The 144,179-nt window shown below is 39.0% G+C and overlaps 2 protein-coding genes across 10 annotated transcripts in view; both read left to right on the forward strand.

The window, feature by feature from the left end:
• The window catches only part of SCEL (sciellin), a 174,314-nt gene extending 148,544 nt beyond the window's left edge, over window positions 1–25,770 (forward strand). For all 7 annotated transcript variants that reach the window (XM_032592327.1, XM_030312283.2, XM_032592335.1 and 4 more), the window contains 7 exons: window positions 6,261–6,323; window positions 11,957–12,049; window positions 13,893–13,964; window positions 16,156–16,230; window positions 20,385–20,493; window positions 22,473–22,575; window positions 24,021–25,770. In XM_032592327.1, the coding sequence (XP_032448218.1) occupies window positions 6,261–6,323; window positions 11,957–12,049; window positions 13,893–13,964; window positions 16,156–16,230; window positions 20,385–20,493; window positions 22,473–22,575; window positions 24,021–24,037 (532 nt within the window). In that variant the 3' untranslated portion in view covers window positions 24,038–25,770. The remainder of the gene's footprint in view (window positions 1–6,260; window positions 6,324–11,956; window positions 12,050–13,892; window positions 13,965–16,155; window positions 16,231–20,384; window positions 20,494–22,472; window positions 22,576–24,020) is intronic.
• A 28,363-nt stretch (window positions 25,771–54,133) lies between these two features.
• SLAIN1 (SLAIN motif family member 1) lies at window positions 54,134–116,788 on the forward strand. 3 transcript variants are annotated; one of them, XM_030312291.1, is made up of 8 exons: window positions 54,134–54,973; window positions 68,276–68,415; window positions 97,501–97,650; window positions 98,792–98,941; window positions 101,005–101,346; window positions 108,302–108,457; window positions 113,699–113,981; window positions 115,700–116,788. In XM_030312291.1, the coding sequence occupies exons 1-8, from the start codon at window positions 54,351–54,353 to the stop codon at window positions 115,773–115,775; spliced, it is 1,920 nt and encodes a 639-aa protein (XP_030168151.1). In that variant the 5' UTR covers window positions 54,134–54,350; the 3' UTR covers window positions 115,776–116,788. The 3 variants fall into 3 exon arrangements, with proteins under 3 accessions (XP_030168151.1, XP_030168161.1, XP_030168171.1); XM_030312311.1 differs by lacking the exon at window positions 54,134–54,973 and adding an exon at window positions 57,820–58,386; XM_030312301.1 differs by lacking the exon at window positions 97,501–97,650.
• Window positions 116,789–144,179: the final 27,391 nt, after the last annotated feature.

Here is a 144,179-nt window from a genome sequence, read left to right on the forward strand (position 1 = left end):
CCCCTCCCTCAGTGTCTGATTCCACAAAATGTACTTCTCTCTGTCTCTCTGTCTCTGTCTCTGTCTCTGTCTCTGACACACACACACACACACACACACACACACACACACACACACTTTCCTCTTTTTCTCACTTTTCCTTCCTTCCCTCCTTCCCTCTGGCAAATGTGCTATGTTGACAGACCATGGTAACTTTCTGGTAAGAGTTTTATCTTTTGTTTATTAGAAGATGCCAATTTTATAAAGAGGTAGTTTGTATTTCAGCAACTTCTAATAAAACATCTATAGAAAGAAGGCATTTTCCTTATATGGATGAGATTCCTATAAAAAGAAAATTTTAAAATATTGGCCATCATGTGGCTTTCAGATGGAGGCTTGATCCATAAATCTAACCTAAGCAACGTCTGGCTCTTCTTTAGGAGTGACACCAGATTTAATGATAATCAGCCAGGTTATCAAGAATTAGAGCAGAACAGACAAACAGGAAAGCTGCTTACTTGAAAAAAGTGACTTCATTCAATTGGCGCAGCCACCTGTAACTATAATGTATCTACCCTGCCCACTTGATTTTAATGGGTAAAGAGAGGGGCATTTTAAAGCATCTCCCAGAGGGATAACAGCCACAGGCAATTTTACATCCAATTCAATGTGACATGGCCACTGATTATTTAATAGCAGAACAGCAGTGAATTAGAGTCCTTTTTATGTGACTTTGCTGACATTTCCAGCAGCTGTATATGTAATTCACACTTAGGGGTGGAATAAACTTTGGTCATCAATCAGAATATAAGCAGGTGTCCCTGAGCTCCTTCTAGGAACATAACAACATGAACAAATGCAAATGTGCACAGAATTTTCATTTATTCAGGGAGAACCTGCATGGCTTTTAGCAGTGACAGCCTCACGTTGTCATGAACCAACATAAAAAGGAGTCATTCAATTATCTGAGGCTATAAACTTCTGCTCCCAAATGAAGATTGAAAAGCAGCTGGTGCCATGGAGGCCTTTACAGTTAGAAAATACATCCTTCATCTGAAGTAGAAAAAAGATTCTGAACTATTTGTATTATTATACTTCCATAATTTTAAGGGCTTCCTACTTCCTAAGACATATACCTCCAAGTTTTAGTATTCCAACAAGAGAAGAGTTTCTTCCTATCTTCCTATTGCAGATTTCTCATATTTCTGCTCAAGGAAGAAAGCTGGGGGAAGGGGTGACCTTGACTCTTTCCAGTGCTTCATTCCCCATAATTGGCAGGCCACTCTGCATGCCTCTATCTCAGGAACTAAGATACCTTATCTTTTCCGATACTACCAGGACCAGAATACAATTCGGCCTCCTAATTGGTCCCTCTGCTACTAGTTTCGCCTTCTGTCCTTTAGTCCATTAGGCACACTGTAGAGTGATCTTCCTGAAGCACAGATCTGATCACGTCATTCTGATTAAATCCTCTTGTGGCTTCCCATTGCCGTTGGACAATGGCCATACTCCTTAACCTGGTTTCCGAAGCCTAGCTGATCCTGCCTTCACAGGCTTTCCCCACCCCAGCCCACCGTGATGCTCCCTCCACAGGCAAACCCCACCCATCTTTCATTCATATTGCATTGATAACTTCTACTTATTCTTTAGGTCTCAAATTAGGTGTCTCTCACTTAGCTCAGGGAGGCCCCCACCCCGGACCCACCACATCTGCATCAGATGCTTCTTTTAGATATTCTCAAGCTCTCTGACCTTCCTGTCCCAAGCTTTTGTCTCCTAGAGGGAATTATTATTTAATCACCTCTCCCCAACTATAAGATCTTTGAGGGTAAGGATTGGGTCTGTCTTGTTCACTTCTTTACTTACAATATAGGTAGAGCACAATGCCTGACACATTTTCGGTGCTTAACAAAAACTCTGTGAATTAAAGTCTAAAATCTCAAACTAATCAAGGACCTTTGGTCGTCCATCTAGATAAAGCTTATTGCTTTTCAGCTCTAACATTCTGAGCCCCCACAAGTGAAACCAGATTGAAGGAATCTGATATCTTATGACTGGTCTGCTTGATGAAGCCATTGACTATCTCTTGCTCATGACATAACCTCAATAACCATGGTGATGACTTAAAGCCACTAAAATTCTTGAGTACATCTTACATTTAAAATACCTATATTTTCCAATTTCCTATGGACCTGTTAATTTCTTTAATATAAAATATTTAAGACTTTCTCATTGAAAAGACCTATAAAGATATGTAAAACCAGGCCCATTTTGCCATGTCAACAGAGCTGAAGAATTATACCACTTATCTCTCTGTATTCTGTACTTCCTTTTGAAAGACAAATATTCCTTTTGAACTAAAGCTTAATGCCTAAGATTTAGTTCTTGGCATAGAAGAAGTGCCATAGTAAATTTTTTATATGGAGGCTCTTAATTTTGCAAATGTGTTTGATACTCTACAAAAGCAATTTAAGTAAACTGTAGAGAGAGAAACATATTGCAGCTTTTAATAAATACCTCCCACGCCCTCATGAGAGTGGTGAGTGAGCTGTTAACTTTCTCTCATGCAGAGCGTATCTTGAGAAAAGTTGTATAAAGGCAGACATAGTGATACCTATTTTTTTCTTCATCTGCTCTGTAGTGGGACAGTGGAAAATAGATATTACTATAACAAAGATAAATGCTTATATTCAAGATTTGTGCTGTGACTTTACATAACAGGTAACTCATTCCCCACCCCGCCCCCAATTTTGAAAGCTACATTTAAAAAAGCATTTTTAGGTGCAAAGGCTAACAAAATTTCTTTTTAGCCTTCCTCACTGTATCCACAGAGAACTGGCAATTTTTCTTGGAGCTAATTCAAATTGCTCATAAATGTATAGAGTTATAAAGTCTTCCTTCCACTGCAACTATCATGGAAAGGGTTTGGAATCAAGCCTTTGCTCCACCCTGCTGCATGTAGCTGGGCTTCTATAAAAATCTACTTGTCACACTTTGACGCACAGCTTTTCATTTTCTACCACAGTGTAAAAACACGACGCAATAGATGTGTTGTTACTGAGAGTGGGAATTTATTTTTGTATCCTTCAACTTGGGAAGTTTATGGGCAATCTGAACTTCTTTTATCGGATCTTCCAATCTAGCTGATGACGTCAATCAGAGTGAGCAACCAAAGCAAATACACATTTTGTGCTTCTCATACTCTGGAACTTTTCATTTTGCTTTGCATATTAGTATAGATTATTCAGAATAAAATACTATAATCCACTCTGTCAAATTTGATATGTGATGCTGTTTAATAAAAACAACAAAAATTCTATGAAACCACTAATGTGGTTTATTTGATGATTCACAATTATACCACTTTGGGCATACGCTTCTTTGAAGGCTTTTGCATAGGTTCCAATTTTGAGTTACCTACTTGTAGTTGTTGGATTTGTTAGATTCTGGCTTCTCCTTGTTTCTCAGGCCCAAGCCTATTCCTGCTCTCCCTCCTAGTAGCTGGAGTCCACAAAGGCTTGGGTCCTTGGGCGGGGATGGAGGATGTGCAAAGACCCAGCGTCCGCAGAAGCCAGGAACAGAAAGTGCCAGCAGAAGTGAGGATGTGCAGGATCAGGCTGAGAAACCGAGTGTAATCATGTTGTGAAGGCACAGGAGATCTCTGTTGGTTTTCTAGGGGTGCCATAACAAGTACCACAGACTGAGGGGCTTAAAATAGAGATGTATTTCGCACAGTTCTACAAGCTAGAAGTCCAAGAATAAGGTGACTTGTCTGCAGGGTTGGTTCCCTCTGATGATTGAGAGAGAAGAGTCTATTCCAGGTCTCTCTCCTTGGCTTGTAGAAGGCTGCCTTCATCCTGTATCTTCACATTGTCTTCCATCTGTGTGTGTCTTAGTCCAAATTTCCTCTTCTTGTAAAGATACCAGTCATATTGGATTAGGGCCTACCCTAATGACCTCATTTGAATGTGATTACCTCTGTGAAGACCCTATCTTTAAGTAAAGTCACATTCTGACATACTAGCATTAGGACTTCAGCATGTGAATTTGGTGGGGGAAACACAATTCCATCCCTAACAATGTCCCAGAACAAGGATACAAAGCCAGATCTAAGACCTGCATAAAAAAAGAAATATATGCAATTCAGGGGTGACTGACACCAATGGAGACGAAATGTCCATCACTTCCTTTACTGATCTTTTCCTACAAGGTCATGGTGCACACTAAGTGTCTGGATGTGGGTGGAGCTGACTGCCTTAAAAGTTCGGGGTCTAATGTCTTCCCCTTGGGGACCCATTTAATATCTGTTCTCAGAGCTAGGTAAGGTAGTTAAAGGTCTCCCCTAGAGAAGTGGAAAAAGGGAATTTAAATTTAATCTCAGAAATCTTTTGGAGCAGTTTCTAAGTGCAAAGCCATGTAACCATGGCAGTGAGACTCTACTCTCAAGTTATAGTGAAAACAATCAGTGTCCATCAGTGGCCCTCAGTTCATCCTAGGTTAGCAGTAGGAGAATCATTTGCTGGGACAAAATTCTAATTCCCCCAAGATTCACATATCCTGGTGAAACTGGATATGTGACATCATGGTACTTCTCTTAATTTTATTTCATTATCCCCAAGTATTTAGTAAAGTATTATTTTAAAATTATCAAAGGAGGATTACTTAATGCCCAGATTATTAAAGTAGTACAGTGGCCCTTGAGGCCAAGAAGGTAGCTCTAATAATTAGCGAAGGGCCATCGGGGTTTAGCAAAAGTCTTCTGTCTCCCTTTCTAAATTTGAATGATGTGATCTGGGAAGTTTCCTTACATAGTTCATTGAGAGAGTCAATTCTGAATTTTACATCATTCAGACTGCAGAATCAGTCTGATTCTGATCAGTCTGATTGCAATACTTCTGAGCTACTTCTGAAATCTTGTGCTTTTTACTTGTGTTACTTAGCATATTTTCCCTACTGTAACTCCCATTAAAAAATAATCTAACTAATTTCTACATTTTCAAAATTATGCAGCTAGTATTTTAAATGTGAAGTTTAAATGTAGCTATGGAATGCTACCCAATTTGCAGATTTATCAATTATTGGTGGTTTGGATGTTATATAAAAGGAGTATTAAATCTCAATACACTACAAGAAATTTTTGTAGTATTTTTCATCCTTATCAATATTAATTTTGTGAGTGAGAGTCCATACTCTGATTCCTTGTTTAAATCTACTATTCAAAATCATGAGCAGGGAGATTTATAAAAACTAGAGTTAATTCCAAAGATGAGAGAAATTAGAGCAGAAATACAAATGAAAAGGCAGTCCATCAAAATACTGAAATCAATAGTGCCTCCTGCTGTGTCACTGAACTTCTGTTAGCTGTCATTTATTTATGCTTATTTAGTTCACCCACAACGGAGGTCGCTGTGCCATGAATGTTACTTACATTAACTCATTCATTCTCACCACAACTTAATGAAATTAGATAGGGTTAGTCTAGTTTGCAAAAGGAAGATTAAGAAGGTTGATTAACTTGTCCACAGAAATAGAAGAGATGGCCTCATTGTTCTGGCTTCTAAACAATTGTCCTAATCAATTGGGTTCATGACAAAGGCTTTTCCAAACTCATGGGGGAAAAAACAATCAAGAACCACCAGTGATAGAGCCAATATATAAATAACTAATATTTGGAAAAAAAAAACATATCAGAGGACATTGTAGATCGTGAAAGCATATGAAAATCATTGCTGCAGCTCAAGATTCAAGAATCTAATTGTCCCATTTATCCTCCACATTATGTATTATTTATTCAAATTTTGGGTTTCATGTTTCTGTGATCTACAAAGATGGAATGAAGTCTCTAATTAAATATCCAAGAATTGATATTGGATGGGCAGGTGGCTTGGCCTCAAATCTTGACTCTTTTACAAATTAGTTAATTGACCTTGGAAAATTCACTTAGCCTTCCTGAGCCCCAGATGCTGTCCTGCAGGGTTTTGTGAGATCTAAATGAGATAATCCATGTGAAAATACATAGTTAGTACTTTGTGACACGAAGTTAGTATTCATTAAATGTTAACTGAATGAGACTATAAATAATTGTTTATTTACAGACCAGATTTCTCAAATCTTCCAAAAGATTAGTTCTTTCTTTCTCACACATAATCTATGCTTTCATATTTGAGTTATAGATCAAATAGCTCAATGTCTGATTTCCAATGTTCTATATGATATATATATATTTATTTATACATATTTATATTATACATAATAATTATGTGGGTTTTTTTCACCTATAGCGACCAAGACCTGAAAAATTTAATTGAAGTAAATTCTAATGTCTCTGAAAATAAAAATGGAAGGTAAGACTTATTATAATTTACTTTTTTTTGTTATCAATTTCATATTAGCCTACACAAATTACATAACATTAGAAGATTTACTGAGGAGTTGAATTGTATTATGGTATTTAGATATAAATACGATTGAAATACAAAAATCAATATGCAGAGTAAATAATAGATAATATGGGAAAAAGTTAACAAAATTCAAATTCTGTTGGAATTTCTGACTAAGGGCCTTCTATTCAATTGCTTAGTGTAAAAGGCATCATGGAAATTCAAAGCTCTGCACTTGGCTGTGAAAATTTATTTTTACTTATTGTTGCTTGGTAGTTTTTCAGTGGTGCAGAAAGCACTCTGGGAATGTCTTCCTTGGATACCTAGTGCTAAAAGAATGCGCAAATTCATCACAGCTACAAAACAAGACCTAGTTTTGGAATTTCTTTACACTGCACAGTATAATGGCATTAAAACTGTTGTATTTTGTTTCTTATACAAGGAAAGTTGGGATAGAAGCTCTACTTCATTGTCGTTACAGACTGTTTAGGGAAGAATTAAATTGTTTTCCGTGTTTTGCAGTCTCCCCAGACCTGTGGGGGACTCTAAAAACAATGGGTTCCTATTTTTTACCTTCATAAGGTACAGTTGTCTTTTCTATTAAAAATTTTGTTATGCAAAGAAATGATACTGTCAATGTTGTGTGTGGAGAGTGGAAAAGCAGAAAGAGATCTGGGTCCCCAAAATGTCTACAAAAGACTCTTGCATCTAATGTTAGTTTCTTTCTCTTCCATTAATTCCCTAAATCATCTTCTGACTTCTTTTCTTGTGATCACACAAAAGGTTTTGATAAAACTAGGGAGGGTAAGTTTTCAATAGAATCTGTTTATCTTAGAAAAACATCCATTATTTTGGAAGCAGGACTGGGCTTACAGTTAGCCAGTCTCACTCAAGTATTATCTGGAAATGATTAAGGTAAAAAGTTGCAAGTAAATGTTTATGTATGGTTAAGGACTTCTCATTTTAATATGATTTGACACATGCTCCAATTTCAGAGTGACTTGCTTATGAAGGATTAATGAAGAAATGGAATATTACGGAAATTTAAGAGCAGGAATGGTAGCATGGGCGGACCTCATAGTGGCCTGATCTGGAAGGTTATTTCTTCTTGGTCAGAGGACATTCCGTAAGGAATCCTTGGACATTAACCCTAGTTCTTTGTTATTACTATAACTTAGCTACTTCCTGAATATTGGCCGCTTCCTATTTTTGTCTTGCTTTTCCTTCTGCGTATTGGCTTTCTTATTCTTTACCCTATATCTATTTGATAACCAAGAATCTTTGCTGCTTTGCAGTTTCTACCTCCTCATACCTTGAGCTTACCTCGTGGTAAGCTTTTTCATGGCCTGTCTGGCCTTCTAAAGCAAGGTATTATGGATGTGGCCATCTACACTGAAGATGGTGTATAGATGGAAAACACCATGGTTGACAATAAGATACACATATTCTCCTTTCCCTTCCTGCAGTTTTGTCTGTGTCTCCTGCCTGACATAATCCAACTGTGACATACATTCACAAATGTACCCACTCTCTCCCAGTGAGACAGGAATCATCACATTCAGTTACTATATCAAGAAGCCTTAACTACCACCAGTACAAAACCATTTCTTGATCCCTGACTTCTGTTTCCAGGTAGTGTTCATTCTCCTTCAGTTCGATCACAATCCTGAATATGTACAATGTTTCATGGTCTGCTCTCTAGAAATGAAATGGAAAATGTAAGCACCGCCCTGGCACTGACACAAGAACTGTAATAAAAATTTTCCCCTGGAACAGAATGGCAAAAAGAAATCTCTGGGCCCAATTTTTGTGCCCATGTATTCTGGCTACAAAAAAGGACTTTCAAAATGGGTAAATGGGTAAATATTTAATAGGAAGAAAATTAAGAAAATTCACAGAGAGTAAGAGACTTGACTAAGTGTAGAAGTTTAGTAATTAGAGGGCTGGGGTGAACCTGATTGTTATGGCATCACGTCCTCTATTTTTTATAGTAGACTACTTTCTAAAACTATGTTTAAAATGTATAGTTTTTTACAAGAGCTCAAGACCTTGACATTTTATAGAAGTAAACTCCAACACATAGGATACAAAATAGTAAGCTCTTAATAAGATTTTATTCTTTATGCAAAAGAGATTTATAAAATTTGCAGTGGTATCGATGTTTATCAGTTGAAGTTGTTTTATGGTGTTCGAATCTCAGGTTGCTAATGTTAAGTTAGTAAGACAATGGAAATCTAAATAAGAGTCCTGGGCCAATCTGCTAAACTGAGACTTGATTCACTTTATGAATGTATTCACTTTGTATAGTAATTGGATGTCCAAGTAAATATATTTTTATAATTAGCATATTCATAGAGTGTACAACCATCACCACAATCAATTTTAGAACATATGTATCACCTCAGAAATCAACTCCGTACCCATGAACAGTCACACATCATTTTCCTCCCAACCCCTCATCCCTAGCCTGCTTTCTGTTTCGATGAATTGCCTATTCTGAACATTTCATATAAATGGAGTCATATAATATGTGGTCCTTTATGACTGGCTTCTTTCAAGATTCATCCATTTAATAGCATGTATTAGTACTTTATTTCTTTTTATTGCCAAATAGTATTTGTCCATTGTATAGCTAAACAGCATTTTGTTTATTCATTAATTGATGGACATTTGAATTGTCTTTGAATTTTGGATTGTATTTAACTATTGTAAACAATGCTGTATATATGTTTTTGTGTGGGATATGTTTTCATTTTCTTGGGTGTATACTTAGGAGTGGAATGGCTGGATTGTATAGTAACTCTATGTTTAACCATCTAAGGAACTGCCAAACTATTTTCAAATCAGCTGTACCATTTTATACTCTCACTAGCAATGTATGAAGGTTCCAGATAGGTGAATTTTCAAGCTGAATTTCCACCACAGGAAACATTTTCTCAAGAGTAATCCCATTTGAAATTCTGTAAGATCCAACACAGTGTTTGAATTTATATTTTGTAGAGTTGTTATTTAATTAATTAAGACACGAAACTATGACCATTAATTGGAAGTTATAATTCAACAATTTGTTTCAATGAATAATAACTTTTAATGATAAAACTGTTAATTAACAAACATTGTGAGTCATGAGTTCTCCTTTATGAGGATTATTCAAGGCATCTGAGAGCAATACTTGGGTAGGGTTCCTCAGTTGTACTGGTTGCCAAACTTTAGTGTATGTCACAACCACCTGCTGATAGAGAGACCACATTTTGAGAACCAGTACTCTTCTGCGTAAGATGATGGGCTGCCCAACCTCTTAGGTGGTGGTTCTCAACCTTAACTTGCATGTGAGACTCAGTGAAAAGGCTTAAAAGAATCCCAGTGCCTAAGCTGTAATCCAAGCTAATTAAATCAGAATATCTGGATGTGGGGCCCAGTAGCATTGTAAAAAGCACCACAGGTTATTTCACTGGTTGCCAAAGTATTTTTTAACTATTTCTATGGTTCTAAATAATTAAAAAAATATATTGTTACCACTTATTGGCATCAAGATAGAATTTCCTTTTTAACATCTATCACCATCTCTGGAAGAACAAAGAAAGACTTGGCAAGTATTACAGAGCCTAGGAGACTAAAGAGACATGATTATTATGTGGAAGATATATCCTGATTCTGATTCTGGAACTGAGAAAGGACATCAGTGGAAAAACTGATGAAATACAAATGAAGTGTGTAGATTAGTAAATAGTATTGTACCACGTTGATTCTTTAGTTTTGACAAATATACCATGGTTATGTATGATATTAGTATTAGGAGAAGCTGGGTGAAGGGTAGACAGATTCTCCACCTGTCTTTGTAATTTTCCCATACACTTAAAATTATTCCAAAATAAAAGGTCTTTTTAAAAAAAATCTGTCATCTTCCAAACCTACTGGCATAGCAAAACCTGTCAAAAAGTTTATTGTTCCACATTTCAAATTTGCTTACTAGCATTTAGTTTTCATTCACAATTATAACAATTAAATCTTAGTGAAGCCATTATCATCATCTTATGATAAACACAGCTAGGAGATGCTACTTCTATTATTACTCTGTCTGGGCTTCCATAACAAAAGACCACAGATCAGGTGGCTTAAACAACAAAAATTTATTTTCTCACAATTCTGGAGGCTAGAAGTCCAAGATCACGACCACAGACCAGGTGGCTTAAACAACAAAAATTTATTTTCTCACAATTCTGGAGGCTAGAAGTCCAAGATCAAGATGTTGTCAGGTTTGGCTTCTCCTGAGACATTTCTCCTTGGCTTACAGATGGCCACTTTCACACTGTGGCCTCGCATGGCCTTTTCTCTGTGTATGAACAAACGTACACAAATCTCTGGTGTCACTTTTTCTTACAAGGACACAAGTCCTGTGATATTAAAGCTTCACCCTTATGACCTCACTTAACGTTTTTTACCTTCTTATAGTCTCTGTCTCCAACTCACAATGAAGGTTAGAGTTTCAAAATGGGAATTTGGGGGGGAAACAATTCAGTCCATTATAGTACTGTATGCAGTTTATTCCCCTTTCTTCTTTGAAGATTTTGCTAACTAACTGGTGATATTTGATTTTATATTGCTGGGGATGGTGCAAACACATTTCAAACTCACTGACAACCTTCATTCCTTGAAGCTATCTGTTAAAAATGGGTTTTTTATTGTATGTTAAATGATTTGAATATTTTTAAGCAATTCCTAGCTAGGTTTATTATTCCTGGAATGACATATTCTAATAATTACGTTAGAAAGTTTTCTAATGTTCATTCTACTTTCTCATTACTTAGTATAATTTTAATGTAGCTGTATGGTTTGTGAAACATTTGTCTTAAAAGTAGAAGATGATTGTATGCCAGAGATAATATGTGAACAATGTTTTCCTCTTCTTTAAGAGCTATCTGGAAATGGAAGGAAAGTATGTTTAAAAATGATAAGGCTTGATTAAGATCTAAACTGCCCTCTTGTTTTTCACATCTCTTCTATATTGGAGTTTACTAACCTGGAGGGATGAAAAGTGGCTAAAATTTTTGCTATTCCTGCATTAAAATTTTCCTCTGTTTCAGAGGAAAAAGAAAATATGCCTGCACTTGTTAAACGTTGTGACACTTTTTAATTAGCAGAAATCTAAGTCAGAGTTCTGTAATCTTCAAAATATTTTTTCCATTAAAAACAAGATGGAAACGAATTTCCAAAAGCAACCACTGGATAATTTTCATTAAATTGATAAACTCACAAGTTTATCATATTGTACATGAGATGCTTTCTACAGTGGCACTGCTGGTATTACAAGGTTACTGGAACCAATTTCAGATGGTTTTTGCCCTTGATAAAAAGGTCTTTTATTCTAATGTTAGATAATATGACACATGCCTGTAGATTATTCTTTAAGGTAAGACAGTGGTCACTCTGGAGGTGTAAAATAGTACATGTATTCTATTTGTGTATCTGCACAGAAGCCAGACAAACATAAAGAGGTTTGTTGTATGTAAAAACTTAATTGAATAGAATTTTAATAAAACAAAAAAACTTCTAGTGGCCTTCATTTAAGTGCCAAATATTTGTGTCTGCTTTCCCAGGCTAGACAGCCAAGTCGGTGGATCCACTGATGCTATAAACATCCAGTTTACTAGAACTCCTGCCCATTCTTATGAAGCCAGGAAGAATCACAGGTACCACGGCCAATTATATACAAGTGACAGGACTTTCTCCTTCTGTTTTTAAAACTCATCTTACTTTAAACCTCCCCTTGCTTTGAAATGCAGAAATTTCTAATTTTATCAGTTGCTTTATGTAAACAGCTCCACACAAAGGTGTTGCATTAGCAACTTGGTCGTTGGTAAGCTTTGATATCTGGGTAGGAAAGTGTAAATATTATTTTTTCTGAAAATTTTACATTAAAAAAAACTGTTTGTGACACTGGTGTTGACATTCTTTAGGCAGATTTTAAAGTTTCATTAAATTAGTTGTTATCATGTTCATTAAAGTTCATTAAAGTCAACTTTTTATTTTGCATTCCAGATTTTTATTTAAATTCTAGTTAGTTAACATTCAATGCAATATTGGTTTCAGTAGATTTCACTGATTCATCACTTACATACAACTCCCAGTGCTCATCACAAGTGCCCTCCTTAATACCCATCACTCATCTAGCTCATCCCTCCACCCACCTTCCTCCATACAACCCTCAGTTTGTACTCCATTGTTAAGAGTCTCTTAAGGTTTTTTCCCTCTCTCTCTCTTTTTCCCCTTTCCCATATGTTCATCTGTTTTGTTTCTTAAATTCCACATATGAATGAAACCATGTGGTATTTGTCTTTCTCTCACTTATTTTTCTTAGCATAATACACTCAAGCTTCATCCATGTCTTGCAAAGGTCAAGATTTCATTCTTTTTATGGTTGAGTAATATTCCATTATGTATATGTGTACACACACACACACACACACACACATTTTTCCATAGTTTGGCTATTGTTGATAATGCTGCTGTAAACATTCAGGTGCACGTACCTGTGCTTGAATGTGTATTTTTGTAACCTTTGTGTAAATACATAGTAGTGCAATTACTGGATCATATGGTAGTTCTATTTTTAACTTTTTGAGGAGCCTCCATACTGTTTTACAGATTGGCTGCACCAGTTTGCATTCCCACCAACAGTGCAAGAGGGTTCCCCTTTCTCCGCACCCTTGCCAACACCTCTTGTTTCTTATGTTGTTAATTTTAGCCATTCTCACAAATGTAGGCTTAGAGACCTCAGCAACTCCTTAAAATGTAATAACATTAGTATCATAGGAGTCCCAGAAGATGAAGAAAGAGGAAAGGGGGCAGAAGGTTTAGTTGAGCAAATTATAGCTGAAAACTTCCTCAATCTGGGGAAGGGCACAGACATCAAAATCCAAAAAGCACAGAGAACTCCCATTAGATTCAACAAAAGTCAGCCACCACCAAGATACATCATCGTCAAATTCACAAAATACACAGACAAGGAAAGAATCCTGAAAACAGCAAGGAAAAAATCCTTAACCTACTGGAGAAGACAGATCAGGTTTGCAGCAAATCTGTCCACAGAAATTTGGCAGACCAGAAGTGAATGACATGATATATTCAATGTCCTAATATATGGGAAAAATATGCAGCTAAGGTCAACTTTTTGAGGTTTGTGGGGAAAGTTATGGTTTGAAAAATAGGAATGGGACACCAGGGAAACACATTAAAATGTATTATAAATATCAAAATAGTCTTCGTGCTCTACAACAGATATTCTGAGCGACCAATTTCCATAGCAGCGTTCTGGAAGTAGGCCAAAACAGTGGACACCAGGAACAAAATAGGAGATGTGAAGAAATTTTGCAGAAGTGGATTAGTATCCCTTTAACAATTACATTTCAAAAGTTATAATTTAAAAGGAATATATAAACACTATTTTTTTGCATTGAATTGGATAATAGCCTTGCTGTTTTTATTATCCTTGTAAATAAGCTTTAAACATTAAGTAAATGGTTCGTGTTACAGCTCCAATGCTGAAACCAGGCATGCAGGACCAAAGGATACTGTGGTATACACAAGGACCTATGTGGAGAACAGGTACTGGAAATTTATTTAAAATATTTTGCTACATTTACTCTAATTTTGAAATCATCTATGTTAGGAGAGATGCTATTATTTTGGAGTATGTTTGCTTTTCTCAAATAGAAGACCATTTAGGGGTATATTGAGTTCTAGGTATATCATTCTTTGTAATGTTTCCAATATTAAGTAGTTGGCAAATAACCATTGTCATTGGATGAACCAAATGCTTGAATATAACAAGTATATACATAATAGGATAACCATGTGAAAGTTCTCACATGATCATATATAACTATACATTTATAACAAGCCTACAAAATTACACAATGCAAAATTACACAAAGTTACTCAGATACTCTCATGCTAATTTTGAGTCACACTTTAATTGAATAGTTCTATACACTATTCTGGTTCTATCTAATCTAATCTATCTGTCTGTTTACCTCTCATCTGAAATAAGGGGTGTTACCTTTAGTAGATACACTCTGGCCCAAATTACAGAGAATGGATATCCAAAAAAATCTGCTGCTTGGAGTGATGGATGTTGAGAAGAATGTCAACCAAGATCATGAATTCACAACCTATTTGATTTTCAGGGAGTATAAAAATAAGAATTAGCCTACCTGTGGAGTAATATACTGGTTAGGACTACAAATGTGATGTACGTGACATATGTGTTAACCAGAGCCCATTTCAAAGAGGGGAGACTATCTCTAGAGAGGGGTTCCTGAAAGGGCTCTGGGAAATTCAATACATGTCAGAAAATGGACAATTTTCCAAAAAAACAAAAAAGGTTTCTCAAAACCACACCTAATTTACTTTGTAAAATGCAGGCTCAAGTTTGATTTTTCTGCTGAATCTAAATCTCCCTAAACTCCACACTGACGGTGTAGGATAGTGTAGAGGCCCTAGCATCAGATTTGGGATGGAGTCTGTCATTTACTAACCAAGTGGTTTTGGCAAAATCTACTTAACTTCTTCAAGTCTCAATTTCCTTATCAAGAAAATGGAAGTAATAATATATGTATCATGCACAAATGTGTGCAAACTCTTACTGAGCATTGTGGGTTATGTATTCCGAAGATACTCTATTTCTTTTCTTTTTTATATTCTTTTTTTAAAGTAAATATAATTTATTGTCAAATTGGTTTCCATACAACACCCAGTGCTCTTTCTGACAATAGTCTGCCTGTGGACAATTGGAGGGAGAAAGATTTCTTATTTAAAAATCCCAGGTAAAGTCTGTGGAATTACCACTCACCCTATGAAATAATAGGAATGTATTGCTTCCAGCCCTAATATACTCACAGGTAGCATAAGTAGTTGGGAAGCAATTATGAGCTGCCAGCTGGTTAGTGCATTGCAAGTTTCATTTGTCTCACAGAAGGACTGACATTTACAAACTGGGGCAGTCTGAAAAATAGAACAAAGGGGACTTAAAATTACACTTTTTTGCTTTCATTCTAGACTCTTCTTTCTTGGATGTTTTCAAGTAAAAATAAACATTTCTACAGCTTTCTCTAAAAGTTTAAGAGTCTCTGTGTCTCTACACAGAGAATGTTGATGTTGTGAATGTTGATGTTTCTATGTGCTTACACTGGCCCATGCTTTGCATATTTCCTTTTCTGTGTTAGATTACATGTGGCTTTCCTATAGCAAATGAATGAGGGAGGGGCAAGCATGCATGTCATGAGAAATAACTTCTTTTCCTGCTCACGCTTTTTCCTGCGCTCCTTGTCCTATGCTCTATTTCCTTCAGTAGATTTGTCAATTTATATCAACCTGGAGGTGGCTTGTGCATCAGCACTTTCCACATTTAAAAAAAAAAAAAAGGGGGCGCCTGGGTGGCGCAGTCGGTTAAGCGTCCGACTTCAGCCAGGTCACGATCTCGCGGTGCGTGAGTTCGAGCCCCGCGTCGGGCTCTGGGCTGATGGCTCAGAGCCTGGAGCCTGTTTCCGATTCTGTGTCTCCCTCTCTCTCTGCCCCTCCCCCATTCATGCTCTGTCTCTCTCTGTCCCAAAAATAAAAAAAAATAAAAAAAATAAAAAAAAAGAAAGAGGTTAGTACATGGTCCTAACTTGTAACATCATAGAGAAGAATGACAAAGCTGCATGAGGTGTGTGTGCTTTGTCACCTGTGTATGGGTGTGTACATCAACACTAGGGAAATAGCTCAGTCCTCACATGTCAATTTTGTTTGTTTCTAGTAAATTACTGAAGGATGGATATCAGGAGAATATCTCTGGAAAATACATACAAACTGTTTATTCAACTTCAGATAGGTGAGTTGGTCTACATTTCCATATCTAAAAGTATATATACATATATATATATATATACACACACACATATACGTATGCATATATATACATACATACTTATATATACATATATTCGCATATATAGGTGTATATACATATATATATATAACATTTTATATATTTTAGTGTATATGTATATACACGTGTGTGTATATATACTTTTACATGTTATATATATTTTATATTCATATTTGATATATTTTTATTATATATATAATACTGAAATACATGATTCTCATCCATTGAACTTAGAGATGCTAATTAAGTGATTGTTATACGTGTGTGTGGATGGAACAACGTACAACAACCTCTGCATCCAGGAATTCATTCCGTGGCTTCCTGGCTGTTTCTGCTCTTTAATTGCTGTGCTTTATTCCAGCAGAGCTTTCCATGCCCTACAGCTGCCTGCCAGACCAGCCCCTCTGCTGTTGCTGATTCCCAGGAGTCCCTAGTAATGCCACATATTTAGTGTCTAGGCTTCATTGCATCACTTGACTGTGCCCTCAGCCCTTTCTCCTTGTGGTTTTCCAGAGCCAGCTCACCTACAAACAGCTGCATAGAGATGCTGCTATGACCCAGTCTGGGCCCACAGTCAGTTCTGAGGACAGGGGTTGCAGTGATTATCAAGTTAGTGCTAGTATGTTGACCCCAAGCTTTCACTGTTGGTGATCTTTTTTTTTTTTAATTTTTTTTAATGTCTACTTTTTTTGAGAGAGAGAGAGAGAGAGAGAGAGACAGAGACAGCATGAGCAGGGGAGGGGCAGAGAGAGAGGAAGACACAGAATCCAAAGCAGGCTCTAGGCTCCGAGGTGTCAGCACAGAGCTGGATGCGGGGCTCGAACCCACGAACCGTGAGATCATGGCCTGAGCTGAAGTTGGATGCTTAACTGACTGAGCCCCCCAGGTGCCCCTGGTAATCCTTTTTTACCATTTAATGTTCAGTGGGGTGCATAGATGATGCTCTTGAGAGTATGACCTGCAGATTTCCAGTGGAAAAAATTAAAATAATTAGCATTTCAACTCAACCACTGGAAATCAGCTGTAATGCAAATGTGTAACATTCTATTAGTGATGTTCCTTTATAGGAGAGGCTAGAAATATGACTTATCGAGGGTAAGGACATATCTTATTTTTATGCACAGCCTAAGCTTGTAATGCAGTGTTTGGCACCTAAGGCTACTCAGTAAATGTTTTCTGAAAAAAATAAACTAATGCTGTATTTGCGAAGGAAAACATGGATGGGCCAGGCACCAAAATTCTACCCTCTTTCTGTCACTCTTTTAAGATCTTGTATTACCAGTGATCTTCTGAGTGTCTTGCTTTTAAAGCACACTTCTTAGAAAAATAAAGTCATCTACACAAGTATTAGAATTACAAATGCTGCCTAAATAACCAGAAGCAAACAAATAAAAACAGCTTTTTTTCATAATGCTTTGAGAAGGTCTTTGGCTAACAATATGATCCTTTTTTTTAAAGTTTATTTTATTTCTTTTGTGTGTGAGAGAGAGAGGCAAAGAGGGTGAGAGAATCCCTGTTAACATGGAACCCAACATGGGGCTCAAACTCGTGAACCATGAGATCATGACCTGAGCTAGTCAATAAAGTCGGTCGCTTAACTGACTGAGCCACCCAGGTGCCCCAACAGTATGATATTAATAAGGACAACACTATCATCCGAGCCTTCCCTGGGCTGATATTATCATTGTTAACTTAAGGAAGGAAAACATTCTTCACAAAAGTATTGCTCTTAATATGAAGAATTTCAGTTCCGCTATTAAAGTGGTCCTTGAAATTTTCCATAGTCATCAGAGCAAAAGTCAATTCTCTGTAAGACCAGCCCGTCAAGCAACTTTTTTCTGTTGATTGTTGTGTGAAATTAGCTATGTCCCCAGAGTTCTTATCTAAGCATTTCAATCCCATTGAAAGTGGCTTCCCACTTAACAAGATAAAGTCTAATTCCTTTGCACAATTATTTATGGGCCTTTAGAACCTGCTCCTACTGAATGTTGATGGCCGTTTAATCACCCCAGATACTTTCTTTCTCTAGCACTTTGGTACGTCCTGTTTGTCCTGCTTGAAATTCCCCCATTATGCCCCTCCACACCTCGCCCAACTCACCTTGAGAGCCCCTTTGTCTTCAAGCTTTAACTCATGTGGCACTTTTTCCACAACGGCTTTCCTGACTCTACCCCAGGGAATAGTTGCTTCGTTAGCCGTGCTCTCCTAACTCTCTCCACGTATCCATAATATGCTATGATTATTGAATCACACACCTGGCTACCCTCGTGGAAAAAAGGAGACTGTCTTACTCTTCTTCATATTCCCAGCTCTTACCTCAGTGCCTCTGGGAATGGAAGAAGATTGGAGAGTGCCTGTTTTCTACTCTTGACAGGATTACAATATTACATGGGAAATTTAAGTATGTGTGCATGTATGTGTGTGTATATGCATATGTATGAATTTCCCCATAGGGAAGTATTTGCCAGGAACATATAAGGAATTAGCTGTAGAGTTAGTTGAAAGGGGAAAATATTTATTAATATGCATAAGGACTAGGAAATTCTTAGAATGACTGAGAGTATAAAACCAGACACATTTCATCTACTTAAATCCCTTTCTTCTTTTACCTCCTCCTTCCACCCATTTTCCCTCCTCTCTGCTTCTAGTCCTGGGCTTGATCATAGGAGCATGGCTCCTGGGCACGACTAGTTCACTTTCACACAGTGAGCCTGATAGTCCTCATGGGCAGGCCTAGAGGTGACACAGGGACTCTGGGGCCACACTGCCTTCATTCAAATCCTGCCACTGCCACTCAACTGGCTGCATGATGAGAGCAAATTTATTACCCTTCTGTGCTCAGTTTCTTCTTCTGTAAAAGGATGTAAAAATAACAGTACCAGCTTCTCAGCAATGTTGCGAGCAAGAAATGAGTTTATATAACCAAATGCATGGAAAGCACTCTGCATGTATTATAAAGCATATTAGCACTATATAAATATTGGCTATTTTTATTTTACCCTTCTATTATGTACCCTACTCTGAAAATTTCAGGCCTGACTGCTAGTTCCCTGAAACTAGTAAATTCTGCAAGGTACTATTTAAGACAGTCCTAGTCCCTTCCAAAAGGAAAAAAAAATCACAGAGTTGTTGGCCTTTCTTAAGGTTCTTTGTGACCTGAGCTCTTTTGGTCTTGCTGATCATATCTATGGTTCATTTGTTACTGAACACTCTCTTTCCAAAGTAAATAACAATACTCTCTTTTCCTCATCAAATTTGTGGTGGGGTTATATCTTGTTGGAGAATATAAATTTTGTCATGAAAGCTACACCAATATTCTGATTCTTACAATGACACCAAGAGACTTGTCATAGGAGAACATTTTGGGGACTCTAGACCCCAGAGTCTGGGGTCCTACAGACCCATCACTTGTGAATTTATGAAAATGATTTAAAAAAATTTTTTATATTTATTTATTTGAGAGAGAGAGAGAGAGAGAATGAGTTGGGGAGGGACAGAGAGAGAGGGAGACATAGAATCTGAAGCAGGCTCCAGGCTTTGAGATGAGCTGTCATCACAGAGCTTGATGTGGGACTCAAACTCACGAACTGCAAGATCATGACCTGAACTGAAGTCGGACGCTTAACTGACTGAGCCACCCTGGAGCCTCAAATTTACCAAAACACTCTTGAACGGATTTGTACTTTTGTCCTATTGAATGTTTTGAGAGTTAAAATTTTATATTAATCTACAGCATAATTTTTCTATAATATATGAAAATTAATAATTCAAAACCCTCTTCTAGCTTCAAGGGGTACTCATGACCTAGTTCAATTAAGAAACTGTGAACATCGTTGCCTTGCCCAGCTGCACTCTTGATTGCTAATGAATTAATAACTTGAGATTTGTCTTCATCTTAATTCTTTGATATCATTTTGAGGTAGCTAGGAGAATCAATTCTATCTCTAGAACAAGTAAGTCCCCAACTTTCTTTGATTTTCACACAATTTCCTGAAGTATCAACAAAATTAAGCTATCATTTCCACATGTCTTTGTGGGGAATACATCCATCTTTTGCATGATGACAAATTTACATGTAATTGCTTATGTCTCTATAGGTCTGTCATCGAAAGAGAAATGTGCACTTACTGCCGGCAACCACTGGGCACAGACACTAAAATGATTTTAGATGAATTACAAATTTGCTGCCATTCTACTTGCTTCAAGGTAAGGGTATGTTTATTGCAGTTCATTAAACACGGCATTGCATATGACTGGGATAAAAATAATTATTTAATGAAATACATGCGATGAAGTTAAAACTTTCAGAAATGTTCTCATCCACATTAATAATGCACTACTTAAATATTTCTAGGAGTTATGCAGCCTCAACCTCAAAGGTTTATAATTACTATCTTGGCTTTAGGCTTAGAGTTGATTACTGACACATTTATTACTCTTACCCTGGAGATTTAAATCTGTGAAAATATAAACACTTGTTCTCTTTATAAAAGTTTTTGCAACATTTTAATGAATCATGCATTACATAAAAAAATAACGAAATCCAGAAAGAAAAAGAAATTATTGAGAAGAAAGTTAGCAGCTTTTTATATGGTATATGTATTCAGGATGGATAGACCTCACAATAGTTGAAACTCAGTCTGCTTTTGAGAACGTGATTAATTCTAACTAATTGTGGCTTAGTATAATAATAATAAAGCTTATGTGGTACAATGCTTCAGTTTGTGGCTATATGCCATTTCTTTTACTTCTCACAGTAATATTGGGTAGGTCAACGTGACGGTTGTTGACGTAAATGGATGAGCACTGAACTGGAAGCCTGAAGGCCTGAGTTCGAGTTCTAACTTTCACTAACTATGGCTATAATTTTGGACAATCACCTAATTAGCTTGGCTTCAGTTCCCTTATCTGTAAAATGGGGTAGCTGATTAGACTAGTGGTTCTTAATGCTGGCTGTATGTCATAATCATCTGGGGAAATTAGGAGAAAAACAGAATGGTTGGGGCCAGCCCCAATTAAATAAAAAATCTCAAAGATGCTTCCTTTTGGTATTTTTCAAAACTCCTTACGTAGAACTAAGGGCAGCCAATTTGAGAATCATTTGCTTAAATCCAAGGGTCCTTTTTGTGCTGACGTTCTGTGGTTGATGCAAATTATCTAATTCAGTCAAGTAAATGTAATACTTTAACAACTGATTGCTTCTCCTTCAATTAGCTTCAGACAGTGACACATAGCAATCAGATATATGGTGTCTCATTTTGAGAAAAAGAATCCAATTTTAGGCCATAGTATATAGAATTCCACATAAAATAAAAGCTATTTCATTTACTTATTTGTTTGTTTATTTATTATTTGCTTAAAGCTATTATACAGAAAACTTTTTAAAATAAAGAGTTCTCCTGATTATGACTTTTAGTAAAGAACAATAATGTCCATTTATTATATTTCAAATGATTTGTTTCGATTTTCAATTTAATTATAAAATACTACTAGCTGAAAATAAAAATGTCCCCACACTCATAGGAAAAGATATATTATTCTATAGCCATGATAATAGAACTACCTGGACTAATTGATCAATGACAATTTGCTTTAGTGAACTCGCCTCTGAAAGCCAACAATCAGAGACAGGCTCATGCTTGAAAGTCAGCCAGTTGGCAGGTGAACTTGTTTGCAATGAGCACAGGTCTAAGGCAGATGTCAACCCTTTTCTATCTCCATAACCAACACAACACAAAACAAACTGTTCCCTAAACCTTATGTAAGATCAGAAGTTGTTTTGTCCAATGAGACTGTAACTGGACAGCATAACTTTTAGTAAGCAAACAAGTATGCTTTGTGTTTTTGTTTGAGATATTGAGTGGTGATTTTATCTTTGGCATAACCAACTTTTGAAAATTTTTATCTACTTTATTGTGAGTTCAGGAGAAACTTCAGTGGTATATATACCCTGAAATGTACATTTTCAGAGTGGAGAGATGTTGTAAGTATTTATTTGAAAATTTCAGCAGTAGGATCATAAACAAGTGCATTCTCACTTTCCCTGTGGGTCCTCTTTCAAATCTGAGTGTTGCTATGAAGGATGGTACTGAATGAATTGAAAGGGCTTTTCTATCCCTTAAATTACAGTTAAGAGTCTACATATATAATGTGTGTAAATTTTACATATTGTTTTTTTTCCTTAGTGTGAAATATGCAAACGGCCTTTGGAAAACCTACAAGCAGGTGACAGTATTTGGATTTATAGACAGACAATACACTGTGAGCCTTGCTACTCTAAAGTTATGGGTAAGTGTTAAGCTCTTTAAGGAATGATCGCTTTTACTAATATTAATGTCCACTTAATATTGTTGAAATGAAGGATTTCAATAAAGTAAAAAGTATTTTATCAATTCTACTTAGTTAAGAATTTAGCTGAAGATAGTTATACTATGGTAGTATTTTAGGGTATAAAATCAGCCAGCATTTATTATTGTCTCCTGATATCAGACCAGACATAGTACAACTAGGCAAAGAGGATTTATTTTGGAAATTTTTCTATTTTTTTCTGAACAAAAATAGATCTTTTCTGCTCAAATAATTGTGTGAATTGAAGTCCATTTCTGTGAATGACCTTTCATATTTGTCCTGAAATATACGTTTGTACCTAATTTGATTATTCCACTAACTGCTTTTTAATGTTACTTTTAAATGGGAAGTTTAGAGCTAGTTCTATATACTTCTATATTAAATATAGCATCAAGTATTTTTTGTGAGTTTAAGACCAACTTTACTATAATTTGGGCTTTTAATTGGCATAAATGGTGTGAGAAGAAAACACTAAGGACTTGAGTTTTTAATTCATTTTCTTTAAACAGCATGAAAACTTTAAAAGTTGATTTAAAAGGTATGCACAATGTACACTAAATTAGCAAAATAAAATGCTACAAAAATTGATCAGTTTTTAATAGCCAGTATTTTATTTTTAATTCAATGGTAAGTAGATAGAATAATCAGAATGATATTGGATAGCTGGTCAACAGCACAATGTGAAGGTGAGTTTTCTGATGCCTCATTGGTATGGTGAATGAAGGAGGAGCATGTGTGATTCTTACATGGGATCCGAAATATGGAATTCAACGACAAATGTGTGACATTAATGAGGTACTGGGAGGCTACATCTGGAAAATGCTCTGAGAAATATTCAGAAACCCACGTTCCATCAGGCTGCAGTTCCAATTACAAGAACAAACCTAATTATATTCATACTTCGCCTTCTATTTTCTGCTTTCCCTAGCCAGTTCCCATATTCCATTTTCTTCCTAATTCAGCAGCCTTATCATGATACAATATTATATCAAGGGACTTGATGTGCATGGTGGCAGCTCTAAAACTTTCAGTCTTCCAGAAGTCCACGAAATGGTTTAGGAAATATGACTATCAAAAGACTCAGAAGTCTTTGTGCCTTCCTCCCTGACTATGTGCACCCCATAGGCATTGCTATTTTATCGGACACAGCAGTTGTCAAGATATGACTCTCAGAGGAATCTCCTAAATATGAGCGCCAGGCATTGGTACTTTGTGTTCATGGTATATGACCAAAAGCCAGAGTGATGAATGCAGCAGAAATAAAAAATAAAATGTTTAATCCACCACTACCCCCTTGATGAATGGCTATTTAAAAAACTTTCGTTACAGGCTTATTTTTGTACTGAAGTTGTATTTCTAACTGGTACTTTCTTTAAAATTTTCAGCAAAGTGGATTCAATAATTCTGGCACATGGAAATCAAGATAAAAGCATTTATCAGGATGTTAAAATTTTATTTTAAGAATATGTAATCTAGAAAAGCTTTCACACTGAAGATTGACTCTTGTATACAACTAACAATTCTGCTATTGCATAAATAATCTGATTGCCTTCCATAAAGTCATATACATAAAGGAAACCATCTAATATCCGGCTAGATTTAGCCATGAAAAATTCAAGTGGTTCCAGTTACCAATGTCAAAGGAATGATGCTTCTCATGGCAACGAGCTCTGTCAACACTAACTAGGTCCGTCTCTGCTCCGTATGTGAGCTGTGCATCGTGGTGACCATAGTAGACAAGTTTCCTTTTTGTCATCTTTGTTTCCCTACAGACTTGAATTTACAGATATTATTGACATCCTGATGAACTGTCAAAAAAGCAAGATATGCGTGTATATCTTTCACATGCAAAAGAAATGTTGATAGAATTGTTTTTTTAAACAAAGTTTGGTGGAAAGGTGTTTCACATAAAGCTGTATGGACCTCAGAGAATCACTTGATCTTTCCAGACAAAATTATTTCTAATGTCCCTTTCTGCTCCTCAGATTATCTGATTCTAAAACACGTGTTGCTTGCTCTTTGAAAGTATATTTGAATATGTGTCTGTTAAGTATATTGAACTAAATAGGGTATCTAAACAATTTAATGTTATCCTTCAATTTACCACAGAAATGATTTTTATAGAATATTTTAAAAACAAAAAACAAGGATTGTGGGTAATGGGTAAAATCTCATGACATGTATAGTTTACATATTATACCTTGTTAAATTTTCTTTGCATGCATTTCAAAATCTGGGTATATGAATAATTTCTGAGAAATAATGGTTATAGATTACAGAGACATGCTCTTTGGCATATCACATCTACTCATATTACATAGCACTTTACAATTACAGACAGCTTATAAATAAAAATAAAATGAACTACCAGTTACACAGGATCTTTTTGTGAAGTGTCTATAAATATCATTCACTGACATTGATTTTGTCAATTACAGAGATCACAATTTATTATAGCCTATGCCATGCTGGTTAATTTAATTCTTTAGCTGCTTGAGCTATAGCTTTTAGTTTTAAAGAGCTTTTTCTCAAGGAATTGAAAATTCAATAATCATATGTGAGGAATGAGTATTAGTGTTAAAATTGAGAAATTGAACTTATAAACTATTTTATATGCACATAGCAACTGCTTCTCAAAGGAAGGCACATAGAACACTGAGGGGAGGGTGGAATTTTAGGGAAGCTTAAGGTAGTTGTGAAAAACTGACATCAACTAGGGAGAATAAATGATCATCATGTATTTTCCGAGTGTTGATAAATTTAAAGAATTATTCTTCTGTATAATGATTCCAAGCATCTGTTCCTCTTAGGGCCTGGTCCACAAAGTGTTAAACACAAAATGCTTATCAAAATGCAGCAGCGTATAATTGTTGTCCTATGGAGAAGAAGCCAGAAAAAAACAATTAATAATAATTTGATATTCATTAATTCATGCTTGATGAGAAGCAGTGGTAATTGAGCCATATGTTTTATTGTTCTTTTATTACATGCTATCAAAGTGGATCAAAAGAAATAATTTTCTTAGGGTTGAAATTAGTGACAGAAAAGGAAGGATGGAATAGTATCCCTGCCTTTTATATAAAGTGTATTAACATCTCAATGCCTTTGTAGTAATTAAAAATCATTTGAATATCATTTCAGAAGTATTCTACTTTTTAATGCTTCATTTAAAAAAACTTAAAAGGAACATATTTCTCACTTTTCTGTAGCTGTTTAATGGACCCTTTCTTCTATAATAATGTATTAAATTAAACCCAAAGCTGTTATAAAAATGGAATAAATATAGAGTGGAGAGATCAGGGCTTCCAATTCACGAAGACCACTTCATTTTGTCTGGGTTTATTTGCACCATCGGAATACAGATTTCTAAGACATTTGGAAGATCTCTTTTTTTTTTTTTTCAGCCAATCAATTATGTTATTATTGGCATACTTTTCCTGGACACAATTGCCTAACTCTCAGAATACCAGGTCCTGAATTCTATTGCTAATTAAGAGATACCTCTAAAAAGAACGAACTGCTGCAGCATGACAATATCCTTCTAAAAAAGCAAAATGGAAGAAATATAATAATCTTGGAAATAGAATTTGTTAAGATAGTATTCTTTGTTTTAATAAGGCAAAGAAATAAAAATGTATTGGAGAAGTAATCTGTACACCCTAATTGTCTGATTGCAACCACTCCTCTACTTAGATATGAGTGACAACATATGGTCCAGCTCTGACTGTCAATGCAGAGTTGGACTTGTTTACTACCATAAAAACATCATGAGTGTTTGGAACGTTTTCCTACTCAGCTTGATTCAGAGCTCTACCAAAACAAGGGACTGTTTGGTCTACATTATGGCAAACTAACAATGATGATGTTGATTTTTATTCTTGTGTGTGTATACTACTGAATTTACTGGTTATTTTGTGACAATGTAAATAAGTTGCCTCCACCTATTCTTAAGTACTCAGCATTTCCCAGGAGCACCCATAAATATCTCTGTTAACTTGGGCATGCCCTTTCCCTCATGGGCCTATTCACTATTTAAAATGTGAGATTTAAAGGCGCCTGGCTGGCTCAGTCGGTGGATCATGAGATTCTTGATATCAGGGTTGTGAGTTCAAGTCCCATGTTGGGGGTAGAGTTTACTTAACTAAAAAAAATTTTTTTTTAATAAAAATAAAATGTGAGATTTAGAACATTTAGAACTTGTAGCCACCAGCTCAAACATTGCACGAATCTGGGAATCTATTCCTGCTGCTTATCCCATTCTGAGATGATCTCTTTTGTTAGATGCCTAGGAGTTGTTGAATGTTTTGTATGTATTTATTTTTTCTTTTTATCTTTTGGCCCTCTACACCCATTTCTCCTACCCCAACCCTAAACCTTGCCTGTGGTAATCACCAATCTACTCTCTGTATCTATGATCTTGTTTTTGTTTTTTGCTGTTGTTGTTGCTTACGATTCCACATATAAGAGAGATCATAGTGTACTTGTTGTTCTCGATCTGACATACTTTAATTAGCACGGACCTTAAGGTCCATCATGTTGTTGCAATTCACATTTTCATTTTCTTTGGATAACCACCAAGAAGTGGAATGGCTGGATTATAGGATAGTTTTATTTTTAATATTTTGAGGAACCTCCATACTATCTTCCACAGTAGCTGCACCAATTTACATTCCCATCAGCAGGGGTTTCCTTTTCTCCACCAACCCTTGTTATTTCTTTTCTTTTTGATAATAGTCATTCTAACAGGTGTGAGGTGATATCTTATTGTGGTTATCTGGCATATAGAAATGCAGAAGAGTTTTGTGTATTGATTCTGTATCCTGTAACTTTACTGAATGTGTTTATTAGTTCTAACAGGTTTTGTTTTTTTAGTTCCAACATTTTTTTGATGGATTTCTATATATATGTCATCTGCAAATAGTGACATTTTTATCTCTTCCATTCTAATTTGGATGACTGTTATTTCTTTTTCTTGCCTAATTGTTCTGGCTAGGACTTCCAGTACTATGTTGAATAAAATTAGTGAGTGTGGGCATCCTTGTCTTTTTCCCAATCTTAGAGGAAAAGCTCTCAACTTTTCATTATTGAATATGGTGTTAGCTGTGCCCTTGTCATACATGACATTTATTACATTCCCTCTATACCCACTTTCTTGAGAGTTTTTATCATAAATGGGTGTTGAATGTGTCAAATGCTTACCTGCATCTGTTAAAATGATCATATAATTTTTATCTTTCATTTTGTTATGGTGGTATTGACTGATCTGTGGATGTCAAACCATCCTTGTATCCCACTTGATCATGGTACAATCATGTATGATCCTTTCAATCCGTTGTTGGATTCAGTTTGCTAGTATTTTGTTAAGGATTTTTGCACCTATGTTCATCAGGGATATTGGCTTATAATTTGTGGCATTTTTGTCTGGTTTGTTATCAGGATAATGCTGGCCTAATAAATGAGTTAGGAAGAGTTCTCTCCTCTTCTATTTTTTGTGGGGAGACTTTGAGAAGGATTGGTATTAATTCTGCTTTGAATGTTTGGTAGAATCCACTAGCAAAGTCATCTGGTCCTAGACATTTGTATGTCAGAAGGCTTTTGATTATGGATTTAATTTTCTTACTAGTAATTGGTCTGCTCAGATTTTTTATTTCTTCATGATTCAGTCTTGTTAGGTTGTATGTCTCTAGGAATTTATCCATTTCTTATAGGTTGTTCAATTTGTTGGTGTATTATTGTCCATAGCAGTCTCTTATGATTCTTGGTATTCCCGTGGTATCAGTGCAACAGTCTCTTTCATTTCTGATTTTATTTATTTGAGTCCTCTTTCTTTCTTTGTGAGTCTAACTAAAGGCTTGTCAATTTTGATTATCTTGCAAAGAATCAGCTCTTAATTTTATTGATCTTTTTTTTCTATTTCATTTTTTAAAATCCCATTTCATTTATTTCTGCTCTAATCTTTGTTATTTCCTTTCTTCTTCTAACTTTGGGCTTTGTTCTTCTTTTTTATAGTTCCTTGAGGTGTAATTTTAGGTTGTTTACTTGACATTTTTCTTATTTCTTGAGGTGGGCATTTATCACTATGAGCTTCCCTTTCAGAACTGTTTTTACTACATCCCACACATTTTGGTATGCTATATTTTCATTTTTGTTTTTCTCAAAGTATTTTTAAATTTCTTTTGATTTCTCTTTGACTCATTGATTATTCAGTAGCATGTTGTTTAATCTCCATCTATTTGTGAGTTTTCCAGTTTTCTTCATGTAATTAATTTTTAGTTTCATATTATTGTGCTTGGAAAAGATGATTTATTTGATTTTCATCCCCCCAAATTTTGTAAGACTTGTTTTGTGGCCTGATATATATTCTCTACTGGAAAATGTTTCACGTAGACTTTCAAAGAATGTGTATTCTATTGCTTTTGAATGAAACGTTTTGTGTATATCTGTTAAGTCCTTCTGCTCTAACATGCCATTTAAGGCTGATGTTTCCTTATCAATGTTCTGTCTGGATGATCTATCCTTTGATTTAAGTGGGTATTAAAGTCCCATGCTATATTTAATTGCTGTCTATTTCTCACTTTAGGTCTGTTAATATTTGCTATATATATTTTGGTGTTCCTATGCTGGTTGCATGAATATTTACCTGTGTTATATTTTCTTGTACTTCAGAATTGCATGTTGGCTTTATCACAATATAAATGTTTGGCACCATCTGAATCTTATTTCCTGGATCTTTGTCCCATCATTTGAGAAGTCTGGCTCCTGAGAGAGATTAGTGAAATGTTCAGATACATGGGTCAGGTAAAGGTTTCAGTTTTTCACTAGAAGAGAGGAAACTAAATATCATGATTGCCTTATGAATGATATAAGAAGGACGTTTTAACATCATTGCCTCTGTAGTTTCTTTGATACATTCTTTTCCTAATAACATTAAATTGCTGGATTGTTCTAGGTGCTGTATAAAAAAATGCATAGTTTATAATCTCCCAACATTCATTCGTTTATTCATTCATTCTATTATTCAATAACTTAAAAATCTTCATTTAGATCCTATGTTCCAGTCTTAGCAATGAACAAAACAGCCAAGGTTCCTGCCCTCATGGAACAGTCTTAAAGACAAAAAATAAACACAGTAATTTCTGAAAGTAATAAGACCCGTGAAGGAAATAAAACACAGTAACTAGGTCCTAGTATTGGCCAAAGTCAGACATTTTCTCCTTTTAAACATAATAAGATGGAAGTTCAAAGATGCCAGGAGGTGGAGATCAGCCAAAAAATGTTAAGCTTCCTCTATTCCTCGTGGAAAACAATATTCAAATACTACTCAGATAGCTTTCAAGTCTCTGCAGGGGGTGGATTATACCAACCGGCTCCTGAAATCCTGGGCCTAGAGCGGAAGTTCCTCACTTAGATAAAAGAGCCAACAGGCATGTTCTGGTGATTGTGCCAAATAAGCTGGTGAAGGAAGAGAGGGACGTCTGAACGAGCCCTCAAATGGAGTGGAACCCATGGGTTGGGTATGACAGTTCCTCACTTCATTTGAGACACTAAGGATTAAGTCCCTTTCTGTTTTCCAAATGGAAACATGAAACAGCCAGCATCATTTCTGATCTTGGAGAGATGTCTCATAGGGATTTTATTTTATTTTATTTTATTTTATTTTATTTTATTTTATTTTTATTTTTAATATGAAATGTATTGTCAATTTGGTTTCCATACAACACCCAGTGCTCATCCAAACAGGTGCCCTCCTCAATGCCTATCACCCACTTTCCCCTCCCTCCCACCCCCCATCAACCCTCAGTTTGTTCTCAGTTTTTAAGAGTCTCTTATGGTTTGGCTCCCTCCCTCTCTAACCTCTTTTTTTTTTTTTTTTTCCTTCCCCTCCTCCATGGTCTTCTGTTAAGTTTCTCAGGATCCACATAGGAGTGAAAATATATGGTATCTGTCTTTCTCTGCCTCACTTATTTCACTTAGCATAACACTCTCCAGTTCCATCCACATTGCTACAAAAGGCCATATTTCAGTCTTTCTCATTGCCATGTAGTATTCCATTCTGTATATAAACCACAATTTCTTTATCCATTCATCAGTTGATGGACATTTAGGCTGTTTCCAGATTTGGCTATTGTTAAAAGTGCTGCTATAAACGTTGGGGTACAAGTGCCCCTATGCATCAGCACTCCTGTATCCCTTGGGTAAATTCTTAGCAGTGCTATTGCTGGGTCATAGGGTAGGTCTATTTTTACTTTCTTGAGGAACCTCCACACTGTTTTCCAGAGAGGCTGCACCAGTTTGCATTCCCACCAACAGTGCAAGAGAGTTCCTGTTTCTCCACATCCTCTCCAGCATCTATAGTCTCCTGATTTGTTCATTTTAGCCACTCTGACTGGCGTGAGGTGATATCTGAGTGTCGTTTTGATTTGTATTTCCCTGATGAGGAGCGACGTTGAGCATCTTTTCATGTGCCTGTTGGCCATCTGGATGTCTTCTTTAGAGAAGTGTCTATTCATGTTTTCTGCCCATTTCTTCACTGGATTATTAGTTTTTAGGGTGTGGAGTTTGGTGAGTTCTTTATAGATTTTGGATACTAGCCCTTTGTCCAATGTGTCATTTGCAAATATCTTTTCCCATTCCGTTGGTTGCCTTTAGTTTTGTTGATTGTTTCCTTTGCTGCGCAGAAGCTTTTTATCTTCATGAGGTCCCAATAGTTCATTTTTGCTTTTAATTCCCTTGCCTTTGGGGATGTGTCAAGTAAGAAATTGCTGCAGCTGAGGTCACATAGGTTTTTGCCGGCTTTCTCCTTTAGGGTTTTGATGGTTTCCTGTCTCACATTCAGGTCCTTTATCCATTTTGAGTTTATTTTTTTTGTGAATGGTGTAAGGAAGTAGTGTAGTTTCATTCTTCTGCATGTTGCTGTTCAGTTCTCCCAGCGCCATTTGTTAAAGAGACTGTCTTTTTTCCATGGGATATTCTTTCCTGCTTTGTCAAAGATTAGTTGGCCATACTTTTGTGGGTCCAATTCTGGAGCCTCTATTCTATTCCATTGGTCTATGTGTCTATTTTTGTACCAATATCATACTGTCTTGATGATTAGAAGCATAACAGCAAAGACACCCCAAACCCAGCAGAAGAAGAGAGATAATACAGATCAGAGCAGAAATAAACAATATAGAACCTAAAAAAACTGTACAGCAGATCAATGAAACCAAGAGTTGGTTTTTTGAAAAAATAAACAAAATGGATAAACCTCTAGCCAGGCTTCTCAAAAAGAAAAGGGAGATGACCTAAATAGATAAAATCACAAATGAAAATGGAATTATTACAACCAATCCCTCAGAAATACAAGCAATTATCAGGGAATACTATGAAAAATTGTATGCCAACAAACTGGACAACCTGGAAGAAATCGACAAATTCCTAAGCACCCACACACTTCCAAAACTCAAACAGGAAGAAATAGAAAACTTGAACAGACCTATAAACAGCAAAGAAATTGAATCAGTTATCAATAATCTCCCAACAAATAAGAGTCCAGGACCAGATGGCTTCCCTGGGGAATTCTACCGGACATTTAAAGCGGAGATAATACCTATCCTTCTCAACCTGTTTGAAAAAAATAGAAAGGGAAGGAAAACTTCCAGACTCATTCTATGAAGCCAGCATTACTTTGATTCCCAAACCAGACAGAGACCCAGCAAAAAAAGAGAACTACAGACCAATATCCCTGATGAATATGGATGCAAAAATTCTCAACAATATACTAGCAAATTGAATTCAACAGCATATAAAAAGAATTATTCACCATGATCAAGTGGGATTCATTCCTGGGCTGCAGGGCTGGTTCAACATTTGCAAATCAATCAATGTGATACATCACATTAATAAAAGAAAAGAAAAGAACCATATGATCCTGTCAATCGATGCAGAAAAAGCATTTGACAAAATTCAGCATCCTTTCTTAATAAAAACCCTTGAGAATGGCGGGATAGAAGGAACATACTTAAACATCATAAAAGCCACTTATGAAAAGCCCACAGCTAATATCATCCTCAACGGGGAAAAACTAAGAGCTTTCCCCCTGAGATCAGGAACATGACAGGGATGTCCACTCTCACCGCTGTTGTTTAACATAGTGTTGGAAGTGCTAGCATCAGCAATCAGACAACAAAAGGAAATCAAAGACATCAAAATTGGCAAAGATGAAGTCAAGCTTTCACTTTTTGCATATGACATGATATTACACATGGAAAACCCGACAGACTCCACCAAAAGTCTGCTAGAACTGATACATGAATTCAGCAGTCGCAGGATACAAAATTAATGTACAGAAATCAGTTGCATTCTTACACATTAATAATGAAGCAACAGAAAGACAAATAAAGAAACTGATCCCATTCACAACTGCATAAAATACCAAGAAGCATAAAATACCTAAGAACAAATCTAACCAAAGATGTAAAATATCTTTATGCTGAAAACTATAGAAAGCTTATGAAGGAAATTGAAGAAGATATAAAGAAATGGAAAAACATTCCGTGTTCATGGGTTGGAAGAATAAATATTGTCAAAATGTCAATACTACCCAAAGCTATCTACACATTCAATGCAACCCCAAGCAAAATTGCACTAGCATTCTTCTCGAAGCTAGAACAAGCAATCCTAAAATTTGCATGGCACCATAAAGACCCGAATAACCAAAGTAATTTTGAAGAAGATGACCAGAGTGGGAGGCATCACAATCCCAGACTTTAGCCTCTACTACAAAGCTGTAATCATAGGAATTTTATAAACATTACATGCTCTCTTCCCTTGTTGCAATATGAATAATGTATCTGGTGAAAAGAAACATTCAGATCTTGGTATAACTTTCTTGGCAGTCACAATTTGTTAATTTTACCTCTTTTTCCAAGAGAAAAGGAATTCATAAGCTTCAAGGGCCCTTCAGACTCATGAAGGAATGAACTATCAAATCTGCAGAAACATGGATGCTTCTTAAATGTCTACTGGTAAATTAATAAAGTCCATCTGACAAAGGCTCCATACTGTATTATTCCACTTCTGTGACATTCTGGAAAAGACAAAACCATAGAAACAGCAAGGAGATCAGTGATTGCTGGTGGGGGAGGGGGGGTGGAGAGGTAAGGGAAAGTGGGTCTAGGAAGATGGAGAGTTGAATAAATGAAGCACAGGGAAGCAAACTGTTCCATATGATACTGCAATGGCAAGTAAATGACACTATGCATTTGTCAAAACCCACAGAATTTTTCACTACAAAAAATAAACTTTATTATGTGCAGATTCAAAATCTCATTTAGGTGGTCACGGGCAGGGGATCTCAGGATAGAATGCAGAATGTGCCAAAAGAATTTAACTGTATTACAAATATATGACACCATGTCACTGATGCTGACCTAAGTAACTTTAGAGATGAGTGGCCTCTGTAAGACTAATGGCAAAAGTAACTGTACATAGACCCAATATTCTAGCTGATACAGTTGTTTTCTATGGGGTCCAGGTTAACAATTCTGAAACCACTATAAATAAATTCTGGAATTGAGTAATTAAGTGCATAGTGGATAGTGGGGTCACATTTCCCACAGTTGGAGTAGGAGGTTACAGATAATAAGCAAGGGGAGGAGGCTAGAATGATCTGTACAATAATGGCTATGTTGGTATGGATTCAGGTTTAGCTTAACATAGGTACAGATGGTTACATATAGAAATATCTCTAGATATGCACATATACATGGATTGCCGCACACACATATTTTCTTGCTTTGTCAGCTGAGAGGGCCGAGAAGCAATGAAACTCCAATAGCAATGAGTATGCTGATAGCTAGATCTTGATTTCTAATGTCATTTTCCAATGAAAGGGACTAAGGCTTCTTGGAAAAATGGCTGGTTTTAGGACTGCCGTAGGATGTACATAAAATGAATCTGGAGCATCTTATAGTGCTAGAAAATAAGGAAGTGTTCAAATGCACATGTGTACACACACACTCAAAATAATGTGGATATGTTAAAGGGACATAGGATTCAACAGAAGGAGTTTGCAATGGACAAAGTTGGAACAATTTGAGCAACTAAATAAATAATGTAGTATTGAATTATAATGCAAAGTATAAAATGAAGGTCTGTAAGTCCATGCTGGTTGAAATGAATGATTGAGTAAATCAATTCAATAAAGGAGACACAATTCTCCCATGCAGAAGAATTCCAAATAATTTATATAACTACTCTGTCTTCAAGGAGGTAGAGTACAATTGTCCACTTCTTTTTTTTTTTTCTTTTCAACGTTTTTTATTTTTTTTATTTTTTATTTTTTTTATTTACTTTTGGGACAGAGAGAGACAGAGCATGAACGGGGGAGGAGCAGAGAGAGAGAGAGACACAGAATCGGAAACAGGCTCCAGGCTCTGAGCCATCAGCCCAGAGCCTGACGCGGGGGTCGAACTCACAGACCGCGAGATCGTGACCTGGCTGAGGTCGGACGCTTAACCGACTGCGCCACCCAGGCGCCCCACAATTGTCCACTTCTTGTCCACTTCTTATGCGTGGGCTGCACATGGTGACTTCCTTCCACAGTACAGTGTGGGATGAGAGAAGGAGCAACTTGACAGTGGAGAGACCTGATAAACAGTACCTCAGACAGGTTATCAAGATTAACATCAATGATAATAAATTATATTGCTAACATGTATCCTTGATAGGATGTGATAAGAACGGCACAATATCCTTGTGATTTTCTTCCCCAAAATCCATAACCCCAATCTAATCATGAGGAAAACAGGAGTCACATCTTAATTAAAGAGCCAACACTCCTTAAAACTGTCAGTCATCAAATACAATAAAGTCTGAGAAACTGTCACAGCCGAGAAGACACCTGACAACTAAATGTAACGTGGTACATGGATGAGATTCTGGAAAAAAAAAAGGAACTTAAGTTAAAACTGAAGAATTCGGAATAAAATGTAGGCTTTAGTTTTAGTTTCTTTCTTTCTGGCTTTTTTCCATCTCTTCTCCTTGAATCACGAGCTCCATAGCTAAGGTAAGTGAGAACTTTGCCAAATGTTTGGCCTTGGTGTAACAAGGGTTACCAGATCTCCATCCAGCCTGCAACATTTATTCCCTCATCGCCTAATACACGAAAAATAAGCTAACACCACATGTGTTAGGCTTTTGTTTGACAGCATACTGTTTCTAGCACCAGTTTCTAAACAAGTTAGGGCACAACTAAGTGGCTGTAACAAAGAACTTCTGAAGTATAGTGGCTGAGATAAGACTGCTTTTTCTCCTTTTCAAACTGAAACAGAAATAGAGGCTCTGTCCATAAAATTGTCCAGAGCATATGTTGTACGGCCATCGCCTAGTATCTCCCAATCAAAGCTGGCTCACCAGCTGCATAACTGTGGCCCTGCCTGAGGGAAGAGAGAAAAAAAAGAATGTGATGAAAAGCTGCTCTGTTCCTGCCACTCACATCCAATTGGCCACTCATGCCCCATTGGCCACACCTAACTGCAAGGTGACATATAGTTCCTAGCCATGTGTCTGCTAAGATAACTTGAGATCTCTATTACTAAAGGAAGATGAACAAATGGGCTGTTGGAGCAGGTAGAAGTCCTCATACAGAACCCTGTGACCTGGGGCTCCCCACCCATCCCCTGTGATAGCTTATCAGTGGATAGTAATACAGCGTCTCCTATAAAACACGTCTTTGTATACAAAGACATTGTGATCAGATTCCCCACAGTCATTGTTAATAATGTTTTTGTTTTTTTCCCTACAAACAAAGGATTTTAGATCTGTGTGGCCATTTGAGAATGATTCTGACCTGATGCTCTCAACTTATGGGATTTGCAGATGAAGAGAATTGGGGGCCTGAGTCTCTGAACGGTTCCATGATACAGCCAGTTTGTCAGCGGCAAAACTGGGTTTGGAAACCAGCACGCTGAAGTCTCTTTCACTAAATGTGGGGTTTAAAAATGAGTACAATGATCTAAAAATGATCTCACCAGAATGGAACACATTGACAGACTAAGCCTCACATGCCATTCTCTTATTTAGGTAATTCAGTATTTTATTAACTTTTAGAATTACAGTGACACACTGCTAAGTCCTACTTATCTTGTGGTTTGTATGACTCTAAATCATTTTATGCCATACATTTGCAAAACAAGTTGTCCTAGCTCGCATTTGTATAGATTTCTTCTTTCATGAGCTGCTTTTGGTACTCTCTATGTGTCACTATTAAATTAGTTGGATCCTATTTAATGTCAAATGCTTTAAAGAGTCAAACCCTAGGATGAAATAAAAATTTTACTGAAGTTCATGTGTGTTGTATCCATAATATGCCCCCAATTTACTATATTTATCACTATTGTAAAAAAATTAGATTAGGATTTGCTCCTTTATTTTCCATATTTTGCTACTTTGAATGTGTATTCGAATATTTCTTCTAGGGATACAGTTTATTGGTCTCCAATTCTAGACTTATTCCCTTCTAAATCTGGTTTTCTTTTTCACTTTAAGGTTTTCCATGAACACTTCACTTCTCATTTTCTGTAGAGATATATTTCATCATGCACTTCTGCTAAGTTTGTGGATGTCCAAGACCATCCTCACTTCTGACACCTACTGCAAGTTCAAGAGTTCTCCTGGACCACAGTTCAATAATTACAAAAAGACACCTAGAACTCAGAAAATCTATTATACACATTACAGTTTATTACAGTGAAAAGGTACAGATTAATATCAGCCAGGGGAAGAGGCACATAGGGCAGTGTCCAAGAAGCACCAAACACAGAGCTTTAGTTGTCTTTCCCCCAGAGGATTTGTGTGGGTTTCTCCTGTTTCTTCCAGCAATGATATGTGACAATACACAATGAGTTGTGACAACCACGGAAGCTCATCCCAGCCTTGGTGTCCAGAGCTTTTACTGGGGTTCAGTCAGGTAAACTTGGTTGACTGCTGGCATAGTTGACCTTAATCTCTAATAGTGTGTAGCCCAAAACCCCACCATAAATCACTGAGATTTATCACTTTCAGCTGAGAATATCTGGAGTGGTCCAAGACCTCCAGGTAAACAAAGATACACTTAGCAGGCAGAACATTTTAAAGACTCCCCCCCCCACCCCTGCCATTCCCTGCCCAGAGCCTCAGGGAAAGGCCAAATCTCTCTTTAGGTTGATTTTTACTACATAACAACGTTCAAGTAAATAATAATATAAGCTTGTAAATCCAGACACACTCAGAGTTCAGTCCCATAACAGTGCTACATTTAAGAAGTGTAGTTCAATTCTTCAAGGGTAATTAAAAAGAATTCTCTTTTACTAGTGACTCTCAAAGGACATTCAATGGGTTCCGAATACATACTATACAACCACTTTTATTAAAATCTCCTTCCCTCATTTCCAACCCTTCTTCCCCACCAAAACTCTCTTAAACTCTCAGTTCTGAATATTGCCCTCCTCCTTTTCTCTCTCCTCTTTCTCATCACATTATTTAGCAGAGTTTAGTCCTAAATTCAGCATAAAATTATCCATCCCCTTTAGACACTGGGAAGAGGTGGAAAATTAGGCCTCCCAATGCAGATTTTCTTTGATAGGTAGGAAAATGGGGGAAAACCAAAGCATATGCCAGTGTTAATTTTTTTCTGATACAAAAATATTAACTTCCACTCACCAGGTGCCAACCATTTCTCTTTGCACACCTGGGTTTCTGGATCTAGTATCTCACTACTTCGGAGATGGCACAGCTTGGAAAATTTTTCAACAGTTGTTACATGGAGGCAAAATCACTTAAGAAATGCTATAGGTGTATACTGCTGAAGTGATTAACTCCATGATACTTTGATACAGAAAAGGAACTATGTGCCTCAGGAAGCAAAAATATGTAAGTATCAAAGTATTTGGCCTCGAGAATTCTTTTTTCTTTATTATTTTTCACTCTTACGGTTGCCTTCTGGCTCAGTATTGGATGGTTAATTTAGGGAGAAGAGGGGGAAAAATCTTACGGTTCTATCCACTTTTAACAAACACAGAATTTTAAACTGTAGGCATATATCTGTATCTTTAACTCTTTCATAAGGTGTTGACTTCTATTCTATAAATCCAATATATGTGGAGATGCTTGAATCTGTTACAAAATTTCAGGATGCTCTTGTTTTTAGTAGAGAAAAATGAGCCAGAGAGAAAATTTTTCCACTATCTCTATGTGCTTTAAGAGCATCATCAATTCATTTGTTAAACTATTCATGTACATGCTTCAAGGTAAACTAAAACCAAACTTGAACCACATTTTATAGTTTATTCTTCTTGCAAAAGGAAGCAACAACTCTTCCTTTCCACCTCTGTGACCCCCCGGTCTTCCATCCCTACCTACTCCCACTTATTCCAGCTTCAGGAGACTGGTTCAACGGTGGCTAAAATAGCGTGCTTGCTATATTACATTTACTATGCTTACACTTCTAAAACATGACACAATGTCACCAATACATCTCCCAAATCAGCTAGAATTCCTTAATCCCCTCAAATATCCAAACAGTGCTCACATTCCCCAAATTATGCTATAAAAGTTCTCTATTTGAGTTTCTTTGATCATGATTCAGAAAGTTCCATACACTGCCTTTTGGTTCACATGCTCTTGTCTCTTTTAATATACAGATTCTCTCTCCATTTGTTTTTCCCCACCTCGAAATTTTGTAGTTGTTGTAGAAGAAGAAGAAGGAGAAAGGGAAAGTGGAGGAGGAGGGGGGGAAGAGAGAGAAAGAGAAGAAGGTAGTCACTTGTCTCATAGAGTTTCCTGAAGTGTATATTTTTGTTTTGTTGTGTTTTATACACTTTTCTTGGCCCATGTATTTCTATGTTTTGAGATATGGTCAAATTTAGGTTTGGCAGTGGTGGTGGTGGTATAGTATGTGTATGTGAAGACTACTTAGGAAGTGGTGTTGGGTGCATTTGTCAGAAGAGCATAATGTCTTTCATTGTGGGGGGAAGGTATTAGCAATGTGTTAGAGATTGCAAAAAGCAATTTTCTCATTCTATTTTTCCTTTCTGATTTATTAGCCAAAACACAGTTATTAAGAGATACTTTCTTACATTGATAATTTGGTTACCCATAATTTGTATAGAAAAGATAGAATAAAGGCTTTCTCCTTTATTTACCAGTTTTCAAAATAAGAACTCAAAGCCCTAGTATGCTCCAAAGATGATCCATGCATTTAAGTAGCATTTTGAACTTGTAGATTTAAACATATTTGATGTGTTTCAACTCATGGTAGTTATTGTCCTTATTGATACTTGAGTTGTGTGATCTTTGGACAGTGGGAGCTTATTGAAGTTGGCTTCTGGTTCGACACGATCCTGCTAGCCTTTGACAAAAAGTTTCAGAATCATCTAGTACATTTCCTACCTCAGACTTCCAACCAACTCCTTTTTTCAAGAGCCCTGGTCTCTCTCTCTCTCTCTCTCTCTCTCTTTTTCAAATTTTTATTTAAACTCCAATTAGTTAACATACAGTGCAATAGAATTCAATGTTTCATCCCTGACAGACAACACCCAGTGCCCCTCATAACAAGTGCCCTCCTTAATGCCCATCACCATTTAGCTCATCCCCACCCACCTCTGTTCCAGCAACCCGGAGTTAGTTCTCTATAGTTAAGAGTCATTCATGGTTTGTTTCCCTCTCTCTTTTTATCCCCTCCCCACATGTTCATCTGTTTTATTTCTTAAATTCCACATATGAGTGAAATCATATTGTATTTGTCTTTCTCTGACTTACCTCGCACAGCATAACACACTCCAGCTCCATCTATGTCATTACATCTGGTCTCTTTTGGTGAAAAATTGTACTTAAAGACCAAAATCTAGGCACTAGGGTAATTCATTGCTATTGTATTGGCCAATATCTCTAGGCCATTTCAGTGGATAGTGCTAAAAATAATTTTTTTTTTTTACTAAAAATGAGTGTGAACTGATATTCCAATTCAATTCAGCTTAGAATCATAAAGTTAAACTCATGATCTTAGTGGAGATGTCTTTTCTCCCATGCTATTAACACCAGTTCTCAATGACACAAACATTACACTCTTTTACTTTGTACCACAGTGCACACACACAGTCTCTAAATTACCATATCAACACCATTATCAACAATATATTTCTAGTAACTTCTTCAACTCAAATAAAAGTATCTCTAGGAAAGAGATGGAATCAGAAAACTGACAGTATGGATGATTCTTTCTGAAGCAAAGACTCAATGAATGGCTTAAACATATTTACGTGGTTTATTTAAGGTCAGTGGAAGTAGTATAGTATGCGTGGAAGTCCAGCTCGAGACGATGGTAGAATTTTCTTGTTCTCAGAATTAGCACCTTGTAATTCAAATGATTCATAGGAATGTCTACAATTAATTCTTATCTCTGCTGTGCATTAACCAACTGCTAACATATTTGCAGAGAAACTCTCTTGAAATGTGACAAGACTCACAATGAGTTGGTCTCCCTCCATTAGAAAGGCACAGTAGGGGTCAAGCCATACCCGATTACACCATGGTTCTGTCTGGTATCCTTGAACAGTTACCATAGCCACTTTGAAGCACTGAAATAACAGATGGTAAATTTAAAAGAACAGCTTCTGAAAATTAAAAACAAATCCAAATGTAAACCTCTCTCAACTTCATCCCACTCTTTGCCAAGAAAGGGGAGAAAAACATCACAAGTATGATTCTGAGATGTTTATTTTATAAGTATCATTTATCCTAGATTTCAAAATCCATTACAACTCGTATTAAACACTGGGTTGTTTGCGGTTTCTTTGGTGAGCCAATGCTTGATTTTTATCAGCTTTCCCTCACTCGTGACCAAGAGATGGGAGCATCAGTGTTATGAGGTTCACAATTTCTAGGAGGCAGTAGTAGAAAGGAAGCCGCAGCCACTGCCCAGTTGCGTCTTCCAGGTTGACACAAGACATCCCATCACTACACCTGAATGCATGTGAACATTTTTTACCTTTCTTCTTCTGAGAAAATGTTTAATGCAATTTACCTTTCAGTTTTTATAATAGAGAGAGGTTTAGAATCACTGTAGCTTCCCCTTGTTCTGTCATCAGGGATGATATGCTGATTAAAGGGTGTACCGTCCATGGTGTGCTACCGGCTAGTGGGGCTGTAGCCTGCAGAGAGGGAGCGCACACTCAGACATCTATGGAGTGGGGTGTGCTGCCCTTGTTAGTTGTTTTTTAATAAGATAATGAAAGAGTGCAGACTTCTTTTTTTTTAATGTGTATTTGCTTATTAAAAAAAACTGTTTAATGTTTGTTTATTTATTTATTTATTTTGAGAGAGAGAGACAGAGTGTGAGCGGGGGAGGGGCGGAGAGAGAGGGAGACACGGAATCCAAAGCAGGTTCCAGGCTCTGAGCTGTCAGCACAGAGCCCGACGCGGGGCTCGAACTCACACCTGAGCTGCCGTCAGATACTTAACCGACTGAGCCACCCAAGTGCCCCAAATGTTTATTTATTTATTTTGAGAAATAGAGAGACAGCACAGAGGAGGGGTAGGGAGAGGAAGAGGGAGCATCCCAAGCAGGTTTCGCGCTGTCAGTACAGAGCCCAACATGGGGCTCGATCCCACAAACCATGAGATCATGACCTGAGGCAAAATCAAGAGTCAGATGCTTAACTGACTGAGCCACTGAGGTGCTGCAAAGAGTGTAGATTTCAGATCAAAATGACATTCAAAGTTCGTACATTGATCTACCCACAGACTTCACACCCAAACAAATAAAACTGGAAGAAAAAAGTCCTCTTTAGGCACCAGGAACTGAAGAGAAACGTGGGGGAGAAACCACAGGACTGCCATCCTCAGTACCAGGTGTGGCCAAGACAGGGAGGATACAAGTTGCCAGGACCATGGAGAAGTGAGGTGGTGTAACAAGTCACTCTCCTCCCTCCTTCTTTTGTCCCCATCCTGGGAAGAGATGGCAGCAAAAAGGTGCTGCCATTTGCTAGCCAGAGGTACAGCTGGTAAGAGTCTGAGCGTGCAGGCAGGCACCAGGACAGACTCAACCTTCATCACCAAGTGTATCCAACGTATCTGACGCTAAACTACTCCCAATATCATGGTGGAATACGAACCCTGAGCACCAAGAGATCTGGTGTTGGATTGTGGGTCCTAGGGGCTGAGTTGAGGCAACCACAACACCTCTTAAATAAAGAAGAATAAGAGAGAGGAAAAGAAAACTAGCACCAACTTAAGGTGAATCTGAAAACCAAAATTTCAAAACATGCAAAGAGTATCAACACCAAGAATGGCACCCAGTAAAATCAAACACTGGGAAATAAAATCATTCAGCACAAAATAAAATGTGCCACTTTAAGAAGACTTCAAGATATCTGGAGTTATCAAAGAGATATAGAAAATACTAGCATCCTTCCAAAGAAGTGAGAAATTATGCAAAAAAAGATGATTTTTAAAACTCAGTTGTGGGGCGCCCAGGTGGCTCAGTCGGTTGAGCGTCCGACTTCGGCTCAGGTCATGATCTCGCTGTCTGTGAGTTCAAGCCCCGCGTCAGGCTCTGTGCTGACAGCTCAGAGCCTGGAGCCTGCTTCAGATTCTGTGTCTCCCTTTCTCTGCCCCTTCCCTGCTCATGCTCTGTCTCTCTCTGTCTCTCAAAAATGAATAAACGTTAAAAAAAATTTAAAAAAAAACTCGAGTGGGTGAACACAAACTGGAATAATCAAAATAATATGAATGGATTGGGAGGCAATTCAAAGGCTTTCACCAAGAATATAGCAGAGAGAAAAAACATTTGAAATGCCAGTTAAGAGATATCGACATAGATTGATATGGAGATAGTTATCAATGAATGAATAAATTAGTGAATACACACACACAAGCATACACACACGTGTACATGCACACACCTGCACACACGAATCCCAGAAGAGAATAGGGGCAGAAGCAACAATCAGAGAGATAAAAACTGAAAATTTTCAGAGTTGATATAAAACACGGGATGTCAGACTGAAAGTATATTCCAGATGAATAAAAGTAAATGCACAACTAGACACATTAAAATAAAACAAAACACAAATGTATTCTTAAAATGTACCAGGAAGCAAAGACAGCATATCTACACATTCACTTCTTATTACCAGTAGATTCCAGAAGGGATAAAATTATATCTTTGAAATTCTTAGGGAAAGTATCTATCTACTCAGAATGTTATATCTAGTTAAATCCAAACTCAGAGGTAAGAGAAAGATAACAGAAAAATAATGAGGGTATAAATTGATTTTTTGAGAAGTTAGTAATTCAGCTATTTACCAATAAATAACTATTGTGTATGCATGAGTGTGTGCAGAAAAAAATAAAACTAAAACTCCGAGGACCAATAACAAGGATTCTGAGGAAACAGTGCCAGAGTCCAAAGTCCTTGTCCTATTCAGGAAAGAAATATATTAAAATTTTGACAGAAAAATTTACAGTTGAATAGAATCTTAAAAATTGAAGGGTAATTGCAAAATAATAGAAATAAAACCCATAATTTCTTTTTTAAATTTTATTAAGTTTTTAAGATTTTAATTCCAGTATAGTTAACAATACAGTGTTATATTAGTTTCAGGTGTACAATATAGTGATTCAACAATTCTATATATTACTCAGTGCTCATCATGACAAGTGTATTAATTCCTTTTACCTACTTCAGCCATCATCCCCCAACTACCTCCCTCTAGTAACCATCAGAAGGTTAACCATCAGAAAACCATTTGTTACCTAGAGTTAGGAGTCTGTTTCTTGGTTTGTCTCTCACTCTTTTTTCCCCGCTATGTTCACCAGTTTTGTTTCTTAAATTCCACACATGAATGAAATCATATTTGTCTTTCTCTGACTCACTTATTTCACTTAATATTATACTCTGTAGCTCCATCTATGTTGCAAATGGTAAGATTTCATTCTTTTCATGGCTGAGCAGTATATATATATATATATATAGAGAGAGAGAGAGAGAGAGAGAGAGAGATAGATAGATAGATATATATCTATATATCTATATATCTATATATCAGTATATATATATATCAATACCATTTCTTCTTTACCTATTCATCTATTGTCGAACACTTGGGCTGCTTCCATGGTTTGGCGATTGTTGCAATAATGCTGCAATAACCATGGGGGGGGCATATATCCTTCTGAATTAGTGTTTTTATGTGTTTGGATAAATATCCAATAGTGTCATTACTGGATCATAGGGTAGTTCTATTTTTAATTTTTGGAGGAACCTCCGTACTGTTTTCCACAGTGGCTGCACCAGTTTGCAACAGTGTAGGAGCGCTGTGTTTTTCCATATCCTTGCTCACACTTGTTGTTGCTTATATTTCTGATTTTAGCCTTTCTGACAGGCGTGAGGTGATATCTCCTTGTGTTTTTTTAATATAATTTATTGTCAAGTTAGCTAGCATACAGTGTATACAGTATGCTCTTGGCTTCAGGAGTAGATTCCCATGAATCATCGCTCACGTACAACACCCAGAGCTCATCCCTACAAGTGCCCTCCTCAATGCCCATCACCCATTCCCCGTCCCCATTATCAACCCTCAGTTTGTTCTCTCTTTTGTGGTTTAATTTGCATTTCCCTGATGTTGGGTGATGTTGAACATCTTTTCATGTGTGTGTTGGCCATCTGGATGTCTTCTTTCGAGAAATATCTGTTCATGCCTTCTGCCCATTTTTAACTGGTTAAATCCATAATTTCTAAATCAGCAGAGGCAAAAAACACAAACCATAAAAATTGTATAAATCCAAGAAAAAGTAGAAGAAGAAAAAGTATGTTTAAAAACCCACAAAATATTATGATAGAAATAAGTCCAGAAATACCAATAAGCACAGTAAATTAATTCACTTAATAATTAACAGAGGCCATCAGATTGGATGATAAAACAATATTTAGCTATATGTACCTCATAAAAATCACTTCTAAAACAAAGCAACATAGGAAGATGAGAAGATTAAAAATACTGAGGGAAATAAAGCTATGATAGCAATATTAATATGATTATTTTTTTATTTTACTTTTTAGAGAGAATGCATGTATATGGGGAAGGGGCAGAGGGAGAATCTCAAACATGCTCCATGCTCAGCACAGAGCCTGACATGGGGCTTGATCTCATGAGCCTGGCATCATGACCTAAGTTGAAATCAACAGTTGGATGCTCAACTGACTGAGCCACCCAGGCGCCCCTAGTATTAATATTATTAATGTTAACCGAATTGTATTTTAGGATAATAAAGACATTAAAAAGGATGAGGGAAATATTACATAATAATAAATGGAGTTATCTACAAAGATATGAATCATGATCATGAATGCATAAAATATATACCACAACAAATATATGTCTATTTATGTATACCTTACCGGAGTAAGACATTTAAACACTTTTTTTTTTTTTTAAATTTTTTTTTAACGTTTATTTATTTTTGAGACAGAGAGAGACAGAGCATGAACGGGGGAGGGTCAGAGAGAGAGAGGGAGACACAGAATCTGAAACAGGCTCCAGGCTCTGAGCTGTCAGCACAGAGCCCGACGCGGGGCTTGAACTCACGGACCGCGAGATCATGACCTGAGCCGAAGTCGGACGCTCAACCGACCAAGCCACCCAGGCGCCCCTAAACACTTTTCTATCAGCAACTGATAAGGTAGTAAGACTATGGAAGATTTGAATAACATTAGCAACTTGATTTCAAGTAAATATACATAAATTATATATGTTTATAAATATAAGTTTAAATGTTATATATTTATATTTATATAATTGTATATATGTGCGTATCATGCACCTAGCAAATTGAATGTATACATACTATTCAAACACAGATAGAATATTTTCACATATTGGCAGTGTATTGGGCACAAGGGAAGTCTCATCAAATTTCAATGAATCAGAGTAAAATAAGTCAGAGTAAAACAAATACCATAGGATCTCACTTACATGTGGATTCTAAAAATAAAACAATGAAACAATGAACTCATAGATACAGAGAACAGATTGGTGGTTTCCAGAGTAGGGTTGGGAGGTAGGCAAAAATGGATGAAGGGAATCAAAAGGTGCAAACTTCTACTTAGAAAATAAGCAAGTCATGGGGATGTAATGCACAGCATGAGGTACAGGGTTCATAATACTATATCATACATTTGAAAGTTTCTAAAAGAGTAGATCTTAAAAGTCCTCCTCACAAGAAAAACACATTTTTGAAACTATGTATGGTGATGGATGTTAACTAGGCTTATTGCAGGGATCATTTTGCAATATATACAAATACGAATCATTACGTTTTACACCTGAAACTAATCTATGTGGTATATCGATTATACCTCAAGAAAAAAATTTCAATGAATCAGGTTTATATAGACCACAATCTCCAGTCTCAATGCCATTAAATTAGGAATAAATAGTAAAAGATGATGAAAACAGTTCATATACACAAATAGAAATTGTAATATGAAACTACAAATGAACCTAAGACATATCGCAATGAATTTCCAGCCCAACAGCCCCCAAAAAAGGAGATTCCAAAATTTATGGGAATCGGCCAAAATATTTAAGGTAAATCTTAGCCTTGAGTTGATTTAGTAGCAGGAAGCATTTACGTAAGAGTGGATTGGAGTTCAGCGCTGTCCACGAAGTATTTCCAGTTTTCTAGTCCTATGTTCTGACTGCATCCCGTTGCTGCTCTGAAGCTCTGTGTAGCCATATGACTTGCTGAGGTCAATGGAACGTAAGCAGAAGGAATTTTTGCCACGTTTAGGGAGGAGCTTTATGAACTTAACTAGCATACAGTTGGCCAGACCCTTTGTTCTTCTGTTGGCGGTTAGAAAGCATGGAGATGAGGTCTCCCTTAGCCCAGACACCTGAGTGAGGCTGACAGTCTTCTGAGTCCCCCCCACCCCCCCACTCTCTTCCTGTCTGTCTACATGTGTAAAGCATCAAATGGAAGATTGCCACCATCTCATTTCCAAGTTAGGTTTCCAGTTACTCTCTGGATTTCTGTCTTCTACAAGCTGAATTTTTTAGATTTTCCTCTTTGGAGCGGCATTTGCAATCTGTTGGCCTAATCACCTAATCAGCCTGATCTTTTAAAATTATGTTTCATTGTTTGTTGTTTCCTCTGTCTCCAGTTTTTTAGTGGCATCTGGGAACCTTCAGGTACTGTTTTCCACAGACTAATAGAAAGTGCTTAAAATACCACCAAATAAAGCCCCCAAAGAGTCTGAAAACACAGGCTTTAAGCTGGTTATAAATCTGCAAAACAGTCCGGGGGTTAATTCCTCCCTAACCTACCCATTTGACTATTCTCTAGTTGCCAGAGTTGCATTCGTCTTTGAGCTCTTTTGTGTTCTGTGTTGGTGAAGGCAATCAAATCTTTAATAAATTATTCCTGCTAATTGACATATCTTCCTTTCTGAAAACAAATAAAAAACAAACAATATTTCTAAAGCTGAAAAATAAGAACATATCTATAATCATACTGGCACAATCCTTCAGTGACATGATTATTACCATTGTCTTTGTGAAGGATCTAGGATGAGATTTTATAGTTGAAACACAGATCACCCCTTGCTGGCATAATTATTATTCTTTTCTGAAAATTAATTGTGTACAGACCATAATTAGATGCTCACTAATGATTTGTTTTGAGTAAACTTGCAACAACTTAAAAAAATTTTTTTAAATTAATTAATTATTTTGAGAGAGAGTAAGAGGGGTAGGGGCAGAGAGAGGGGAGAGAGAGAATCCCAAACAGGCTCTGCACCATCAGCACAGAGCCGGATCCCGGGCTTGACCTCAAACCATGAGATCATGACCTGGGTTGAAACCAGGGGGCAGACACTTAACTGACTGAGTCACCCAGGTGCCCCTGCAGCAACTTTTTTCAGACTGGCTTATAACTTCTAGAATGTGATGATTTGCCCAAGAGAATACTGCACTATTTTCTGTATGCTGCCTTCAACTGCCATTTCCTTAGATTCAGATAGTCATGTCCTTGAAGTTGTGCTGATCTCTTAAAGGACAAAGAAAGAATCCACTACCATGGGAGGGTTTGCTGCCCTACTGTGTCGCACTGACTTTAAAATAATTTCCGACTTTGGTTTGCAACACTCCAGGGTGATTGCAATTTTTTGCAAGGGAGTTTTGCAAAACTCTGGAAATTATCAAAGAAAAATAACTCGAGTTAAAGAAAGAAAACTCCTCACCACATTGGCTTTTATGACGAGAGACATTTGAGGAAAGCAAGAAGATAGATTGTTCTAAATCAAAATACTTTCAAAAGCACTAGAGCGGGTACCCAGTGTGATGGTAGCACAAGTAGCAATATTTGCCAGCGAGACTCGAGTCATGTGAGATTCATTTTTCTCTGATAAAGTTAACACATTTGAAAAAAAAATTAAAGATGCTTTTAAGTATGATGTTATTCTTCAAGGTTTAAGTAATTTTACACACTCATTTTCAAGGAGATCAAGCCTTGTTTTGGGTAAAAAATGTTACAAATTTTGAAAAAAGTTTCTGAACTTTTTTTTTTTAACTTTAAAATATCTCCTAAATCATCATGGGGTCTGTTGAGGTTCAGCATAGGCTGTGACATTGTTTCTTTTGAGTATTCTTAGGAGTGGTATTGACATTTGAAGAATCTAAATGGCTAGAAACACAAGACAATGCAGTGACAGCAAATGCCATTTTGTCATCTGTGCAGAAATAAGCATTGAATGAATAGTGATTGCACTGTAAGAAATGTTGTACCAGTCCTGGCAACTTTGTTGATCTTGGAAACCTACTGTTTTCTAATCTGTGCTTGGTGACTTGTTAAGTTCCAGTATTATTTGCTTATTAACGAATCAGACTTTGTTCAAGACATTCCTGGCTATTGATTTCGCCTTAGTCAATAGTTTTATTGATTAGCCACTGAGACCAGAGCAGGGTATTCTGGTAGGTGCTGCCTAAGACTGGAAGAGAAATACTGCATTTTATAAGCCTGGACCCTGAACCCATACTGCCTAGCTTCAAATCCTGGTTCTGCTGCTTACTGGCTGGTTCAGAGTGTTTGACCTCTCTGTGCTTCAGTTTCCTCATTTATAAAAGAGGAATAATAATAGAAAATAGCTCAAATAGTTTTTTGATGATTAAATGAGTCCATGTGATGTAAAGGATTTAGAACAGCTACTGGCATTTGGGAAGCACCAATTGCTACTGTTAAGATAAATTGTAAAAAATTTCATTTTAATGGCAACGATAGATACGTGAGCTATTTACAAAAATAAAACAAAGTGACTACAGGGAAAACAATATTGACTAGAAATTAGAGCTGGATGCTGTATCCTAGTCTATTGTTTCTTTGATACATCCTATATCCTGGCTGATAAATGAGTATCACACTACTTGCCCCCATGTCCCACCGTTTGATAAAGAGAACCAAATGGAATAAAGCTCACTTACCGCATGAGTCTTCCTAAAATTTTTAGCCCAAATTGATTGCCCCTTCTTGGGCACTCTCTATGCTGTTGACTCACATTTTCATCATGATACTTAACACACTAAGTCTTGTACTATAGTAAATTCTTGATGTGCTTCTTTCTCCAACTAGATAAAGTCTTGGTGGTGGAGACACTGTCTTACTCACTTTTAAAAATCATCTAGCATTGTGACTTGGACATAATAGACATGTAATAAGTGTTTATTAAGAGGGTTCTGACAAACTTAGCTTGACAAATAAATAGAATTATTATCATTATTACTATTATAACTACTACACTATGTGACTTTACAGGGTGTAATTACGTGGGCTGTTGGCATGAATTCTAAGGGTAGAGTTGGGTGGGGTTTGAATGGAGCAGACTGCACGGGGATTATTTACATAAATTGTGGCTTCATGTATTTTTGTTTTCTCTCTGCATTATACCCTTACATTAAAATGCACACATTAGACGCAGCAAGTATTTTTCTAGCTTTTAATTGGGTCAGATGTGAAATAATTAATTATTATGGGGTTGCAAAAAGCCTTCTAATCCTTCCATGTTGTTACCACGTGATAAATGAGGCTTATGAAAATAACTACTTAGGTATTTGTCCAACTTCCAGCTGAAACTTGGAGGTTTATTTATTTATTCATTTATTCTTATAAAAAATTTCAATGTGTCTTTGCTACGTGCTAGACAGCGCACCGGGGCAGTGGGGACCCGCAGTACTCAAGTCCATTCTGTATGGATAAACAGGCATTTTCATTAAGAGGCAAACAAAATCAAACACTGTACTCTGTCCGAATGAACTTGAAAACCCTGTTGGGGATCTTTGATCTTAGTTTAACACGTTAGGTGTTTTTCTCTTCTTGCAGTAATTGGATCTATCAATTTGATAAACATAGCGCTCATATTAGGATATGGAAATGTGGATGGAAAATCTACATTTAAAATATATGGGGCTTGCTCTTAGAGGACTTTTACTCTAAGGACAAGGGTATAAGGAGAAGAGTGGCTGGGCCACTAGAGACTGTGCTGAGAACTGTCATCATTTTCATGCCTGAATTTGGGCAAGTAGCCTAACCTTGTTAGGTCATCAGTAAAACTAGGATAATAGCAAGCTGTTCCTAGATTTCCTCAGAGAATTAGATTTACAAACTCAAGAGGAAACAATGCTGCCTTTGCAATTCTGTGGCTAGGTCAATTTGATGTCCATAAACACTATTAGAAGTATATGTGAACATACATTTTCTCTCCTAAAATTCAGTAGAGTGACCCAGTGACCATGGTTCTGAAGTGTAAGGAATGGGAGGTACCAGAGAAATATGCCTTTATTCATCTCGTTGTGAATGTGTGACATCTGGATGTTTCTCATCAGTCTATCGTATTTCAAATACGTTCTTTTTTTTTTTTTTTAAACGTTTATTTATTTTTGGGACAGAGAAAGACAGAGCATGAACGGGAGAGGGGCAGAGAGAGAGGGAGACACAGAATCGGAAACAGGCTCCAGGCTCTGAGCCATCAGCCCAGAGCCTGACGCGGGGCTCGAACTCACGGACCGCGAGATCGTGACCTGAGCTGAAGTCGGACGCTTAACCGACTGCGCCACCCAGGCGCCCCTCAAATACATTCTTAATGCAAAGTTCTTAATGGGACGTGTTCTTTCATGCTTCATAAACCTCTGAAATCATATATTTCATTTAAAATAAAAATAGTTTAGAATGGAGCCACTATGCATTCAATTTCTTTCCAAACACAAAGCTTTACAAATTTGCATCAAAATAAAAAATCAAGACTGCTTAATTAAAACCTTGACACCATCAACCTCTTCAATTATGTGTTAAAGAGACAGGCATCCTGGGGATCCCAGTTAAAATCTGTGTACATCCCAATTGTCTCTGCTGTGTGCACATGAGGAGTTCACAGAGGGGGGAAAAGAGGTGCTTCAATAGAAAAAAAAATATTTAAAATTTCTCCAGACATGAATCATTTCACACTTTTTCAAACAGTTAGGAAGAGGGCAAGTCTGTCTTTTCAGAAGAATGAAGAATAGAAATTTAGGGCAGAATGTGTCATCTCTGTTCTATGTCTAAATTTCAATGAATGCTTTCTTTCTGAACACTAAAATTTTTATCTGATAATTGTTACTTAGAAAACAATTTCTAAGACTTGACCACTGGTTGTTTGGATGTATTCTGTAGACCATATTGAGTAAAGGGGGGAGGAGCAGGCTGTTTATTTCACTCCGCTAGGGTATATAAATTTTGTAGTGAGAGGACTGCTTTTCTTTACATCCTAATTCTTGTTGTCTTTACTATTATGTGCCTATTCTCAATTTCTTTTGCTAATGTGGAACCCAGCAGCTCTTTGTTCTCATTGTGTCTGTTGTCTCCCTTTCTTTGTGTTGCAGGGATACTGCTACCCGCATCTGCCACTGAGCATGCGGGAAAAATCCTTCAATAGATTCTTTACTTAGGACTTTCAGTAGTATTACTCCACTTCTCCAGGTTTTAGTAGTCGCCAGAATATCCAGAAGATAGACTGAAACTTGGAAAGGTGATACAGGTGGTTAAGTGGTGGTCTAGCAAGCTGGAACTCCAGATAGGAAGGGTCAGGGTAGCTGCCACACACGTTAATCTAATTTCTGGAGGCTCTCGCCAAGCAAGTTAAATGCAGAACACCCACCCTACAGGCAGAAGCTAGAGATACAGATTGATATCTGAGAAGACCCAAGTGTTTCTGAACAGAGCCATATCTAAAATCAATGAATGATAGGATGTGCTAGCAGCTCCAGAAGGATGCGGTACATTGTTACAAAGATTGGTATGTAAAGTCCCTGAGAAGGAACTTTCACTAGATAGCGTATCATCTGAGGATGAGAACCAGTTCTGTGCACTTTTCTCATAATAAAATCTTAGACTTTTCTCTGTGCTAAACACTTGCAATGCTAAGTCAATATTAATTGAATGAAACTAGTGATTCAACTCTTCTGCTTAAAAGCGTCCCCCTTCCACCGCCCCCCTCCCCAAGCAGATTTGCCAATGGTTTCCAGAAGATGTAAGGAGAGCAGGCTGGCAGGCAAGATTAGGGATATTGGGATAGAGGTCTAAGGTTTTGTTTTTCTCTGTCCTCTCCCGCTCCGTAAGTCTGACCTAATAGCTTGTAAATTATTAAAGAGATGGAGCACTGTACAATTTAACTCATGTTTCGCCCATAATGAGTCTTGCTTTTTTTGCTCACTGCTTGACGGCCAACTCGTGTCTGGCACAGTTAAGTGGTCAAGGATCTTTGGTTTGATAAATGTAAGAACATACATAGTATGGAAAACGTTCTTGTTTCATTATAACAAACACTGGCGGTAACAGAATAATTTAAATTTGACTACTTTAGAATAAACTAAACACTTGGCTCTTTAGCAGCTGGCCACTGTCTTCGAAGGATTTCTTCTTTCTTCTCCGCCTCTCTCCCACCATTTTGTTTCTGTATTACCAATTAATGGATTAATAGCATCGTCTCAAAGTCTTTATGTTCCACGTTTTCACTTTTCGGCCCTTATAGTTCCCTGGCCCTCTGGTTCTCTATAGGTTTCATAAACCAGTGGCTGGTGGCTAAGTTCCTTCGGCACAAGAGCTCTTGGACGGTAGCAAACCACCTGGCACAAGGTGCACCCCTCTAGGGCAGGCACCTGCAGAGACTTTTTTGGAACCCCGCCCCTGGTTCAGAGATCCGCGCAGTTCGCACTCTCCGCAGCTGCGGGAGGAAGTGCCTGTGACGGGAAAGTTCAGGCCAGGTCCAATCAAGCACCGTGGGGTTAGGTGGCGGAAGCGGGGCCTCAGGACCCCAGGACCCCAGCCCAGGCTGCTAGCGGGGCCCGAGGGAGCTCCTCTTCCACCCCACCGGCCCCGCCCACCCGGCGTTCGCGCCCCGCCCCGCCCCCGGGCCGCGGCTAAAACCCGGAGCCGCCGCTGCGCCCAGGGGACTGGAGGGACGCTCTGAGCATGTGCAGAGCTGCTTGGCGGCGGCTCCCTCGGCGGGAGGCTGGGGCTCGGTGCTGATGCTAACACCCGACTCGGCCTCTACCCCAGCGTGGTCGGCGCCCCGGGCCCGGGCGGCTGGGAAGGAGCCGTAGCCTCCCCGCGGCCCGAGGAGCAGGCGCGGCGGCGCGCACCCCCCGGCGGCCGCGGCGCCCTCGGGGCCCACGATGATGGCGGAGCAGGTGAAATGCGCCTCGGCAGGGGGCGGCTCCGGAGCGGGCTCCGGGCCGGTGGTGAACGCGGAGCTGGAGGTGAAGAAGCTGCAGGAGCTAGTGCGTAAGCTGGAGAAGCAGAACGAGCAGCTGCGGAGCCGGGCGGCCAGCGCGGCCGCCGCCCCGCACCTGCTGCTGCTGCCGCCACCGCCGCCCGCCGCGCCGCCCCCCGCCGGGGCCTGCAGCCCGTTGGGACCGCGGAGCCCCCCGGCCGTCGCCGCCTCGGGGGGCCTGGGGCTGGGGCTGGCGTTGGGCGCCGGGGGCGGCGGCGGCGGCAGCGGCGGCTCCAGCCCCGCGTTCCCGGGGACCTACTGCCTGCCCAGCCCGGCGCCCTCCCTGCTCTGCAGCCTGGCGCAGCCCCCGGAGGCACCCTTCGTCTACTTCAAGCCGGCGGCGGGCTTCTTCGGCGCGGGCGGTGGCGGGCCGGAGCCGGGGGGCGCGGGGACGCCGCCGGGGGGAGCCACCGCGCCGCCCTCGCCTCCCTCGCCTCCCTCGCCGCCCCCGACGCTGCTGGACGAGGTGGAGCCGCTGGACCTGGAGAGCGTGGCCGCTTGGCGGGACGAGGACGACTACACCTGGTATTGCCGAGCTCCGGTCTCTCCCCCGGAACCCTGGCCTCCGAGGCCCCGGGACGGCGGGGAGGGCGTGGGCTGGGAGGAAGAGGGGGACCTCGCCATTGCCCCCGGACGTGGTGGCCTGGCAGGTGCCCAACTCGGCGACGAGCTGAGGCTTTTCATGAGGGCGGAAACCTGTTTCTCATAGCTCAGGCTGACCCAGCTGGGGATGGATTGGTCCCCTTCATCTCGCTGTATTCTGCTTTCTGCTGAGTATTCGGTCCCAAGCTCCTTTTTCGCATTAACTGAAAAATCTATGCCGTCTTTTTGCTACCCAGTCCTGCGTTTTTCTCCCAGTCATTTTTGGGAGTAACGGGGGATGGGCAGGGTTTGGCCTCAGTTTGCGACCGTTCCCTGTCTTTTCTCCCCAGCGAACGCTGGACAGGCTTTGCGTATCGTCCCTTTCCGTGGCATCCCGAGCCGCCTGGTGATGGATCTCTCCTTAGAGATTCGTTCTTGCAGTTTGACTTGTGCAGTCGCATGTCCTCTTTTGCTGCATTTTCATTGATAGCTTCTCATTTCAAAGACTGACTTGGTTTTTGAAATGTGCTGCCACCACCGGCTTTCCTATCAGTAATGATGTCAAAAAATGAGGGCTTTTCGGGGAATGGAGTGAGCAGCTTGAAAACACTGTTACTTAGAAACCAAGGATCTGTCTTTAATTTTTTTTTTTTAATCAAACTGTTGATTGAATAAAAGTGAGATTAGAAAAACTTTTTAAAAATTTTTTTAGAAGCCGTAAGTTGGTTATCAGAAAACTTGTGGCTGGTAGCATCTTTTCATTTGAAATCTGGTTCGCCCTTTCTGTGTTCCAACCGTGACTCACTTTGGGGAGGTCTAGTTCCCTTTTCATGCTGCTTACTCGTGGAGTAAGTCCTTTCATGACTGATTTCTTTTAGTTGGCTCATATGCTTTCCTCCGTCACTAGAGGTAGTGGGATATGGTAAGATGAGCAGAAGTCCCAGATGAGGTAGAACTTGGTCCCTGCAGGGAAAACCAACAGCATTCACCTCTGCAGAGCTATGTGGCATGGAATGGTTGTAGTCCTTTTATCTAGGGTCGTTTTACTTAGGACCCTTCCTGTTTTGGGTCAGCTGGATTTTCCTCACTCTCTGTGTTCCTGTTGCATGAACACACAGCGGGAATGAGAAATGGAGAACCTTCCTGGTTTCCTATTGAGAACTGTAGTGCTCCTTTAGACTCTTAGAACTCAGACTGCAAAAGTTTAGTAACCAATTGATTTGATTGGGAGAATCAAAATGTACGGGAGCTACAGCAAAGCAAACTCCCCCTCCCCCTCCTCCTCAGTACTCGTCCAAAGCAAACTCCTCCTCCCCTCCTCCTCCTTCGTACTTGTCCGCAGCTGTGCTGGTAGCTCAAGTTGTAAAAATCAAAACCGCTTACCACTTTGGGGAGAGTTAAGCCATTCTTTAGAAGTTACACCTTTATTTTTGTGAAGCCCAGGCTGTATTGTAAACGCAGTTTCAACCTGAATATGGTACTAGAAGATGCTCTCATGCTGGTTGTTCTTAGGTTCTGTGATAACTATAAGCCCTTAGGCCACTTTCAGATTATTTTATGTTGATTTAGTCCCCACTTGGCCTTTCCTAGAGATAACGTACTTAAATAGTAAAGGAGAACTTGTTTGTGTTTTTGATCCTATGCGTTAAAAATATTAGCATTTTAAAATGTGTTATGATATACTTACTGTTGTCTAACTATTGCTAGAATTTTGGTATGTAGGCTTTCCTTTTGTAGTTTTCTGTTCTTCAAAAAAGTATTGAAATGACTGAAAAACAATGACCTCCTTAGTAGGATTACTGTTAGCCCTTCAGATGGTTCCCAGTGAATGTAAATTATAGCGGGTTCTACTGATTTCACTCATCGAGTAGTTAGGTGACTACATAAATCAGTGCCTTGACACTTTACAAATGTTTCTCCAGACAAGTGGCATACTGTTTTATGGAGTATCTTTCTCAAAACAAACCTAGGATTAGAATCTCATGTGGAAAAACAGAGGGATCATTACTCTCAGGTGGGATGTAACTTAAACAATTTTAAGGTCGCCTGATTTACAGAAACCTTTCATGGCGTTTTGTACACTAAGGTATTTTTGTATTGCAGTATTTTGGCCTGTTGATAAATAAACAGGGTCTGATTTTCAAAGTTTAACCCGCTTGTAAATGCTTGCAAAGCTCTGATTTTCCTTCATCACTGCAAACTGTTTAAGTACCTGTCCTGTAGTGTCACAGATAGGGTGCTTTTCATTGGATTCCCTAGATGTTTGCAGGGAAGCAACGTATTTTTATTTCCCCTGTTAAGAAACAACTGTAGTGGATAAGAAGTAACTGAATATTTTTAAAATATCTAAAAATAGTTTTACATTTTCACTGTAAAAAAAAATAAACACACAAAACAACCCAACACAGAAGTGAGTGTCAAGTCACAGGAGTCTCCCCTCTTGTTCAGTTCACTGCCATGATTGAGTTTACCCCTGTTAACATTCTGTAGATCCTTCAAGATCAAAACATGATTATACCAATCAATATGCAAATATATACACATCAATTTTTTTACTTACCTTTCACTGAACATATCTTGGACATCTTTGTCTCCCTGTGACAATCGCATCATTGTTAAAGTAACAGTAGTAAGGATCGGCTTACTGTTAACATATTGCTTATAATTTTTCATGCATTTTTATCATGATTTCATCCTTGGGGGCTAAACAAAATTGATATTTGATTATTTAGAAAAGTATTTCCCACTAAGATGTCTTATCTTCAGGAAAGAAATTCACAAACTTAGATTAATTCTTGAATATTTTAAGAAGTTCTTTCCTATAGGTCCATTTTATTCTAATAAAACTTTGGACTATAACTGTTAACATTTTATTAACCTGGACAACTCTTGGCTCAAGAGCTATGTGTAGAAGGAAATCAGTGACTCATAGAATCAGTATTTGCTTGATGATGGTTGATTAGTTAATGAACGATCAGTCAGGTCTCTTAGATCTTTTCCCCAAACAATTATTTAATCTATAAGCATCTTCTGTTTACAAAAAACAAAAAACAAAACTTTGTAAGAAGGATGGTGTGTTCTGCTTTTCATTTTGATGAAAAGCTTTGAAAGAAAATAATGGTCTCATGTCTTCAAATATTCATCCCAGTTGAATTTGAATTGTTTGATTTTGCTTTAATCTTAGCACAGGGCTGTTAGAAATAAGTGTCTCAGAAAACTAGATTTTGGTTCCAGAACCTTAATTCTTTAATCTGTCCAGTTGTTTTGATCCCATAGTAAACTTCTCATCCTGCTCTACGGAATCTTCAGTGATCTTCCTGCTAATCTGACAGCCTTCACTTTCCAGAAGACCGTAGGTGAGAAAGTAAAGGGGGAATCTGTGTCAGGAGCAAATACGAAGGTCCAAGGATTGAAGTGTTGATACATACCTGGACCGTGTGACTGCATGATATGCCAGCCTGTAAGAAGGATGGTTTCAGGATCACTGTCTCAGTGTCGCCAGGCTGAGAGGCACCAGGGTATAAGGAGGAGAAATCAGATTGGTATGAAGTGGTAAGGGGAGCAGTAAGTTAACTGTGTACTAGACCTTTCCATGACCCATTTCAGCTCCCCTGTATCGTGATTGAGGGACTGAAGCTCCAAGGTGGAATGATTTCCAAAGGCTCCACCAGTTAGTTACTGAAAGGTTAAGACCACATTTCAGATTGTTTACACAGATTCTGAAGCGTTTACACCACTGATATTTTCCCCTAGCTTGGTTATGACCCATTAGTGTGTTATAAAGTCAGTTTAGTGGATTGACCAGCATTCCTTTTTTAAAAAATGAAGAGCAGAATATAAAATCAGAATGCATCGTGTCTTATAACACAAATTTGTCTTGATTAAACTTCAGTTTTACATGTGTGTGCCCTGGCTTGAAGTGGTAATTGTATTTGTGCGATATGATCACAGTCAGGAAAATTCAATTTTACACCGTTTGAAAGCAAGACAGTCTTGGGGAAAGTAGGTGGAGAAGCACAGCTCTCTGAAGATAGGGCAGCACTGGGGAAAGTCAGGTCTTGCACACCTCAATCAGGAAGACAGGTCTATATTCAGAAAATGCCAAATAAAAATATGCCAGCTAACATAAAATACAGTCCTACAGGGCCTTTATTTTAGTGAAGTGGCAATTAGAAGAATATTGAGACTTATGTAAAAAGGATGTGGCAGAGATTTTGAACTTGCCCAATTGGAAAGGACAGGAGAAACGTTCATAATTATACAAGGGGGAAATGGTGATATGTACAAACTAAGGAAAATTTAATGAATGAGATATTCATCTTTCACGTGTAACACCCAAGACCCTGGACAGCTGGCTAAATCATTGCCAATTCTTTATCAGAGCTGCTGAACACCTTGTACTATGCATATGGCACAGCTAAATTAGACCACCTAAACTGTTTTTTCCATAATTGATTTTCAGCAAAAAGACCAGAGGGTGCTTCACTTTCTGACAATGCTAATTGAAAACCTGAGTGTTTTCTAGAAGCAAATGGAGTTGACTGAAGCATGTGCTGAGGTCTTTGAAACACTGCAGTGAGACATAGAAATAAAAATTTAAATTGAACTGTGGAGGGTTGGGGGGAGAGTCTTATAGGACAATTCCATAACTGAAATTTGGATTTCATGTGTCCTTTTAAGAGCTTAGTGGTGGGAAGTTTGCTTTGCAGTGGCTGACCATTTTGACCCTAGCAGGTGCTGGTGAATCAAACACTTGAATTTGACTAAAGATTGATCGATTGTGCTTATCAGTGCTAATGTTTTAGCTTTTCTTAAAATAGAACTTGCGATGATTGAAGGCTCTTAAATTACATGTCTGAAAACTGCCACATATTACTTCTCAGTGACAGGTTCCTAAAATCTATGTATATATTTTGCTGTGTCCTTTGTTTTTGTGTTATCAGAAGGATGACTTTAGAACCAAATGTCTACTTGAGAGTAACTGAGATTTCTGGGTCGTTGTAATACTTCCTTTGAAACCTTCGGATTATTATTTTGGTTATTCCTGTCCCTCCCCATGTTAGCACTTGTATTAAGTGAGGCCATCAAGAATGAAATGTGTGGAAAAGAAGAGATTCTGTGAGAAAACTAACCGTTTCTAGTCATGTGCTTTTGGAAGTTATTGAAGCAAGGTTAAAGAAACTTAAGAGTGTGACATTTTAAAGATAGCTTTTCTAATATTTGAAGAATTCTCAAGTTTTAGATGAAGGTTTTTCTTATATTCTTGCCAGATTGTAATATAGTTTCATCCATAAAGCTATAGAATTTGAAAGAGCAGTTTGGAAGGCAGGAGGTATGCTGTATTAATGATGGCAAATTAGGATACTGTGATGACAAATAAGGTGATTTTTATGACTTTTAGGAAGATTGGAACCATGTAGGAGAAATACAAGTTTTACCTTGCTTATCTAATTTTGGAGTTATGTTGTACTCAAGGAGTCTGGAGTTATGTGATCTCCATCTGCCTTTTTTCTTTATTTACATCCAGCTCTACGCCTAGCCATAGAAATAGTAGGCTCAGAGCTATCCTGGGTAGGTTGTTTGGAGACTGACTGAAAATGATCACTTGGTTTTTGTTTTTGTTAAGTTTGTGAGAGAGAGAGGGAGGGAGGGAGGAAGGAGGGGGGGAGAGAGACAGTGTGAGTGGGGGAGGGGCAGAGAGGGGGAAAGACAGAGAATCCCAAGCAGGCTTCGCACTGTCAGTGCAGAGCCCAATGCTATGCGGAGGTTGAACTCATGAACCGCGAGATCATGACCTGAGCTGAAATCAAGCCAGAAGCTTAACCGACTCAGCCACCCAGGTGCTCCTGAAAATGATCACCTGTCTTCATATCATCCATTTGCACAAGGCTTCTAAAGTTTTATTAAGGTAATGCAACAAATACGGCAAGGCTTTTTATAGAAAGCAGCAGCCCTCTATCGTTCCTACCTCTGAGTCTTCCACAGAGGCATCACTTGATACTCGTCTGGCTCTGTGTTTCACTTTTTATTTCTAAACAGTCCTCCATACTGTCTTAGACATTTGTAGACTTGTTTTGGAAGATGAAGACTAAGCTCTCTTCTCTTCACCCCCAAAACGTCATATCTGCTTTCCCTACTCCTAATGGGATCTTTGGATTAAATCCTATGTAACGCCTGTATTATAACTGTTCTTAGCTGAGCCCTGTGAATTGTGTGTTACATTTATTTTCCTCTAATCCCTCTGTTGCTCCAAGAGTTAGTAATGGATTCTCTTTTTCCCCTTCAATTTCTTTAATCCCTATTACTAATTTTTTCAAATACTCTATAAAAGCCATATATTCCTTGATTAGGTCATATATATCTGACAGTTTCTCTCTCCCCCCCCCCCTTTTTGAGGAAGTGTGTGTGCAAGTGGGGGAGAGGAGCAGAGGGAGAGAAAGAATCTTAAGTAGGCTCCACACTCAGTGGGCTTGATCCCATGATCCTAGGATCATGACTTGAACTGAAACCAAGAGTGGGATGCCCAACCAACTGAGCCACCCAGGCACCCCCATTTGAGTCTCATATCTGTTTTAAAAAATTTATGCCATTCCTTCTGGAACTTTTAAGCCCATTGCTCTAGTCTTTACTGTTTGCTTCTTAGGCTGCAGGCACAGTGCTGTTTCTATGGGAATTCTTTAGGTTTCTTGCCTTTGTAGGATCCCCCATTTTTAAAATTCTTTGTCTTCATAGTTCATTTATTCTGGTAGGTGGGACACAGCTTCTAATAGCTTTATGAGAAAGGGCACATTTATGAGAAGTACACTGTGAAATCTTGTATATTTCAAAATGTCTTTATCAGGGTGCCTGGGTGGCTCAGTTAAGCGTCGGGCTTTTGAATTTGGCTCAGGTCATGATCTCATAGTTCATGGGTTCAAGCTCCACATTGGGCTCTGTGCTGGCAGTATGGAACCTGCTTGGGATTCTCTCTCTCTCCCTCTCTGCTCCTACCCAACTCTCATTGTCTCTGACTCTCTCAAAATGAATAAAAAAATAAAAATGTCTTTTTTCTCATAAAGATTCATAGTTGGGCTGGATATAAAAGTCTAAGTCAGTTACTTTTCCTTATGTTTGAAGGCATTGTTCTGTTTTCTAATTTTTATTGTGTTTTATATATTGAAGTGTACTGTGATTTGGATACCTAATCCTTCTTGATTTCTTTAGCTTTCTTTATCCCTAGTTTTCTAAAACGTCACGTTGTGCCTTGAAAGAGGCCTCTCTATTTGTCGTACTGGACTTTGTAGGTGTTTTCACTTTAGAGCCCAGTGGCCTGCCTTCAATTCTCAGAATTTTTCTGCCTTTTTTAAAAAAAATAACTTTTTCCCGTGTGTGTGTGTGTGTGTGTGTGTGTGTGTGTTTTAGAACCTGTAAAATAAGGTGCAGGCCCACCTGTACAATCATTTAATTTTTTAATCTGTCTTCTTTCATTGAAAGTAAATCTGTCTTTGTTTTGCATCTGGAAGACTTCTTGATCTTTCAAACTCACTTATTGAATTTTCTGTTTCTGCTAAAATAGTTTCATTTTCCAAGAATGAAGAAACCCTTCCTTCCTTCCTTTCTTTTTTTTTTTTTTTTTTTTTTGTGTGAAAGCAATGTTTTCTCTCAGATGATACCAATTTTAGTTGTTTTAGATTTTTCATCAGTTCCATGCATTGATTTCTCAGTTCTTTTTTTCTCTACTTTTAGTCTCAGCCTTCTATTTACAAGGAATAGTCTAGGTATCTGGTGTCATTGATTATCTGTTTATACCCAAAGGAGACAGTTACTGAAATTTATCTGAAGTTCGGCATGGGTAGAGCTCTTCATAAGTGATTGGATGGGTAGTCAGTTCACATTTCATTCAGCATTTCTAGGTCTTCTCTTGGGTTCATCTGTTTCTCCAGACACAATGCTTCTATACTGCTGAGAGATAGAAGTAATTCAGTCAATTCTAGGAATGTAAAGGGAGAATGGGGCTAGGGTTTTAACCAGTCAGCATGTAGACTTTCATTTCACGTCTCTGGCTCAGTAAAGTACTTCATCCTTCGTTCTGCTAAATTGATGTGCCTGAAGTCAGAACTTCTGGGTCAGCCTGTCCAGATCTTAAGTTGGCTCTGGTCTTAAGTTGTGATGGCAAAGAGGTGGTGGGACTGAGCCTGTTGGGAGTGAGCAATGCTTTTGAATATGCTACAAGGCTGTGTGGTCAAATTAAAGAACTATATTGCATAGGCCTAAGGGATTAAGGAAATCTTCTTAAAGAGTTCCCGTATAAGTAAGAAAATCCACAAAAAATGACCTCAAATGTCCAACTGAGGCAACCTGGTTGGTAAGCTTTCTTATAGAAGATAAGAGCAGTTCTTATGATGCTAGAGGTAATGGGCAGAGCAGTGCTTCAGACAGTAGCTTCCTGTGGCAGCTGAGAGGATTTGAGAAAAAGCAGAGACTCAAGTGGTGACCTGAATTTGTGCGTTAAACAGTGAGGATAACTTACTAAAGAAGTCTAAAGATAATTTCCACAGTTGACTAAATTAGTGGTTCATTTCTGTCAGGGCTGTGGCACCTACTTGTTTCACCTGAATTCATCTGATTCACCTTGAGATGGCTACTCAAGTCTCAAGGACACTGAGGGACAGAAAACAGTAGGTTCCTGTCTTGTGAATTTTTTAGCTTTATTGAGACAGTAGTGAAGTATAAGCTGCCTATATTAAAATATATTATTTGATAGATTTTGACATATGTACACACCAATAAAACCATCACAATTAAGAAGAGTGGACATATCTTAATGCTCCAAGTTTCTTTGTGGCCCTTTGTATGCCCTCTCTCCTCCTGCCTACCTCCCATCAAGGCAACCACTGGTCTGCTTTTGGTCAGTTTAGATTAGTTGCATTTTCTATACTTGCATATATACGAAATTATGTAGTATGTACTGTTTTTTGTTGGTTTTTGGTCTGGCTTTTTACAATCAAGATAATTATTTTGAAATTCTTCTGTGTTGTTACATGAATCAATAGTTTATTCCTTTTTATTGTGAGAGCTGTTAGACTGTATGGATGTAACAATGGTTTGTTTATCCATTCATCTTTAAATGAACACTTGGGCTCTTTTCAAGTTTTGGCTATTCCAAATAAGTCTTTGTGTGGACACATGCATTCATATCTTTTGACTAAGTACTTGCTGTTGAGAGGCTGGAACAGAGTAGGTATATGTTAACTTTTTACGAAGCTGCCAGTCTTTCCCATAGTGCTTATGCTGTTTCACATTTCCACCAGCACTGTATGAGAGTTGCAGTTGCACCTTATTATCACCGATACTTGCCATGGCCAGTCGTTTTAGTTTTAACTGTTCTAATAGATGGGCAGTAGTACCTCGTAGTGGTTCTGCTTTGCATTTCCCTAATGACAAATGATGAGCGTATTTCCTATAATGCTGTTTGCCATTCATAGATTTTGTTTGGTAAAATGTTCAAATCTTTTGTCCATTTTTAAAAATTGAGTTGCTCATTATTAAGTTTGCAGAGTTTTTATGTATATTCTACATACAAGTTTTTAAACCAGATATGTGATATGCAAATATTTTTATCCAATCTGTGGGTTATCTTTTATTCCTTCTCTTTCAGAGAGCAAAGGTTTAATTTTAATTTTAGTGAAGCCTAATTGATAAATTTTTTTTTCTTTTATGGATCATACTTTCCATATAAGAAATTGTATCTAAGAAATATTTACCAACTCAGGTTTACAAAAACTTTGCCCATGGTTTCTCTTTAAAAGTTTTATAGTTCCAGGTTTTCCATTTTTGTGAACATGTCTTGAGTTAACTTTGGCTCTTGTGTGAAGGCTGGGTCAAAGTACTTTCTGCGGGGTGCCTGGGCGGCTCAGTCAGTTGAGTGTCCAGCTCTTGATTTAGGCTCAGGTCATGATCCCAAGGTTGGGGGCTCAAGCCCACCATTGGACTCTGCCCTGAGCATGGAGACCACTTAAGATTCTTTCCCTCTGTCCCTCTCTGCCTCTGCTCTTCTCCCCCGTTTGGGTGTTCTGTCTCTAAAAAGAATAAAAAAATTTGCTTTTTGCAGATAGATATCCATTTGTTTCAGCATGATTTATTCAGAAGACCATCTTTTCTTCATTGAATTGTCTTTATACTTTGTCAAGAATCAGTTTTCCGTATGTGTATAGTTTTGGACATTTTGTTTCCCCATTGATCTGTATATCTTTACATCATACTAAACTGTCTTCACTGTTGTAGCTTTGTAATGTGTCTCAGTCAGTGGTAGCTCTTGAACTTCATTGTTTTTTAAAGCTCTTGAACTTCGTTGTTTTGACTCTTCTAGGATCTTTGCATTTCCATATGAATTTTAGAATCAGCTTTTACATTTCTTTAAGAAGCTTACTGAAATTTGGGAATTTTGTTAAATAGATAAATTTAGGGATAATTTATATCTTAACAATATTCTGCCTTCTAATCCATGAACTTGGTCTGTATTTTTATTTATATCTTCTTTAATTTTTTTCAGAATGCTTTGTACTTTTCAGTGTAGAGGGCTTGACATACTTTGTCAGATTTATCCTTAGGTATCTTATTTTTTTTTTTTATACTATTGTAAATGGAAAGTGAAATTTCAAAAATGCTGATTGTTGCTAGTATAGAAATGCAGTTAACTTTTGTATGTTGATCTGGTATGCTACAATCATGTTACTAAACTCCCTTCTTAGTTTTGGTATCTTTTTTGTAGGTAGATGATCATGTCATCTGTGAATAAAGATAGATTTACGACTTCCAGTCTAAATGTTTTTATTTATTGCATGATTGTACTAGCTAGAACCTCTAGTCTTTATATCATTCTTGATGTTAGGGGAAAAGCATTTAGTCTTTCACTGTAAAGACACTGTTTTTGTAAATGCCTTTAATCAGATGAAGGGTGTTTCCTTTTTAATTTGCTGAGAGTGTTTAATGGATGGATGTCATATGCTTTTTTCTTTGTTGAGATTATTCCATGCCTTTTCTGTGATAAGCTACACTGATATTTGAATGTTAAGCCAATTTTCATTCCTGGGATAAACCCCACGTGGTACTGATAAAGCATCCCTTTTACATATGGTTGGACTCAATTTGCTAAAATATTCAGATTTGTGCTTCTGTGTTCATGAGGGATATTGGTCTTCAATTCCTTTCTTTATAATATTTGGTAGAATTTAGGAGTGAAGCCTTCTGGACCCGGGCTTTTTGTTGTGGGTAGTCTTACATTTATATCCTTTAACTTTTAACCTGTGTGGTTATATTTAGAGTGCATATATTGTAGACAGCATATAATTGGGTCTTTTCTGATCACTTTAAAAATGAGGAGAAATGTGCTCACGTGCCCATCAGAAGATACCCCTTAGTTTTTATTGGCTAGAATTGTTTCCAGAGCTTGTGCCTAAACCAGTAATCAGGCAACTAGGAATAATGGAAATACTCAGATTGGCTTAGCCCAGTGCACCCATCTCTAGGTGAGCTCTCCAGACAGTAATATCAGCATCACCTGGGAACTTACTAGACATTCAGATTCTTTGACCTCATTCCAAACATACTGAATCGGGTAGGTTAGACCTGCCTGCGACCAAGTGTTTAGCAATTTGTGTTTTAAAAAGCCTGCTAAGAGATCCCAATGCACCAGAGATTGAGAACAACTGACTTAGGCTAGCCTTTACTTGGGAGTCTAGAGCAAGCCACCCAGTACTGGACAGTTCAGAGGTCTTTCAGCAAGGGAGGGTGAAAAGGATGGATTTACATAGGTAGGTATTAATCTTGTCACGGTAGACCAAGGCGGGGCCCAGGAATAAGTTTTGACTAATCGCTATATTCCCGATGAAGGGAGGACCGCGGTTCACTCTCTAAGGGAAGAATGTTCTATTAGGATTACTAATAAATTGATTAAAAGATATTTTAAATCTGCATCTGCAGCAGGAGTTAGCAAACTGTGTCCTGGGGCAAATCAGTCCGGCTGCGTGGTTTGAATGGCTAGTCAGCTAGATATTTACATTATTAAAAGACTGGGTAAAAAACCCAGAAGAATACTCTTTCATGACATTGAAAATTATGGGAAATTCAAGTTCCTGTGTCTATAAATATTTTGGAGAAGCACAGTCCTATTTATATATGGCCTGTGATGCTTTGGAGCTGCCACAGTGGAGTTGAGTGGTCGTGACAGAGACTGTGTGGCCCACAGAGCCTAAATATTTCCTAGCTGCCCCTTTATAGAAAATGTTTGTCAACCTCTGATCTACAAGAAGAATTTGCTGAAGAATAGTACCACTCCCCAACCATCTTGGATAACTGAGAAATTATTTTGACAGATGGGAGTCCTGACTATAACAGTATGAGAATGAATAATGAAGTAAGGTGTTCCAAGAAAATGCGCTCAATTAGAATTGTGGTAACTTTGTTTAAAGAAGTATTACTTTCACGATATTTATAATTAGAATGCAGCTTTACAAATGTTAATTACTAGAACCAGTGGTTATAATTTTCTTTCTTTTTTTGTCAGCTAAGACGATGAACTTCTTTTGTATAACCCTGTGACTGAAAATACTCTCTAAGTTACCTTAGCACCATATATCAGAAATAATATTGCGGTTATTTTGAGTTCTGCCTATTCTGTTTAATGGTATAGATGCTGAAACCAAACTTTTCCCTACAACATATCTTTGAAAGCTGTTTGGCTTTCTTGAGAAAGAAGCACATACCAGATTTAGTACAGATTTGAGAAGGGGAATAACTGATTATTTAAGGTTTGAGAGGATCAACAGACTTTCACTAGTTTTAGGCTTATATTTTTAAAAAGCACATAAGATTTGCCTCGTTTGCCGTGTCATGTTTACATACATGAGCTCAGTTCATGTAAGATTCTGTCACCAAAGAGATGAAAGTGTCCATTTCTACAAATCCAAGTGAGGTAGTCAGATCATCGCGGTGCCTGTTCAAGGTCAGTTCAATAACAAAAGCCTCCTTTCTGACTATGAGATGTTGGTTTATAGTTTTTTGAAGTCCTCCTTCCCACCAAGCTACAGAGAGCATACTATTTTATTTGGGGGCATTTCCCTGTTAAAAAATAATTTTGGTATTTGAAGTAATCAAACATGAGCTTTGTTTCACTAGAAACTTGTTAAATACATGTTGTTTTCCCTAGAAGAGGGGTCATCTCTATATACCTATATAATACCTATAATGTAGATTTCTCTTTTTAAGGTTATACGTTGGCTCTTCAAAGACATTCACATCATCAGAGAAATCCCTGAGCCCTTTGCAGTGGTGTAGACACGTCCTAGATAATCCGACTCCAGAGATGGAAGCAGCAAGGCGTTCCCTGTGCTTTAGACTGGAGCAAGGTAATTTCGAACCTGCGCATTTACATTCTCGAACTCTTGCCACCGTCAACTCTGTTTTTGTTTCTGGTTTTGGAATTGACACTTAAATGGAAAAAACTTGCCCAAAGGTATAGCTGTTACATGCAATTTGCTTCACATTTATTACACATCAGGATTTCCCAGTGTAAAATGTATTTAGTTTCATGCTTGTTTTTAGCCACATTTTTAGCTTGTGTTTGTATTGAAAGATAGGAATAAACTTTATTTTTCTGTGTTTTTTTTTTTCTTTCTGTTTGCAAATATACCAATAAATAAAATGGGTCAGCCTTTAATTCTCTGGGGACAGCAAGAAGGTGGTTGTGTGGCTGAATTCCAGGATGGAAAACTGAAGTTTCATTGGGACCTGAGTTCTGACCTTTTAGAGTTCCATGAATGTTTAATTGGGTTGTATAACTGGAAGTCCTAACCTTTATAAACTGGGAAATAATCTTCACACTGTATATAACATTAGTTAACTTATGGAGCCCAACATAAGTTTAAGTAAAACAAAACAAACAAAAATGGACTGCTGTGGAAGGAAGAGCAGTAAAAGGAATTAGTAAGCAGGACTTAGCTCCTTGCCATTTATATTTAATTAAGGCTGTGATTATTTAGGTTTTTGCTCATCTCTTAACTCTTGGTATCTCTTTCATTATCTAGCAGCAGTGTTTCCATTATCTGTATCACACTTGAGCTTGGAATTACAGATTCCTGCCTCTTCCAGATTAAATAATCAGAGTAACTGGTAGTAGGGTCATGAGAATCTGCACCGACAAGTTCACCAGTGTGATTCTTACGCACACTGTAGTTTGAGAACATCACCTATGCTGCCTTTCAGGGATAACGATGGTTATCAAATTTTGGACAGGAGACAAAGTATAAAAGGTGACATTTCTTGAGCTCTTAATTCTGTGACGGTCAGTGCACTAGGTTCTTGACATCCTTCATTTTATTCAGCCTAACCACACTCATCTGTAGTGGGCACTATACCCACTCCTAGAGAAGGGACAGGTGGAGTGGAGGGCAGTTAAGAGGGTTACTGGGGCCAGAGTGACACCCAGGGGCAGAGCCAGAACCTGGGTCTCCTTGACCCTAACGACTGTCCTTAATCAGTCTTCTGCTTTTTTGGCACAGCCATGACTGAATATCAACAGAAATCTGTTTTAAATATTTGGGAAACATCAAAAGGCACATTTTATTAACATTGTAACTAAAATGAAATAACTTGTTTAGTAATTAGTTGAAGAGTGGGGTAGGAACAAAGGAGAAGTATTAGGGTTAAAACTTTGGTGACAGATGCTTATCTAAGATAGCAACCATCTGAGTTAGGAGACTTTGTTCATCTACCCAGCTGACCCTCAGCAAACCATTAAGTCCCTCTGGGCTTTTTATTTTTTTTTATTTATTTTTTTTTTAAATTTTTTTTTTTTCAACGTTTATTTATTTTTCGGACAGAGAGAGACAGAGCATGAATGGGGGAGGGGCAGAGAGAGAGGGAGACACAGAATCGGAAACAGGCTCCAGGCTCTGAGCCATCAGCCCAGAGCCTGACGCGGGGCTCGAACTCCCGGACCTCGAGATCGTGACCTGGCTGAAGTCGGACGCTTAACCGACTGCGCCACCCAGGCGCCCCTCTCTGGGCTTTTTAAAGGGTTATGTTGACTGTCTCTAAGGTTCTTTATTCAAACATCTCTTGATTCAACTACTCTTTATATGGACACTCTTATATATGAACTTGGCTCAGTTTCATTTGAAGTAAAGTTCAAATGAAATTCAGAACTAGAATCCTTTAGTTGAGGGATCAACAAATTTTTTCTGAAAGGGACCTGATAGTAAATATTTTAGGCTCTGCAGGCCGCATGGTCTCTACCCTCAGTAGAAAGCAGCCATAAATGCAAACGTTAATGAGCAAGGCTCTGTTCCAGTAAACCTTTATCTGTGGGCACTGAGATCAGAGACTGGAGTAGGAACTGGAGTGGACACTGAGATATGAAACTGGGGATGAGTTGGACTTGGGCTACCCAGGCCTTAGTTTGTGACCCCTGCTTTAGTTCATTTGCACACAAGGTAGATTTACATACAAGATTGACTTAAAAAAATAAAGGCTTTGGGGGCACCTGGGTGGCACCTTGATTTCAGCTCAGCTCAGGGTCAAAAGGTTTGTGGGATTGAGCCCCACATCTGGCTGTCTGTTGACAGCGAGGGCCTGCTTGGGATTCTCTCTCTCTGCTTCTCCCCCCTCATGTGTTCTCTCTGTCTCTCAAATAAACATTTAAGAAAAATAGAGGCTTTAAGTTTAATGTAAATAATCCTTATTGGTGGCTGCTTTTGAGAATTGAGACTAAGTGCCTGATTATCTAATTTTCCTTTCACTGACAAGCGGCTAAAGCAGAACGGTGAGGTCATGAGGACAAGATTTAATGTGCTGTAATTTTATTCATAATGTAATGAATTTAAATTTCATGTAAGAGTTTAAACAGAGAACTAGCTTTCCAAAACCTACATTAGTGTTTTGTGAAATTTGTGTATAAATCTAAATCCTCTTTTGCTGTGAGACTAAATGGTTTTGTTCCAAAGATCCATAATCCCCTTAGGAGATAAGAAGTCACTGATTACAGTAGGTTGTTCATTGGATGAAATTTGTTTTTGAAATTTAACTTATATTTTATAAAGCAATCTATCATTTAGATTTACTCTTATGAGTATTACAGGGAAAATAGCATATTCCTACCCCACCTCTCATGCCCATTTGATTACCCAGATTCAGTTACTTAACAAAAGCTATTTGTTTTGGTTTTGCTATTTATCTCTCATTAAATTCCCATACCTATAAGTTGTCAACTTCTTACTTTGAGTTATGAAGGTTTAATTCTTTTTACTACCTTCTTCCCTTTACACCTTTTCTCTGCACATCTTCCCATGTAGCTTTTTGCCAATCTTTAAATAGATTATTTCTATTGTAATCAATATTAAACAATCTTATCTAGGTCATGCAACATTTTGTTGTTTTTTCATCTAATCTTTTGTTTTTGTTCTGGAGTTAAAAGCAAAAGGACCCTTACTTGCTGGTTTTGGTTTTTGTCTTTAATTTAACCCCACACACTCCAAATGAACCATCCTCAGTACAGTTAGACATACAAATCCACCAAGGGTTTTATTTCCCTTTGTTTTTCCAACGTTCCTCCTGGTAGTGCCCTCGGCTGGCCCATGATGTGCTCTGAACTGGCTCTCCGCAGGCCCATGCGGCTTTCGTGGGACTTCCTCTTACCCTCGTTCTGCGGATCCTGTCCCCTTTCCAGTGTCACAATGCCTGTTTCCTGGATGCAAACTTCCTTTTCCTTATATTCCCTCTTTGGGGAGAATTCATTCTCCTCTTGCCTTTTTGGGGGAGTAGAAGAGAAATGAGGATATGGGAGACAGAAACTTTGAGAGCCTCCTATGTCTGAAAGTGTCTGAATTATATCTTTGATCTTGATTATTCTTTGAGCTAGGTGTAGAACTCTAGGTTAGAAACCAGTTCCAGCAGAGTCTAGGAGACGTGGCTCCATTATATTTTAGCTTCGGGATTGCTGTTGAAGTCCTTGTACTATTCTAATTTCTGATTCCTGTGAGCTTTCTCTTTTTTTTTTTTTTAATTTTTTTTTTTCAACGTTTATTCATTTTTGGGACAGAGAGAGACAGAGCATGAACAGGGGGAGGGGCAGAGAGAGAGGGAGACACAGAATTGGAAGCAGGCTCCAGGCTCTGAGCCATCAGCCCAGAGCCTGACGCGGGGCTCGAACTCACGGACCGCGAGATCGTGACCTGGCTGAAGTTGGACGCTTAACCAACTGCGCCACCCAGGCGCCCCGTGAGCTTTCTCTTTAAAATACCTTTTAGATAGAATTTTAGAATCTCTTCATTCCTAGTACTTTGAAATTTTCATTTTTTGTGCTATATAGTTGGCACTTTCAACAAGGAAACTTTAGCTCTACAAAATGTGTTGTGTTATTTCTCTGTAAATCCATCCTCTCCTCCAGTTTTCTCTATTCTTTCATTCTAGATACTCCTTTTAAGTCAAATGTTGAATTGCCTGCTTTGATGTTCAGATTTTATATTCTTCTCTTCTGTTTTCTGCCATGATATTGGTATTCTACTTTCTTGGAGATTGTAAAAATTCCTCTTCGAAACCTCTTTGCTGCATATTAAGTTCATTCCATGTGCTGGGCACCATTGTAGGGAATGAGGGAATGGGGGTGCAGCAGGGACCAAACAGGTGTTAAGTCCATGCCGTCGCTGAATTTACCTTCTAGCACGCACACCTTCACTAAGTCCTCCTGGTTTTGTAAGGTACTGTTATTTGTGTAAGGTATCTTAACTCCAGTAGCTTTTTACTTCAGTTTATTTAAGCAATGGAACCTGTCTTTGATAACAGCAGGAGAGGGGTAGCTCCTTGAGTTGAGAGGGAGTGTTTTCCTAAAGACTTCCCAACAGTCATCTTGTTTTTGCTTTACTCTGAAGCTCCCTGCCTTCAGGGAGGGAAGGGTGTGTGGTATCCTGCACATTCAATTCTAGAACATTCCAGTTTCTTGTTGGCTTATCCCCCACTGTGGGCCCTTGGAGCAGAGAATGTCAAAACCCAAGCCCATTACCTAATGTTTATCTATTTTCCGTTTATCAGTGAAATGACCTTCTTAGACTGATAGTGTCTCTTTTCTTGTTTGGTCTTACTTGTAGGTTTAGAAGACTTTTGAGTTTAGCTGTCATTCTAGTGTGTTTTTTTTAACTGAATTTTATTGTTTGTTCAAGTATAATTACCAGTTTGAGGTGCACAGTATAATGATTCAACAATTCTATATATTTCTCAGGGCTCATCAAAGTAGGTGTACTCTTGGGGCGCCTGGGTGGCTCAACTGGTTAAGTGTCCAAATCTTGATTTTGGCTAAGGTCATGATCTCACTGTTCATGAGTTTGAGCCCTATGTCAGGCTCTGTGCTGACAGTGAGGAGACTGCTTGAGATTCTCTGTCTCCCACTCTCTCCATCCCTCCCCTGCTCATGCTCTCTGTCAAAAATAAACATTAAAAAAAAAAAAGTGTACTCTTAATCCCCTTTATCTGTTTCACCCATTCCTCCTACCTCTCTTCTGGTAATTACCAGTTCTTTGTATTTAAGAGTCTGTTTCTTTGTCTTTTTTTTTTCTTTTATTGTTTGTTTGTTAAATTCCACATATGAGTGAAATCATATAGTATTTGTTTTTCTGACTTATTTCACTTACCATTATACTCTATTCTCAACATCCATGTTGTTACAAATGGTTAAAATTTCATTTTTTATGGCTGAGTAATATTCCATTCTATATATACCATATCTTCATTCATCTATCAGTGGACACTTGGGTTGCTTCCATATGTTGGCTTTTGTAAATAATGCTACATTAAACATAATAGTACATATGTTTTCAAATTAGTGTTTTTGTGTTCTTTGGGTAAATACCTATTTTTTACTGGAATTACTGGATAATAGGGTAATTCTATTTTTAAAGTCCTAGCCACAGCAGTCAGACAATAAAAAGAAATAAAAGGCATCCAAATTGGTAAGGAAGAAGTAAAACTTTCACTATTTGCAGATAATATGATAGTATATATAGAAAACTGTGAAGACTCCACCAGAAAATTACTCGAACCGATTAATGGATTCAGTAAAGTCACAGGATACAAAATTAATGTACAGAAATCTGTTGTGTTTTTATACACTAATAATGAAGCAACAGAAAGAGAAATTAAGAAAACCATCCCATTTACAGTTGGCACCAAAAATAATAAAATACCTAGGAATAAACTTAACCAAGGACCTGAAAGCTGTACGCACTCCAAAAACTACAGAACATTGATGAAAGAAACTGAAAATGACACAAATAAAAGGGATTGGAAGAACCAATATTGTTAAAAGTGTCCATACTACCCAAAGCAGTCTACAGATGTACTGTAATATCCCCATCAAGATACTAACAAAATTTTTCTCAGAAGTTGAACAGATAATCCTGTACTTTGTATGGAACCACAAAAGACCCCGAATAGCCAAAGCAATCTTCAAAAAGAACAAAGCTAGAAGTATCACAATACCAGATTCAAGCTATACTACAAAGCTATAGTAATTGAAACAGTATGGTACTGGCACAAAAATAGACACATAGATCAATGGAACAGAATAGAGAGTCCAGAAATAAATCCATGCTTTATGGTTAATTAATCTATGACAGAAGAGGCAAGAATATACAATGGGGAAAAGACCACCTCTTCAATTAACGGTGTCGGGAAAACTGGACAGCTAGATGCAAAAAAATCACACTGGGCTACTTTCTTACACCATACATAAAAATAAACTCAAAATGGATTGAAGAACTAAATTGTGAGACCTGAAACCATAAAATTCCTAGAAGAAGACACAGGCAGTAATTTCTTTGACATCAGCCATAGAAACCTTTTTCTAGATTTGCCTCCTGAGGCAAGAGAAAGAAAAACCAAATTAAACTATTGGGACTACACCAAAATGAAAAGCTTTTGCACAGCAAAACAAAAACGCAGCCTACTGAATGAGAAGGTACTTGCAAATGATATCCAAAAAGAGGTGACTATCCAAAATATATAAAGAACTTCTGCAACTCAACACCAAAAACCCAACTGAAATGGGCAGAGGAATGACCCCATTAAACATTTTGCTAAAGACCTACAGATATCTGGCCAACAGACACATGAAAGGTGTTCAACATCACTCCTTAGGGAAATGCAAATTAAAACCACAATGAAATATCACCTGACACCTGTCAGAATGACTAAAAATCAAAAAACAAGAAACAAGTGTTGATGAGAATGTGGAGAAAAAGGAACCCTGGTGCACTGATGATGGGAATGCAAACTGGTGCCACCACCATGGGAAACAGTATGGAGGTTCCTTAGAATATCTAGTGTGGTTTTCTAAGAGAATAGAGAAGAATTGATAGTCTTCAATATCGAAGAATTCCTACTGGCTTCCAATGAAGGGGATCCTTTGTCAATGATAGCTGATTAACAGGTAACAGAAATTATGGTTTTAACTATTCATATTGTCACATGAATATTAGGATTATGTAAACATTCCATATTTTAGAACTTACAAGTAATTCTAACAAAGCATTTTGTTCAGACTTCATTTCTGTCTTGAGCAATCAACATTTTCAAGTAACAAATATTATTGAGCATTTTCTTTGAGAGCAAGTTTGTTTCCTTTAATTTGAATAGAAATTGCCCAAGGACAGTGACCTTGTTTTATTGGTCACACCAGCTAAAAGGGAACAGTGATTACTGTTGCTAAAATAAATGAATTTTTGTTTATTTTGTAGAGAGAGTGAGCAGGGGAGAGGAACAGAGGGAGAGAGAATCTTAAGCAGGTTGCACGCTCCACACCGAGCCCACCATGGGGCTCAATCCCACAACCCTGGGATCATGACCTGGGCTGAAATTGAGAGTCGGATGCTCAACTGACTGAGCCACCCAGGCCACCCTGTTTAATTCTTCTTGAGCCTAATGTCACAGTTACTGCTGTTAGAATTTCAGTTTTGGTTTTGCACATTTTCAGATGGAATGGAGTCTTTGCACCACTTTCCTTACCAACCATATCATTCTTTCTTTTCAGTGTCCTTTGAAGTATTAGTTTGCAGCCTTGTTTTACCATTCACAAGCATGTTTATATTAAAATAGGTTTTACTTACTGCCTTTTGTTGGAAATGAGTGGTTGTACCTGCTCCCCACCCCCTCCCCGAATTTAAAGACTGTTCACTAAGACCATCTGCTGCCATGACAAGGAGGGATGACAGATTAGATTTTTTGAAAGGGAAGTGTTTTCCCCTTTCTGCCTCACTTTTCCCATCTCTCTCACTTGTTAACCAAGGGGTAAGTAAATGTTCTTTTCTGTTAGCCTGGGGCTTTAGATTAGATGTTGCTTTCATAATTAGCAAATATGTTGATATTTGGTTTCTATTTCTTGACCCTGATGTTTCTGGGAAGAAAATTACTCAAAAATTAGAGACCAACTCTCTGTAGAACGTGTGGATGGGGGTCCGTAGTTATGAGGAGCCGGTGTTTCTGTGGTGGACCTTCTACCCCTCAGTCCCCTGGTCCTACATCCCTTCCTTATTCCTTCTTGGACCCTAGGAATGTAGCATGTACTGTTTTCTTGGTTGCAAGTTAGCAGTCTTCCCTGCTTAAGAAGTAAACTTCTCCGGGAGCACATCTGCGTAGGAGCTGGTCAAGCTCAGTTTCTGTGGCTGCTTCGGGTAGCGTTTCTCCCAAGGTTCTCTGTGTAGTTGCCAATAAGTTTATTTTGATTGTCACTTTGTGAAGGACCCCTGGCTCTCTTCCTGCTGCCTGCTTTCTGTTGGGGGGTCATCCTAGTCCTTCATGCTGTATCTGACAACCTCATGACCCTGGAACTAGGTAACAAAACCTGGTAAATTGTGGGAGAATGTATGGGAAGTGTTCACATTTTGTCTTGAGGTTATGAGAACAGGCTTATTAAAATCCTACCCTTCTGAAGAAAGTTTGTTTTTCTGAAGAAAATGAGGAACAGAAAGGGATGTTTTGTGTAAGTTTTATTGGGAGATAGCACCTGCATTGAGACCTTTTTCAAGATACTACTAAAAGAAATGCTTTGTCTTCACAGCTACAGTTTTGCAATTTGGTTAAACGTGTGTGTTTAAGATACAATAGGACAATTATTTTTGGTGTAAGGGTGTGAGTGTGTGTGTATACATATATGTATATGTATATGTGTATATATCCGTGTGTGTATATATATGTGTATATACATATATGTATACACACACCCCTACAGATGACTCATATGTATCCAATGCTCCTAAATTCTCAAAGGGAACATTAATTGAGCAAGTCACTTAATATTTTAATTGAAAATTAATTAAATTGAAACTTTGATTGTAGATCCCCAAACTTATTTTCCCCTTTTCCAAACTGATCTTTTCATGCTCAAATTTCATAATTTATAAGGCCTTCTATATCAAGTAGTCCACACAGGCCGGGTACTTAAGCTTTCCCAGCATCCTCTACAAATACCTTTAATTTGTAGAGTTGTTGTAAGACAATAAGTAAAGATGTTTGTGAAGCAGACATAATAAAAGCTTACATATTAGGTTTCTTTCCTAATACATTTGAATAATGTAAATGGCTTTTTTGCATAATGTACAGAAAGTAATGTTAAAAGTGAAAAAACTCTAATAAAAGTGATTTTATTAGAGTTAGGGGTGCCTGGGTGGCTCAGTCAGTTGAGTGTCCAGCTCTTGATTTCAGCTCAGGTCATGATCTCATGGTTCTTGTGGGATAGAGCCCTGTGTTGAGCTCTGTACTGACAGCTCAGAACCTGCTTGGGATTCTTTTTCTCCCTCTTTTTGCCCCTCTCCAGCTTAAAATAAATACATAGACATTTAAAAGAAAGTAATTGCAAAAAGTTAAATCTTTTGGTACTTCTTAATCTACAATCTATTCGTATAAAATTAAGAAAGCCTAGAATAATATTTTCTCCCCCCCCCGCCAAAAAAAAAACATTGGACCCTGATTTGAATATACATTCTTAGACAAAACACTATCTTGGTTGGTTTTTCTCTATTGAAAACGGTCCTAACAGTGTTTGTTATTTTCCATTTGGAAGTGCCTTGTTTTTGAGCATCTTTTTACTTAATTTTTAATGCATATATGCCTTCTTTCAAGTAAGGGATATAAGTGTGTGTGTGTGTGTGTGTGTGTGTGTGTGTGTGTGTGTCTGATAATAGAGGGCTGCACCTCAGTTTCCTTTCGAATTGCCAGTGCTTAATAAATTGTCAAACATGTTTTATGTTCTGAATGTTTTTTTATGATTTATTAACTGGAATACATTTAAATGTCTTACATGAGCAAAGAAACTAATTGAACATTGGTGTTATCGATGGCATCCAACTAGCCAATCCAAAACAATTACATGATGGTATCATTAAAATGATGGTGTTGGGGGTAGATATTTGAGTCTGTTTTGTTTGCTGCTATAACCCTCCCAGTGCTTAGAATAGTTCCTGTCATGTTGTAGGTATTGAATGCTAATTGTTGAGTGAATGAAGATGGTAGAAGGGTTTTTGATTTAGTAGCTAGACATAGTGCCCACTAGTGCCTCAGTGTTACTTAATTCTGATTAAGAGCATGTCACCGTCACTTGACCCATGACTTATTTTGTAATTGGAAGTTCATACCTCTTAAAATTCCCTTCCCCTATTTTGCCCATCCCCCCACATTCCTTCCCGAGGACAACCACCAGTTCTCTGTATTTGAGTCTGTTTCTGTGTTTTCAGTTGTTTTGCTTTTTAGATTCCACGTATAAGTGAAGTCATACAGGATTTGGCTTTCTGTGTCCTGTTTCACTTAGCATAATACTCTCTGGGTCCATCCTGTTGTCTCAAATGGCAAGATTTCCTTCTTTTTTATTGCTGAGTAATATCTTGTGTGTACACGCCTTCTGTGTCCATCTGTCTATCAGTGGACACTTAGGTTGCTTCTGTATCTTGGCTGTTGCAGATAATACTGCAGTGGACGTAGGGGTGCATATATATTTTTGAATTAGTGTTTTTGTTTTCTTTGGGTAACCTGCAAGTGGAATTGCTGGACTGTATGGTACTTCTATTTTTAATTCTTTGAGGAAACTCCATGATATTTTCCAGAGTGGGCGCACCAATATTTATTCCCACCAGTAGTCACAAGGGTTCCCTTTTCTCCACATCCTCACCAACACTTGTGATTACTTTTTTTTTCTTTGATACTAGCCAATCTGACAGGTGTGAGGTGATTGCTCATTGGTATAGTTTAAATAAGAAAAGACAGAAAGCATTTCACTTGTTTCCATGTCTTGCCTTGTAAGTGGGGACATTTCACAGATTTCACAGGCCTATTAGAAAGGTTTCAGGAAATGTTAAATGTGAAATTATTTTGGTAAATGTGAAATGCTGTGTACATACGTGGACACATTCCCGCTATGCAGTTTCTTATTCAGAATGTGAGCCAAAACATACAGGGAACCCTCTTCGTTTGGCTGTTTACACTTTATAGAAAACCAATAGCATTTTTTTTCTTTGGGAGGGGGTAGGTTTGTTTTCTCTACCTATAAATAAACATATTTTATTAGAGTTAGGATCTCAAATTGGTAAGTTTTGAGTGTAATTTAAGAATAGTAGAAAGTTAAGGCAACTTCATTAGCTTTTTTGTTTTATGCTTCTTCTTAAGTCTATATATGTTCCATTTCTGCTCTTCTTTTTCCCCACTTCCCTTACCCTTTTAGACTGTACGTAACAAACATCTCTAGAACTTTCATGGGTAGCATGGGCTCCTGCGATATCCTAAATTGAAATAAGGCTTATCTAGAGTTGGTGGTGAGTCTGTGTCATGAGGCTGGGACGTTGAATAACCAAATAATGATAAAAGAGCTTATCTGAGTAATTTGAGATGCCCAATATGTGGCTCACTTAATTTGGGGCCGGTTAATAAAAGCTTATCTTGCCTGGAGATACTTGAATATCCATAACTATTGAATCAGGACAGGTCACATTTGAGGAGTGTGGGTATAGTTTTCACAAATAGTGTAGCCCTACACAGTTACTATCTTGGGTTGTGTTTCCTTATGAGCAATCTCTCATTTCCTCTGGGATTATATGCTAAGCAAATGTAAACAGATATTGCTTCTTTATTGAGTTTTTCTTTCATCTTCCTGTGATACCAGTTCCTATTCTTGTCTCAGTTGTTATGAGGTAGTATCCCTCTCTAAATTTAGCCAATGGAAAAGAAAGTTGTCGACGAATCCAGTGCTCTGAAGGTGGCCTTTTCATTTGTTGAAAGCTGCACGGATTGAACTGAGACATTAGGAGACTTACCAAGTATCTGTCTCCTGGAATCTGTCCAGCTTCTCCTTGCCTGGCCTGAGATAGTATCTTCATCAGCTCATGTTTCCAGTCTTGAGGTGCTCTGTCAAATTGGGAACACAAAATTAAAACTTAGTCTGTGTAGTTCATTTTAGGTAAGCTTTGTAAAGGAGTCCCTTTCTCATTGGGAAAATAATCTGGAATCCTACTGAAATTTGCAGAGACAGGGTGTCTTGCTATTTATTATTTGCTATTTATTTTTCCTGTGTGCTAGAAATTAAAGACACATTGTCATGGCTGTGGGCTTTCATCAAATCTTTGCTTTGCTCAGATGTTCGGAAAAGTCCCACTGCGTTTCTTTCAGTGTTGGGAATGATGTACAGTAAGTAGCAAATAAATAGGGATTGTGATCCTATGGAATTTGCTGTTTCTATCCCATTATATCCAGCAACATGGATGTTTCCTTTTCTTCTCTTTCCTTTATCAGTTACATGTGTTTCTCTGTGGTTTTTTGTTTTTATTTTGCATTTCTACCACAAGAAAGTTATTAAAATAAGCAGTAGTGAAATAAGCAGCTTATGACAGTTCATGTTTGTTGTAATGAATATATAACTGACATGTTATTTTCTTACCCCAAAGAGGAAAAAGTAAAACAATAGACATTCTCCCACAGTAGTTGTTTACTGCTTTTATAGTACTCTGATGATGGAATTTGCTTCTATGGCAGTGAAACTTTATTTTGGTAGATGTTCATGTCTATTTCTTGGGACCTCTACAGAATAGCCAGTTTAGGCAAGAATTAGTAGATTCTCCTTTTTGGAATCATGGGGCCTTGATTAGAGAGACGATTCAAATGCTTAACCATGAAATAAATGAATTGAGCACTTGCTACCTGCAAGCACAGGTGTGAGGGGTACGGTGGCCAGACGAACTCAGTACCTTGCGCTGGGAACACGCAGTCTGGTATAACTGCACGGATAGCAGCTCTGGTTCTTTTTTTCTAACTTTCTCTCTCTTTTTTTTTTTTTTTTAATTTTTTTTTTTTTCAACGTTTTCATTTATTTTTTTGGGACAGAGAGAGAGCATGAACGGGGGAGGGGCAGAGAGAGAGGGAGACACAGAATCGGAAACAGGCTCCAGGCTCTGAGCCATCAGCCCAGAGCCCGACGCGGGGCTCGAACTCACGGACCGCGAGATCGTGACCTGGTTGAAGTCGGCCGCTCAACCGACGGCGCCACCCAGGCGCCCCTCTTCCTTTCTCTTAAAACAGGCCTGATGGTGGTAGTGGGCCCAAGTGGAAGGGGTATGCTTTCCCAAGGATGTGACATGTTTGTTGTAAGTCAGCAAGATTTGAGCAGGTAATTCTGGCGGGGGGCGGGGAGTGGCCAGACCACAGGAACAGCATGTGGAGAGATCTTGAGATGGGGTGAGACTCCAGACGTGAGAGGGAGCAGCAGACTGTTGCGGTGGGAGTGTGGTGGAGAGAAATGGAGCGGGGGGAAAACGTGAGCCTGGTGTTTGGTGATTCTGCATGAAATGAGAGGCATGCAGGGTTTTCAGGGCACTTAAGGATTCTGGACTTTGTCTTAAGATGGTTGGGAATCCTTTGGATAGTTTTCAACAAAGGAGTGACATGACTATGAAGAGGAAAGTGTCAGAGGGTTAACTGAATTGTCTTGTTTTTTGTTTGTTTTTAGTTTATTTTGAGAGAGGGAGAGCTCATGTGCATGCAAGTGGGAGAGGGGCAGAGAGAGAGGAAGAAGGAGAGAATCCCAGGCAGGCTCTGTACTGTCAGTGTGGAGCCCGATGTGGGGCTCGAACTCACAAACCGTGAGATCATAACCTGAGCCAAAGTTGGACACTCAACCAACTGAACCACCCAGGCGCCCCAACATTTTACCACTCTGAGTGAAATATGGAAACCTCACTTTCATTTAGGTATCTTATCTTCCCCCACTTTTATTTTTATCTTTTTATATTAAATATAATTTGTTGTCAAATTGGTTTCCATACAACACTCAGTGTAACTTCCCCCACTTTAAATATCATTATCAGATGGTATTATAATTTTTGTTTCAATCATCAGATATAATTTAGCAAGCCATGAGGAAAAAGATGGTCTCTTCTTTGTACCCAGAGTTCTGTTTTCGTCTTGTTTTGTCTTCTTGGTGCCCCAGACCCCTTCTCTTACCATTTCCTTTCGATTTGAAGAACCTTCTTTAACCAGTATTTGAGGGTGGCTCTGCTAGCAACAAATTCTTTGAGTTTTCCTTTGTCTGAGGCTGTTTCTCTTTCATTCCTGGTGAGTTGGTCAACCAGACCGAGAACGTGCAGCTGGCGGGCCTTTCCTTGAAAGAGGCTCTGCCGCTTCTCTGGCTTCTGTGGTTTCTGATGAGAAATCCACTGTTGCTCAAATGGGTGTTCCTCAGTAACGTTCCTGGGTAACGTGTCACTGCTGACTGCTTTCAAGATTTTTCTTTATCTTTAGTTTTCAGTAGTTTCATATGATGTGTCTTGGCATGGATTTTTTGGAGTTTATGGTGTTCAGATTTCGCTTAGTATGTTGGGCATCCCCACGACCCCCCTGCCCCCAGTTTAGTAATTCACTAAGAGCACTCACAAGACTCGGTGTATATTTGTACTCAAAGCTAGGATCTGTTAAAACAAAGGGATACAAATCAAAATCAACAAAGGGAAAAGGCACATGGAACAAAGTCTGGAAGAAACCAGGTACAAACTTCCAAGAGTCTTCAGAGTAAAACCAGATACCTGTTCTTAAAGAAGGGAGAGAAGTCTCAGCATGGGCTTCCTACCCCTAACTGAGAAGCAAGGCGTGAGGCGACTTGAGTTGTGATGCCCACTTTAGACTGAGAAGGTTGGGGGCGGGGGCGCTGTTAGATGAACTTGTACAGCATTCCAAGGACCAAGACCTCCCTCCTTTGCACCGCTGGAGTCCTCAGCCACTCTGCCATTGCATGTCTAGGCACCTCACGGGAAGCTTGCTTCTGGAATAATCTAGGCATTGACATAGTACCTATTGTCCATGTTTTCAGTTGGAGGCCTGTTGGGGTAATAGCTGTACTGGTACAGAAGAAAGTCATGCCAGTTACTTATTCAGATTAACATAGTCCATATCCATAAATTTAGACCAGGAACCAAGTCTCATTTGCTTTTTGGGAAAACTAATAGCATGAACAAAATGAAAAGATCAGCTGACTTTGTAGGAAACAAAACTAACGGAATAGAGAACTCCATTTGTTTGGATTTAAGAGAATACTACACCTTTAAACAACATTACTGGGCAAAGCAGCAGTCAAATCATTATTTTTAGTCATTTTTAATTTCTTGGAAATACTGGAATAGGGATGGACAGGGCTAAGAACCAAGCTGCTTATCCATAAGGAAATCTCCCCCCCAAAAGAGGAAGTATGAGAGCAGCTAGGGCACATGGAGGGCATGTCCCAAACCTCCAGTCTTTAACAGTTCTAGAAATTGGAACAGACAGTTGAGAGCAAGAAAGAATACAAGAAAATTTCTTTGAGCTGAAGAAAGACAACTCCCCAGCATGAACTAAGATAGATGAAAAAAGACCTAAACCCTAGACATCCTGGTTGAATTTCCAGGGTCAAAATTCTAAAAATGTTCAAAGGAAGAAACAGGTTATTTGCAGTGTCATAGGCCTCAGACATTTCATCAGGAATACTAGATGCTAGCTGAATAACGAATCTTGTCCTTTCAGTTTCAAGGAAAGGTACTTTTAAGCTATAATGTTGTACCCAGGCAAATCATAGATTTGTGGAGACTAACGAAAGAGGGTTTTAGTTCTGCAAAGATTTAGAAAATTTACTTTACACACCCTGTTTTAATGGTGGGAAAAGTACAAGGAAGAAGATCCATGAGGCCTGAAGAAGATCCATGAGGCCTAAAGAAGAGTGGCTGTGGAGATGACCCAGGAGAGGCCAGGAACAAGGAAAGGAGAAAATGGGTTGACTCTCAAGACTAGTGACATTTCTCACCCAGTGGTTTGGGGCCTAGTGCCAGACAATTCCTTTCCCTTTCCTGGGGTCTTCTGACCATACCCAGCTCTCCAGTAAAGATGCGTCTATCGAACACTGAAATGCCACTTGTATGTGGTTTAACATTTGATGATGACCTTAAAGTTGTCCTGATCACAGCTATTGAACAGAATGGAGATACAGTAAACCTTGACAATGTAAAAATAGGACTGTGATGGTAGTGGAAGGGAAGAGAGAGAGTACATGGGCTAAATATCTAACCTTTTTCACTATGGGGAGTCAGATGGCAACAAGGTGAGGTTGGTTTGTCTGCTTCTAGTTACACTTACAGGGACGCCTGGGTAGCTCAGTCCGTTCAGTGTCGGACTCTTATTTTGGCTCAGTTCATGATCTCGTGGTTTGTGAGACGGAGCCTGCATTGATCTGTTGGGATTCTCTCTGCCCCTCCCCTGCTTGTGGGTACACACACTCTCTCAAAATAAACAAAAGAGGTTACATTTTCATAGTAGTTGTATTATTGTCCCCAGCTTCTCAAACAAAACTCCTGGAAAGGGGATCTGGATGGGAAAGGGAAAGAGATACCTGTTTATACCTTTATATATATTTTAATGTTCTTCCATGTGCAGGCATTTTAGTAAAATCATGCAGCAGCTACTTCTAGGGCCAAAAAAATAAGTTTTTTTCCTTGTCAAAATTCTTAATTGTGTGTATTTACTTTCTACCACCTCTCAAGTTTAGTGGGTCAGAGGCCTTTTCTGCCATGGACTGTAAGCACATGCATTGTGTCCCTTACTGGAAGAAAGTATTTTAGCCCAGGAGATGCTGAAGAGGAAGGATTATCCAAATTCTGTTTCCAGCACTTTTCCGTTCAGGAATGTACAGGGTTTTCTAGTAGCCTGCTGGGCCTGTGTTTCCTAACATACCAAATGGTCAAAGGCAGGAAGGTTCTTATTGGTTATCCAGTCTATCCTTTCTGAAGAGGAAACACTTTCAGACATGAGATAATCTAGACTGTTTCTTCTAGAAATTGGACTCTGTAGCATCTTCCTTAACCTACCTCATTTTTTTTTAGGGTTTATTTCTTTTGAGAGAGAGCGAGGCAGCGCGGGTGTGGGAGGGACAGAGAATCCGCATTGTCAGCACAGAGCCTGATGTGGGGCTCAAACTCACAAACCGTGAGATCATGACCTGAGCCAAGATCAAGAGTTGGATGCATAACCGACTGAGCCACCCAGTCACCCCTTAATTTACCACATTATTGCCATGTAGAACTTGGAAATTCCTCTAGCTGGGTGTCCTGGCTTGCAGGGGTGGCTGTAGTCCAACTTGAAGCAGCTGTTTAGAATCTGCATGACTATCACATCATGGGCAGATTATTAGGTCATTCTTTTCCCTTGTTCTTTTCAGGTTAAATTAGGACTTTCTGACTCTGACAAAGGCTGACTCCTCACATTCTGTGGCCATTTTCCCTGTCCTTACATTTGATTAAAGCCACAGCAGTTAGGTCTAAGAGAAAAACAGCTTCTATAAAAGGGAATTTTTAAGCATGCCTTTGGAGTATAATTACTGTTGAAGTCAAACTTGTTTTCTAATCTCCCTTGCTAATTGGAGATGGGAAGTCTGATGATCTGTGGAGTTGCAGGGCTCATTCCGGTCTTAGATCCATGTGTGGTTCGAGTTGGCAGCTTCAGTTCTGACCAGTGATGAAGTGGAAACAAGTTGACAGTCCAGAGAATTTCTCCTTTCCAACCCACATTTTTCAGTTTTTAGGTCATGTCCTGGTTAGAGAAGACTCACAGGAAGATCCAGTAGTGGCAATGAGAGAAGAGCATTCAGCCTGTGGTCTTGAGACTGGTTAAAGACTGAGAAGTAGAAAAGCCTAATGCTTTAATGATGATGACTAGACACTTTAACCAGCAAGTCTCACTTTGCTATTAAGACCTAGGAAACATTTGATATATTAAATTCAAGATGAAGAATAATTATAAAAGACAGAGCCCGATGGAATAAATGTTGTTAAATAATACTCTATGGTGAAGTTTTATAACTCTCATTCAAAAATTAAACATTTATCTTCCAATCCTTGCAGGTATACAACACCCTAGTTACTTTTAAACCTAATATAAAACTTTTTTTTGGGGGGGGGGGTTGGGAGAGAGAGTGCACGCACACATGCACGTCCATGGGAGAAGGGCAAAGGGGATGGGGAGAGAGAGAATCTTAGGCTTCACGCCCACTGTGGAGCCCAAAGCCAGGCTCGATCTCATGACTGGGAGATCATGGACCTGAGCCGAAACCAAGAGTTGGACACTTAACTGACTGAACCACCCTGGTGCCCTGTTTAAACTTAATCCTAAAGTTGAAAGTGACTTTCTTGATTAGCTCTAGGTATTATTTATATGAGTAAATGACCTCTTTAGCTAGACGTTTCTGAAAGATGGTATATATATCATGTTTTTGTAAGTTATTACATTTTGAATACAAATGGAAGTTTAAATACTGAGTATCACAATGCTCTGGGGCTGTATGTTTATATAAATATAACAAACATGTATATTAAACCTGTATAACAAATATGCATATATATTATATATGTTAAGCGTATGTAATAAATATGTATATATATATTAGCCTATCACACAAACACATGTTTATAAACATGAATATGTGTTAACACGTAACAAACATGTTATATTGACATATAGCAAGTAAATATATGTATACTATGTGTATGGGTACATATACCATGGTTACTGATTTGAAAATGTTTCATTTGTCATCATAGGTTGAATGAACTAGCACTGTGGGAAAGATTCAAATTAACCTGGTAGGTTTTTCTACCTATAATTTGAAGAATGAGGGTCTTGGGGACTACAACTAACTTGCCCTGAATAAACAATCACCAGGAATTCCAATCAGGGAGGGATGTCTACTACTTCTGCAGCCCTTCTCCTTGTAGGAATACACTGGCAAATGCATACTGCTTGAATCCTCTTTACTTTGCGTGTGTCTGGGAAAGAACTTAAGAACACCTGTTTCAAAGAAGCAGCAGGACTTCCCGGTCCCGTGTGCTCATTCATCAGGCCATGGAGAGCTGTGGAGAAATTAATGCTTTTCAAGTTTACCCAATAAACCTAGAGGATCAGATAAGCTGCAAGCCATATGTACCTACCCCAGGGGGCTTGCTCAGGTTGGGGCCGAGTCAGCAGTGCCTGCTTAATGTGAACTTAAGGCCCTTCGGAAACCTTGTATTTCAGTCTGGTCAGAGTTGATGAGAGAACCAGTAAAATACTATCTTTACCCAGGTTCCTGAGTCCCTTTAAGTTTAGTGCAGACATGGGAGTGCATCTACATGTAAGCGTTCTATAGGCTCTTGCCTGTAGGTATGGACAAATATAATCTGATCACCTGGGAAATTTATAGCTGAGGCGATGGTTCGTGAAAATAGAGTGGTGGTGTTTGGGTTTAGGTCAAAATGCTGCGGTCTGGATAAAATTTCCTGCCACCATAAGGGAGAATAGCAAGCTTCAGAAGAGGAGGTGTCTCCTATCCATTCACTGATCTTAGACCACTCTGTCACTGGTGTTTGTGAAGGGCCATGCATGGGATTCCTCTGATTGTTTGGCTTATTATTGAGGCCTGTCCACCTGTTGTATGAAGAAGGAATAAAAACAGAGGATTGAAAGTTTATCTCCCCTTTTCCCCCTTTCCCTTACTTTGCAGGACTCTGTGGTTAAAAAACACCATTATTTAAGAGTCAGAGACATGACCTTAGCAGCCCGTGGTTTTGAAGAAACGATACTTGTTAGAATGTGGCATTTGGGACATATGCTTCCTCTGAGATAGTCTTTGGATACAGAAGTGAGTGCCGTTGACCTACCCTGATCAAATCGTTGAATGTTCAAGGTTTAGTACTTTGCCTCTGAGTTGAAAGACTGAGTCTGTAAAGTTGTCTAGATAAGAAGACGTAATGCAGAAAGCATGCTCATCATTTTGACAAGACATGTTAAAATGCCCGAGAACGGGGAAGAGTAAAAGGGCAGATTTCTGCACTTCCTTTCTAGCTTCTAGAACATTTCCCCTCTGTGTTTAGAGAATGATTTTGCTACAACTTGCTTTAACTTTTCAGCACTCTTCTAAAAAAAAAAAAAAATTGCTTCAGTGTGTGAATGCATGCCACAAGCTTTTGTCCGGTGCTTGCCCTGTTTGTTATCATCCCACAAACACACCTAAACGTGGGAACCCTGCAAAAGCAAGATGCTACATGATTTGCTCCATTTGAGAACTAGCATGTGGCAGGATGGAGACTGGAATTCTGCTATCTAGATTCTTAGTCCAGGGTCCTTTTAGTCTTTTGCTGATCTTTATTATAATATGTTATGAAAAATTACAGTAAGGAGGTACACTGTTGGCCATCATTGTTATATCACATCACGTGACATACCCTTATGATGCAGTTCTAATCCTGTGCGTTCTCCAGAGTGAGTATTGTTAAACTGGTAATGTCTGTTACCCTGGGGGTCTGGCCTTCAACCTGTTTTTGTATGGCCCAGGAGATAAAAAGCGGCTCACATTTTTAAATGGTTGGAAAAAATAAAAGTTCATGACCTATAATTTTTGTGAAATTCAACTCTCTGTATATATAAATAAAGTTATATCAGTGCATAGTCCCATTCATTCATTTACGTGTTGCCTGTGGCTGCTATATAATGCTATGATGGTGGAATTAAGAAGTTGCAATGGAGACTATATGGCCAGCAAAACCTAAAATATTTACTAGTTGGCCCTTTGTAGAAAACATTGGCCAACGCCTGTGTGAGACTGTTGCCATGATCCCTGAGTTTCACTGGTATTGAATACAGCCATCTAGCCCTTCATTTTATTCCCTTTACCAAGGTCTTACCAAAGATCTCTAAAATTCCCCAATGACACATAGCCTGCAGTCACTAAGGTGGTCAACTCTCTAAACCTAAACCTCTAGGACATAAATGCCTTTACAGAAACATAAAACATTTGCTAATATCTTCAAATAGTTTTTTAGGCTCCCTTATTGTTACAGAGTCACCTAGGCGATTACTTTGACTTCTCCCCATGGGGGCCACACCATTACTACTACACTGGTCTTTTACTCCAGCCTCTGCCTTCTGAGCATATTTATTGCCTTCTAATTTACAGATAACGGAGGCCAATATTGCATTCTCTGTATCCTCACTAGCTTTGCCTTCTAGTTGCATAGGAAGAAATAACTCTCCCTTTTCTAAGGCTGTTCCCTCTACCTTACCTCTCTGTCACATTCCTTCTGATCTCCAGGACCTCAGTTCAGTGCATTCCCCTTTTCTGTAGACTCTTGTTTTCTCTACTGGTTCTGTTCTCATTCTATCAGTATGTAGGTCTCCCTTATCCTAAAGAACTATCCTGCCTTGAGTTTCATGCTCTGCAAACCTACAACCCTATTTCTCTTATTTTTATAGCCTGATCTCTCTAGGAAGAGTTATTTCTTCTTCCTCATCTTACATCTGCTTGACCTATTAAAACAGGTTTCCGTTCTAGCTCCTCTGTTGAATCTGCTCTCTTCGGTGGTCCAGTTGTCCAGCCAGTTGCCGTTTCTTAGTCATCATCCCATAGTAACTTCTGTGTCCATGTTGCAACCCTTCATTATCTTTAGTGTTTTTGGGCTCTGCTCATCCCTGAACTCTGCAGCCTTTCCCAGTCTTTGTTACTGAGTCTCCCTTTATCCACTTGTAAATGTTCCTGAAGTCACTTCTCTTTTCCTTGTGTACCTTCTTCTTGGGTGATTTTATTCATGCCTGTGGCTTCATGTAACACCTACTTGTTGATGTGCCCCGAATCTTTTTTTCTCTAGCTGCTTTCCTGAACTCTCCACCCCTTAGTGGGCACCAGCACGTAGGTATGTCCTATAACCATCTCAAATTCAGCTGCTTTTTTCCTTTCATTTAAGCATGCTTATCTTATGTTCCCTGTCTTAGTGGATGGCATCAGTGTTTTAGAAACCATGGCATTAGCTTTGGCCGCCTCCTTTTCTCCACTCCCTGTATTCATTGGGTCACCAGACATCTCCTCTTTAGCTCAGATGTGGCTTATTTAAAATATTTTCATCAAATGTTCTGCTGATACTTTAGTTTGATCCCTTGTGATGACTCACCAACTCTGCTGTGAAACCTCCTAACTGGTCTTCCAGTCATTGCTCCCTGCCCGAATTGTCCACCATCTGTATGGCCATTTGTGCCGTCTTCATAACATACATATCTGACCAGGCCTTTCTCCTCCTCAGTCAAAACACAAATTGAATATTAAAGCGCGTCCTCCTAATGACAGTGCGGAAGCTGCCGCCACCCATCCTCCAGCCCTAGCTCTTCTGCGTCCCCGTGCTTCAGTCCTAACAACACGCACCCTTCCTTGACCGTGCACTGCTTCTTCTTCCGTGGCTTCACATAAGTTATTTCTGTCTGGAATGGGAATGGCCTCGGACCCTGTAGGATAACCTCCTCAACCTTCAAGGGCCATGTTAAACATAATCTCTCCTGGTGAAGTCTTTGGACTCCCTTGGAAAGTTAATCATGGTCTTCACTTTGTGAGTGTACTTCACGGTGCCTTTTTTCCACTTACTGTATCACATCATATGCATATCTTACTTGCCTGCCTTCTACACTAGCTGGTCTTCAGAAATTGGAGTGGGAAGGAAAGGAGGGCAATAATCATATTTTATTCATCTCCGTATCTGCAGCATCTGGTACTTTATAGTCCCATGGTGGGTGCCTGCTCAAATGAATAGAGAAATGAATTTTAAAAAGCAGGTGGGAGCATCAGGGCCAGATTTCTGAGAACGACTGTGGAGCAGGGAAATAACTATGTGCTGTGTGTGTCTTTGAAAGATATTTGCGTCACTGCTCGAGACTGACCTTTAATGTTTTTTGTTTTGTTTTGTTTTGTTTTTATCTCTTGGTAAATTTTGAATGAAGGAACGATTCTGGCTGTGCTCTATAAATGTAGGGTGTCTGCATAATGCTAGAGCATGCCACTTTATTTTTGGCTCACAGGGTACACAGGGTCTTGCCTGTGAAGATTTAAATGATAGTTGACCAGTTTCTCAGGGAAGATCCTGGGTTAGGGAATGATGGAGAATATAAATTTGAGTAGCTGAGAAGAGCCACAAGCGAGGAGATACAAAATTATAAGTTATTTAGAAATCAGTTCTGTGAATTTTAATACAACAGATCTAAAATTTGCTTTTAACGAGTTTTCATCAGACTTATTAAAAGCTGAAGAAGTAAAACACTCACAGGGGCTGCTTTAGACTGATTTCTTAACATGTGATCCTTCTGTCTTTCAAAGCAATGGTCCTGGATCACCTGCTTTGTGTGAGAGATAGATAAGAGAACGTGGCAAATTAGACCGAGCCAGCCTCTGCAGGCTGCAGTTTTGCCTTTGACAGTCTTATTCGTCAATGAGAAAGGAGAAAGAAGATGGAGGTAGGGAAGATCAGGGCTTATTTTCCAGAATAACTTCCCCCTATATCTTAGTCTGTTCACACTACTATGAAACAAAATCCCACAGAGGAGGTGGGCAGCACTTTACTGCTCACAGTTCTGGAGGCTGGATGTCTGAGACCAGGTGCCAGCATGCGCAGGCATGGGGGGCCCTCTGCCAGGTTGCAGATTTCTTGTGCTCTCACGTTGTGGAAGGGGCTCAGGAGCTTTTTGGAGCCTCTTTTATAAGGCACTGCTCCAGTTCATGAGGGTTCTGTTCTCATGACTTAAGCCCCACGTATAATGCCTTCATATTTGGGGGTTAGCACTTCAGCATGTATTTTGGGGGACACAAACATTCAGACCATGGTACCTGGATTAGAAATGTGGCTGTACTGTTAGAAGCTACTAGAAAGAGTAAGAGCACTGCCCTCCAGGACTTCCTCAGCCAACTCAGATGCTGCACTATTGGAGGTAGCATTTATAGAAATTCTACTAAACCCTCTTTTAGCTGTTTTATGAACAGTTTCCTTTTTTTTTTTAATTTTTTAAATGTTTATTTATTTTTGAGAGAGAGACAGAATGCGAGTGGGTTAGGGGCAGGGAGAGAGGGAGAGACAGAATCCGAAGCGGGCTCCAGGTTCTGAGCTGTCAGCACAGAGCCCTACGCGGGGCTTGAACTCATGAACTGTGAGATCATGACCTGAGCCGAAGCCAGATGCTCAACCGACTGAGCCACCCAGGCGCCCCAACAGTTCCTTTGATTGTAAGAGATGGTAGCATTTCAAGAATTTGAGTAAGCTTTGTCACCTTCTTGTAAGGCTTCCTGCCAACTAGTGTCCTTGGCACGACCCTTCACTTTAACATTGCAACCTAGCATGGCAGGACCTAGCTCACCCTAGGCAGGGACTCCTGTTAAATCTTGATGTGTCAATCACCTGATCATAGGCCCTAGCCATTAGTAATATAAAGTCATTTAGGTGGAAACCAGAAGATTCACACACACAAAGTTCAACAACTTAGTGGCTATTAGGAAGCATTAATGAGTTGGACTCCTACAGGTGTATTTCTTCATTGAGCCTTTATCCAGCTGGGCTGAAATGTCTAAACTAACTTTTGTCTTCAAAGATACTGTGTATATTAAGTTATAGTTAATAAAATTTAAGAAATTGGGCAAAACCATTTAGATGTTAAGGTAGGAATGGTAAAATGGTTTGAAATAAGGAAATGTTAGTAAACTCACCAAGATTTTGACCGCATTGCACTTTGATTTTATACTGTGTGCCAGACATTGTCTTCAGTACTGAACTGGCTATCCCTGTGGTGAGAAGAAAATGTGAAAATAATTGTTTCTAGAAGATGTCCTAGCACTGCTTTATTTTTGAACTCGTTTAGCTTCATGGAGTTACCGATCTTTTGAGGATGATCACTGAGCTTCTCATTAGATCACTCTTTTTCCTTTCGTGTGAATTACTGCTTTCTTAAGTTTGATTTTGATTATATGCAGAGACCTACATGTTCAACAAAAATTTGAATATTTGCTATATTTGCTATAAATCTAGGCAAGGCATAGAAGGAATGTCATTGGGGCTGGAAAGGTATTTGTTAATAGTTCTCAGTTTGGAGAATTAAAGAAATTTAGATTCTTTTTTTTTTTTAACTTTTTTTTTCAACGTTTATTTATTTTTGGGACAGAGAGAGACAGAGCATGAACGGGGGAGGGGCAGAGAGAGAGGGAGACACAGAATCGGAAACAGGCTCCAGGCTCTGAGCCATCAGCCCAGAGCCCGACGCGGGGCTCGAACTCACGGACCGCAAGATCGTGACCTGGCTGAAGTCGGACGCTTAACCGACTGCGCCACCCAGGCGCCCCAGAAATTTAGATTCTTAAACCTATCCCATCATCTGTCCTTTGTGATTTTTCTTGTTATTGTCATCACTGGAACATTTATCGAATTAAGTTTTTTCTGGGGTGGGGGGGTTGTTATACTTAATGATTTCCAAAAAATGGCTTCAGAGGCGCCTGGGTGTCTCAGTTGGTTGAATGTTTGGATGTCGATTTCAGCTCATGTCATAATCTCAGGGTTGTGGGATCAAGCCCTGCATTGGGCTCTGTGTTGAGTGTGCAGCCTGCTTAAGATTCTCTCTCCCTTTGCCCCTCTCCCCTGCTCGTGTGAGTTCTGCCTTTCTCTTAAAAACAAAAACACAAAACAAAAATAGCTTCACAGATCTGTAATTTACTTTTTCAGTCTGGCAACTTTGAAGATGTACCGAAAATAATTGACCATTTTTGTTTTTTGTAGAAAGATGAGGGTTCAGTCCATACCTTAGTACCTAATCACATTTATTTCCATAGAAGATGCTTGTTAGATCAGGGAGGCAACATAGAAGGTTTTGCAGTACAGGTGTGTTAGCAAGGAAGTTCAGAAACACTAGAGGTGGGTAGGAGGGCATGGCAGTGGGGAAGGATCCTGTGAGATGATCCGGAGTGCCTTCTAGATCCTGTGTGCCATGAAAAGCCACCGCAGTACTAGTATCCGACTAACACAGCTTTGGTCATGACATTCAGGGTGGGCTTGCCAGGGACGGTGATGGCGGCTACAGGTTGTTTGAGGAGTAGATGACATTCATCTGGTGCGAGGTGGTGAGCATCCTGGTCAAGGAAATTGCAGTAGGACTACAGAGAGCATGTGGGAAGCAGTGTCCTGGGAGGCTGTCCAAATTAAGGTATTTAGGAAGGAAAACCTTCAGCATGTCCTGATGTTTGGGCCCAGCTCCGTTATATCTAGGGCTTGGAATAGAACAAGCAGATACATAGTCCCAAGCCTCATCCCAAGTTTGAGAAGCCCTCTACTTACTGGTAGTACTTTGCAGTAGAGTGTAAGGAAACATAACTGTTGTTCAGAACTTTGTTTCCCATTTTCTTCTTTAGCAATGCCATCTTACTCCTTTTTTAGGGTCATTTCAATCATCCCTGAGCCTCTCAAAAAACATCCTCATATGAAAAGTCCATTAAATTAATTGACTGAAAAAGATAAAATTGCCCTTTAGAAGGTTGTTTTGTTTTATTCGCTATAGAAATGCTTTCTGGGGCACCTGGCTGGCTCAGTTGGTAGAGCATGTGACTCTTGATCTTGGAGTTGTGAGTTCAAGCCCTACGTTGGGGAGTAGAATTTTACTCACAAAGTATTAGCAAAAAAATAAAAATGCTTCCTGCTACAATTCCTACAATTCTTCAGCTACATAGTGAAGAATAAGTAGGATGTGATGGCTTCCTGTCCTTTCCCCTCTCCTCCTCCGCCACAGCCTCGGGTACTAGTCTAATGTTGTTGTTTTGTTAGCTTGCCCCACGATAATTCTCCTCCCTCTTCTTAAAAGCCTCCATGCCAAAGGACAATGTAGAGCATTCTTTCTTGCAATAGATGCTAATTGTGTTCTTAGTCAGGATCTTGCTGTCATTGCCACAATCACTGTACCATTGTGCTGGGAGGCTGGGTCACAGTAGTTATTGTGCAGAGTAGTGAATGCTGTTTACTTGGGATGCATTGTCGCCTGCATCTGTGGGTGAGAACACGCAGTTACTGTAATTTGCCTGGCAAGTGATCAGACATCATCTGTTAAGCAAGTTAGCAGTCACAAAGAGCTATTGATCTTTTTTTTTTTTTAATATAGAATTTTAATGAGAAACTTTGAGTGCTAGAGATTAAAGGTGCAGGAGTGGCTACCTTGGGTGTGTTGCATACCAAGCCCTACTTTGCAGTGTATTTGGGAATCAGGTTTGTGTGTCTAGAAGTTACAGGACGGGGAATGGCAGCCTCTTGGGTCTCTGCTCTGGCTGAGCTTGAGAAGAGCTCACCCTTAATTACAGGTTGGGTAAGTGAGGTGACTGCTGTCAGTCAGGAGTGACGCTGTGCTGCAGGGTCCCCTTCTGGACACTGGTGAATTCTGAAAAGTGTGATCCTTGTGCAGGTGGCTGCTTTCCTCTTTCACTTGCAGGAGGAAGAGCTGTTTTGCATGTAATTGTTGGAATGGGGCGGTACTTACCTCGACGACTCTTGCTGAAATAAGAGGAAACACTTTGCTCTTTGAAATAACCTTGGTGATATTTTGCAAGGCTCTTAAGTATCCCCATTTTGGAGCAGATTATTTTCTTGACTCCCACACCCCATCGTTTCTGTCCCTTCAACTGCACTGCCCAGTTTGAAGTGCTCCTCAGCCATCCGCTGGCTCATTAGTGGCGCTCATTAAGAGTGGTCTGGGGGTGTGGGGTGCCTGGGTAGATCAGTCATTGAGCGTCAGACTTCATGATCTCACGGTTCCTGAGTTGGAGCCCCATGTCGGGCTCTGTGCTGACAGCTCAGAGCCTGGAGCCTGCTTCGGATTGTCTCCCTCTCTCTCTGCCCCTTCCCTGCTCGCTCTCTCTCTCACTCTCTCTCTCTCTCTCTCAAAAATAAACATTAAAAAAAACATTAAAAAAAAAGTGATCTGGGGATGCGAGTCAGGCAGTCCTTTTCATACTTGCTGCTTCAGGTTTGGTGAGATTTCCAGCAAATACAGTCCAACTAACTGCTTTATGTGAAATTTAACCTCCTCTGTATTTCTTATCTGTTCCCTCCTGCCCTGCTTATTATTATTAGTCCACGTCTAAGTGATTGCTTTTTAGAAGAATGGATTTTGCTTAGCAAAGTAATCCGTATGCCTTGAAGGAAGACTATGTGATGCTTGGTGTGACTTACTCAAGTTTTTACGGTTTTGAGGTCTTTTGCATGATCCCAAGAACTCGGAAATAGCAGGGGTTGGCATTTTGGGCCGAGGGAGATACGTTAATTCTGTCAGGTGAAGCAGTGTACGAAGAATTAGATCATTTGCCCGTTGTAGGTAAAATTCCTTGTTGTTCCTTAAAGTACTAAATTAATAGTATATATAATCCTACCTTTAAATGTTACATAAGTAATACATGTTCAATACAAAAAATCTGGAAAATGTTTTTTATTAAAAAAAATGCAACAAGTTGCCAGTTCATCTCTACACCTTCCATCAAAAATAGCTGTCATTAAATTTTGTATCCTTCTCCTGCGATTTTGTATTGTTTTTCCACAATCCTTGGTTTGGATGCAGGGCTGTTAAGAAATGCAGCAGTTCCTTTAAGTTTGTGTCCTGTAAGCCAAGAACAGGTTTCCTTAAATATTGCTTGATCAACATTTTCCATATTAAATGGGTTGAAAATGAACCTTAGGAAAAAATATGGGATTGTGTATAGGTAACAGTAACATTCCCCACAGTTTTTAAGCTTGAGCTTTTTTGGACACTGAACGTTTATATTATTGCAAAACACTTAAATCCTTGTGCAGAAATAGGAAATAGAAAGCATTTCTAATGTAGAAATTCAAAACAGGTTTTCATTATTACACAGGTATATTGGCTTTAATCAAGCTGATTCCTAGGTCTTAAATGAAGGTATCAGTAGGACTCTAATTCACAAATTGCCTGTTTTTAAGTATTTTCACCTTCGATATGTGGAAGTCATTTAAGTTATCCTTATGAAAAGTTGCTTTGTCTTTTCATTTTTTTTAACCTCTCCCCTTTCTCCTTCTGACAAATAAGCACCTGCTTCCGGATAGCTAACTGCTGCTGTTTATTTTCTGCTTCTGTGACAGCTAGCCGATGGCGGAGTCTCTTCTCTTCAAATGTCTCCCTGGCTTTTCCTTATAGTCCTGTTGCAAGACTCAGCCCTTATAGCAATGGCATTAATACTCCCAGCTTCTCTAAAACCTCAAATAAAGCAATACTAACACCTGAAAGAACAGGTAATATTTCAACTTCTTGACCAGCTGCTTGCTTTATCATTCAGTCACCAAAAACAGCTCACCTGTCCTCTCTTACTGAAAAGTTGAGGGTAATCTTGTGACACAGATTGTGTGCTGCACACTTACTTTGGGCACCGAGAAGGCTAGCCTTCCTTTGTGCTTGAGCACCATTGGTGTGCTCCCAAGTGTGTGCAACAGGCAGTTTTCCTGGTTAGCAAAACTATACGTATATGGCTAGATTTCCAAATGCCTAGTGTGCCTTTAAAATTAAATGTCGAACACGACTCAAGTGTTTTTATTATGACTCAGGAATGTAAACCTTGTATGTCTTAATTTTTAAAATTTTATTTTTTCTGGTAGCTTTTTATTAAGCCAGGGCTCCACAGGAAAAAAAAAAATACCCACAGTAGCTTCTTATGAGATGAAATTCTCGCCATTTCCTTATTTGTCTCAGCATTGGTGTGATTCCATTCCTACAGTTTTTCTCCCTTTGGGGCCTTTCTTCCTTTGTTCTTTTACCCAAGCCATTGCTTTTTTACTTTTGTGGGTGACTTCCCATCTCCTGGGAGTACTGTACCCTCTGTCATTGAGATTTTATATATGCTTCTGTGTATATATGTGAGCCTTTTACATGTGATGTTCTTATTCATTCATAGCTCTATTTGTACCTGTTTGAAAAACGGACCAGATTATAGTTTAATCTTAAAATTTATAATCCGTTACTACTAGAGAGAAGCATATGTGATTATTAATCAAAAGTGAACATGGAACTAAGTATTCTTCTATAATGTCTTCAGATATATACTTACCTAATGGGATGCAGATTTCAGCACTAGTGATATGTATACATTTTGATGTGGTAAAACCATAATTCAATCTGCCCTCTTAACAGTTTTTTTGGTGTATAGTGCAGAGTGATTTTTTTTAATTGTGAAAATTGAACCTGAAAAAATATATGTGAATCATGAACATGTGAAGGACGTGCATATTGTCTCGCCATTGAATGGTTACGTGTTGGTCACCCTTCAGTGGCATTATGAAAATAGGAAGAAAATTGCTGACTTGATACAGGAATTGCAAAGCATTATGTAAATATCAGTTCTTCAGACCAAATGATAAACCTGTTTCCTTTGTTTTTCAGGTTACACATCCAGGGGCTCCCCTCTCAGTCCCCAGTCCTCTATAGACAGTGAGCTGAGTACTTCAGAATTGGAAGATGATTCTATCTCCATGGGATATAAGTTACAGGATCTCACTGATGTCCAGATCATGGCTCGTCTCCAAGAAGAAAGTATGTTCTCTTTAAAGTAGGAAACTTCTTAGAGTCTTCTACTTGAAATGTGAGGGGATAGGGAGGCTTAGGCATTTCTCCCAAGGTAATGGGTAAGCATTAGATTCTTTTTCTCATGCCTACCCTACCGTGTAGATGGGCCAGTTAATGCCCCTCAGGCTTTCATGGGCATCATAAGTTGTTAGGACATACTCTGGTCAAAATACATGAATATAAAGACATCACTGGTACAGTTACTATGGAAACCGTTTGTTGGCTTCTTAAAAAACAAACAAACATGCAATTCCCATAGACCCCAGCAAGTTGCAGTCTTGGGCACCTGTCCTAGAACAGTGGAAATTTTTGTTCACATAAAAACTTATACATGAATGTTTGTAGCAGCTTTATTTGTAACAGCCCCAAACTGGAATGAACTCAGATGTCCTTCAAGAGGTGAATGGTTAATCAGGCTTCAGTGCTCCCATACCAGGGAGTACTACTCAGCAGTAAGAGGGAGTGGACTGTTGATGCAGGCAGCATCTTGGATGAATCTCCCAGGAATTCTGCTGAGTGAAAAAAGATCTCAAGAGACTTCATTCTGTGTAATTCCATTTATATAACATTTTGGAGTGAGAAAATTTTACAATTGATGAGGGTTAGAGACAGGGTGTGGGATCTCAGGAAGGAGGGGGACGTGGTTATAAAAGGGCAGCACAAGGGATTTTCATGTTTTGTGGATTTTTGGAACTGTTTAGTATTTTGACACTGGTGGTGAATATTTGATCATACAGGTCATAACATTGTACGGAACTTAATACTTCCATATATATGAGTAAAACTGAAAATACCTAAACAAGTTGGGTTTGTATCACAATATCCTGGTTGTCATATTGCTTTATAATTTTGCAAAATGCTACCATTGGGGGACACTGGGCAAAGTGCACAAGGGATCTCTCGGTGTTCTTTCTTAGAACTGCGTGTGAGTCTATAGTTATCTTAATATAAACTCAATTAAAATCCATCGACAAGCTTCTCAGGATAAATATAAACATAGAAGAGATCATTAGCAGTGGGACAATGTATCAGTGGCTCTGCAGGAAGTTAACAAATCTAGGAGTGAACTACCGCAAGGTATTAAAGGCACAATAAGATGTAGATCACAGAACTGGGCTAGGCTTGGTTTGGAGTTTTATCTTTCCAGGTCAACATAAGTAGAAACAGCCAAGTATCATTTCATTCAAGCACAACAACTTCCTGTTTTCAAAATTAGTCAAGGCTACTATGAGAAACATGGTAATGCTTATGGAGAGTTTGATAAGATCCATTCAGAGGGAGAAAGTGATTGTTTTATGTTGTTATTTAGGAATAGTAAAATAACAGTAACGCTTTCTGAAAATATATGACTAGACAATTAATGTGAGTTTCAGAAGTTAGTCAGGGAGAGACTACTTTAAAAAAATTGTGGTATTGACCGTGAGATGAAAGGAATAACTAGAAACTTCCAGTTTGACTATTTTTAGTTGGTTTTCATTTAGGATAACCCAAAACTATTGAAGAGTTGAAGTGTCTGTGTGCTTTGAAAAAGATAATATTAGTAACAAATAGAACAGAGAGGTGACCTCGTTAGACAATATTTGTACCCCAGGTTTTGAACTTTGCTTTGACTTTGAAGCTGGGGTGGGGAGCAGGAGGAATACCCCCTGGACAGAAATTGGATTATTTGAATTGTCTAACTTATAACATACTGTTTGTAATGATGATGAATAGCTTTTCCTGAGTATCTGTCCAGGTTTCTTAAGGGATCATTTGGGGAAATTGACAGACACTGATTGATGAACTGTAGCAGTGTATTTCTTCTTCACTGGAATTGGGGCAATTTTTTTGCATAACAGGATAGTCTAATCTTAGACATCTGTTTGGTAGGTAAATGTATCTGTTTTCTTGGGACGTAACAAACTATGAACAAGATAGTGGCCTTCACTTGAATTATTTGACAGAAATTTTCTTCTGATGCTTAACTGAAACTTAATTTTTGCTGGATTGAGATGTCTCATGAGGTGATACTATTTCTTGTTCTGTCATAGGTCTCAGGCAAGATTATGCGTCCACTTCAGCATCTGTGTCCAGACATAGTTCCAGTGTGTCACTGAATTCAGGAAAAAAAGGGACATGTAGTGATCAAGAATATGATCGATTCAGTCTGGAGGACGAGGAAGAATTTGACCATTTGCCACCACCTCAGCCTCGTCTTCCAAGGTGTTCGCCTTTCCAAAGAGGAATTCCCCATTCACAGACTTTCTCCAGCATTCGGGATTGTAGGAGGAGCCCCAGTTCCCAGTATTTTCCTTCAAATAATTACCAGCAACAACAGTATTATTCACCTCAAGCCCAAACTCCAGATCAGCAACCAAATAGGACCAATGGAGGTAGGTTATATGTGTCCTTTGGTATTTAGTGTGCTTTGATCTTTCATATAGGGCCAAGAAATGGTTTTAATGTCAGTATAAATAATTGCTAAATGTTTCCCAGATTTATTAAGTATATCTTCAAGAACTTACCAGTATGGTCTGAGTTGAAATCTAAAATTGACCAGTTTCTGATCACGTGTCCCAGACTGACAGACTTACAGCTTCAAGAAAACCACCAAGATGTGGCCAGCACCGGATGAGTCATGCATATGGGGCATCTTTATGTGGTTGCTAGTTCAGAGGCAGGACGGGCAGGTGGTGCTGGCTGAGTTCACAGTGGAGCTCCGTGGAGCCCATCGCACTGAGCGGTGTCTCCTTTCCTCTCCCGCCACCTCAGTCCCGCACTGCCTGCTCCTGTCATGCGGTAATGGATGGGAAGCATGGATGGTGATGCTTGTGCACATCCCGATTTAGGACAAGTTTGGATGTGTCTTTCCCTCTGACATCTAGAAGTAAGATCTGTGTACCAGGAGGGATACGGAGGCTGATACTTGGCGTGGTAACAGGAAGTTGATCTGCCCCAGCGTCACTGTCAACGTGGTGGGTCAGAGTATGTGTCATTCTCTTGTGTGTTTTTTCCTTTCTCCATATTCAGTTAGTCTTACTTCCCCAATCCAGGAGGTACGGTCCTTGACCTCCAACAGACTAGGGAGAACAATCATGTAATATTCTAAGCCTGCTATGATTTTGTACCAATGACCGGTCAGATTTCACATGCAAATCCTGTATAATATGGAGAAATAAACCGTATTTATAATTACAGCTCTTAATTATTACATAGCACCATTTCTCAAAGCTGGGCCCAGGAGTGGTGAAGCAGCCTATTTAAAAGGACTGCAGGGCCAAATACAAATTGTATTCATGATCACCTGTTACCATGTTTTTTGTTTTTACCTTCTCTTCTTCTGTACTTGTATCATTTGTGCTAATTGAGAGATCCTTTGAAACTATTGAACATTTCAGTCATAATTTCTCTTCTAGTATTTCTAGATATCAAATTTAAAAGGAAAAAAGTGGCAGCTAAGGCATGTCGTAGTAACTAATTTATTAATGCTCATAATGCCAGAAAAGCAGTGTATTCCATGTGCGTCTTGAAAGTCTGCCTCGCTTTGAAATCGAGGAAAAGGACGCCTTGAGTTGTTGCTCTGATGGTTGTCAGGTGTCTTAAAACATCGTATCCTAGTTGCCCAGCAGACGCTGGCCCCGCTGCTTGCTCCGTGTTGCCAGCGGATTGTTGTCTTCCCTTAGAAGAGGGGTTTCACCTTACACCGAGCACCACGATGAAAAGGATCAGTTTCCCTGGACCTGCGCTGTGATGACTCCCATAAGGAAAGCAGAGGCACCCCACAGCTTAGCGTCCAACTGTGGCAGTTTCATTTTTCCTAAAAGGCCTGGGCTCCATGCGCAAAGGAAAATCGAATATGACCACGGTTTTCTGGACTGGACTTGTGGCCGATTAACTTGGGGGTTGAGAGTGCAGGCTCTGGAGTCCAGTCTTGTCCCACCACTTCCGTCTTTCACGGGTCCCTCGGGTCTCCATACACGTTGGTTTCTTTGGCTATTAAAATGTGGGCAAATAATACCTCTTTCTCGGAAAACTTAGGTATAATTTCACATCAAATCATCTGGTACACACTCTTCCAACCTAAGGAACAAATGAAATAATGACCCTTGCACTGCCTGGATGAAAAGTGCCGGGAAAGTAAATAACGACTGACTGTCTCCCCTCCCACCCTCGTTTTAAAAAAATGTGACTCAGATAACTGACCCTTCATTTGTTACCATGGAATATTAGTTGAACAAAATTGTGAAATAAGAGTGGCAACTTTGAAACTAGGCCATCATATTTTTTCTAAATTTCTAAAATAATATGGATAGGAGAGAATAAATTAGCGATCCATTTAAAATGACTAAAGGGGCACCTGGGTGGCTAAGCCGGTTAAGTGTCCAACTCTTGGCTTCGGCTCAGGTCATGACCTCTTGGCTCAGTGCTTTCAAGCCCCGCATCTGGCTCTGTGTTGGCAGCGAGGGGCAGCTTGGGATTCTCTCTCCCTCCCTCCCTCCCTCCCTCCCTCCCTCCCTCCCTCCCTCCCCTCTCTCGCTCTCTCTCTGCTCCTCCCCCACTCATGCTATCTCTGTCTCTCTCAAATCAACTTTAAAAACTAAATAAAAATAACTAACAAGAAGCCACCAGTGCATATTTATGTTTATTGGTTTCGTAGCTCCAGCGCTGCCTAGGTTCAGAAAAGAGGGCTCTTAAAATTTATGGGATCGGGGTGCCTGGGTGGCTCAGTCAGTTGAGCGTCATGAGACTTCGGCTGAGGTCATGATCTTGCAATTGTGAGTTCGAGTCCTGCGTCAGGCTGTGTGCTGACAGCTCAGAGACTGGAGCCTGCTTCAGATTCTGTGTCTCCCTCTCTCTCTGCCCCTCCCTCGCTCATACTCTGCCCTTCTCTCTCTCAAGAATAAATAAAACATTAAAAAAAAAATTTTATTTTATTTTTTTTTAATTTTTTTTTCAACGTTTTTATTTATTTTTGGGACAGAGAGAGACAGAGCATGAACGGGGGAGGGGCAGAGAGAGAGGGAGACACAGAATCGGAAACAGGCTCCAGGCTCCGAGCCATCAGCCCAGAGCCCGATGCGGGGCTCGAACTCACAGACCGCGAGATCGTGACCTGGCTGAAGTCGGACGCTTAACCGACTGCGCCACCCAGGCGCCCCTAAAAAAAAAATTTTAAAAACCATTATGGGACTATTTATAGGGGTTATAAAATTAAAAGCGTATTTGGAATAGTTTTCCAGATGTGAACAATGACTAACTCTTGTAGGATCTTTTTAGGGTATGGCAGAGGTTGTCTGTGGCATGAGGTTAGCACTGTTAGCCCCGGGCCCTCCCTTGTACCCTGTACTGATTGGAAGGCTAGATCTGATTGGTGGGTAACCACATGTCCCCTTTATTTCTGAATACTCTTTAGTCTTTGTTTCTTAGAGTGGTAACTCTTGCTGTTGCTTGAGAAATAATAACATGAGAAGACTCCTTTGAATTCTTTCCTCTGTCTGTTCCTCCAGCTTTCCCTGCTGCACCTCAGTCCTTGAGTGCAAATTGCTGATTTCTTGTGAAGATAGAAATAGAATGTTATTTTTGATTCCTTGAACACTAAAGCATATATGGTCATTAATGTGATCCACATTGTTTGACAGGAAGAGTGTACCTCATTTCCAGATGGTCCCTGACATCGCTTGTAGATGGGAGCTTCACCCAGAGGAGAAGTGTTCTAGATATTGACACTTGGAAGCCTTTACTTTTAAGAGCGTATTTCAGATTTAAAGCTTTGTGAGACTGACTTGCTGCTTACAGGAATAAAGATTGGTTTTTAAAAACAGATACATCTAGATTAATAGAGATTAGAAACACAACAACCACATCTAATGTGTGAACCTTGACTGATCATGGTTTAGGGGGAAATGCTTATGAAGGACATTCTTGATGGGAAAATTTTGTATGTGGATTATTAAAACCTATTGTTAATTTGTTTACATGGAGTGAAAGTATTGTGATTGTACAGAATTTTCTTATTCTTTGGCCCTAAGATTTCAAAGTGCCTGGGTACCTTTAGGTTTAAAATTTAAAAGAAATTGTGGCAGTGGGAAGGTCATAGTGACTAATTTATTATTGAAGCTCAAAATACCAGGAAGAAAATGTATTCCATGTGCTTAATGGAAGTCATGACATCATATTAAAACTGTGAGGGAGAAGGCATTAGTGTTCAAGTGTCCAGAGGTCTGCAGCTTTTATGTGGCTTCACAGCAAACAATTATGTATATATGTGGAGATGAATTAATTGTGGCAAAATGAAAACAACTAGCATATCTAGGTGGAAAACATGCAGATACGACACTGCTTTTCAACACTTCTGTATATATGAAAACTTTTTCAACTTTTTAAGATTTATTTATTTTTGAGAGACACAGAGCAAGTGAGTTGGAGAGGGGCAGAACGAGAGAGATAGAATCCCAAGCAGACTCCGCACTGTCAGCGCAGAGCCCAATGCGGGGCTCGAACTCACAAACCGTGAGATCATGACCTGAGCGGAAACCAAGAGTCAGACGCTTAACCATCTGAGCCACCCAGATGCCGCTATGAACACTTTTATAGTAAATAGTTTGGAAACTTAGAAATGTAGAAACTCAATTCATATTCTAAATGGTAGCATATAATTCTTTCCTTGTGCTCCCTGCAGCTTAAATATATATAGTCAAAGTAATTTAGTCTTGCATTAATAGAAGCTCGATTTTCATCCAGTTAGTGTGATGTTCAAAAGATCTGGATGTAGACTCTAACACCAGTCCCTTCTCCCTTATTTCTCCTACCACACACCGTCTGCCAACATACACATAAATAACGTGTGCTGAATGTATTAAATGCCTGCTGCCTGGGGTTAGGAACTTTAACAAGAATTTAGGAATATGAAACCTATGGTTGTGCAAAATAGGCCTCAAGGAGATATTGAGGAAAATGGTCAAGAAAACTAACAGTCAGTGGCAGTATTTGAGCATTATTAACTCTAGAAATACGTACCGGGAATAAGAATGTGTTGTGGGAGTGGAAATACCTCCACTAGGAGATATACAGAAAAAGCGAGGTCGACATAATCTTCTTTTTGGTCTCCTCATAGCGCTCTTTACACTTTCTTATTTTACTTTCTTATGCTTATTATGTAAGTATACTTATTATACTTGTTTACTTTTCTGTCTTTTCCCTAGACTCCCGCAAAGAGGCAAAAATTGCTGGGCAGGGCTCCAGTGACTGGGTAGAAGTAATGTGAAACAAGCAGTGCAAAGAAGGGGGGAGAAGATGAGTTTGGTTTTGTCCTTGGACACATTTTGGATTAGTGTTCAAGTATATCATTTGTTTTCCAATTTAGCTTGAAAGAAAGTGACCACAAACTTGAGTGCCCTGGTATGTGTCTGTTGGTGTTTTAGGGCATATACCAATAAAAATAAAAGTATCTTGGAGAGTAGGGGGTGCATGAACAGCATGAGATAGTACCGTGGTTTGTAGTCCCGCAGAGTTCCAAATGTTTCAAATGTTATTTTTCTATATAATTTGTTCCATTTGGGAAAAATAAGATTTAACGTTAAATTTTAGATTTTCTCTTTAGGATGGATAATGGAAACAAGATTGAGAAGACCTGGTTTAGACTATAAACTCAGAGTCAGGGACTAGACCTGTGGTACAGTGTGGTCCCCCCGGCATCTTCTGGGGTGCCTGGCATTTAGTATATACGTGGCAAATTCCTGTGCCCTTTTTCATTCGGTCACTCCACAAAGTGGGGAAGGGTGGCCCAGTGGAGGGACAGTCCAGTCTGTGACTGGAGTACATCACAGATGCGAGAGTGTGGAGCACTGGGCAACTTCCTTCATCCACTGCATGGGAGACTAGGCAGAGGGGTGGGAGTAGCAGGAGGTAAGGCTGGAGAAGGATGCAGGGCCAAAACCTCGGAGGGTCTCATGCAGGCCATGCCCAGTGCTTGGGCTTTCAGATGAAGGTGGCAGCGTGATTGGAAGGCTTTAAGAGGGTGACTGGGTATGTGCTTGCGCTCTTGGGAGACTAGAGCAGGCTGTGTGGGAGAGGAGGCCGAGGAACCGGGTAGGGGGCGTGGAGACCAATTAAGAGGATTTTGTCAAAATGTGAGTGATGAATAATGAGGTCCGAACCAGATGTAGTGGATGATACATTAACTATTAGGCAGAACTGACAGGACGCGGGGGCCGGGGGTATAGAAGGGAGGTGCCTCTGAGGAGATGGCCCCAATTTCCGGATTAGAGGACTTGCTGGGCAGGGAGGGTGCAGCCAGCGGGTCTGAGTAAGTGTGGAAGGCGCTGTGTGTGAAGGGGAGGAAGAAGTGAATCCGGTTTTGTACTTGAATGGTTTTGGCTTAGCATTCAAATATATCTTTTGTTTTCTGAGCTTGAGCGACCTGTTCGGAGAACTTCAGTTTAGGGACGGTGTGTCTTGCAGGGTTGTGGTCCTGTGCTGAATTCACAGCTCAGCAGTACGGGGAATCTGTGGGCGACTCTCTGCTGCCCTCTTGTGGCAGCATGTGTGCTCAGCCAGGACAATGAAATGGAAGCGTTCTCTTTTCAGGTCTCAAGAGGTTTAGTGGCTTACTCATAGTTAAAACTTTCCAGAAGTTAATGTAGTCATGTTGGTGTGATGGGTGGGTATCTCAGAACATGTCAAGTTAGGATTTTAATAATTTTTCCCCCATTTTTCTATGCTAGCAAGAGATACAGTAGGTGTTAGTTTAGTTCTTTTTTTTAATTACTATGCAATAATTTCTAGTGTCTTTTAAAACTAAGTGGCTGTTAAGATTATTCTCTAACGTCACTTTGATACAAATTTATCCATTTGTATACAAATAGCTAATTGATTAGCTAATTCCTACTTATTTTTATAGAACACATTTTTTTATTTTTATTTTTTTAATTTTTTTTAACGTTTATTTATTTTTGAGACAGAGAGAGACAGAGCATGAACGGGGGAGGGTCAGAGAGAGGGAGACACAGAATCCGAAACAGGCTCCAGGCTCTGAGCCATCAGCCCAGAGCCCGACGCGGGGCTCGAACTCACGGACTGCGAGATCATGACCTGAGCCAGAGTCAGACGCTTAACTGACGGAGCCACCCAGGCGCCCCAGAACACATTTTTTTAAACAGTTGCTTGGTAGAGCCTTTCTTGGAGATACTGAGTGTGCTTTCTATACAGAAGGTTAATTCTATGGTAGCTTGTTATAGTTCATAACACACATAATTTTTATGTTATTGAGTATAATATTTATATTTATTTTTGAAAGCTCCTATTTTAACTGACATAAACTTATGATTTTCGACTGAAATTCTTTTCTAGACAAGCTCCGAAGAAGTATGCCTAATCTAGCTCGGATGCCAAGTACAACTGCTGTAAGTAGCAATGCAAGTTCTCCAGTCGCCGTGAGAAACAGTCAGAGTTTTGACTCAAGTTTGCATGGAGCTGGGAACGGGATTTCAAGAATACAGTCTTGCAGTAAGTGTGACAATTTGTAATTCGTTAGTAATTTTTAGTTGTAATACAGTTAGAAAACTATCTTACTATTTCATTTTTTTTTTCTTTTGTGAACATGGCAGGAAACTTTTCTCCTTGTGACTTTTTTTTTTTTTTAACTTCACCATTACAATTGAGTGGTATTTTCATCAGTGCATATGTTATCAATTAATAATTAATAAATTATGTTTAATCCTCTAAACCCAAGGATAGCAGTAGAGGCACTACACGATGATTAATTTGTTCGCTTGTCATATGAACAAAAATAACCTCTTTCCTTGCAGATCTGCTGCTTTCTAGCTATCTCTGCTTGATCCCTTTTCTCTGAAGAAAGCATATTTGTTGTCTTGCTCTTACCTTTGTGTTGTTTTTCACCTTAGTGTTATCTTAGCTTTGTTTCTCTCAAAATGAAGTTATATTTTAGCGTGCAAAGTAGTACTTACCTGCTCCCTTTCAGCTTACCACACAGTCTGTCATTCATTCTCTGGATGTTTTACCCAGCAGTGAGCCATGCAATGAGTGTGAGATCCTGTGTTCATACATTTTTATTTTGTGTGGGGATGTGGTGGTTCCAGGGCCCCTCTCCCATTCCCGCTCGTGCTGTTTACGTGAGTAGTTGGGGTTAAGTCCGACACTGATCCCTGGGAGGCAGACTTACGGTCACAGTCCCAGTGTTGGTACCCAAACGTAGGAGGCCTGACGCATGTTCAGAGTGTGCTGGCCAAGTCATCAACCAGGGTGGTCTGAAGCCCTTCTACCTCAGATCCATTTTGGGGGTTCACGTGGCATTTGCCCCACATGAGACGGTTTTTGATTTCTTATTATCTTAGTTGCTAAAGACAAATTGACAACATTTACCGTGCACAAGGAACTGTGCTAACCGGTTTACAGCTATTGTCTTACTTGGTTCTGCTAACAACCGTATGAGGTCGTTTCTGTCCTTGTTCCCAGTTTGCATTTTGAGAAAACAGATAAAGGAACAGTTTGCACAAGGCCATGCAGGTGAAGGAATAGAGGCAGAAGCTTGTTCTGATCACCCCAGAGTTTACGCTGATCTTTCCCTTCTTTATGCAGCTTGTTGCTGTTTACCTTTGTCCTACAGCCCAGACACATACCCTTTGAAAAGGCTCTGTTGATGACCCTAACAGACTTCCCCATAAACCCCCAAAACATATCTAGAATGGATTAGATTTTTGGTGCTTACCTATTTCAGTGTGTCATATTTTATGGTCTTTATCTTCCATACTAGATTATCAGCTTAGCTGATTTTCTGTGCCTAGCACCTGGCACGCTGCCTGGTATATAATGAGTTCTCAGTAAACGTTTGAATGAATGAGTAGACGAATGCCATAGGGCTGTATCAGATTAGGGCTTAATCTGTTAATATTGGAATTAATGACTTGTGTAAAGACACAGAAGACGACCTGTGAAATTTGTTAATGGTGGGAAACAGAGCTACTAATTTCATGTCAGGCAGCTAGGACAATAGGCCAGATGAGATCATGATGAAATTTAACTGAGATTAGTACACAGTTCTATACTTGAGTACAAGAGTTGATCGTATTAGTGTAGACTAGAAAAATACAGGGTTGTTGTTTTTTTTAATGTTTATTTTTGAGAGAACACATGAGTGGGGCAGGGGCAGGGGCAGAGAAAGCGGGGACAGAGGATCTGAAGCGGGCTCTGTGTTGACAGATGGTACCGAGCCCGATGGTAGGGCTCAAACTCCTGAACCATGAGATCATGGCCTGAGGTGAAGTTGATGCTCAACTGACTAAGCCACTCAGTCACTATATTATAGTTTTTATAGTAGCAAATGTAGTAATGATTAGGAATTTTTGTTAACTCTGACTCTGTGTGGCTTAATAGTGTGATTCGAGTGCCGGAAGAACATATGTAGCCCAAAATGGAATGCACACAACAAATAATGGCCAGTTATGGTCAAAGTGCTCAAAAAATTATGGGAATATAGAACATAGAAAACAACTTGAAGAAGTTCCCAGCGACCAAGTCAGTGACAGTTGAAGCCACAGAAAAAAATAATTGTGAAGGATTATAACCAACAGAATAACCACAGGTCCATATGTAATGGACTAAATACATAAATTGAGAAGGGAAAATTCTTTACAGGAGAATTCCAATTCATCAATGTAAAAAAATAAGGTAGAAAAATCGGTGTTTGAAAGTCAAACATAATGAGAGAAGAAAAATCCTTTAGAGCACTGATGTGCAATATGTCAGTCATATGCTTCTTTCAAATCTTAGGATTCTGTTCTCATTTACTTTTTTTTTTAATTTTTTTTTTTAACGTTTATTTACTTTTGAGACAGAGAGAGACAGAGCATGAACGGGGGAGGGTCAGAGAGAGAGAGAGAGGGAGACACAGAATCTGAAACAGGCTCCAGGCTCTGAGCTGTCAGCACAGAACCCGACGCGGGGCTCGAACTCACGGACCGCGAGATCATGACCTGAGCTGAAGTCGGCCGCTTAACCGACTGAGCCACCCAGGCGCCCCGTCATTTACTTTCATTTGTAAGCATTCTAAGTGATTATTCTTTATACATTCTAAGTTTATACCCTGACGATTCCTAGTTCTGGACCATTTTACTTTGGAAAACACAGAGGTAAGATAATGTTGGAAAGGCAGCATGATACAGAAGGAAGAACACAGGATTTGCAGTAAAACAATCTGAGTTTGGGTCTTAATCATATGCTCTTGGATAAGTTATATGTCCATTCTGATTCTTATTTGTAAAATTAGGATTATGTCTGTTTAACTTTCATCATTTTTTCTTCTTTTAAAATACTCAAGGGGTTGTCTGTTTTGTTTGTGTATTAGGAGAGTTCATAGGATGATTTTCCTGAGTAACTTGTGTAATTTCATTTCAAATGATATTGATTGGGATGTCATTGAGTCTGCGGATAAATTTTAGGAGAATTGGTATCTTCATAATATTCTTCTATTTCATTAGTATGGAACATCTCTTCATTTAGATCTTCCTCACGTCTCTCAGGCTAAGTGTTCATGGCTTTCTGAAAGGAAGTTTTAATGCATCATAGTGAAATTTATTCTTAAGTGTTTTTTCAAACTTTAGTTTCTACTTTGCTGGTGTTTAGATATAGTTGATTTTTGCATTTGATGTTGTATTCGGTGACTTTGTTTAACTTCATTTATCGTGATGATGGTAGAATTCAGAATATATCTTATATATTGAGCACATATGAACACTGACACACATATTCTAGAAGGTTCACAAATCCCAAACTGGAATAACCCAGCCTTTCATCACTAGGCAGACAGATTGTGACATTCATACAATTGAGTACTGCATAGCGGTGCAAACATGGCTGAATGTCAAAAACATGATGTTGAGTGAAAGAAGCCAGAGGACATACTGTATAATTCCATTTATTTGAAGTTCAGGGTAGGAATAACCCATCTGTGGTGATAAAGTGAGAATAACTGTTACTGTTGTGGGAAGAGGCATGTGAGCCTTCTGGGGTGCAGATCACTTCCATGGCCTAGAGTGACTGGTGGTGACACAAGTGTGTTCACTTTGAAAATTGAGTACTAGACTTAAGATTTATGCACTTTATGTATGTTTTTCAAAAGAAATTGAGGCAAATTCACATACTGAATTTTTAAATTTAGGCTTTTTTTTTTCCGAGCTGTTTTAGGTTTACACCGAAATTAGAAGTACAGAGCTCCCATACATCCCTGCACATCCCCTCCTTTCCTGGTTTTCTACTAACATCTCGCATTAGTATGGTACATTCATTATACCTGATGAGCCAATATATTGACATATTCATTGTCAAAAGCTTACCTAACTAAGGAATGGTAGAATTGGTGGGAAAGGAACTTAGAGATTGTCAACCAACAGAAATTTTACTGTGTCACAGAAACTTGGTTGGATCAAAACTATAGCAGAATCTTGCATAGAACCTTTTTTTTTTTAATTTAAGTTTATTTATTGAGAGAGAGAGAAAGCACACACGAGAACAGGCAGAGCGAGAATCCCAAGCACTGGTGTTTGCACTGATGGTGCAAAGCCTGATGTGGGGCTCAAACTCACAAACTGACATCATGACTTGATCTGAAATTGAGTTGGACACTTAATTGACTGAGCCATGCAGGTACTTTGAATTGAGCGTGATGAATATGTGTCATCAGCATTCCTATGTATAGATTTCACCTCAGATACACTTAACATGAAACTGATTTTTTAAGGAAATCATTCAATAGGCATTAAATAAAACCATGGATTTTTTTTGTTTTTCTCCCTTTCTGTTTTTATTTCAAAAAGATACTGTATAAGAAAAGATACTGTATATTTTATGGTTAAGTTCAAAATCAGTTAAACTGTTTTAGAAAATGGTGCATCCATGTTTAACTGAATTGCAAATATTAGGCAGCAAAGGCTAGAATAGTTTGTAAAAACAGGCAGAGTTGTATGTGTAAGTTTTCATTAAATCTGTGATTCAGTTTTTTCCCCTTGGAGAAAAGGACTCTACAGTTTAAACTTTCTGCCAAACAGTTCATTGTTTCACGTGAAATGGTACGCACCGTTGGGCGTGTAAGTATATTGATGAAATTTTTAAGAGTTCTTACCCAGAGAGTTCCCTTCATTTTACAGATTTTGCTGTTATCAAGATAATATCACTTGGTGAGTGGTTACTAAGTGTCAGGTGCCATTGTAAGGCTGTATGTGGATTAACTCATTTACTCTTCCCAACAACTCTAGGAGATAAGATAGGTAAATGTCATTATGATATTATTCAATCTGTAATAAGCTGTTTGGACCTACTGAGGCCAATAGGTACACCTGCCTTTGTGTCACAGCTGTTAATTGTCCCCTTGTTTTGTTTTCGTGAAACCATCCCCAGAGCACCCATCAAGAAAATCCTCATATCTTCCAAGCAAAGAAACTGTCCCGTGAGAACTCAGGGATGATTCCATTTGTTAAAGGAAAGGAAGTCGGTGTTAGATCTGGCTTTTGAATATAGTTAGGTGCCCAGAAATGTTGCTGATTGACAGGATAGGAGACTGTTGTCAAGAGCGAGAATTTTCTAGTGCTAAATGTGGTCTGGAACCCGTATTTCACTTATTTCTCTCTTTATATTCCCTTTCCGACCCTATTTGTTGTGGATGTAAGGCGCATTTCCTCAGTCGGACAGCAGTACAGATGTTTTCCCTCACATCTCTGTCGTCTCCTCTTCTAGTTCCATCCCCGGGACAGCTTCAGCACAGAATCCACAGCGTGGGCCATTTCCCAGTGTCCGTCCGACAGCCTCTGAAAGCCACAGCCTATGTGAGCCCCACCGTTCAAGGCAGCAGCAGCATGCCTGTATCCAACGGCCTGCAGTTATATTCCAGCACGGGAATCCCCGCGCCAAACAAAGCTGCGGCTTCTGGGATAATGGGCCGCAGTGCTCTTCCGAGACCTTCACTGGCAATAAATGGGAGTAACCTGCCTCGAAGCAAAATTGCACAGCCTGTTAGAAGGTAGGAACCTTTGTTCATTTCTCTCCATCACCTCTTTCGCAGTTTGAAATTGGAGACTGCTTGGGGAACCGTCCTCACTCTTCCTGTCTCTGACGTGCTGCCCTTTATGGCCTGATGTGTGGCCTCCTTCCTCTGGAAAGTGATGGGGTTGGGAGGGGTGGTCCCTTGCGTGGTCAGGTCTTCCCTTCCTCCCTCATCACTTCACTCCTGACGCATTATTGGCTTTTGTTTTAATTTACCAGGTAAGCTCCATCTCCAGGGCTTTTGTGTATTTTCCTTTCTTCAGCTTATTTGTACAGCCTGTCCCCACCCCCGCCCGACCATAGGACTTCACCCACATGAACGCTGTCCACAAGTGCAACTCCACTGACCGTTGTAACTCCTCTTTCTTACCCTCCTTCTCCATTTTCCCCCCAGAGCCTGTATCCGCAGCTGAGGGACTGTAGATTCTACCTCTTCATTAGTTTGTGGTCTGTCCCCTCTAGAACATAAATTGCGTGGGGTGGGGGGGGAAAGGAGTGTTCACTACTCTAAATCCCCAATGCCAAGAACTATGTCTAGCACAGGATAGAACTGCAAATACTTCTGAAGCAATAATTTATCAAAATAAGCAAATCTCAGGCACATGCACACCCTTGCCCACACTCATGCTTTCAAAAGCACCTTAGTGATACTAAGCCAGGGTTAGCTTATGTTGGTAAGTATAGTATGGTCCAGGTAGGATTTTTCTTATTCTTTAAAATTCCAGATTAGTTGCAAGGCACATATTAGACAAGCTCATGGTCACGATGTACCCTTCTTGAACTGGAGATCTTGGAGTCATCAGCAGGATTCCATGGGTCAACAGGATTCCACGGAGGTGGGTTGAGGATAATTTGGAAGATGAGACTATGGAGGCAGTAACCACAGACAGCTTCCCCAAGAAGTTAGGCTGTTGAGGAGAGGGCCGGACCATAGTGACAGGATGAAAAGGGATGCGCCAGTAAGCAGTTTTTCCTTCTTTCTTGTCAGGACGTGTAAATAGTCTTTATTTTTCAATTAGAAGTATTAGTTTCTGACTTTTTGATCTGAGCCCCTATCAAAAAAAACACGTGAAAGTAAACAAAAGTGAATGCCAGAATCCTACTACCCAGCTAGGAAGCGTTTCGTTGCAAACTTCATAAATTCTGGTTTATTCTGCCCCGGTAAGTGCAGATCTGTGTTTACCGTCACATTTGATGTATACAGGCTATTGTGCCACCTCCAAACTAAGCCTCTGTGAAGGTTGTCACTGCCAGACTATAGGAGAGGTTTCCCCAGAGTTAGGCAGAAACTGGGTAGGATTCATTTTAGATTCTTTGCCAGTGTGATAGGCAGATCCTGATCTGGAAGGTGGAAAATTTCTTCTTGGTAATTTGCTATCTGCATTCAAGGAAGCAACTTTATTTTTAGACAGAGTTTATCTTTTTCTCTCTGATTTTAAGCTATTCTTTATCCTCAGTGGACATTGGTCGTTTTTCACTTCTGTTGCAACTCCTGCACCCACAGCACACATGGCAGTGTGCCGCGAACGGGGTTTCCAAGCCGGGGAACACGGTGCGAAGGTCGGGTGCGTGAAACCCAGGGCGCGCTTGGGAAGGTGCTAGTGAGTTGTCCCTGGTGGGGTGGAGAACAGATGAGAGCGAGTGCTGGGACTCCTGGCAGCATTAACGGTCTGTTTCCTTGTCTCGTCCCTTCAGTTTCCTTCAGCCTCCAAAGCCTCTGTCTTCACTCAGCACGCTGAGGGATGGAAACTGGAGAGACGGTTGCTACTGACGCTGTCTCGCGTACCCTTGAAGAATGGGAAAGACGTGGAAATGAGGGTTGAGTTACCTAGCTGGCTAGGTAACCGTGAACGTCGGGATATTCTTTCCCTTTTGCATTTTAACATATTTACTGCATTGTTTTCCAATGGACCAAGCACCAGAGACTAATTATTGCACTTAATATTTGCCTGAGATAATACTGCAACGTTCTCAAATCCACGGTTGCAGTATTGTGACACTTAGATCTAGGAAGTTTTTGTAGAACTGCTATGTACCTGAATACTTTTTGAGAGAATTGAGATGTATCAATAATGCTTTCTTTGCCATGAGTTTTTTAAAGTAACTTGTTCTATTTACTTACGTGTTCTAAACATCTTCCTGTTACATGTTCTGTATTTTAATACATTGCATATTTACAACTAGGTTCTATAATTTATGCTTTGAAATTTACTTTTTTATAGTTTACAGGAATTTTATTTTTTGTGCCTATTTCTTTTTACACCTATGTGAACCACTATGGAACAACTTAAATTTTGTGCCATAAAAATATTTTTGTGGTAAGGTACTATTTTTTTAGCTCTAGGGATATATCAGCAAAAATCCACCATACAATTTGAAAGACCTAATTTTATGTTGAATGAGCACAACATAAGCTGAAGCATTGCAAGGAGATAGCCAGACAGCAGTTAGATGATCTTGTCTTTTTCATTGTTAATTTATTGTCCTACGTGGGTTTCAGATTTATAAAGGCATCACAGGCTCATTGCACTTAATACCTGCAATGTTTGCTACTGTACCACAATTGATTTTCAATACTTTATTACAGAGGATGAGAAACTGTAATGTTTTATTAACAATGCTTCTGGAAATGAATGCATTTTAAAGCAAATAAATCTTTTTGATAGACCTTTTACAAAACCCATTTGCACTAATGAATGCTTTCTTATGGTATATGACTTAATATTTGTTACTGTGTACATTGCTCTTTTGGAATGTTCCGAAATAAAGACTATTTCAGCAATACCAGGTCATGCATGAATGTGCAGCATAAGCAGTATAAATACCATTTCTGTGTTTCACGATAGTTGTGAAAGCAGTCATTGTCGCTGTGTATCTCGCACACAGCATTTAGATCTGAAGCTGGTAGGCAGAATACTTACACTTGTGAAAATTATTCCTCTAGAATGCTCCTGATAAGAAATCGGAGGTTTTGGGTCTCAGGCCATCAAAATTCAAGTAGCCTCTTGCCCAGAAATACATATATGGATGAATGCTGTCCACAGAGATTAATATTTTACAGGGGTTGAATTTGAAATACTGTCTCAGTATCAGCAAAATCTTATTATACACTACATCTGGTAGACGTTGGAAAACTTTTCACCTCAAGGTACTAGGGAAAGTTTAGGCGAAGGTTTTAATGGTAAGTTTTAAAATAGAAACTTCTATATAATCCCATCTAGAATGGCATTTAATTAACCTGCAAGGTAAATGAAACGTGAGCTAGTGGAGGGGAGATACCAAAGGGGGGGAGTTATGTTTCTTGAGCACTCCTTTGGTGAGGAAAACTGTTCTAGAGACTTCACGATCGTTTGTCTATCCCAGATCACCTACTGTTCTTACAAGATAAAGATCCGAGCCCCAGATAGCACATTAACCTCATATAAACATCTAGCTCCTAGTGAAGCTGACTTACAAATCCGGGTTTAGCTGATCTCAAAAATCTGTTTTACCGCTATGCTCTATGAGCAGATATCGTTAATACATCTTTAAAAAATGGGTTCATATTCTGAGGAAATTAAAGGATTAAATCATTTGTAGGACAAATATTATCTATTCAGAAAAGTCTGTTTAGCCCTTGGGATAAAAAAGATCTCCACGTCTTGGACCTCACATTCTAGCTGGTGGGAGAAACAGTAAACAGTAAGTGAATCACATGATTGGTCCATACTGGTCTGGGAGGGAAAAGAGGTGCTCAAGGTAAGGAGGTGCAGTCAAAGCAAGAGAAAACAGAGATAGGAAGAGATCACACTATTAAATGTCATCTGGACAAATCTCATTAAGAGGAAGAAGGAGAATTGGTCCTAAAGTTCCTTCACAGCCTTTCCCCTGGACTTCTACAGAACACAGAGCGGTATCCATCTCAATGGATGCCCTAGGGTCGTGGTTCTCAGTGTGGTCCCCACATCAGCTCTTGGGAACTTATGAGAAATGCAGATTCTCAAGCCCCTCCCCAGACCTGTTGGGACAGCCCTCAAGGTGATTTGCAGAACCTCCTCCGAGAAAGACTTGCTGGGAAGGAGGGAACCGCCTATGCAAAGGTTTAGGAAGAACAAGGCCAATGTGCCTGCAAGCAGACAGGACAAGGAGGAAAGTAGTAGAGATCAGGGCAAGATCATGTAGGGCTTTGTGGCCTGCAATGAGGAGTTTCATTTACTTTGGAATGGGAGCTGTGCGTATGTTGTGAGCCACAGAGTTCTGATCTGCCTTATGTTTAAATATGCTACCCTGGCATTTGGTGGGAATAGACGAACCTACTTCAGTAATCCAAGCAAGAGAGAAGGAATTGAACCAGGAGGATGACAGTGGAGGTGGTAAAAATGGTCAGCTTTGGAATATGTTCTAAAAGTACAGCCATCGTGATTCTTTATGGATTGGACATACTCTGTTCAGAAATGAAAACAAGCATTTAGGGCCGGCAATCAGAAGGATGGAGTCTCTCTGGTAGAAATGGGGAAGGCCATGGGGAAGTACGCATGAAAGCCATGGTTTCCGGCTGAGATCACCAGAGTGAGTTAGATAGATAAGACGAGTAAGGACAGACAGCTGGCCACATGTGCTTCTAGCATATGGGAGTTCCTTGTACTGAGTAAATACATCTTGACAGCTTAGTTTTCAAACATGGAAGGGAGCTATGGTGTTGGTTTCACACAGAATCTAGCATGACTTCTATTTATAATAGCTATCACACGTCTAACGAGTTACCACAAAACTTAGTGACCTAAGAGAGTATCTCACAGTTTCTGTGGGTCTGGAATCTAGCCACAGCCTAGGTCAGTCTTCTGGCTTAGGGTCTCTACCATGGCTGCAGTGTGTCAGCTAGGGCTGCAGTCATGGGGAGACTCGCCTAGGAAAGAGCTTCCATGCTTGCTGACGGGGTTGTTGGCAGGGTTCATTTCTTTGTGTGCCATTGACCAGAAGCTGTCCTCAGTTTCTTCCACATGGAATTCTCCTTGGGCAGCTTACAACACAGTGCTTGCTTCCTCTGAACAAACAAGTGAGAGGTGCGAGAAAGTGCACCAGAAATATGGAAATTAGCCTTATAACTTGAAGCGATATCCCTTCCCTTTGCCATAGTCTATTCATTGGAAGAAGTCACTAAGTCCAGCCCTCATTCAAGGTGAGGGAATATCACAAGAATGTTAATACCTGGAGACAAGGATATTACAAGCTGTCTGCAAAATACTGCCATCAACTTTACTAGATGATGCCAATCTCATTTACAAAATGATTGTCACACTGTACCTATTTGCCATCAGTATGAGAATTCCTGTTACTATATACCCTTAGTGTTATAATGTCTTTAACTTTCTAACCTATGGGCATGTAGTAGTGTCTCATGATTTCAATTTGCATTTCCTTTGTTGCTAGTTGAGATCGAATACTTTTTCATTTGTTATGTTGAACATTGGCATATCTTTCATGGATTCCTTTTCAGGTCTCTTGCCCATTTTTCTGTTGGGGTTTTCTGACTGGTTTGTAGTTCTTTATAAAGCCTGGTCTAAGCCTTTTGTCAGTTATATGTGTTACATCTTCACATTGTGTAGCTTACTTTTAAAATCTCTTGGTGTATTTTTATAGACTTACTAAGAATAGTACCACGTATTCCTTTAACATTAGTCTTAAAGAGTATTTTCCTACCCTGGAATCATGATTATATTCTGTATTCTCAAAGCTTTATTTTGCTTTCCACCTATAATTTTTTATTGTCCATGTGGTCGTCTAGTTCTAAATAACACTGAAAACTTCATCCTTACCTTAGTTTTTCTTTGTCAAAAAGCAGATGCCTTTGTATCTATTTTAACTATCTATTCTTGCACCAGAACATATTGTTTTAAACGCTGTAGCCTTACAATAAGTTTCGCTGAATAGCAAAGCAATCTTGTGTCTTATTTTCCCTTAAGAATGTCTTGGTTATTCTTGTCCCTTTAAGCTTTGTTCAAAAATATATATAGACATTCAGTCAGTGACATTCCAGAAAAAAAAAAAAAATCCTGTTGGAATTTTGATTGGAATTGCATTGAACTTACTTAGTTTGGGAGAAATTGATTCTTTACAATATTGAGTCTTACAATCCATGGACATAGTCTGCGTCTTTTATTGATCAAGGTATTCCTTAATCTCTCAATTAAAATGTGCAGTTTCCCCATGGAACACTTGTATACTTTTTGTCAGTTGAGTTTCTGGATAGTTGGTATTTTTATGCAATTGTAAGGGATATTTTTAAAAATTTCATTTCCGAGGTTTTGCATGTTTTATTCAACTTTACATTTATATCAGTTATATTAATTTATGTTTGGTGGCTTTACTTCACAGTTAAATGTGTGAATGTTTTATTTCTTACTTTCCTGTCCTAACTTCTTTCTTTTTCTTGACTATGATCTTCAATGCTGTATTAAATATAAAGGAGAATATTTTTCTCTTTGCTAATATCAAAAAGAAAGCCTTTCTATTTACCACTAACTTTCAAATTTGCTAAGAGAATTTTTAATTGTAAAAGTGAATTTGAACAACCTTTATGTCTATTAAAATGTCTTAGTCTTAATATGCCAACTTTAATGACGGATTTTTTAATATTGAATCAACTTTGAATATTGACATGAATCCAATTTGGGACATTTTATTCTTTTAAAAGGTGGATTTGATTTACTAACGGTTAGGGGTTTTGCTCAGTATTTGATACGATTGATCTGGTTAGGTTTTGGAATTACGATAGTGTTAGACTCATAAAATGAATTGGGAAGTACTTTATATTCTGTCTGGATGAGCTTGTGTAATACTGGCATTATTTCTCTTTTATTTTTTTAAACATTTTTAATTTTTATTTATTTTTGAGAGAGAGGGAGACACAGAATCGGAAGCAGCACGAGTCATGAGATCATGGCCTGAGTCAACATCAGATGCTTAACTGAGCCATCCAGGCACCCCTTATTTCTCTTACTTTTAAAACAGGTGATATGTCTCAGTGGTGAAGCCATTGTGGCCTGGAACTCAGGTCTGTTTTAGAAACCTGGCATTGTGTCTACTTATTGTACTTCCCCAAGCATTATGAGAAAACCCACCTCAGTGGTGGACATCTATATACCCCTCATAGTTCTAATTTTGCTTCATGTCTTTTGAGGGCATAGGATTTGGTGAATATATATTTAGGTATTATTAGAACATTAAACAGGTTCACTCTGTTATTGAAACTATTATTTTTTAAGGTCTCAAAATCTATTTTCTGATATTAAGTAGCTATATCAGCTTTCTTTAGTGTTTGTAGGATATAGATTTTTAAACCTTTACCGTCAAACTTCTTTTTATGTGAGAACAGCATATAGTTCAGTTTTTAACCTAGTATGAAAATCTTTGCCCTTCTGCCTGAGTATTTAAGCCATTAGTATAGAAAATTCCTGACATATTTGAATATAAACGTACCACCATTCTCATGAGCCGTTTGTTACGTGTTGCTTTTCTCTCCTATTGTTTGAAAAAGTATACCCTAATGCTCTTTGGCCGTCTGTAGTGGTTCCCCAAGGAATTACAATTTTCATGTAACCTATCAAAGAATATTCATCTTAACATTTCCCATCCTCCTAGGCAAAAAAAGGACATCCTTACATCTAATCTAGTGTCATACTAGACATTAGCCTCCCGACACCTAATCTCTGTACACACAATTTAAGTCTCAGCCAGGGATTGGGGAAGGGAGATCATATATAGATTTAGGGGCTCTCCGAAATTCAGAGAAAACAGAGTCAGCCATGTAAACAGTGCAACACTGTATGATTAAAAAATATTTAGAAAGTGATGGGACCAAGGGAATGATCAGCAGGTGAAGTTGCAAGTTTCCCCGGCAGTGTTTGTATTTCATCTTAAACCAGGCCCCGAGTTTACTTGCCCAACAGATAGTTATTGACTAGTATTTGTCAGCTTTGTGCCACATGCCGAGGGTATCACAGTCAATAAACCAGGTCTGGTCCCTGCCTTCATGGAAGTTACACTGTTGATTCATTTGAGGGTAAAATCAAAATACTATGTCCTACCTATATAGAATAAGGGGTTAGAAGAGGAGGACAAGGATGATTTACCTAAAGGGGGTGCTTCAGAAAGGCCTGAGGGTATTTAAGCTGAAGATTTATAGGATTAATCAAATGAGGAGAAGGAGAAAGATTATTTTAGAGATGGGGGAGAATTTGGAGTGTAAAAAAAAAGCAAAAGGAGGCTGGTGGGGCTGGACCTTAGGGTGCTAGCAACAGGACTGGCCACATGAATTTGGGGTCCAGTACAAAATGAAAATGTAGGGGTGCTTGGGTGGCTCAGTCGGTTGAGCATCTGACTTCAGCTCGGGTCATGATCTGGCGGTTCATGGGTTCGATCCCCCTGTCAGGCTCCGTGCTGACAGCTTGGAGCCTGGAGCCTGCTTCAGATCCTGTGTCTCCCCCTCTCTCTCTGCCACTCCTCCGCTCATGCTCTGTCTCTCTCTCTCTCAAAAGTAAAAATAAACGTTAAAAAATTAAAATTAAAATGTAAAATGAATATCGAAGACATTCAGAATTTTAAGATGGCAACAGCAGAACACTAAGCCAATCAAAGGGCCCCTCGGAGCACAGGGCTACATGCCCCTATGCAGGCCGCAGGACCTGGAGCCAGCCCTGGCTGGAGGGAGAGTGGGGAGAGCTGAGTTGGGAGAAGAAAGATGGGCATGATCCTGTAGAACAAGTACGGAATGGGCTGTGAATTGTATTTTGAAGTTCAATGGGAAACTGTGTAACACTGACATCATCTCTTCCTGTGGGCTAGAACCTCTGCTGCTACATTCTTTAGTTTTTCCTAATTTAAATCCTCACACAACCTTACTGTTCTAAAATCTGTGGGATTTATGGATGTGATGGAGGACATGAAGAAATCACCACGTTTGCAAGAAGATTTCCTTAGTGACACTATCCCCGAGGAGGAAGGGCCGGGTCCGCCACGCAGGGCCGTGTGAGAAGTATCAGGCTTTGTTCATGGGGCAGAAGCAATGAGCGAGGGGAACAGTATAGGCTGGACACTTATTGGGGCCCTGTGTGGAAAGCAGAGTAAACATTTTAGGATTGGGCTCGTTTGACTAATTGCCAGTGGGTTCAGGGCTGGGAGGTGGTTTCTGATGTTTGCCCATAGTAGTTGGCCCCTGGGATGATTCAGGGCAGGAGAAGTTTGGTTTGGTGTATGAGAATTGCCGAAGAAAGTGGGTGGGCAGCATCAGATCAGCAGGTCTGCACAGGTAAGCTTACAGGAGAGAGGTCAGCACCTTGATAGTTTGGCCCTGTGATGAATGGATGTCAAATAGATGCAACAAATCTTCGAACGCCTACTGATGATCTCCATTTTATCTTTTTGTTACATCCTATGACTTATTTTGTAACTGGAACTTTGGCCTTTTTCACCCCTTTCACCAATTTTGGCCACTTCCCACCCTCTGCCACTACCTTTCTGTTCTTTTTATCTCTGAGTTTTTTTTTTTTTCTTAAAGATTCTACATATAAGTGGTGACACATGCAGATTTGTCTATTATTCCCATTTTAAAGATGGGGAAACTCAGGTACAGATTGGTTAGAAAACTTGCCTGTGATCATAGAACTATTAAGTGTCAGAGCCTGGCAGAAAGCAGTAATTAGGACGAATGTGAATTTCAAACTCACTTTATATGGAGGCAAAAGGAAGATGGTGGAGTAGGAGGATCCTGAGCTCACCTTGTCTCCCCTCCCACCACCACCCCCCCGCCAGACACCCCAAGGTAACAGCTGTACTTGGAAACTAACTCTGAAAATGATGTGAATGCTGGCAGAACAGATCTTCCACAGTTAATGCCAGAGAGGAGGATGTATGGTTGGGAACCAAAACCCTGGCAAGACTAACCACAACATGGGGGACACCACAAACACAGAGAAGAGAGAGGATCAGACCCTATGCCAGAAACTCCAGGCACTGTGGGCCCACACTGGGAAAATGAGTCCCCATAATATCTGGCTTTGAAAACCAGTGGGGCTTGGGAGGGAAGTTAATTAAGATGGCAGAATAGTAGGGGGACCCTGAGTCGACCTCATCCCTCAAACACATCCCCTGAGCTGAGGATTAAGAAAACAATCTACACAACTGGAGGAAGAGAACATGGCAGATGTGAGGTTCAGAGCTGTGAACTGGGGAGAGGAAAGCTGTGGTGCTGTGGAGGGAAGGGAACCCTTTCCCCAGAGAGTGGTCAGGAAAAGGGAGAGTGGTAGGGTGTGAGCTATGTGTAAGGTTTGGGCAACACTCTGTGGTGTGGGGATCCCCTGGGTGGCACTGGGAGACATTCCAGGTGTATATTTGGAAGAAGGTTTTTTTTGCCTCTCCGAGGACTAAGGGCCTGCTGGGAGCTATTGAGTGGCCTTTCAACATCAAGAAACAGAAACACATGTAGATGGCAGATATCCTTGTTGCAGCTTTTTACTGTGTGCGACAGCAGACTCCAGCCACTGGGCATGTTGGAGGAGGGGAGTGGGTCTGTGATTTACCATGCCCTTTAAGATTTGGAGCTTTGAATCCCAGCCATGGGCCAGAGAGAGAGCAGAACTGTAGTGCTGGGTGTGCCAACTTCTGGGCACAGACAGGTTAAGAATAGGAATCTGACAAAAGCCTGGGACACTTTTCTTTGAGGGCCTCTTGAACAGAGGCAGCCACAAGTTGCCCTTAGTGGGGTGATGCCATTGTCTGCCCCCCTCCCCCCCCTCAACAGCATGGTCAGACTTTAGAGAGAAACACAGCGCTATCTGGTGGAGGCTGGAACCACTTACACCAAGTCCCACCCACCTGCACCCTGGAGGCTCATTGCCACTAAAACATGTCTACCTGAGAATCAGCACAGCAGGCCCCTCCTTCAGAAGACCAGCACAAATCCTTTCTACCCACTTGCTCTACAGATTATAGTATGCTGCAATGTTTCAGCTCTAGGGGAAACTGGATCTAGCTTAGGTTTTGGGTTTTGTTTTGTTTGTTAAATTGTTCATTTTCTTTGCTTCTGTTTTTGTTTCTTTTTAAATTTTCTTTCTTTCCGTTTTTCTTTCTTGGATACAGAAAGAAATTTTATTTCTATTTCTTTCATTGTTTAAAGTAAAAATTTAATTTATCTTCTTCTCTCTTTTCTCTCTTTTTTTTCTTTTCTTCTTTTTCTATCAAGCTTCTCTTAATAAGCAACCAAAACACACCTAGGACTAACTTCATTTGATTTTGTTTTATTTTCAATTTTTTATTTTATTAATTTTTTTCTTCCTCCAAAATGACAAGATGGAAGAATTCACCCCAAAAGAAAGAACAGGAAGAAACAGCCAGGAATTTAATCAACACAGATATAACTAAGATATCTAAAACTAGAATTTAAAACTATGATTATGAGAATACTAGCTGGCATTGAGAAAAGCATAGAAGACATCAGAGAATCCCTTTCTGCAGAGATAAAAGAGCTAAAATCTAGCCAGGCCAAAATTAAAAAAGCCATCACTGAGATGCAATCTTGAATAGATGCCATGGAGGCGAGGATGGATAAAGCAGAGCAGAAAATTAGTGATATAGAAGATAAAATTATAGAAAATAATGAAGCTGAAAAGAAGAGGAAACAAAGGCAGATGATCATGATACGAAACTTTAGAGAAACTCAGAAACTTATTAAAGAGGAATAACATTCATATCATTGGAGTCTTAGAGGATGAAAAGAGAAAAAAAGGGACAGAATGTTTATGTGAGCAAATTATCGCTGAAAACTTCACTAATTTGGGGAGGGACATAGACATTAAAGTCCAAGATGCACAGAGAACTCCCATTAAATTTAACAATATCCAACCATCACCAAGGCATATCATAGTCAAATTCACAAAATACACAGACATGAAAAGAATCATGAAAGCAGCAAGGGGAAAATTTTTTTTTTTTAATTAAAAGGAAGACAGATCAGGCTTGCAGCAGATCTGTCCACAGAAACATGGCAAGCCAGAAAGGAGTGGCAGGATATATTTAACATGCTGAATGGGAAAAATATGCAGCCAAGAATTCTTTATCCCGCAAGCCTGTCATTCAGAATAGAAGGAGAGATAAAAGTCTCCCAGTAAACAAACTAAAAGAGTTTGTGACCACTAACTCAGCCTTGCAAGAAATTTTAAGGGAGACTCTTAGAGTAGAAGAAAAAACAAACAAAAGACCAAAAGCAACAGAGACTAGAAATGACCAGAGAAATCACTAGAAACACCAACTCTACAGGCAACAAATGGCACTAAATTCATATCTTTCAATAATCACTCTGAATCTAAATGGACTAAATTCTCCAATCAAAAGACATGGGGTATCAGAATGGATTAAAAAACAAAACAAAAACAAAAACAAGACTGAGGCGCCTGGGGGCTCAGTCAGTTTAAGCGTCCGATTGGAGCTCAGGTCATGATCTCACGGTTCTGAGTTTGAGCCCCGCATCGGGCTCTGTGCTGACAGCTCAGAGTCTGGAACCTGCAGCCTGCTTTGGATTCTGTGTCTGCCTCTCTCTCTGCCCCTCTCCCACTCACACTCTGTCTCTGTCTCTCAAAAATAAATAAATGTTAAAAAAAAAAAAAAAAAAAACCATCTATCTATACCCTGCCTACAAGAGACTCATCATGGACCTAAAGAAACCTGCAGTTTGAAAGTGAGGGGATGGAGAAACCATTTTGTCATGCTAATGGACGTCAAAAGAAAGCCAGTGTAGCCATACTTCTCTCAGCCAAACTAGATTTTAAATAAGACTATAAACAAGAGATGAAGAAGAAAATTGTATCATAATTAAGGGGTCTATCCACCAAGAAGATCTAGGAGTTGTGAATATTTATGGCCCCAACTTGAAAGAATCCTAATATAAAGTCACATTACTAAAACATATAAAAAAAACTCACTGTTGAAGTCCCATACTATTATTGTATTATTTAATACCCCACTTACAACAATGGATACATCATCTAACCAGAAAATCAACAAGGAAGCAATGGCTTTGAATGACACACTGGACTGGCTAGGCTTAACAGATATTACTCAAAACCTTTCATCCTAAAGCAGAACACATTCTTCTCAAGTGCACATAGAACATTCTTCAGAATAGATCAGATACTGGGTCCACAAATCAGCCCTCAACAAGTACAAAAAGATTGAAATCATACCATGCATATTTCAGACAACAAAGCTATGAACTTGAACCACAAGAAAAATTTGGAAAAAACCACAAATACTTGGAAGTTAAAGAACATCCTAAGAATGAATTGGGTAACCAAGAATTTAAAGAGGAAATAAAAAAAGTACATGGAAACCAATGAAAATGAAACATAGCAGTCCAAAACCTGGGATACAGCAAAGGCAGTCATAAAATGGAAGTGTATAGCCATCTAGGTCTTCCTAAGAAGGAAGAAATGTGTCAAATATACAACCTAAACTTACACTAAAGAAGCTGGAAAAAGAATGGCAAATAAAGCCCAAACAACAGAAGAAGGGAAATAATAAAGATTAGAACAGAAATCAATGACATCAGGGGCACCTGGGTAGCTCAGTCGGTTAAGCATCCGACTTTGGCTCAGGTCATGACCTCACAGTTTGTGAGTCAAGCCCACATCAGAGCTCTGCACTGACAGTTCAGAGCCTGGAACCTGCTTCCAATCTGTGTCTCCTTCTCTCTCTATCTCTCTCTCTTTCTCTGTCTCTCAAAGTAAATAAATATTAAAAAATTAAAAAACATCAATGACATCAAAATAAAAAAACAGATCAATGAAACAAGGGTCCTGGTTCTTTGAAAGAATTAAAAAAATTGATAAACCCCTCACTAGATGTATCAAAAAGAACAAGGACAGGACTCACATAAATAAAATCATGATGAAGAGAAATCACAACCAACACTGCAGAAATACAACAATATAAGAGAGTATTATGAGAAATTATATGCCAACAAATTGGACAATCTGGAAGGAAATGGATGAATTCCTAGAAACCATATAAACTACCAAAAATAGAAACAGGAAGAAATAGACAATTTTGGACAGAATTCTAATAGTAAAGAATTGAATCAGTAATCAAAATCCCACAAATAAGTCCACAGCTGGATGGCTCCCAGGGGAATTCTACCAAACATTTAAAGAAGAATTCTTTAGCAAGAATTCAAAAGCCTACCTATTCTTTTTGAAACTGTTCCAAAAAAATAGAAAATGGTAAGGAAAGCTTCCAAACTCATTCTACGAGGCCAGCATTACCTTGATTCCAAAACCAGACAAACCTACTAAAAGAATTACAGGTTAATGTCCCTGATGCAACTTGATGCCAAAAATTTCTCAACAAGATACTAGCCAAACCAAATATAACAATCATCAAAAGCTTATTCACCACAGTCAAGTGGGAATTATTCCTGGGCCTTCAGGGGGGTTCAATATCCACAAAATCAATGTGATATACCACATTAATAAAAGAAAGGATAAGAACCACATGATCCTCTCAAAAGATGCAGAAAAAGCATTTGACAAAATATAGCATCCTTTCTTGATGAATACCCTCAAAAAAGTAGGGATAGAAGAAATATACTTCATCATCATAAAGGCCATATACAAAAGACTCACAGCTAATATCATCCTCAATGGGGAAAAGCTAAGAGCTTTTCCCCTAAGGTCAAGAACACAGCAGGGATGTCTACTCTCAGCAATGTCATTCAACATAATACTGGAAACCCTAGCCTCAGCAATCAGATAACAAAAATAAATAAAAGGTATACAAATTGTCAAGGAAGAAGTCAAACTTTCACTCTTTGCAGATGACATGATACCCTACATGGAAAACCCAAAAGACTCCATCAAAAATTTGCTAGAACTGATACATGAATTCAGCAGTCACAGGACATAAAATCAATGTACAGAAATCAGTTGCATTTGTGTATACTAATAATGAAACAGCAGAAAGAGAAATCAAGGAATTGACCCCATTTACAACTGCACCAAAACTCGTAAGATACCTAGGAATAGACCCAATTAAAGAGGTAAAACCTAGGTATGCTGAAAATTATAGAATTCTTATGAAAGAAATTGAGGAAGACACAAAGAAATGGAAGAACATTCCATGCTCATGGATTGGAAGAACAAATATTGTTAAAATGTCTATACTACCCAAAGCAATCTACATGTTCAATGCCATCCCTATCAAAATAACACCAACATTCTTCACAGAGCCAGAGCAAACAATTCTAAAATGTGTGTAGAACCAGAGAAGACTCTGAATAGCCAAAGGAAAACCAAAGCTGGAGGAATCACAATTCCAGGCTTGAAGCTGTATTACAAAGCTGTAATCATCAAGGCAGATGGTACTGGCACAAAAACAGACACATAGATCAATGGAATAGAATAGAGAACCCAGAAATGAGCCCACAAATGTATGACTAACTAATCTTCAACAAAGCAGGAAAAAATATCCAATGGAAAATGGTGTTGGGAAAACTGGACAACGACATGCAGAAGAATGAAACTGGGCAACTTTCTTGCACCATACACAAAAAATAAGTTCAAAATGGATGAAAGACCAAAATGTGAGATAGGAAACCATCAAAATCCTGCGGTAAAACACAGGCAGCAACCTCTTTGACGTCAGTGACAGCAACTGCTTACTAGACATGTCTCCAGAGGCAACAGAAACAAAAGCAAACATGAACTATCGGGACCTCATTAAGATAAAAAGCTTCTGCACAGTGAAGGAAACAATCAACAAAACTAAAAGGCAACCGACAGAATGGGAGAAAATATTTGCAGATGACGTATCGGATAAAAGGTTAGCATCCAAAATCTACAAAGAACTTATCAAACTCAACACTCAGAAAACAAATAATCCAGTGAAGAAATGGGCAGAGGACATGAATGGACACTTTTCCAAAGAAGACATCCAGATGGCTAACAGACACATGAAAAAATGCTCAATATCACTCATCAGAGAAATACAAATCAAAACCACAAGATACCACCTCACACCTGACAGAATGTCTAAAATTAACAACTTAGGAAACAACAGATGTTGGCAAGGATGCAGAGAAAGGGGAACCCTTTTGCATTGTTGGTGGGACTGCAAACTGGTGCAGCCACTCTGGAAAACATTATGATGGCTCCTCAAAGAATTAAAAATAGAACTACCCTATGACCCAGCAATTGTACTGCTATATATTTACCCAAAGGATACAAAAATGCTGATTCGAAGGGCACATGCACCTCAATGTTTATAGCGCACTATCAACAATAGCCAAATTATGGAAGAGCCCAATTCCATTGACTGATAAATGTATAAAGAAAATGGTGTATATATATCACAAAGGAATATAACTCATGATCAAAAACGAAGGAATCTTATGATTTGCAACAACGTAGATGGAACAACGTAGATGTATTATACTAAGTGAAATAAGTCAGTCACAGGAAAACAAATATCATATGATTTCACTTATATGTGGAATTTAAGAAACAAAATGATGAACATAGGTAAAGGAAAGGAAAAATAAGACAAAAACAGAGAGGAAGGCAAACCATAAAAGGCTCTTAACTGTAGAGAACAAACAGGGTTTGTTTGGGTTGCTGGCAGAGTGCTGGGTTGTACAATAGGCTAAATGGATGATGGCATTAAGAGGACATGTGTTGACAGACTTCAAGCTGTATTACAAAGCTGTAATCATCAAGACAGTAATGGTATGGCACAAGAACAGACACTCACATCAATGGAACAGAATAGAGAACCCAGAAATGGACCCACAAATGTATGGCCAACTAATCTTTGACAAAGCGGGAAAGAATATCCAATGGAATAAAGACAGTCTCTTCAGCAAGTGGTGCTGGGAAAACTGGACAGCGACATGCAGAAGAATGAACCTGGACCACTTTCTTACACCATACACAAAATAAAGTCAAAATGGATGAAAGACTTCAATGTAAGACAGGAAGCCATCCAAATCCTCGAGGAGAAAGCAGGCAAAAACCTCTTTGATCTTGGCCGCAGCAACTTCTTACTCAACACACCTCTGGAGGCAAGGGAAACAAAAGCAAAATGAACTACTGGGACCTCATCAAAATAAAAAGCTTCTGCACAGCGAAGGAGACAATCAGCAAAACTAAAAGGCATCCAACAGAATGGAAGAAGATATTTGCAAACAACATATCAGATAAAGGGTTAGTATCCAAAATCTATGAAGAACTTATCAAACTCAACACCCCAAAAACAAATAATCCAGTGAAGAAATGGGCAAAAGACACGAATAGACGCTTCTCCAAAGAAGACATCCAGATGGCCAAGTGACACATGAAAAAATGCTCAACATCACTCATCACCAGGGAAATACAAATCAAAACCACAATGAGATACCACCTCACACCTGTCAGAATGGCTAACATTAACAACTCAGGCAAAAACAGATGTTGTTGAGGATGCGGAGAAAGAGAAAGGATCTCTTTTTCACTGCTGGTGGGAATGCAAACTGGTGTAGCCACTCTGGAAAACAGTATTGAGGTTCCTCAAAAAACTAAAAATAGAACTACCCTATGACCCAGCAATTGCACTAGTAGGTATTTATCCAAGGGATACAGGTGTGCTGTTTCAAAGGGGCACATGCACCCCAATGTTTATAGCAGCACTATCAACAATAGCCAAAGTATGGAAAGAGCCCAAATGTCCATCGATGGATGAATGGATAAAGAAGAAGTGGTATATATATACAATGGAGTATTACTCGGCAATCAAAAAGAATGAAATCTTGCCATTTGCAACTACATGGATGGAACTGGAGGGTATTATGCTAAGTGAAATTAGAAAAAGACAAATATCATATGACTTCACTCATATGAGGACTTTAAGACACAGAACAGATGAACATAAGGGAAGGGAAGCAAAAATCATAAAAACGGGGAAGGGAACAAAACATAAGAGACTTAAATATGAAGAACAAACAGAGGGTCACTGGAGGGGTTGTGGGAGGGGGAATGGGCTAAACGGGGTAAGGGGCATTAGAAATCTACTCCTGAAATCATTGTTACACTATATGCTAACTAACTTGGATGTAAATTAGAAAAATTTAAAAAAAAGAGGGCACGTGTTGGGATGAGTACTGCATATTATATGTAAGTGATGAATCACTAAATTCTACTCCTGAAACAATACTACACTATATGTTAACTAACTTGCATCTAAAAAAAAATAAAGAAAAGGAAAAAATAAAACTAGTGGGGCTTAACTCTGGGTACTTTATGTTTTTAGTTTTATTCTTTGTTTTTTAAACGTTTAATTCCAGTTAGTTAGCATATAGTGTTATATTAGTTTCATGCATACAATATACTAATTCAACACTTTCATACATCACCCTGTGCTCATCATAAGTGCACTTCTTGAAAAATTAACAGACCTTAACTTCAAGAGAGCCTGGAGAGCAATAGGAAACAGAGGCCTCACTCTTAAAAAGCTGGCATAATAACTCTGCCCAAGACACAGCACAGAACTAGTAGTTTGAAAAGCACTTGGGGGATGCATGAAGACTTATTTGGTAATCTCAGAACCTGTGCTAAAGGAGCAGGGATCTTCAGGAGACTTCTCCAAGAACAAACATGCTAGTGGATACCATTTTCTTCCCCTCCCCGACCTAGATAGCTAGACATTTGCAGGAACCAGCACTAGCAGTCTCCATCTTGCTAGTGCCATGTGCCCAACCCACTGTTCCCCTGCAGACCCACCCCATCCAACCCACCCATCTTGGCAGGCATCCTGACGAAGCCACTTTTGCCCTGCCATACCCTGCAAGCAGGCCTGTCAGGAACTGGCTCCTCTCCAAAATAACTCCTGCCCTGGAGAGAGGGGGAGATAGCCCCACACACCAGCATGCCCATGGTTCAAGCAGCCAAGGCTTTATTAGCTGGCTGCACAGGGAGAAAGCCCAGGCATTTAATGTGCTCATAGTTGTGGCAGAGAGGCTAACTGCAGACGGCTAGCTTAACTGCTGACACTGCCCACTTACAAGCCCACAGCAACCTCATACAGGCCCTTCAATAGAAAGGGACCAAACCCTCACTAGTGTGCCAATAGCAGGCAAAGCAGGTCATTGCAGCCAAGTGGGCTAAAAGTGAATGTGCTACAGCCACAAGAGTAGGACACATGCAACCCAAATAGGTGACACTCCTAAGGCTCCTGGTTCTTGTATGAGGGGAAATTGTACTACAGGTCACAGGACCTCTTCTACACAAGACCACTACAATCAAGACCTGGAGATGTAACTGCGATCCCTCATATGTAGAAACAAACTCAGATGGGTGCCTGGGTGTCTCAGTCAGTTAAGCATCTGACTTCAGCTCAGGTCATGATCTCTCTGTTCGTGGGTTCAAGCCCCATGTTGGGCTCTGTGATGACAGCTCAGAGCTTGGAGCCTGCTTCAGATTCTGTCTGTCTGTCTGTCTTTCTCTCTCTCTCTCTGTTCCTTCCCTGCTCACACTGTGTCTCTGTCTCTCTCAAAAATAAACAAACATTAAAAAAAATAAGAAACTTGGAGTTAGATAAAATAAAGAGACAAAGGAAAATGTTCTAAATGAAAGAACAAGATAAAATCATAGCAGAAGAACTACATGAAACAGAGATAAGCAATGTGTCTGATAAAGAATTCAAAGTAATGGACTTAAAGAGAGTCATTGAACTTGAAAAAAAGAGAGTGGATAAGCTCAATGAGAACTTCACCAAGAGACAGAAAACATTAAAAAAAAAACAGAGATGAAGAATTCAATAACTAAATTAAAAATACATTACAGGGCATCACCTTCAGATCAGAGGATGCAGAAGAAAGAATCAGTAATCTGAAAAAGTAATAGAAAGCAACCAAGATGAACAGCAAAAAGAATAAGAAATGAGAATAGGGTAAGGGGACTCAGTGACATTATCAAACATAATGACATTTGCAATTTAGGGTTATTAAAAGGAGAAGAGACAGGAGGGGGCAGAAGACTTTTTTGAAGGAATAATGACTGAAAACTTCCCTAGTTTGGAGAGAAGAAAATACACATACAGTCTCAGAAGCACACAGAGAGCCTCTAAAAGATTAACCCAAGATGGTCTACCCCAAGACACATAATAATCAAAATGGCAAAAAGTAGTGATAAAAAAAGAGGATTTAAAAGCAGCAAGAGAAAAGAAAAAGAGTTACATATAAGGGAAACTCACTCCATAAGGCTATCACCTGATTTTTCAGCAGAAACTCTGCAGACCAGAAGGGAGTGGCAAGATATATTTAATGTGATGAAAAAAAAAAAAAACCCTGCAGCCAAGAACACTCTAACCAGCAAGGATATCATTCAGAATAGATGGAGAGAAAAAGAGTTTCCCAGGCAAACAAAAGTAATATGGAGTTCATCACCACTGAATCAGCCTTACAAGAAATATTAAAGAAAGTTGAGTGGAAAGGAAAGAACATACTGGAGTAAGAAAATTATGAAAGGAAAAAATTTCACAGGTAAAAGCAAACATTAATAAAAGGTAGTAGGCTAATCACTCATAAAGCCACTATGGCGGTTAAAACACAGAAGTGGTAAAATCAATTACATCTACAAAAATCAGTAAAGGGATACACAGAAAGATACAAAATATGACATCATATACATAAAATATGGAGAAGGGAGTAAAAATTCAGTGCTTTTAGAATGTGTTCAAACTTAAATAACCATCAACTTAGTATAGACTGCTATGCATATAAGATGCTATACATGAACTTAACGCTAACCACAAACCAAAAACCTGTAATAGATCCAGGCAGAACACTAAAGAAAGCAATCAAACCACAAGAAAAGAAAGCAAAAGAAAGGAACAGAGAAGAACTACATAAACAACCAGAAAACAATTAACAAATTTCAATAATACATACCTATTAATAATTACCTTAAGTATAAATGGACTAAATGCTCAAATCAAAAGACATAGCATGACTGAATGGACTAAAAAAAAAAAAAAAAAAAGCAAAAACAGAAACAAAAAACACAAGACCCATCTATACACTGCCCACAAGAGACCCATTTTAGATCTAAAGACACATACAGACCGAAAATGAAGGACTGGAAAAACATATACCATACAAATGAAAGCAGCAGCAACAACAAACTGGGGCAGCAATACTTATATCAGAAAAAAATTTACCTTAAAACAAATACTACAACAACAAAGAAGGACAGTACATAATGATAAAGGAAATAAAACAAGAAGAAGAGATAACAATTGTAAATATTGATGCACCCAATGTATAAGGCAGATATTAACAGACCTAAAGAAAGAAATTGGCAGTAATACAATAATAGTAGGGCACTTTAACACCCGACTTACAACAATGGAAAGATCATCCAGAAAGAAAATAATCAAGAAAACAGTGGCTTTGAAGGACACATTAGACAAGAAAACCCTAACAGATATATATAGAACATTCCATCCAAACCAACAAAATACAAATTCTTTCCAAGTGCACATTGAACATTCTCTAGGATAGATCACATGTTAGGCCAGAAAATAAGTCTCAACAAACTTAAGAAGACTGAAATCGTATCATGCATCTTTTCAGGCTACAACATGTGAAAGTAGAAATCAATTATAAGGAGAAATCTAGAAAGAACACAACACAAACACATGGAGTTTAAACAACATGTTACTAAACAATCAATGTGTCAACCCAGAAGTCAAAGAGGAAATAAAAAATGTATATGGCGACAAATGAAAATGAAAACACAATGGTGAAAAATCTTTGAAACACAGCAAAAGCAGACCTAAGAGGTAAGTTAATAGCAATATAGGCCTACCTCAAGAAACCAAAAAAATAAATTCTCAAATAAACAACATAACCTTACACCTAAAAGGGCTAGAAAAAGAACAAAGCCCAAAGCTAGCAGAAGGAAAAAATAATAAAGATGGGAGCAGGGATTAAAAATGAAATAGACTATAAAAGCAAAGAACAGACCAATGAAACAAGGAACTAGTTCTTTGAAAAGATAAAATAAAGTTTTAGATTCATCCAAAAAAGTCTTAAAATCACAAATAAAGGAGGAGAAATAACCACAATGCAAATAAAATGGATTATAACAGAATATTATGAAAAATTATATGCCAACAAATCGGATAACCTAGGAGAGAGAAATTCTCAGAAACACACAATCTTCTAAAACAGAATAAAAAAATACAAAATTTGAAGACTGATTACAAATAATAAAATTAAATAATAAACACCAACAACAAAATCTCTTAACAAAAGTATAGGACAGACAGTGTCACAGGTGAATTCTACCAAACATGTAAAGAAGAGTTAATACCTATATTTCTAAAACTATTCCAAAAAAGTACAATAATAAGGAAAATTTCCTATATATTATTAAGGCCAGCATTACCCTGATATCAAGATATTAGAGATAGAGATATTACAAAAAACAAAAAAGAAAGAAAGAAAAAGAAAAAAGAAAACTACAGGCTATTATCTCTGATGAACATAGATGAAAAATATTTAAAAAAATTTTTAAGTTTATTTGTGAGGGAGAGAGAAAAGAGAGAGACAGAGAGAGACAGAGCATGAGCAGAGGAGAGCTAAAGAGAGAGGGAGACACAGAATCTGAAGCAGGCTCCAGGCTCCAAGCTGTCAGCACACCTGATGAAGGACTTGAACTCACAAACCACGAGATCATGACTTGAGCCAAAGTTGGATGCTGAAATGATTGAGCCACCCAGGTGCCCCTACACGAAAACAATTCTTAACAAAATCTTAGCAAACAATTCAAAAATACATTAAAAAAAATCACTTACCATGATCAAGTAGGATCTATTCCAGCAATGCATGAATGGTTCAGTAATAGCAAATTGGATGAACATAGATGCAAAAACTATCAACAACATGTTACCAAAAACAATTAAAAAACATTAAAAATTCATTTACCAAAATCAAGTAGGATTTATTACAGGATGCAAGTGTGGTTCCCTATTTGCAAATCAATCAATGTGATACATATACATCACACTAATAAGACAAAGGATAAAAAACACCTGAATGGATGCAGAAAAAGCACTTGACACAATAATACATGCATTCATGATAAAAACTCCCATGAAGTAGGTTTAGAGGAAACATACCTCAACATAATAAACATCATATTTGATGAACAGAAAGCTAAATCATATTTAATGGTGAAAAACTGAGAGCTTTTCCTCAAAAGTCAAGAACAAGACAAGATCCACTGTCACCACTTTAATTCAGTGTAGTACTGGAAGTCCTAAATGCACCAGTCAGATGAGAAAAAGAAATCAAAGTCATCCAAATTGTCAAAAAAAAAAAAAAAAAAAGTAAAACTGTCAGTAAGCGGATGACATAGTACAGTATAAACAAAATTTAAACTGCTCCAAAAACCATTAGAACAGATTAATAAATTCAGTAAAGCCAGAAGTTATGGAATTAATACAGAGAAGCATGTAATTAAATTTTTTTAAATGTTTATTTATTTATTTTGAGACAGAGAGAGAGAGTGCAAGTGGGGTAGGGGCAGAGAGAGAGAGAGTCCCAAGCAGGCTCTGTGCTGTCAGTGGGGAGCCTGATGCAGGGCTCAATCCCACGGACCGTGAGATCATGACCTGAGCTGATATCAAGAGTCGGATGTTCAACCCACTGAGCCACACAGGTGCCCTGAGAAACATGTAATTTTATACACTAATAACAGAAACAGAATATTTGAAAAAATCCTATTATCAATTACACAAACATACACACACACACACAATTGGCACCACAACTGGCACCAAAAATAAACACATAGATCAATGGAAGGAAATAGCTATGGAACAGAACACTTACATGGTCAATGAATCTACAACAAAGGTGGCAAGGATAGGCTAAGGGGAAAATAGAGTCTCTTCAATACACAGCGCTGGGAAAACTGGACAGTCCATGCAAAAGAATAAAACTGGACCACTTTTTGACCCCTTACAAACATACTTGAAATGCATTACAGATCCACATGTGAGACCTGAGACCATAAAACTGCAAGATGATGACACTGGCAGTAACTACTCAGACATTAGTCTTTGCAACACTTTTCTAGGTAGGTCTCCTCAGGCAAGGGAACCAAGAACAGAAATCAACTGATTGGGACCGCATCAAAATGTGATGCTCTTAAACGGCAAAGGAGACCATCAATCAAATGAAAAGGTAACCTACAGAATGCAAGAGACATTTGTAAATGCTGTATCTGATAAGGGGTGAATATTCAAAGTATTGAAAGAATTTATACAAGTCAACACAAAACCATCAAATCATTAGATGAAATCGTAGACAGGGGCCTTGAATACACATTTTTCCAGAGAAGACATACAGATGGCCAACAGACACATGGGAAGATGCTCGACATCACTAGTCATCTAGTAAAGGAAAATCAAATCCACCATGTGATATCAGCTGACAACTGATGGGTAGAACCCAAAGGTTAGAAATACCAAGAGTTGCCAAGGGTATGAAGAAAACGAACCCTCATGCACTATTGGGGCAGGGGGTGTAATTTGGTATACCCTATGGGGAAAACAGTCTGAATATTCCTCCAAAATTACAAAGAGAAATAACATGGGATCCATTACTTCCAAAGCTGTGTACTCACTCAAAAATATGTACATATGCACATACATACATAAATAAAAACACTAATTTGAAAATATATAATCACTTTGATTTTGGTTGCAGCATTACTCATTATAGTCTAGATATTGAGGAGACCCAAGTATATATCGACAGGTGAATGGATCAAGAACAAGTGGTATACACATAGAATGGAATATTACTTGGCCTTGAAAAAGATCTTTCATTTGATGCCACATTAACAGCCCTAGAAAGCCTTATACTAAGTGAAATTTGTGAAATAGGATATGACAAGTACGACAGAATCTTCCTTACATTTGAAATTTCAAAAACAAACCCAACCAACGTAGCAAGTAGAATCTGAGGAACAAACAAACAAAAGCAGACTACTAAATACAGAAAACAAAGTGCTGGTCACTAGTGGGATGATGGGCACAGTTTTGAGGTTAAATGGATAAATGGTATTAAGGGTTACAAACTTTCAGTGATAAGATAAATATCAGGTATGTGAAAATTATTGCATAGGGAATAGAGTCCCTAAACTTGTAATAACACCGTTTGGTAACAGCTGGTGACTATACTTATCATGATCAGCAGTTAGTAGCGTTTAGAATTTTTATATCTTTACATGTACACTTGAAACCAATATAATACTTTATGTTAATAAATCAATGTAAAGACTCACTTTATACTGACAACGGATTAAAGAGTGCAGGACTGGAAGCAAGCCCAGGTGATATGTGCATATCTTGTAAAGGGAGCTGTACATAGAAACAGATGTGCAAAGTATAGAAGTTGCAATGCTTGGTGAATCCAAGATTGTCTCATTTAGCTACACTGCAGTGCAAGGGAGTGTTTATAAGAAAGAAGCTTATGAGGCACCTGGGTGGCTCAGTCAGTTGAGCATCTGACTTTGGCTCAGGTCATAAGCTCACAGTTTGTGAGTTTGAGTCCCATATTGGGCTCACTGCTGTCACCACAGAGCCCACTTCAGATACTCTGTCCCGTTCTCTCTCTGCCCCTCCCCTGCTCACACACTCTCAAAAATAAAAAATAAAAAAATAAGCTTAGAAATGGGCAGGATATAGCTTTTGGATGTCCTTTTATCCTAACCAATGTATAAATGGAGAGCCAGATCTTTCCAAGGAAAGGCTTGAAAGCAAGAATACCTTCTAATTCTCTGTTAGCCAGGGTTTAGTCCAGGTAGCACAGACTATTCTGTTTTCAAGCAGAAAGTATTGGATGGTAGAAATCAGTACCTACGAAATTATTGGAAGGACAGTTTGGCTGGGTCAGGCTGGACCTCTGAGAATGGCTTTTATAGCACTGCAGACCAAGAGACAGGGAGGTTGTAAGAGACTGGGATGTGGGGAACTGGAACCACCCGTTTCACTAATACACTCTTTAGCTCTGGTCCACGGATCAGGCTGTATCCAGGCTGTCATGGTGCCTTCCAGATCTGCACTAACAAAAAATAGATTGGCCACAGGTCTCATGTGTCCCACCCATGAAAACAGTGACCAGATAGGGGGATCTCTGTAATGCTGCCACAGCATAAAACCAATGCCTCTCTGGCTGTGCTTATTGAAAACACTAGGTTTCCCTGAATGGTCACCTTTCACTACAAGTACATCTAAGAGGTGGACCTACCACTGCTTTTGGAATCCTTGCAGCAAGGAGTGAAGTTTTTAGCTTTCTCTGCACTGTAGGAAGACATACTCAAAGGAGCCCCACATTCACCATGGAGAGGATTGTATTCACCTGGTGGACAGTAGATAGACTGGAAGGAAAAAATTAGAGAAACATAGATAGATAGATAGATAGATAGATAGATAGGATTTAGTGACTTATTAGATAGACTTTGGATTAAACAGAGCTAAGGCAATTTATCAGCTTATGCTCAAAAGATTCATTTAGTGAACATCACATCCAGTGACTAACTGGAGGTGAGGGCTGTGATGTGATCTCCCCCAGCCTCCCAGCAAGAAAAATCATTGAAGGCTACAGCTGTACCATTTTTTTTTTCCACAGCAAAATAAGGGTCTCCATTTTTCTAGCTCAGATGCCATTTTCCTAATCTCTCACTGCTTAACTGCTAAGCCAATTGAATCCTAAATCAGGGAAACTGAAGGACTCCATAAAAATCTGCTTTTTGCTCCTTTTCCTGCTTCTATCTTTCTAGGACCCGTACCCCCCCCCCCCCACCCCACCCCCATGTTACACATGCCTCATAATGCAAATAGTGTATGTCCTTGTAAGGGACAAGGAGTTGATGTTTTCTTTAGAGTAGATAAATCACATCTAAGGAAGGACCAGGTGAGAATGGCCAGACAAAGCTTTCACGTGCATATTCCAGGCCACCAGCCTAGACATCTCAACGCCAAGATGACCTGGCTCCAAAGAGTAACACCTGGGTCCTCGTCTTTGTTGTAATCTGTTCCTGGGTGCCTGAGAGGACATGTACAACAGACCACAGTCGTCAATGAAAAAAACCCAGACTCCGAGCAAAGACAAAGCTCATGCTCCTTTCCTTTCAGAGTCTCCCAGACACTCTGTTCGTATTTGCTCTTTATATCTTCAATAAACTCTATTCTCATTTCCTGCAGGTTTGCATTTGATTTCCGTACTGCGCAAAGCCAAGGACTCCTTTGGCTGGTACTGTGGGACCCCCTCCTCAGACCTGGCCTGCCGACATCAATACTTTTTAAATTTTAGTACAGTTAGTGTCTGCAGTGATGTGAGGAACAAAGGCAGAAGGAAATGGCAGATAAAATTAAATTTCCTTATAACCTGCAGCACACTGACAAATTCTTGAGGCCAGCAGAGTAACCTTTCTCCAGGAACTCCCTATTGTCTTAATGCTAATGATTTTCTAGAGAGAAAGACAACCTTAGCTTGACAATAGCTAGGCCTCCAGTATCTTGTGAGTCTTCTTTAGCTTATGAAAATCTCACTGGAAACTTCCCCTGGAATTTAGCTCCCCCAACTCCATAGAATATAACCAGTCTCTCCTTCTGGTCCCAGGGGAGCTCATCCTGCCCACAGGTCCTGTCCCCATGCTTTAATAAAAATCACCTTTTTGCACCAAAGATGTCTTCAAGAATTCTTTCTTGGCCATCGGCTCCCGACCCCACGACCCCCACTATCACCCCCAAAACCTCATCATGCAGGATATCTAAACTTTTTTTTAACCAGCTAAATCTTTTGACATTTGTCTGCCAGTTTTCTGTTTCAAATCTTCTGATTTGTATTATGTCTCCTAATTTCATTAAAAATGGAGTTAGTTTTTTGTTTGTTTCTGTTCTTTTTTTAAAATTTTAATTTAATTTATTTTTCTAAATTTACATCCAAGTTAGCATATAAGGCAACGATAATTTCAGGAGTAGATTTTTCTGTTCTTTCTGCTGATTTGGGGCAATTCTTAAAAAGAGAAGTGCTATGAAATGTCTTTATTTGTCTGAAAAATAAAGCCTTACTTGGTTAATGTTTAATAATTTCTTCTCATAAAATGTTATAATTCTTCTATAACAGCTTATATTTATATCAAAGATTCCTTTGAGCTCTGAATTCTAAAATTTTTTTGACCTGGAATATAGTTCTTATCAGCACTCAGTAAACCTCTTCACGTATATACTTAAATGAAACAGAGTTAACATACAGAAACAATTGGTATAAAGGAAAAACAGTTTATAGCAAATATAATTTTGATATGTAAAAACAGGTATAGCAATAACTACAACAACTAAAAGGCAACCAGATTAAAAAGTGGTCAAAGGACTTGAATAGACAATTTTTCTAAAGAACAAATGGCCACTAAGCACATGAAAAGATGTTCAATGTCACTAATCATTAGAGAAATGCAAATCAAAGCCACAATGTGATAGAAATTGACACCCATTAGAACAGTTTTCATAAACAGTACAGGATAACACAAAACAAAACAAGTTTGGGCAGGAATGTAGAAAACCTGGAAACCTTGTGAACTGCTGGTAGTAATAAGCAGCCAGTATGGACAATATTATGATGGTTTCTCCCAAAACCACAGAATTACCACATGATCCAGCAATTCCATCTCTGGGTACATACCCCAAAGACCTGAAAGCAGGGACTCAACCAGATATTTGTACGCCTATGTTTATGGCATCTTTATTCATAGTAGACAAAAGTGGAAGTAACCCAAGTGTTCATCTGCAGACGAAAGGGTAAATTCAATGTGGAATATACATGTAATGGAACACTATTAAGCCTTAGAAAGAAAGAAAATTCTGACACATGCTACAACATGGATATAACTTGAGGACATTATACTAAGTGAAATAAGCCAGTCACAAAATGACAAATACTGTAGGATTCTACTTATAGGAGGTGCCTAGCTAGATTAGTCAAATCAACAACAGTTGCTAGTGGCTAGGGAGCTTCTCACTGAGGAGAAAAGGGATTAAGCACATTGGGTACCCCAACTTATAAGACTGCACCGAGGAGACAAACCACCAAAACATCTTGAGAATTTTTTTTAAATTTTTTAATTTTTGAGAGAGAGAAAGAGACAGAGAGTCAGCTGGGGAAGGACAGAGAGAGAGACGGAGACACAAAATCCAAAGCAGGCTCCAAGCTGTGAGCTGTCAGCACAGAGCCTGACACAGGGCTTGAACTCATGAACTGTGAGATCATGACCTGAGCTGAAGTCCAAAGGCTAACCGACTGAGCCACCCAGGTGCCCCATGCTGCCAAAACATCTTATTTTTGAAAACCAACAGTGCTTGTATCCACAGGGCCTACACTGAGAAATGGCTGTTACAGGACTTGTACTCTTGACCTCACTCACCCCAGGGATCAGTATAGAAGCAGCTGATTAAAAGACACCCAGCCTTATTTTCTTATCTTAAAACACTGAGTGGAGGGCAAGACATCTCAGTTAACACACATGTAGGAACATGCTGGGGTTCTCTCTGGGGATGGAGTCTGGCAAGTGTCATCTTTGCATTCTCTCTTTGCCATGCTCCAGAGTGTCAGTATTTCCCAGGGGGGAGCTTTAACACATCTGGTGCTCTGTTTTTTATGTCTGGCACCACAGATTTTATGGCTGCTGCCCAGGAGACACCCTGACTGCTACCAGGGGCCATGCATTCCTAGATCCAATGGAACGGTAACAAATGGAAAGACAGTTCTTGGCAGGCTACTACCCCCAAGGCAATGCACAGACCTGACTGAAACTCACTCCAGTCTTTCTAGAAGAGAGGCCTATTTGCCTGTCCTGGAGGTTTGGCAGGAGAGATAGGCATCTCTTTTGGCACACATCTAGGAACCTACTGAGGTGTTCTCTGGGGACAGTGGCTGATGGGTGCCACTTTGTGCTCTCCCTCTGTTTTATTACAGGTCACCGGTATCTCCTCAAAGGAATATTTACACTTTTCTGTCATCCTGATTTGCTGGCTCTCATCTAGGGGACACTGGCATATACCTGGTTCTGGTGGCCAATGGGATTTATGCTCGTCGTCCCACAGACTG

The sequence above is a fragment of the Lynx canadensis genome, chromosome A1 (genome assembly GCF_007474595.2).
Source record: "Lynx canadensis isolate LIC74 chromosome A1, mLynCan4.pri.v2, whole genome shotgun sequence".
Taxonomy (NCBI): Eukaryota; Metazoa; Chordata; class Mammalia; order Carnivora; family Felidae; genus Lynx; species Lynx canadensis.

Excerpts from the sequence above, each read along its gene's own strand:
- SLAIN1 (XM_030312291.1), top strand. The coding sequence starts at position 54,351 with ATGATGGCGGAGCAGGTGAAATGCGCCTCGGCAGGGGGCGGCTCCGGA. Across the intron at positions 68,416-97,500 it reads GTGCTTTAGACTGGAGCAAG|CTAGCCGATGGCGGAGTCTC; the intron begins GTAATTTCGAAC and ends CTTCTGTGACAG. Across the intron at positions 98,942-101,004 it reads GGCTCGTCTCCAAGAAGAAA|GTCTCAGGCAAGATTATGCG; the intron begins GTATGTTCTCTT and ends GTTCTGTCATAG.